Below are 144,179 nucleotides of genomic sequence, written 5' to 3' on the forward strand. Positions count from 1 at the left end.
GCTGCCTGAGTAGAAGGTGTTTCCTGAGGTTGGGCAGCCCACTAGCCCTTTCTCAGAGGAGGAAGGGAGCTCTGGGCCCATGGGAATGAGCGGACTTCCCTGGTTAGGTGCATGTGGTGATGGAGACACCCTCTAGGCAGGTCAGTGATCTTCTTGTTCAGTGTTCACAATCCTCCTGTATCTGTTAGGAAGTCTTAGTCCCGTGGGAGCAAAGAGGCTTCCTGTCCAGGCCACTTGCTGGGGTGAGGGCCCTTTGAACAGCATCCATGAGCTGCCCTAACTTTTCTGGGTCAGTTAGTGGATTCTTAAGACAGGAGGGACAGGAAAGTTTCCCAGGTGTGTCTGCTCTGTGGTTTGAATATTAGTGTAGTTGTGAATCAAAGATCCAGGTATTAAAGGCTTGAATGCCAAAGTCTTATGTTAATGGTTCATAGATCAATGTTAATAACTGATGGATTAAGGATAGAGGCTAGATCCAATTTCAGTGTGGAGATGGAGGCTAGTGGCAGATTTGTAGGTCATGGGGGTGTGCGGTGAGAAGTAGTTTAGTGAGGGGGTTAGTTGTACAGCCCCGAGCCAGGCTTGCTCTCTCTCTCTTCTCCCTGGTTGACCATTGATCCTTCCACTGCATGTGTTCCCCATTCCCTGCCCACATCAAAATCAGACCAATACAGCCACTCAGTCTCGGACTGTGAACCTAGAAAACAGCAAGCCGAGATAAACCTCCTTGCTTTGTAAGTAGCTTCACTTAGGTGTTTATTGCAGCAATGAAAACTAACACAGTGTCATTACAAAACCTCATAGATGGCGGTTTAAATAGCCCAGATGTATCATCTTGGAGTTCTGAAGGTTAGGTGTCTTATATATGCCCCTCTGGGCTAAGATCAAGGTGTTGACGTGGCTGCATCTCAGGGACACTCTGGGTAGAACTGATTTCCTTGCCTTTTGCCACTTCTCAAGAGGCCATGTGGCCTTGTCCTCCAGCAGTGAAGTTAGCAGTTGTGGGGGAAGTCCTTTTAACATTGCATCACTCCGACCTACTCTTCTGCCTCCCTCCAGCTTCCCTTTCTCCTGGTAGGAAACCATTTGTTAAATGAGTTTTGTGCCTGTAGGGATAGCTCTGGATAATCTCAGATACCAGATTGCATCACATGTGCCAAGTGTCTTTTGTCACCTAGTTGACATAAATTCACATTCCAGAGATAAGGATGTGGACACTGGGCCAGGTCCTTATAGCACAGTCTTTTTCGCTAGTGCTATCCTACCTCTGCCAGACGTCACTTCTCCCTGGGGAGAGGAGTTGAAACCCCCAGGGACATAAAGGTTTCTGGAGCCAAGACACATACTCTGGTGGAATTCCCTTAGTTGCTGCCACCCTGCCACCTGCTATGTCAGAGAACACCCCCCAGTTGAGGCAAGCCCCTTTGAGCAACAGGTCTTCCTTTGTCTGCTTACTGGGGTCTTGTCTTTGCTTGTTAGTTACTAGGCACAGGTTTACTTTGCTTCATTTAATTTTTCCAGGTTTATTGAATTACAATGAACAAATAACAATTGTAGTCTCACAGGGTCTACATGTAATGATTTGGTATACCAATACACTGAGAAATGACTAACACCTAAAGTAATGGACATAGCCACCATCCTATTGCACCAGGTATAAGAAACTTACTGTTAGCAGAGCTCGCTATACCGCCTCCTGCCAGTGATGCTGGGCTCTCCCAGTGTGTAGGAAGGAGGCCTTTTCCTTCTAAGAAATAGGGCTGACTGGGACACCCTTGCTGCTAGGCTGGAAAGCATGGATTTTGGCCACCTCATCTGTGAGCTGAGGTTATGTAGGAGGCTCTGCCCCTGTACAGATCCAGTTAGCTGAGAGGGGCAGACAAATTACTGTATGAAAATTTTTGTCTTCTTATTTTTGATCTTTTAAATATCTATCTGTTTTTATGTCCATTTATTCTCCTATATAACTGTCTAAAAGATTAAAAAAAATGCATCGTATGCATCATTAAATTATATAGTAGGATTCATGAGGTTTAGAATAAAGGTGATAATATTATGAATACAGTGATTGACAGATAGTTATGGCATAATTACCAACTATTAAAATAGTTACCCAGGATAGTTGCATAAATAAACATAACTATTGTTTTTAATTTTTGTTACAATCAATTTATGAATATATTTCATATTTTGGATAACTAGTTTCTGTAGATTTTTACCTTAATTTTATTAGAAAAATAACTTTATTTGAATCTTGTGTTAAATGCATAGCTCTTAGAATGATCTAGGGAGTGAGAAAGCTTACATTAATTTTTATACTATAAGTAATTAATGGAGGGCTAGTACAAGTGTTCAAAGCACTAGCTATAAAAGTCCGCCTATTTTCTGCTTAATGGTTAATCCATCATTCCCTTTTCCCTTCCATAAAATCAACTACTGCATTTTTTACAGGTTAGAATGGTTATCCCTATGAAAAATTCTAGTTCCATTGGACTCTAGTGAAATACAATCTGTAGCCTTCACATTAGTAACACTCAATTATCAAGGAGTAGAGTAAAAAATAAAAATAAAAATTTGTAGCAAAATCATTTAATCTCATTCTTTTACAACTTTGGCTGTTTTCATTGTGATAGGCAAATTGGAAGCTGCTATGAGGAAAAAGATAAGTGTGTCAACGAACCAGAGTCCCAGACAACTCAATTGCTGAGCCAGTATGTTTTACTTGAGTTATGATAAACTCCTGGTGGCCAAACACAAAGATTTGTCCCAGCATCCAGAGCAGGACCTTGTTCAAAACAGAAATTCAGATTCATCCAATGGACAGATTCAAATAGCATGACACCCTGCTTTTTCCAGGCAGAAATCACTAGTGTTCATATTTTGAGATTTTTATTAAATTATTAACGCATCACTGTGAATATGGTCTACTGGATAATATATAGTGAAAAGCCCAATTCATTCTTGATCTACCCATCAAACATTTCAATGACAAAGTAAAGTTTGTTTGGGTAGAAATATCTCCGGCAGCTGGAACCCCTGGGACCCTGGGATGCCCTGTGTCTCCATCTGTGTGCTGATTCCTTGGGTGACTCACTTGACTGGAGTTGATGGAGCTGTTCAATTAGGTGAGTTTCTGCGTGCATTTTTCTTCAATAAAACATATTATACTGCACTTGTGAATTTAGCTTCATAAGTACACATTTGGCTTGAGAGTTAAAGTATAAGCCAAAGAGGATTAATAAATATCCCAGATTGCCTGCCAAATAAAATACAGAAACCCTGGTTAAATTTGAATTTCAGATAAAGAAGCAACTTTTTCCCCATATAGCATGTTCCTAATATTTCATGGAAATACTTATAACAAAAAATATTTAGGTAAGCATCCTGTGAATTCTGGTATTCTTATTGGCTAAGTCAGGTAATACTAATTACAGGTAAATCATAATCACTATAAGTCAGCAATAAAGTATTGCCTTCTTACTTCCTACAGAGACATAACATTTGCTGCCTTTTTGAAATACTTTACATTTTCCTTGGAGTATTCTTACGCTGTTATTCGTCTACTTTAGCAAGAGAAATTTAGAAAACATTTTGTTAAAAATTATGAAAGCAACACCACTAGGTTTTGTTTTCAGAAACTAAGCAATAAACAAATAAATGGAGAGTTGTCCACAAGGGTGGAATAATGGCTATTGTTAAATGACCATATCAACATGATGAACACATTAAATGCAATCCTGTTGAAGTACTGTTGTCATTCTTCGCTGGAATAGAAAAAGAAAATCCTAAAATTCTACAGTAGCACAGAACATTTTATAAAAGGCTAAAACTTGCAAAACACATTGATTTTCAACTTTGATTCTAAATATATGAGCTACATAAATGTAAACATTTATGTTCTATATTATAATATTTAATGATGTATGCAGAATACTTTTACTACAAACTCCTCAAAGTACCTTAAAGCTTTAACAGAGAATGCTGTTTATTTTATTATGATTCCCATGAAACATCTTAAGCTATTCCTAGTAATATATCACATGTAAATAAGAAAAGAGCTCATCAACCTGGAAAAATATTAAATAATTATCTTTTACTATATTTGGCTAATGCCATTTGGAAATTTGAATCATTATTGGCTACTAGATAATAAATATTAAATAAATTGCTTTATAATTTTTTTCTTCAAATTTTTTCTTCTTTTTTTATTGACAAATAAAAATTGTATATATTTATAGTGTACAACATCACGTTCTGAGGTTGGTTATTGGCTACAAAAATACATTTAGATAAGAGGAATGAGTACTGATCCTCCATTGCCTACTAAGAATAATTTTTTAAAAGATTTATTTATTTGAAAGTTAGTTATAAAGAGAGAGAGAGGGACAGAGAGAGAGAAAGAGAGGGAGGGAGGTAGAGAGAGAAAGAGAGACAGATATCTTCCATCCCCTGGTCCACCCCTCAATGGCCACAATAGCTAGAGTTGGATCAGGCTGAAGCAGGAGGCAGGAGTTTCATCTGGGTCTACCACCTGGGTTTCAAGGGTCCAAACTCTTGAGCCATCTCCAGCTTTTTTTCCCCCAAGTCATTAGTAGGGAGCTGGATTGGAAGTGGGACTATGGGGAGAAGAAACTGCACCCATAAGGGATGAGGGATGCCAGAGTCGCAGGTGGTAGCTTTACTTGCTAGGCCACAATGCTGACTTCAAAAAGACTTTAATTAGCGATGATTTGTTGGGTATTTTTAAATAGCAAGGACAAAGGATTTTGAATGTTTCCAACACAAAGAATGCATAAATCCATCTGAGGTGACGGATGAGCTAATTTATCTGAATCAAGGACTCTACATAACGATGTTTAGAAATGCCACATAGTATCTCAAGAATAAGTACAATTATTATGTCAATTAAAAATAATAATAGCAATACATGTATACATTGTGGAATAGCAAAAACTGAGCTAATTAACATAAGCATTACCTCATATAGTTATCATCTTTTGTGGTGGAAACATTTAAAATCTACTCCGAACAATTTTCAAGAGTATAATATATCATTACTAAGTAAAGTCACCATGTTTTACAATAGATCTTTTGAATTTATTCCTCTTAATTTACTGAAATTTTGTATCCTTTGGCCAATAGCTCCCAACCTTCCCTCTTCCCTCAGTCCCTGATAAATATGATTCTACTCTTTTCTTAAAGCAATTTGCCTTTTCTTTATTTTTTGACAGGCAGAGTGGACAGTGAGAGAGAGAGAGAGACAGAGAGAAAGGTCTTCCTTCCATTGGTTCACCCCCAAAATGGCTGCTATGGCTGGTGCCTGGTGCCGTGCCAATCTGAAGCCAGGAGCCAGGTGCTTCTCCTGGTCTCCCATGCGGGTGCAGGACCCAAGCACTTGGGCCGTCCACCACTGCACTCCCAGGCCACAGCAGAGAGCTGGACTGGAAGTGGAGCAGCCGGGACAGAATCCGGCGCCCATATGGGATGCTGGTGCCACAGGCAGAGGATTAACCAAGTGAGCCATGGCGTCTGCCCATGATGCTACACTTTTAATGCTAATTATGAATCCATTTCTTTCTTTTTTATTGAAGATTTATTTTTATTTATTTGAAAGACAGAGTTAGGGAGAAAAAGAGAGTACACTCATAATGGACACTAAGTTTGATTCTGTATGTTGGCTATTCTGAATAATGCTACAACAAACATGAGGTGCAGAAATCTTGACAAATGAACTCCTTCCCCTGGGATGTTTGTTGAGCAGTGATATTGCTGGATCGTATATGGTAAACAGGATCCTTCATATTGTTTTGCAAAATGACTGTTTTGATTTACATTCTCACCAGCCGTGTGCAAGGGCTCCATTTTCTCCATATCGTTGCCAACACTGGTTATTTTTTTTTCTTTTGGGTAAGAGGCTAACAGATACTAGGTGATATCACATTTTGGTTCTAATCATAGTAAGTCATGGTAATAGTGATGATGAAAATTTTTTCTTGTACCTGTTCATCATGCCTGTTCCTGTTGCCTACTTCTGTTGAGAAATGTCTACCCAGGAGGTCAGGTCCTTTGCCCATTTTTTTGATTCATTATTTATTTACTTACTCTTGAGTTACTTGAGTCCTTTTATATATTGCAGATATTAACCCCTTATGAGATGTATAATTTGTGAATATTTCCCCCCAACATGGATTGTCTCTTCATTCTTGATTTCTTGCTACCCCCCCCCCACCAGCAGTGCATAAACCTTTTAGTGTGTTGAAATATCAATTACCTATTTTTATTTTTGTTGTTTGTACTTTTCTGGTCACATCTGAAACATAATTGATTAGGCACTTTTCTCCAATGTTCTCTTCTTGTAGCTCCACGTTGTTTTAAGTTGACTACTCATAGTTTATCATTCCTGCTATTCCTTTTGCATTTCTGTTAGTCTTCCAATGTGCTGATTCCACCTGAGAGTCAGACAACAAAAGAGTCCTTTGAAAGAATCAACTTTGTGGAGCTGTGGAAGGTGCACAGTGGGTCCAATGGAGAAGTCAAGGGCACCCAGCCCCTCAGCACAGTCCTGTAATGGGCAGAGCACCTCTCTTCAGAAGGGAAATATTAATTAAAATGAGCAATCATCAACTTCATAATGATTTTCTTTTTGCTGATTATATATATATTTGAAAATATCTATAATTCATTATTATATTCATATTCAGCCTTAATAATTTGTTGCATTACTATTTCATTCAGAATAGCTGATTTAATCTTTACTCCTGAGTTTAAGAAGATATGCATATTTATTCATGCATTCGTTCATTCAAAAGGCAGAATCACAGAGAAGGAGGGACAGAGTACTTTCTCAATTTTTAATCTGATGAAGAATGACACCATGTGATATTCTCAAAGGAATGAGACTGTGGGTAAATAGAAAACAGATAGTTGGGAAATGTTTATAGTATTCAAGGACTCTTGGTGAGCAGAATATATAATAGAAAATTTGACATGTAACAATATAGGTGAATGTTCCATTTGGGATATTATATTAGGGCAAATATTCTGAAGGATTGCTTTAAAATTTGATAAAAATGCCAAATGTTTCTGACTGATCACAATTTATATGGGTTATTTTAACAAAATCTCCAGAATTTATTTATCATTGAATAATTTTTAAAAATATTTCTTTATTTTTATTTGAGAAGCAGAGAGTGACAAAGAGAAAGAGAGAGAATGAGAGAGAGAGAGAAAGAAAGAGAATTTCCATCTGATCAAGCATTCCCCAGTACTTGTGGAATAGGCCAGACTAAAGCCAGGAGCCATAAACTATCCAGGTCTCCCAGGTGAGTGGCAGGGGCCCAAATACTTGGGCCATCATCTGCCATCAGGGAGCATGTTAGCAGGAAACTAGATAGATAGCAGAGGCAGGACTTGAACCAGAATCTCCAACACGGGATTCAAGGGTCCCCAGTGTTAGCTTAACCCACTGTTCCTCAATACCTCCCCTGGATAATATTTTCAGGTAATATAGTCATATATAACTTCCATGAATCAAAAGCAAAAGGAAAAAAAAGGGAAAAGGAAAAAGATCTTGCACTGTACATGGAAATGCACTTTTTCCTAAAAATTTTACAGCAAAATACTGCTATGATATAGTTAAACCTTCCCAGGGAGATGAGTTGTCAGTTGACACATAATCTGCTAAAGCGAAGTTATTTGTTGGAGCACTGGAAAATTAAACAATAAAAAAGCAGCAATCTGTTTAATCCTACCAACCAAGACTGTGGTGATCTGATAGAGAAAACAAGAGGGAAATTGAATTTCTCAGAAATCTTGTAATAAACAGATCAGAACAAAGTAGAAAAGGTAACAAAAGAAAATAGCACTCCACTTTAAAAATAGAGAAAAGCCAGAAATAAAGCATGAATTATTGTTCATCCAGATACCCACTTCCCAACTTCACTGTAAATTTCCATGTGCAGAAAGCTCACATATCTCTGAACTCGATGCTCTGAATAAAAGGTGTGATTTCTACAGGAAATTTACTAGCTGTCCTATTTCCTATGTAAAAGGACAAAATCCTGCAACTTCTAAGCTCTCTTTCCTACTAGACATGAGGTAAGATCTCCTATTTCATAGAAGTTGAAAAGGGGGACATATTTTACAGCAAAATATTTTCAACTCCTGTTAGATATTTTTCCTAAAATATATATTTTTAAAATAAAAGAATAAATGTGTGCCACATAATGTTTTCACAAATAGGTTGTTAAACATTTTCTACCTCATACAGCATACCATCAAAGCTATTTTATAGATAATGTTATTGTAAAGGGGAAGTTCTAGCTGTAATCCATAATAATTTTCCTGTAATATGAAAAGTAACCTGCTATTAAAATGATATAATTAATAACAAATATCAGAGCGATAAATTGGAAAAGAAGAGATTAAATTGTTTCTGTTAGCAAACAATCTAACCTTACTGATGGGAAATCCAAAAGACTCCATTAAATAATGTTAGACCCGGGACCAGTGCTGTGGTACGGTAGTAGTATCCTCCGCCTGTAGTGCTGGCATCCCATATGGGCACTGATTTAAGTCCTGGCTTCTTCTCTTCTGATCCAGCTCTCTGCTCTGGCCTGGGAGAACAGTAGAAGGAGGTCCAAGTGCTTGGGCCCCTGCACCCACATAGGAGACCCAGAAGAAGCTCCTGGCTCCTGGCTTTGAATCAGCCCAGCTCTGGCTGTTGAGGCCATTTGGGGAGTGAACCAGCAGATAGAAAATCTCTCTCTCTCTCTGTCTCTGTCTCTCTCTTCCTCTCACTGTCTGTAACTCTCCTTATCAAATAAATAATAAAGTATTTAGAAAATAATGTTAGATCCTGTAAACAAATTTAGCAAAATTGCAGAATACAAAATCAACACCAAAATTCAGTAGGTTTTGTACATCAGCAACAAGCTATATTGGTAAAACAATGTTGGTAGGAAGTTACATTAGTAACTAAGATGTAAAATACATAGGAATAAATTTAAACGAGGTGACAGATCTGTATACTGAAAACTATGAAATAGTTTCTCTCTACTAAATAGTTATCTATATACTGAAACATTTATGGAAGAATTTGAAGACACAAATAAATGAAACTCATGTTCATGGTTTGGAAGAATTAAAATGATTAAAATATCTTTAATATCCAAAGTTATCTATAGAATCATTGCTGTCTCTATCAATAGATCAAAGCCATTCATCACAGAAGTAGTAAAAGTAATCCTAAAATTTATTTGAAATCACAAAATTGTCGGGTTGTGCAAGTGAAAGGAGAGACAGGACATGGGAACTCTTCTTCCAAAAATTGTCTCCAGGCTCACCCAGTGTGTGTTCTCCATTGATAAGGACTACAACAGCCTCTTGTACAGCACATGCACATGTTCATATGTTGCTAAGGTTTCTCTAAAGCATGTTCATCAAGACATATTAGATAAGCATGTCTGGGACAGCAGCTGCATGTCCTTATGAAGCCAATATTCCCACAAGCGCTCAATGCTCTTCTTTTTTTTATTTTATAGGCAGAGTTAGATAGTGAGAGAGAGAGAGAGAGAGAGACAGAGAGAAAGGTCTTCCTTCTGTTGGTTCACCCCCTAAATGACCACCACAGCTGGTGTTGCACCGGTCTGAAGCCAGGAGCCAGGTGCTTCCTTCTGGTCTCCCATGTGGGTACAGGTGCCCAAGCACTTGGGCTATCCTCCACTGCCTTCCTGGGCCATAGCAAAGAGCTGCACTGGAAGAGGAGCAACCAGAACTAGAACCTGGTGCCCATATGGGATGCCGGCGCCACAGGCAGAGGATTAACCAAGTGAGCCATGGCACCGGCCCCTCAATGCTCTTCTTGTTAGTAGGTCATAAACTATCCTTGTGTTCACACTCTGTGTTCTAAGAAGTCCCTGTGTTCGTACTCTAAGAAGAAAATATCTTCACTAGGAGTGCATTGTCAGAAATCTTATTCTTCGCAGCAAACACTTCAAACATCCAAAGCAATCGAGCAAAACGAATAAAGCTGGAGGCATTGTAAAACTTGAGCTCATAACATATTGCAAAACTACAGAAACTGAAAGAACATAGTACTGGTGTAGAACTGGACACACAGACTAGTAGAACAGAATAAAAGTCCGGAAATAAGTTCATGTATTTATAGCCAACTGATATTCAGCAATGGAGCCAAGAACATCCAGTGGGGGAAAAGACAGTGTCTTCAATAAGTAGTTTAGGGAAAACTGGACATCCACATTCAGGAAAATGAAGTTGGATTTTCATCTCACCTTAAGTAAATTTATGAACTTGATATAGATTAAAGACTTAAATGTGAGATCAAAAACGATGAAACCAGTAGAAGAAAACATAGGGAGAAATGCTCCATGACATTGACCTGGACAATGCATTTTTGGCTATAATTCCCAAAGCACAGACAAAGAAAATATTGACAAGTGTGATTAAATCAAACTAAGAAGCTTCTGCACAGATAAGGAAACAATTAATAGATTAAAGAAGACAACTTAAATAATGGGAGACATTATTTGCAATTTATACATTGGATAGGAGATTCATATCCAAAATATTTGAAGAACTCACTCAATTGCAAGAAAACAACTCAATTTAAAAATGAGCAAAGAATCCAGACAGACATTACTCAAAAGAAAATGCACAAATGGTACAATAAAAATGCTCACTAGCATCAAGAATCAGGGAGGTGCAAATTAAAACCAAGATGGGTATCACACCACATTGCTGGAGTGTCTTCTATCCAGGAGGAAGAAGATGCCATGTATGAATGAAAGTTTAGAGCAAAGGGAACCCTGGTTGATGCCATGTAAATCAGTACAGCCATTATGGAAAACTGTAGAACCTTCCTCCACAAACTAAAATTAGATAGATTTAGCAAGCATGATCCAGCAGTCTCACTACCTAGAATAAATTCAAAGGAAAGGAACAAAGAATGTCAAAGAGTTAGCTTCATTCCCATGTTGACTGCAGCAATATTCACCATAGCATTATGCAGAATCAACCTAAGTGTCCAGGAGTGGGTGAAAGGATAATGGAATTGTGGTTTATATGCACACTAAGATAATATTCAGGGGCCGGTGCCGTGGTGTAGCGGGTTAAAGCCCTGGCCTGAAGTGCCAGCATCCCATTCGGGTGCCGGTTCAAGTCCTGGCCGTTCCTCTTCAATCTAGCTCTCTGCTATGGCCTGAGAAAGCAATAGAAGATGGCCCAAGTGCTTGGGTCCCTGCATCCATGCAGGAGACCCAGAAGAAGTTTTTGGCTCCTGACTTTGGATCAGTGCAGCTCCGGCCATTGTAGCCATCTGGAGAGTGAACCAGTGGATGGAAGACCTCTCTCTCTGTCTCTATCTCTCTGTGTAACTTTGTCTTTCAAATAAATAAAGTAAATCTTTTAAAAAAAGAATATTCAGCTATACAGAAGATGGAAATTCTAACATTTGCAAAGACATAGAAGAACCTGTAAGACATTAAGTTAAGCAAAGTAAATGAGACACAGAAATGCCACATGATCTCACTCATAAGTGGAAACATAAAATATTGTTGATCTCAGAGAAGCAGGGAAGCAGTGGTGTTTACTAGAAGTGGTGGTAGGCCTGGGGATGGGTGGGATTTGAGAAGATACTGATGTAAGGCTGCCACATTACAGTTACTGTGATAGGAAGAATACATTCAATTGGTTTATTGTCCTTATCAATTAGAGTTAACATATGTGAATTCTTACAAATGCAAACAGTGTGAATGTAAAGTGTTCTCACCACAAAAATGATAAGTATGTGAGGTAATACATATGTTAATTAGTTCAAGATTCACTTTATTTATTTGAAAGACAGAGTTATAGGTTTATATATATAAATATATATATATACATATATATATATATATATATATATATATATATATAGTGTATATATACTTCAAAACACCATGGTGCATGTGGTAAATACATAGTTTTATCTATCAATGCAAAATATCTTTAAAACAAAAGAATTAGTGAAAGGTTTAACAAGTTCTATAGGTATTCATTTATGAACATAAAATGCACTGTGTGTCCTATCTTCTATGGATCTACATGCAGAATAGAAAAGATGACAATAAATGCTATATAGGCACATATATATATATAGTATACACATTTATACATTATACATATATACAGATGAAATAAAACATTTAAATACTTATATATACTGTAAAAATAAATGAAAATATGGTTTCACACTTAGTATTCACACCTTTATTTCTAACAGAGTGCTCCCATCCCCACATTTTATGTAAGTGATCTTATTAAAATCAAGTTGCAACCCAAACTGAGCACATTTATCATTAATCGAAGTCCAGGAGAATTTGTTGGCACTTCAAAAGTTGCTCCAACAGTTTAGGCACATCGCATGTAGGAGGATGTTTGCACTGTCAGTCAGGTGGTGAGAGGGTACAAGATGCCCATGGTAATATGAGACTACTTTGTTTAAGCGTTCTTTAAGACTGCCAACTCATTTTATAAAAAATTAATTTCCACACCCCTTAACAATAAGCTTGTCCTCATTAAAGCAATCACTGGATCCAGCATTGTGGCCTGACGTGTTAAGCCACTCCTTGTGGTGCAGGCATCCCATATGGGCACTAGTTTGAATCCCAGCTTCTCTGCTTCCAATGCAGCTTCCTGCTAGTGCATTTGGGAAAAGCAGCAGAAGATGGCCCAGGTCTTTGGGCCTGTGTACCCTTGTGGGAGACCTAGTGGAAGCTCCTGAATCCTGGCCCAGCCATGGCTATTGCTGCCATTTGGGAAGTGAACCAGTGGATGGATGATTCTCTCTCTCTCTCTCTCTCTCTCCCCTTCCCCCTCACCAAAAACACTATGAAAGAGTCATCATAAGGTACTCAAGTCTTATTGTACATTCAAGGTGACTCATTTCATAACCCAATCTTTCATTTCTTAAATATTTTTCTTTTTCTCAGTTTGCTGGCTCATGATATGGCTCAACAGGCTATCTTCTATAACAAATTCGGAAAACTTTACTGTACACCCAGCCCCAGGATCACACATAGGTCACTTTGACACCTTTGTACATCTCAATAGTCAAAAATACTGGTCCAGGTAGAAGTGGAAAGATAGCCCAAGTTTGTCTTTCTCATCTCATTGTTCATTCTGGGCTCATTTTGTCCAGTGAGGCAGTAAAGTTGTGACTCCTCCCAGAACAGTATAACATATTCTGTGCTCCTCAAGCCGGATCAAGATTTGTTAGCTTGCATTTACTGCTTGTGCATCCAAAGGGTCTAAAACATTTATAGCCAGAAAATGATATAATGATAGAAATGTAAATAAAAATTTGACAATAAAGAAATGCATTTTGGAATCACTGGGTCCTTCCCAGTCCTTCTTAAGAAAGAAATGAAAAGAACAGAAGACTGGACAAATATTTTTATTATGTCAATTTAATTGGGCAATTTTATTGTAATATGGTTATGAATTTATTATTATTATTATTATTTCAATAAAGATAATGAATTTGAGACTAAGAAAGCCAGGTTTGGGGCTGTCTGATAAAAATAGAGTAGATTCAGTTAAAGTTGAATTTCAGATACACAAATGAATTTTTTTAGTAACTTCCTTAATATTGCATGGGATAAACTTATAATACATGGGACAGAATTCTACTAAAATTTTTATTTGTAATTTGAGTTAATTAGGTTTTGTGTACTTGTGTTTGTTAAGTCTTGCCACTGGGAAACACCAAACTGTAAAATGCACCATTTTTTATCTTTATATTTATCTTTCTATTTGGTACATGGGATTAGTTTCAAAATATTATATTCCACTGGGACAACCACTGTAGGCATATTATAGAATTTTTGATCATTGAATATCTGAAATTGAAGTAAAGACTCTGACTTTTTCAGCAAGAAGAAAACTTAGTGAGTGGTAAAGTGTACAGAAAAATAAAATTTCCCACATAAACATTATTAGCAGTAATGTGCACCTTTTCTTTCAGTGTTTCGTGTTTTCTTTTTGCTGCTGTGGCACCAATTTTTGTAACTCCATGGCCTGCAGTGAATTGGCATGTTTACCATCCATTACTTTTGACAGCTTTAATACACTTCATTGAGTGTTTAATAAAAAGGACTTTTGTGCATACTTTTCATAAAGCTTATAATGTTGTCTCCAAATTGAAGTGGAGAGCAAATGGATATGCTGTGGGTGATTTTCAGCAACTGATATCCCCGAGGGTGTGATTCGTGTTGAAGTCTCTGTAGACCAAAATGCAAGAATGTCTTCTTGACCTTTATTTTGGTGTAGGGAGAAATAGTAGTGATAGCCACGTCTGAGAAAATGCTGTAGCTTTATTTGTAGTGAATTAGATGGTTACCACGCCACAGACACATTACTTAATAAGTTATATTGTCCAGAATTTGCTAACATTCTGCGAGGGTAGTCATATGAAAAGGTAACTAATGTTGAGAGATAAAGAGATCACTTTATGAAAAAATGCATTTTGTGATGTTAAACTTATCAGAATGGCATTTCAGACATAAAAAGATGCTGATTTCTGAGTCTCCATTAGTCCATCAGAATGGGTATGACTCAAGGTTTCTACACTTACATTTACCCTTCTGTTGGATTATGTGAGACTAATTGCAAAATATTATAGTAATGTTTCAAAATTACATAAAGACAGAATTTTTTAAAGATTTATTTATTTATTTGAAAGTCAGATTTGCACAGAGAGAAGGAGAGGCAGAGGGAAAGAGAGAGGGGTCTTCCATCTGCTGGTTCACTCCCTAGATGGCTGCAATGGCCAGAGCTGCGCTGATCCAAAGCCAGGAGCTAGGTGCTTTCTCCAGGTCTTCCTATGTGGGTGCAGGGGCCCAAGGACTTGGGCCATTTTCTACTGCTTTCCCAGGTCATGGCAGAGAGCTGAATAGGAAGTGGAGCAGCTAGGTCTCGAACCAGCACCCATATGGGATGCTGGCACTGCAGGCGGTGGTTTTACCTGCTACGCCACAGCACTGGCCCCGAAAGACAGAGTTTTAAGATATTCCATACCCATGGTTTTGAATAGTCATTTGTAGATTTATAATTTATGTGCATGTTGTTTCTATGATACCTTTAAATTTATTTCCTTTGTAAATCAGTCTATAATTAATTTTGATAATATTGTATTGTGTGATGAAAGTCATATAAAGTGCGTATGTTCTTCATTTATTCAATTTTGTCAGTAATTTTACTTTCTTGAGCTCTTTCTAAAAGAAGCATATACAGTTCTTATGCTGTGACTTTATATTCATCAAAACTTTCATTTTAATTCTTAGCTTTGTTTGAATACAAGCAAGGAACGTTTTTCTCATTCCTCACAAGATGACGACTATCGCATATTTTTGATAAATTATTTAATCAATAAGAATGATCTGTTTTTAGCACTGCTTGTGCTTTTTGTCTTAAATTTAATTTTATCTATTTTTACTATCATTATAAGCAGTTTCTTTGGGCTAATGGTTGCACACTTGCATTGCTTTTACTCCTCATTGCTCCTCTTCAAACATCTTCTGTAAAGTGGCATGCACCTCACCGATTTTCCTTTTTAACACATGAGATCATTTTAATCTTTTAAAAAATAACCCATTTATCTTAGAAACAGTTTTAGATTTACAGAGAAGTGCTGAAGAATTCCTATACTTCGAACTCAGTTGCCTAGTATGGTTTATTTGTTAAATGAGTCAACACTGATCATTAAATTTAACTATGGAGGGCATGTTATATTAAAATAGAAAAGTTATTTTAAATTACAAATATATAAAAATGACAGAACAAGAATCTGAATATGCAGTAATAAACTCTGAATACTTAATCAATAGCATGCATTAACAATAGCAGAAATACTACAAAATATTTAGAAATAAACAAGAGAAACTTCTATGATAGAAATGCAAAACCACTATAGAGATGCTACAAAGCTTCTCTGTGTGATACAACCATGTTTTTAATAGGATGCAGCAAAATTGTACTGCTGGTTCTGGAGTCTTTATTTTTTGGTTTATAAATATTAATTCAGAAGGTGGAGTGACAGAGAGGGAGGGGCGGAAAAGGGTTGGGGGGGAGAGAGAGAGAGAGAGAGAGATCTTGAATCCACTGGTTCACTCTCCAAATGCATGCAACACAGGTCTGGGGCAGCCAAAACCAGTATCCAACAACTCCAACCCTGGTCTCCACATGGGTGGTTGGGGCCCAAGTACACAGACCATTTTTTTTTCTTCTGACTTTCCAGGAACATTAGCAAGAAGCTGGATTGGAAGTGGAGTAGTAGGGAGTTGAACCATCCTGTGTGGGGTGCTGGGATATCAAGAGGTGGGCTTAAACCCACTTAGTCACAATACTGTCCAATATAGTTATTTCTGGAAAATGTAATGGGATTTTACAAACTCTTACTTGAAAATGTCAGTGATGTTTTTAGAATGATTTCTAAATGGTAGAAGTAAATCTAAATTTCACACAAAGAAAAATATCATAAACTGTCAAGTTGGCAAGTGGGTTTAAAGTCACCAGTGTTTTTTAGCATAAAAGGAAATACACGATCATAGACATAATTGGTGAGAAGCCTTTGGTACAAGTTCTCATTACTCATTAAAATTAATAGAAATTTTTGCTTTTGGATCCATCATCTCTGCTTCTAGACATTTATGCTAAGCAAATGGTCATGATTGAATAAAAAAATTATAGCATGAGGCTGGTGATCTCAGCAATGTGTATAATGGTGAAGAAATGGAGTTTCCATAAATGCTTGATATGAGACTGATCATGACAACTTCTTACCCTGGAATAGTGTGAAGCACTTTATTATCATGCTGTAAAACATATATATTGATGGGGACATACTTATGCATATATATGTGTGTATGTATATATACACATATCTATATATGTATGTATATCTACATATATGTAAATATCTATATATGTAGACATATGTTTATATATATACACATATGGTAAGCTAAAGTTAGTTATAAATGGTGCATATAATGTAAACACAACATTTATGCAAATACCTATAACAATCTAAGATTATATACATATTAAAATTTTACAATTTATTTATCCCCTTTTATTGATTCAGCTATCTATTTTTAACACACTTTATTATCCAAAAAATACACGTTCATCTTAGGAAAATTAAAATGTGAATACTAAAGCATTACCTATAATCATTATTTCCTTAAGCTGGTGTTCTTCCTGCATGCCTCTTGTTGGGCCAGTACGATCTCATTTTATTCCATGTAGTGATTACAGGAGAAATGGTATTTTTGTGAGAGTGAGGGAGCTGCATTCTAGGCAGAGTATGCCACGTGCAGTTAAAAGATACATGGCACAGTGGGAATATGAAGGAAGACAAATGGAGCTGGACCTCAGAGAAAAGATACAGCGGAGGCATGAGTGAGTAGGCAGGGGCCAGCTAATGCAGAGGCATTGACTGGTTCTCTAGCAAGGAAATGCCACCATCGCATCTGTGCTTTGCAAGCTTCCAGGGGTTGCAAGATCAAGAATGCAATGAACAAGGGGAAAGAAGGATACAGGCATACTCCCAGGTCCTTGCCACAGTCAAGCCAGAGAATTGACAACATATTGTAATAGATGGAAAGGAATATGGAAACCGAACTGATGATAGATGTAGGTAGATGGGCAGGTTTGGTAGAAATCCCTGTTTTCAAGCTACTACCAAGTCTCTCTCTCTCTCTCTCTCTCTCTCTCTCTCTCTCTCTCTCTTCACACCCCCCAACCACCCCCCACACACCCTCTCTGAAATACTGAGTGAACTTGACAGCCAAGAGGATGGGTATTATGGTGTTGGGGTAGTATTTGAAATCTTCCAAACATCACAGCACACTTCATGGCTGCACATTCCAAATGTGGCTGAAGAAGAGTGCCTGGGGGGCCCCAAACAGGTGGCCAAACAGGGCCAGATTGAGGCACTGGATAATTCCCACTGTGGGCAACACTGCCGTCGTCACTGTTGCTTCCTCCTATTCACACCTAGGATATGTGAAGACCAGGCCAGCCAAGCAGGAGTAATGTGAGCTGCCTGCAAGCCTGGGGCTGAGGACTGCATGGTGGCTCCTCACTGGTACCCAGCTGGGCACTGGGTTGTGTGGTCTCGGGGCTCCTGCAGCACAAAGAGATAGGGGTTTAGAACTCTGCAAAGGTGCTGGGGAGAGGAGCCAAGCTTGTCAGCCAGGACTGCAGTTCTGAAACCAGCTCAGGTGAGAACACCGTGAAGGCCTGGCTGAATCCTGGGTAGCCAGGACCCAGCCCCACGGTTTCTGATTCTTTAGGTCCAGGGAAAGTTCCAAGGAGTGTCATTTCTTAAGGGCTGATGCTGAGGCCAGAGTGCTGTTTAGGGCATCTGCCATTCTATGAGTCTGCTGTGTATCCCGCTTCTCATGTTGGATCGTTCTCTCCTTCTTTTTTTTTTTTTTTTTTTTTTGACAGGCAGAGTGGACAGTGAGAGAGAGAGACAGAGAGAAAGGTCTTCCTTTTGCCGTTGGTTCACCCTCCAATGGCCACCGCGGCCGGCGCGCTGCGGCCGGCGCACCGTGCTGATCCGATGGCAGGAGCCAGGAGCCAGGTGCTTTTCCTGGTCTCCCATGGGGTGCAGGGCCCAAGCACCTGGGCCGTCCTCCACTGCACTCCCTGGCCACAGCAGAGGGCTGGCCTGGAAGAGGGGCAACCGGGACAGAATCCGGCGCCCCGACCGGGACTAGAACCCGGTGTGCCGGCGCCGCTAGGCGGAGGATTAGCCTAGTGAGCCGCGGCGCCGGCCCGTTCTCTCCTTCTTAATTCTATCAGATAGTATTAGCAGACACTAGTCTTGTTCATGTGATTTTTTTGACTCTTAGACCTACCATTATGATCAGTTGTGAACTGAAATTAATCACTTGGACTAGTGAGATGGCATTGGTACTTGCCACCTTGATGGGATTGAATTGGAATCCCCTGGCATGTTTCTAACTCTACCGTTTGGGGCAAGTCAGATTGAGCATGTCCCAAATAGTGTATCTCCTCCCTCTCTTATTCCCACTCTTACATTTAACAGAGATCAGTTTTCAGTTAAATTTAAACACCTGAGAATAATTGTGTGTTAATTACAGAGTTCAACCAATAGTATTAAGTAGGACAAAAAAAATACTAAAAGGGATAAAGTATTAAGTTGTTCATCAACAGTCAGGACAAGGGCTGATCAAGTCACTGTTTCTTATGGTGCCCATTTAGGCATGGAAAGCCAAGACACTCTGGAAAAAAAAAAAGACCTAAATGAAAGATCTCTGTGAGTGAGATCCCAGTTGAAAGAATGGGCCATCAAAGAAGGAGGTACCTTTCTCTGAAGGGAGGAGCGAACTTCCACTTTGACTATGACCTTGTCTAAATATGATCAGAGTTGGCAAACTCAAAATACTTCTATAGCCTTGGCAGCTCATGACAAGAGCCTCGGGTGATTACTGAGGTCATAAACAAGAGTGTCAATTTGTTAAGTCAATCACAGGAGTCACTGTGCACTTACTCCTCATGTAGGATCTCTGTCCTTAATGTGTTGTACAATGTGAATCAATGCTATAACTAGTACTGAAACAGTATTTTACACTTTGTGTTTTTGCGTGGGTGCAAACTGTTGAAATCTTTACTTAATATATACTAAATTGATCTTCTGTATATAAAGATAATTGAAAATGAATCTTGATGTGAATGGAATGGGAGAGGGAACAGAAGATGGGAGGAGTGTGGGTGGTAGGGAAGTTATGGGGGGGAAAAGCCATTGTAATCCATAAACTGTACTTTGGAAATTTATATTTACTAAATAAAAGTTAAAAAAAGAATGTTTAAAAGAGGCAGAAGAGGATATAAGATAAAATATCAAAAATGCAAAAAAAAATGAAGTTTCATTTCTAACAAGTCCTCTGGCCATGCTGACATTTCTGGTCTGGAGACTGTATTTTGAGGACCACAGGCCTGGGAAAATTCAGTAGGGCAATTGGAGAGTCTGCCTTACCAAATCTGTGGGGCTATTTGTCCAGCAAATTCATTTTCTACAGCAGCATGTCAGTTCTGAGAGGTATATTAGATAAAAAGTACAAAATGATGATGGTTTTAGGGCACTCACAGGAATATTATGGATGTGATGGGAACCTTGATATCAGTAGGAGACAACCAGATGACAGGGGCTGAGGGCAGGGGGTGGGCGGGTTGGGAGTAGAGTGCTGACAAAAAGGGTCAGTGTCCAGAATTTTGTGTCTCAACCCCAGCTGGACGTGAGACTTGTCTGGGATCTTACGTGGGGGACCCAGAAGAAGATCCTGTCTCCTGGCTTCAGATCTGCCCAGCTCCAGCCGTTGCAGCCATTTGGGAAGAGAATCAGTAGACGGTAGACCTCTCTCTCTGTCTCCCCTCTCTCTGTGTGTAGCTTTGCTTGTTGAATAAATAAATAAATCTTTAAAAAACTTTTTTAAATGCCTATGCCTACAACCCCATCTCTACAAGAAACTTTTATTTTATTTTTTTTTTTAACTTTTATTTAATGGATATAAATTTCCAAAGTACAGCTTATGGATTACAATGAAACTTTACTTCAGGTAGTCTGGAGAGGTGTCCAGACATCAGTGTTTCAAGAAGGGGCATTTAGTCCATTCCAGACGCTGATGCAGAATATCGTAATCTGAGTGGCTGAGACAGAAGAAACAGGTATTCCACAGTTCTGAAGGCCAAAAGTGCAAGGCGCTGGCAGAACCGGCATCTGCTGAGAGCCTGTTTCCTGGTTCAGTCTGCACCTTTGCTGTGCTCTCACAGGGCGGAAGGGGGCAGCTTGCTCTTGGATTCCCCCATGTAAGACCACTGATCCCAGTCCCCAGGGCTCTGCCTCCTGGTCAGTGCATCTCCCAAAGGCCCCTTCTGCTAACACCTTCACACCGAGGACTGGGTGTCCACGTAGGAAGCTTGGTGGGGCACAGGCATGCTGACCCCAGCGGGGTCTCACCTTCTTTCTCTCTTTTTTTGAGAAGTTCCTGAAAAATGTTCTCCCCTGCCTTTGGAAATTTGTCTGCTCACGTTTTTCAATCAGTTTTGGAAAATTCGTGTTTCCTAAGAAGTCATCCATTTCCTATAGGTTTATAAATTACTATGCATGGAAGTGTACACAGCACTTTTTTTCTGGTTTTTGTTTTGTTATATTTTAGTTTCCTCTGTATCAATAATTATTATTGCCTTTTTATTTTATGTGGTTCTTCTTTATCTCTCCTTTTCAAAAATTGAATAACTCCTTTTTTTCCCTTTTTCTCTGAATGAAGGAGAATTTAGATTTTTTTTTTTTTTTTGGTCCTCTACTGTGGGGAACAACTGGGAGCAACTCGGACTAGACTAAGTTACTGGAATTAAGACTTATTCTATGCATCTGCTCTCCCACAATATGGCGCTAGGAGAGGAGGAAACAGTTTCTACACAGCTGCCTCCAGTTCAACCAATAAACAGCAGGACCTGCTCCTGATTGGAGGAGAGCAGCGTACTCGGCGTGTGGGTAGCAGAGTTGGGATTGGTGGAAGAGGACTATAAAGGAGGAGAGAGACAACATGCACCAGGAACATCTAAGGGGAACATCTATCTGAAGGAACACCTGTGCAGCCCCCGAGAGAGCCGGCCGGCGGTGTGCTGCTCCCCCGTGGAAGTGGGGAAAGTGGCAGGGGGAACCGCCCTTCCACGGAGGTGGAAGGGTCGGTAGCCAACCCGGGAAGAACCAGCAGCAAACCCGGGGAGGGCCGAGCAGACAAAAGAACAGCGCAGGGTCCTGTGTCGTTCCTCCACGAAGAGGGGGAGCGACACTCTACCTCATTAGTTTATGCTTTTTTAAATTTTGGTCTTCATACTTCTCTTTTGATTATCCTTTAATTCAAACCAGATCGTTTAATTCTGCATAAGTCTTTTCAGTCTTTATTGATTTTGCTGATTTCCTAGCCTTCCATAGTGCTAGCATCAGCAATGTGCAGAATGGCGCTTAATTAGATATTATATTTAATTAAGTTAAACTATTTCTTCACTGAGGTTGGAATTTAATACTATCTTCTATTAATTCAGTACCAGATGCACATTGTGTATTCAAAAATGTATTTTAAAAGAGAATTTTTGTTTAGATAGATATTACCTTTAAGGCTGATGTAAAAAGATTGTTGAGATACTATGAACTGTTTCCTGTGTTGAAGATGCAAGTTAAGAGCTTAGACACTGTAATAGCATATAATTTTGCTCTCAAGATTTGTAATTGGCTAAGAGTATATTCATGAAAGCATTAGCAAAAACATAAAAATATTAAGCAAGGCATACATAATGTAATCTCACATGAAATGAATTATAGTGACTATAGAGATATCAGAAATAAAGAGTTTACCAACAAAATATTTTGGAGAAAATCGGAGTGATCATAACCTCACTCCATGTAATATGTCTTGTGTGTTCTTCAGCGGAAATGAACCTCATCTCACATACTTGGGGGGGTTGGATAACTGAGATATCAGGATTCCTCTGCTCATCTCACAGAATACACATTCATATTTATATATACTTATACACACATATATTCTCTTTTAAGGTTTTTTTCTTTTACATATTGTGTATTATAAGGTTATGGTTTTAGACGACCATTAGAATGTTTTGCTACTTTTACTAAAGTTTTGCTAGCTGCATTTTGCTTGCCCTCCTTGGTCACCATCACAGAAATGTCACAGGTACATTTGAAGAGAGGGCTTTCATGTTGCAGAACAATTCCCTGGGGTGAATGCTGGATCAGCCCCAGGTCAATTTACTCTAAGGAGTTATTTTGTGAGAGGAAAGCGCTCCTTTCAAATACGCCCACAACACACGTTACGCTTAAATGAAGCTTACTGATAACCATGCCTCTGTAACATTTCCGACATGCCTTCTCACCTGAAACTTTGATGGTATCTGGCAAGTGCACGAATCCTGTGGGAGAGTAAGTGGGGCCAGCCAAGGAAGTAAGTGTATGAGTCAGGTTGACAGGTGGAAGGGAGAGCATTTCCAGTACAGAACTCCAGGAGCTAATGACTAGAGAAGGCATAAACAGGAGGTTACTGGAACCGGTGTCTTATCCAGAAACTATCATTTGCAATACTGACATGAACACATCCATGAAATAATAATGAAATAATAGTAATTATTAATTACTATCATAATAAAATATTATATAATATGTAATTATATATAGTATTGTTACATAGTAATATAATTATATTAATATAATAATAAAATATTATATATAATATAAATAATAAATAATTATTCCAGTAAAATTATTTTTTTCTTAAAGCATACAGCTTTTAGTTTCTTTTAAAATTTGAAAAATGATATATCTACCTGGACAATCTAACGAGTTTGAAATATTTTTCTCCTGAAAGAAAACTCTTCCTTAGAAATCCCAGTTTTTCTAGGAAAAGGAGCTGGTGATTTCTATTTTGAATTAATTCAGCTAAGGCCAGTGCTTTCTCCTCGCCTCCTCATCTCCCTCCCTATTTTTGTACTTCATCATCTTTTATGCATCAAGTGTTAGATTCTGAGCTTCCTAGTCACTTAATTTATTGTTACAGTTTTATCTAGTGGGTCTTATATTCAATACCTACCCATTCTATTCTCAAAAACTACATCTCCACACATGTGGAAAAGAGGATGGTTTGGAAGCCACTACCTAGGAGGTCAGCATTTGCAGCAGCTGAGAGATTTTTGAATGTCAAGCACAGAAAATGTCCTTAAGTTACTCAAGGTAAGGCTTTTTGCTTTTGTTTTCTGATCAAGCAAGCAAACCTTTGTGAGTAAGTAATAGCCCCTCATTTTGCAAAAAGAAACCTTTAAAGAAAATTACAAATTGAGGATTTACACAGAGATAGTTTGCAAGGATGTACAACTCAAAGAAAGAGGATAAGGCAAACAAGGAGACCCAGTGCTTCAGATGCATATGTTCTTGGTTGTTATAAACTTCAGTGCCTCCCAGACTTGACAAACTTACAACAGGAAAACAAGCTCTCAGAATAAGTCCTGTTGACACTCCAACACATCTTTTTATTATGTACTAAATTTTAAAATACAAATAACATTAAAAGTGTTTATCAAGCATTGTACACATAAGTACTGTCAAATACTATTGGCTTATGACATCAAGTACAATTGCTCAGGTCAATTAAAAATAGAAGAGAGTAGCATAACTTGGCTGACACTGAATTTCAGAAGTCAAATGTTTTTTAAAAATGGCAGCTGGGAAGTGGTGATCTGCACTGGAGCTTCGTAGAGGTAAATGGTAAAAAACAAGCAGAATCCTGCTGCTCTTCCTGCCCTAAGTGTCGGTAGGCAGAGCCCTTCATTACAGAAATTAGAGTGCACAAGACCCCTAGGAAAAGCTGGTTTGGTCATACTCTTGTACATACCATGGCCAACTGTGCTACCATAATAAGGGTCTCCATTCTTTGCCTCCTGAGGCCGTGGAAGTGAATTTTAAATGTGGCTAAGGGAAGGGAAGACACTTCCTAATATTGCAAAAATGGCCTTCAAGAATTAGAAACACCAAAGATAAAAATATTAATTTGGGAACAGATTCAAGGAAAGTAACTCTATTTTGCCCTAGTAATAACATTAGGATAAGGACCTGGTTTCACCTGTGGAAAATGCTTGCCAATAATCAGTTCCCAAAAAATCAGACACACGTACAGCAAGCATCATGATACTGCTGGTTACTGTTCACGTATGTGCTGCATCAAAAATACAGGTATAAGTGCTTGCCCTCTAAAGGGTTATCAGAAGTTCAGGTGGTATGTAGAAGCCTTCTGGAAATAAAAATAAAAGAAGAAAAATGAAACTTATCGTGGGACTGGTGAGTGGTCATTATCTGCTTGTAACTGTCTCAGCTTCTGCTGGCTGGCACAGAGCAATGATGCTAACCCTTGCCAGCCAGCGTCCACTCAGTATGTGTGTGGAAGAAATATTAGGTGTATTAAGAAAAAACTAGCTAAGTATTATCAGGAACTATGTACCCATGCTCAGTATTGTATCAGTTCCTATAGCCGCCAGGTAACAGAATATCCAATCATATGTATGTGTGTAACCATATACGGGAGACAAAGAAACTGAAAATTTATATAATGAAATGCCTCTCCTTGTTCTGGGCTCAATCTTTTTGGATATGAATCCAATTAAGCCCTATGCCAGCAGCAGCAGCAGCAGAGCAAGACTGCTTCCTATTAAAGGCCTCCGTCTCTCCTCTCTGTTCACGAATCACTACAGTAGAAGCATGTCATCACTTGACACTTGTTTTACTAATTAACATTAAGTATAATTTGTAAAAAGTAGGTCACCACCATACAATCAAAGAGGAAAAGGGAAGCTTCTATTCCACAAAAGTGCTCTCTTTTTCTCTCGAACTCAGGAGTTCAATGTTGGGTAAAGCACGAATGCAAGGTAGGTTCTAAATCAGCTGATGCTGCCATATGCACATACTCACATATGTGTGTTTAAGTCTCATTTCCATAGAATAAATTTAAGATCATACATATATATATATAGCTACTGTATAAATGGCAACTATCAATGCTTACAGTGTGTTCTTGGGTATCATATTCTTTTTCCTGCTAGTCATCATTGTGTTTATCATTCATGTGTTTTTTTTTTTACTTTTGTGTATTTTACTTTTTTTATTGTCGGTATTTAAAGTGTACAAGCTGCGTATGATCTTTCAGTGCACATCTACATAGTGAAATGATGACCACAGCTAAGTCAGCACATTTGTCACCTCACATAGTTACCTTTCAGGGTGTGTGTGTGGTAGGAGTGCCTAAAATCCACTCTCATGGCAAAGTTCAGCCTACAATGCAACGTTGTCAGCCAGGCCCCCATGTTTTACATTGAATCCTGAATGTTTATCTTGCGTAGTTGCAACTTCCTACACTTTGATCAGCTTCATCGAATCCCTCCCACCCCGTCTCTGGTCACCACTTGTGTTCTCTGCTTCACTTTATTCAACATTTTCTATAAAAATCCACATATAAGAGAAACTCTGCGGCATTTGTTGCTTATCTGGCTTATTTCATGTGGTATATCATCCTCTAAGCTCATCTATGTCATCAGAAATGACAGGATTTCTTTTTTTTTTTGATGTCTAAGTGGTGTTCCATAACGTATTTTCTTTATTTATTCATCAGCCGAGAGACACTTTGGTTTCCATGTCTTGCCTATTGGGAACACTGTTGCAATGAAAATGGGATGTACAACACAGGCAGCGTCACGTGGAGCTCATCAACTGAGGAAGGAGACAGTAGCGCTGTTCTCCCCAGGCTGACACCAGGCTGCTAGCAATCCTAGCTACGGCTGCGGCTGCGGTTTTCTTGATTTATTATATCACAATACCCACCTTTTTGCAATTTACAAATTTGTTTCCCATTTCTGTTTTTCCCTTTAAGGGAAGATACCACTTGTCATTCAGGAGTGTTAATGAACCCTGTACTGCTTGAGCAAACCTCAGTTGTTAAAGTCATGGTTTAAGGATGTCTGTGTCCTAAGTGAGAATCACCTTCCCTAGGAGAAATCAACATTATTAAGGTGGGATGCAGAGGACACAGTAATTGGCAGTTCCCAGATCTGCTGACGGTGTCCAAGCCTAGTGGCTCAGCTCCAGGTACCATGCAGTGCAAGGATGTTCAGTGTTTTTGATTTGCAGAATGGTAGAGCCCAGTGCTTAATTGTTTTTATATCATTTAAACACAAACCAAGTTTCAAAGATAGATACCCTTGCACATCAACAAAGGGCAGATTTCACCAACAAAAATGAATGTTAAAACCACTACCACTGAGAATCACCACATTGGAAAGGCTTCATCAAAGCTCAATTTTGGTTTCTGTTAGCTGTGGCGGCATTGGCAGAAGCAGGAGAAGCGCAAATTCACATCACACATCACTTTAGCTTTACTCTCCTGATATGTAGAGGCCAAATCAGCCAGACTGTATTTTGAGGGATGTTAGTGTGTTCTGACTTAAGGCTGATACACAGAAAGGACATAATTACAGAAATAGTTTAGGTTGACTTTACATCACTCATGGTGGGAAGTGAATCTGATCTAGAATTTCTAAATTTTTCATATTGACCCTATCAGATGTTTTAACAACAAATGATTTAATAACAACTTTAATCACCATAATAAAGCTATAGTACAAAATGAACTCACAGTTTTAAAGCAGTACTGAGTAGGAGCAAAGAAGTGTATACACATACACACACACACACATACACTCGTTTTAGGTTTTTATGTTTTGCAAGGAAGATTCATTTTGTTATAAAAGGATTTATTTATTAAATAAGGAAATAAGGAAAAGAGAGAAAGAAGGAAGAAAGGAAGTGGGAAGGAAGGAAGGGAAGAAGAATGGGGAGGGAGAAACAAATGGCAATTTAAGGAGTAAAATGAGAAAATAAGTGAGGCATAGCAGAGGTCACTCAGACTCAACCTTGTAAAGCTTTAAATAAAGCTTATTTTTAGGTAAACTAACATATGCCCATGCAACAGGGAGCGATGTTCTGAATTACATTTATTCATTGATGCCTAACTTTATAAAATATAAGTATCCTGATTCTGTCCAAAGAAAGAGTACTTCTTTCTATATGAGAGTAATTGACATTTTGAGACTTGATTATTGTTTCTATCCCTTGTCTATAGTCTTGAGGAACAGTGGGTGTCCTATTTACTCCTTGTTGCAGTCTTTATTAACCTTGTGATTATAAAGTAAGATGAAAGTCTATCACTGTAATAATCGAAAGAAAAGTAAAAAAGTAAAGAGGAGGGAGGGTAGCATGGGAAGTAGCATTATGTTCTTAAAACTGAATATATGAAATTTTTCCATTTATAAATTTTGAATAATTAAAAATGTCTTGCCTATTGTCAAAAAGTGAATTGCTTTGGTATTTTTATGGGGACTTTTTTGGTTTGGGGGTCTTTAAAATTTTAATTTTAATTTTAATTAGTTTTTGATAGATTCGATGTGCTTCGTAGATAGAACTCTAGGAACATAATGATATATTCTACCTCTCTCTCCTCCCTCCTTCACCCTCTCTTTCCTACCTTCTTTCCTTATCCCTTTCATTTTTTTTAGCTTTTGAGATAACATATTTTAAATTTAGATTACAGTGAAAACGATTCATATTTCACCGAATAAGAAGTTTAACAAGCTAAAAAGCAAAAAGACCCTAGTTTAGTTGGAATATAGACAATGGTGATGAACAATAATAATTGAATGGAAAAAATGATCATTTCACTCCCATACAAGATTTTAGAGCACTCACAGATCATGAAAACTGTAGCACTATAACATTCTTGACCCCTGGTTTCACAAAGGTATAAAATTTCTTAAACCTTGAATAGTGACACAAAAAAATTTTACTCTTGGGCCATAGTAACAGATTGAAATAATAGACTGTGATCCTTTGCTGTTTGTTGAACAATTGCTGGTACTCAGAAACCAAAATTATCAAGAAGTTTTGGTTTGCATAATATAATTGACAAAAATGTTGATTACCACAGGGTTTTATGTGACTTTATAATTATAGAACACACATTTTCCAAAATAGTTCTTTTATTTTATCATTTTTAAATTATTTATTTATTTAAACATCAGAGTTACACAGAGAGATGAGAGGCAGAGGGAGAGAGAGAGAGAGAGAGAGGTCTTCTATCTGCTGCTTCACCCCCCAAATGGCTACATTTGCTAGAGCTGCGCTGATCTGAAGCCAGGAGTTTCTTCCAGGTCTCCCACATGAATGCAGGAGCCCAAGGACTTGGGCCATTTTCAACTGCTTTCCCAGGCTATAGCAGAGTGCTGGATCAGAAGTGGAGCAGTTGGGACTTGAACTGGCACCCATATGGGAATCAGGCACTGCATGCAGTGGCTTTACTTGCTACACCACGGTGCTGACCCCCAAAATAGCAGTTTTATATTAATATTTTAAATTATAATAATACATGCATTGTGCATATTAGAAATAAAATTTCTGTTTTCCCATTTTTCTTAACTACTGTGCTTCAAAAAAATGGAAATGTGATGTTGAAGTTATATATTCACAAAATCCAGTCAGTGAAGTACTGCTGTCAACCAGCTTAAGGAGTTGTAGCCCAAATGCAGGAAAAACTAGTGCTAATGTACACACTATTTTTATGTTTTTTATAGCAGTTTTATAAAGCACTCTAGGGAAACAGGTATTCTCCAGCCACATGATGTAACTTGTATTTCTGGACTCCTTTCTAAATGTCTCCAGGCCTCTCTTGAAGAAAAACACCTGAAATACAGTGACTCTCAGGAGCTGTCTTAGCGAATTCACCTCCTCACATTCTAATACCCTTGGTGTTTTCACGGTCCTTCTCAGAACTGCACAGAATGGTAAAATATGTCAGTTACCTGATGCTTAACTTTCCATCTGATGAGCGAGGCTGTCCTTGGTGTTTTTGTCTCAGCTCCTATACTGTGGACACATGTTCTTTCTGTGGTCTATTTAGTGCCAACTTTTCCATGTTTTTGTGTTTTTGTTTGTACTTTTGAACAGAGTTGGGACTGCTGTCTAATGTTCATAAATGCAAGAAGTCTGAGGTTTGCCCAATGGATAAAAATATGTGTTAACTCAACTCCCTTCAGGCATCAGGTACAATGCTGTTGGCCATACTTGCAACCTTAATGAATCACAATATCTATTCAATAAAGTCTGTCTGAACAGAAAACACAATGTATTGATCAGTTGACAAAAATGACTGGAGGTTCACATGAAACTAATTCTGTATTTCCCTTAGAAGTGGCTTAGTATTCCCTAATGTAGTGTTTGTAGCAGCTTTTATGGAATATAAAAACCAGAGACAGAATATACTTTACAGAAGTGCTTCAAAACATTCATGGAAAACAATGGCAAGATGAACTTATTTTGGTGCAAAAGCTTTTGAAATGCACGTATAAATGAGTCAACAAAAACTTCATGGAACATATATAAAAAATTTCAAAATATTTTTTGCACAAAAAGAAGCTTTTTTAAGTTCATTTTCCACAAACTTCTTGAAGTACCCTCATATATGTTAAATGAATTTTCTTTACTTCTTGACTCAATCTAAATACAATTTAAAGGCTTGTTGGTGATTTTTGAAACTTCTTTGAGTTTTTTTTTATTTATTTTTTTTTGCAATATAACAAGGTTTTATTGGGGACAGGGCATCCGTCAGAATGGAAGGGACAGAGAGAGAGAGTGCCCAGTCAGAAGGGGTGAGAGCGAGGTTTCCTGGTTGAGTGGAGAGAATGCACCTGGCAGGCCAGGAGGGCGGCTCAGGGAGAGCAGAGCGCTGAGTGCAGTCTTTGTTTAGGCTCCGGTTTTTAAGGGAGCCTCTCTTTACCCCCTGCCCCTTCTCCAGGACAAAGGGTTTGCTGACTGTAATAAGAAAAATTCCTTCCCAAGTTTGTTATCAGACATGAGGAGTCTTGCTGGCTCAGGCCAAGGGGCTTCCCTCTGTGGTACCTGCTTTGGAGGAGAATATAGAGATTTTCTGAAGCCTGATATCCCATTTAGTGCAGAGGAGAGAGCTTTCCCATGGGGGAAGGGCTGGGACCACCGGCAAGGTTATCAGAGTGAAGTGCAGATGCTGGGCTTCTGCAGAGGCCTGTTTCCCCAGCCCCCCCCCCCCCAGGCAAATTTCTAACTTCCTACCTAACATATTCTCCCCTCAAGAGAATATACCCATAATCTTATGGGGATAAATAGATGACATTCATTTTCTGTAGCTGCTTCAGAGCTGACCAAAGGGCATAGAAGTGGACATGGGTATTTTTCTCTTGCTATTTGTCCTGTAGTATTTGAGGGTGGCCTTGGAAAGCCTTGTCCTGCTTGGTGTAGAGGGCTGGTCATCTTGTCTGATGAGGTAGACTGGAAGCCCTGTCTCAGAAGCACCTGGAGCTCGATGGCTTGTCTTCTGTTAGAGACAGAACAAACAAGGACGTCAAAGCACAATAGTCTGCAGAGAAAAAGAAAGAATGTGGATGCTCTCTCACCAAGGAGAGGCAATTTATTTTATTTGTTGATAGTTAAGAAAAATGTTTCATAGTTTTAAAAATTGCTAAGGCAATGAATCATCTGCGTTCCTGCCATGGGACATTACCCTCCAAGTTCCCAGAGCTTGTAGAAAATTACAGGATGTACCAAAGGGCAGAGGAGGGCCCTTGCAGTCTCCACGTGAGAGCTGGTCCTTGGTGGGAGCTGAGGGAAGGGAAGCTTACCTGATCTTTTCTGAGCTGCATTATAGCAGCAGAAGAGATGCAGATGAGGCCGGCACCATGGCTCACTAGGCTAATCCTCCGCCTGTGGTGACGGCACCTGGGTTCTAGTCCTGGTTGGGGCGCCGGATCCTGTCCAGGTTGCTCCTCTTCCAGTCCAGCTCTCTGCTGTGGCCCGGGAGGGCAGTGGAGGATGGCCCAGGTCCTTGGGCCCTGCACCCACATGGGAGACCAGGAGAAGCACTTGGCTCCTGGCTTCGGATTGGCGCAGTGCACTGGCTGCAGTGCACCAGCCATGGTGGCCATTTGTGGGGTGAACCAGCAAAAAAAGGAAGACCTTTCTCTCTTCTCTGTCTCTCTCTCTTACTAACTCTGCAAAAAAAAAAAAAAAAAAAAAAAAAAAAAAAGAAAGAAAGCTATGGCCATGGGCAAATTCTGACAGTTAGTATTTCCCTGTGAGTTAAAGCAGTGCCCATGAGGAGGTAAGGTCAAATGTGCTGACCTGTTTATATATTTTGAGGTCATCAGTACAACTTCCCATCTCCTCATCAGTTTGGTTTAAAAGGGAAGTTCTGCCCATTTCATCGTGTGCACAAAATTCAATGTAGCTGCAAAATCATCTTATAGGTTAATGTCTCATTTTTTGGTTATGCTATTTGGTCCTCTGTATTGTGGCTAGGCATTTTTACAGAAAAGGTCAGTCATCCCTTTTATGAGGTCTGAGGATCAAACCATACATCACAGTGGAGAGTCCTGTGGAACAGTCAACTTCCCCTCTGGCAAGAGAAAAGAGGAGAGATGAGGCAGTGAGTCAGGCCTCCCTGATGGCTTAGCCTGCCTTTGGGCTTTCAGATTTAACCAGTGTTTAACCAGTGTTTACTGCTTGTCCTGACTTACAGGAGAAATGGCAGATGTCTCTGCCATCCTTAGGCTTCAGGATTTTCATCACGTAGCCGGTGGGTTATGGGCCTGGGTTGCTGGGTTTAACTAGTGTTACCATGTAACCTGCAAGTTTATACTAGAACTTACCACGTAACTCAAAAGTGAGTTTTTGGATTTATGTTGTAAGTTTTTTGGTTTCTGGATTTTCACCAGGTATTCTGTGAATACCAGAGCTTTTGTGGGCTCTTGGAAGCCAGTTCTCCAGTATCTGCCACATAACCATCTCCAGTCATCTCCAAGTCTCTTTTGGAACCCTTCTCTTTTGGCTGGACCTCCTTTAGATGCACATTTTGAACGGTGGGTGCCTGGTTATTCATGTTAGCTGGACTGAGACTTTGTTAGTCCCCCTTTAAAGAATCTGGCTTCCGAGCAATAGGCTGGAGCAGCTGGAAAGAAGCATGCTCATAACTGAAGTGTAGCATCATTTCACATCTTGGCAACACCTTTAATCCAAATAGCCTAATTGGTTATTATCTTTGCAAGATGAGAGATATAGCCTTTGACATTTCCAGGGGCCCATCTGGAAATATCAAAGTCCAAATAATTTAGAATTTGATTTTCAGAAAGTCTGTTAAATGGGCCAAGACAACTTAAAGTATCTGGCCAACTATAATCCTTTAACAACGTGAAATGATATCCATCTATTTAGTCAGGCCAATTTTAACAATTTCAGATCAAATTTAGTCATAATGATAAAGTGACCAAATTTTTTGATAAAAATGTATTTAAAAATAATTTTTAAAACTCCATGCTTTTTAACAATCAGAACTTAACAGAGACAGTAAATAACAAAATACATTAACAGAACACAAAATCTATATCTCTTTGGTCATCAAATACATCAGAAATAAAAATTTTACATAAGACTTAGCACTTGAAATCACTGCATAATTTGGAACAATTTAACTGAGTCAGGAAAGAGCTTATAGGAGGTAACTGTAGAAATGGCATAGAGTGACCACTTAAACTGAAAAGTTACAGCTTTTGCAATCTTAGTTCAGTGTTACTTTGGCATTAACACTCAACTTATAGAAAACTGTCCTCTCAAACTTTTTGTAACTTGCTCACACCTTCTGAAACTTAAATCTTTAGTTACCTTTAAACGGTCTTGAATTGTCATGCGTGGACAACCTATGAGAATACATGTTAACAAACAGCAGATTCCCTTACAGACCTTGAGATGCTAAAAGTACACATGTTACTTTTCCCAAGTTTCATTTAACAATGATGCCTAGATGACTTAAGACACTGAGATATTAATGAAAACCACACCATTATCTGAATTATTTTTAAGGTCAAAATTATACTTCCATGTTCTTAAGTAACTGATAAGGATAACACATCTTGAACAGTAAACACAGATCTTTACCCTTTTAAGAAACAATTTTAAAGCATATCAAAGACACAAGTAAACCAAGTGAACTGAAGGGTGTTTGGATTAACACAATTTTTGAACCAACCTGTATTGGCTTACTTAAGTGGAAAAACATAAAACCTTTTATATACAGAATTTACTCTCATTTTTTAAGACCACTTTAGCTGGAAAGCAGTAACATGAATACAACATATTTTATAACCTTATAATGTACTTTATATAATCTGAATTGACTCAGAAAACTGTTATCTTAACAAATTGAGTCTTTTTTTTTTTTTTTGAGAGTTCCAGGGATTCCACTAGAAGTCCCAAAGTCAGAAGACTCAATCTAGAACTTAAGTCGTCAGAGAGTCAAAGCCAAAATAATGCGTTTAACCTGAACATTTTAACCAAAGCTGATCAGAGTTAAGATACAAACAGGTGGATAACATAAACTACTTTGAGACACAGTTCTCCCAATCAAGACTCAGCACTGGCAACAGAAAAATACAAAACTTTCAAGACTTGGGAAAACTCTTATTAGCTAAGTCAGTTACAGTAGCACCAAAAAAAACCCGATTATCAGCATATGAGTCCATTACTTGGGACAGTGAAACACACCACGAAACAAAGAGGCAGAGAATCAGACTCCTGTAGTCAAGTGCAGAAGAAAAAGGTTTCCATCAACGGCAGAGAAACCCGTCTATCGGGGTGGAAAAGGTTAGCGGATTGAGGCTTCTCTCGCTCAGGTGGGGATACCTGTAAGGCCAGCTGTGGCCAGATGCATTTACCCTCCCTGTTCCTGGTGAGGAGGGGGTATTGAATTGGAAATGGAGAGAGGGCCCGAAAGCTCTCATCTTTTCCGTAGATTTCTGGCTGTGTCTGCGTGGGCGCAGCAAGGCATTTCCACTGAAGAGAGCACAGGGAAAGCCCATGGTGTCCAGCTTTCAAGGGAAGACTGGGCACTCCTTGACCTAACAGGATTGGCTCTGGCATTGTGCTGCTCGTCACGGGGCAGCAGGTCCGATAGACCTCCTCAGGGCCAGCCTGGGGAGCTCGGGGTGCTGAGCGAGATGATGAGTGTCGGCGGCAAAGGAACCACACAGAGCTGGGAGATCAGTCAACACCCAGGGCACAGCAGGGCTCTTGACTTTATTGGGAGGGGAAGAGCTTTTATAGACACAGAAAGGGGGCTGTCCAGGGCACAAGGGAACCGAGCCAACCAGCAGAAAGGTAAGGCAGGACATGAGCCGGGCACGCCCTCAAGGGCCAATCACAGCCGAGGACTCATACTACTCACGAATACTGAAGTCTCCTGTCAGGCTAGGTACCTCCCCCAGGGGCCATCTTGGATTGTTGGAAATGCTGAGTCACTGGGATTTGGAAGTTTGTCAAACTCAAGCAAAGGCTTAGCAGCCTTGTCAAGTGAAGACTTAGCAACTTTGTTTCCTTTTCGATTGGAGCCCCCCACAGCATTGGGCAGGTGTGCTGTTTCACCCAGTGCTCAAAATCTCCTATCGCTCACAACCGCCTGCTATCTAGTTGTTTCGAGTTTACCTGGTGGGCCAACATTGGCCTAGGTCAAAGCTAAAGCCCGCTCTCTTGGCAGTAGGCAGCGTGACCGGGCATCCCTCTAGGAGAGAGACAAGGTCCACTGGTCATGGTCTGGCAGCTGGAAAGCCAAAGTGAACTTGGGGATCTCCAGGCTCTCAGTCACCTGTCCTTCATAGTTGCCCTCTCTCATTTCAGTCCATCTGGAGTTTCAGCGATGTCCAGGGGAACTCTGTGTTCTCAGAGAGCTGTGAGACGCTGGATGATCAACAGTCACTCCCACAGATCCGATCCTGTTTGAGGGAAGGTATACAGACCTAGATGGAGTTTTCTTTTAATCCTTTGTTGGTCCCTTCCTGGTTGCTAGAAATGCCACTGCAGAGGTCATAGGGTTCTTGTCTTTGCACAAGAAAGAATTCAGGTTGTGACTGAGAACAAAGTAACAAGGTTTTATTAGGGACAGGGCATCCATCATAAAAAAAGGGACGGGGGCTGGTGCTGTGGTGCAGCAGGTTAACGCCCTGGCCTGAAGCACTGGCATCCCATATGGGTGCCTTCTCAAGACCCGGCTGTTCCACTTCAAATCCAGCTCTCTGCTATGGCCTGGAAAAGCAGCAGAAGATGGTCCAAATGCTTGGGTTCCTATTTGGGTCTAGATGAAGCTCCTAGCTCCTGGCTTCAGCCTGACTCACCCTTGCTGGATTGGAAGTGGAGCAACCAGGACACAAACTAGCACCTATATTTTTGATGCCAACATTGCAAGCAGCAGTTTTAGCCACCACACCACAATGCCAGCCCTTAAAGATTTATTTTATTTATTTGAAAGACAGAGTTAAAGAGAGAAAGAGACAGAGAGACAGAAATCTTCCATTCATTGAACATTCCCTTCCCTAATGGCCTCAACTGGGGCTAGATCAAGCTGAAGCCAGGAGTCTGGAACTCTATCTGGCCTCCCATGTGGGCGTGTGGGTGGTAGGGTCCCAAGTACTAGGGCCATCAATCCCCACTTCCCAAGGCACATTAGCAGGGAGCTGGATCTGAAGCAGAGCAGACATGACTCATACTGGCACTCTGAAATAGGGAGCCAGGGTTGCAACTGATAGCTTCACACCCTGTGCCACAATGCTGGCCCTTAAATGTGTTTTCATTGATAACTCTTGCATATATATTTAAAGCCATTTTATATGAGAACAGTGTTTTATTATAATTTGAGTAGTAATAATTATTATTAGTGGTACCAATATTTGCTGAGAAATTACAGATATCCAGACTAGTGTTCAGCACAACACACAGATTTTTCCATTTAATTTTCAGAACAATCTTGGAAACTAATACTGTTTAGATGAGCATATTAATGCTCACAGAGGCTTGGAAACTTTCCTAGGCACACTACTAGTGAAAGAAGGGCCTGGAAATAAACACTGATTATTTTAAAATATGCACATATATTTAGTAGACTAAACCATTACTCTATGGTGTGTTAATAGATATAGTAGTTACCTGTGTATGTCAGTTGCTATGGAAAATGTAACTCAGATATAAGAAGGTTTTCCACAGTTCTTTTCTTGGATTTACGGAGTCTTGTACGGAGACTGACACATGATACTCAATTTACAATGAAATACAAAGATGAGTGCATGCTGCATACAAAGTAGGATTTGTGCCCATAATAAGTGTCAATGTTCCGCCTTGTTATCACAAAGACAAATTTCAGCAGTTTCTAGAATGAGTATTATAGACTGAGAAACACAATAATAAGTGTTGTCAGTGTTGGAAAGTCGCTGAGCCTATGTGAGTTGTGTATTTTTAGCTAAAGAATGAAAAAACGGTTACATAGCCCTTCCCTCTGTTTCGAGGCTCTTAGGAATACCAAATGCCCTGCTGGTTGTGGAAGCCATGTACACGGGTGGGAGCTGCTGGGGGTGGTCACAACCAGCAGATGCATCATCATCCAGGAACTTCTATTCTCTCATTGTTATTTCTTGCAACCTTTAGAGTTAGATGATTTCTTCTTTTAACTAAGTTGAAATGTGATTTTTGATATCCTTTTTTCCCCTACTGGTCTTTCCTGAATATATATTAGTTGAACCATTGCAAAGACATATCATTAAAATTAAAGGGAAGATTTCAGTAATTCATATTTTATATGTTTTTAGTGAGTTAATTTTAGTCCAATTTCTCATGTCAGTTTTGATTACTCATCACTCATAGTACATTTGAATTTAGCATGAATTACTTCTTTGATCAATCATTTCCAGAAGAAGTTAAAATTTCCCTAGAAGAGGACATCCTTAGCAGAGAAGGGCAGTGGCTTCTTATTGTTCTGTAAGTTACAATCAATAAAATCCATTTTTAATATAAAATATTCTTCATAAACTCAACTTGAATTTATTAGATAACACTCAAAATTCTGTCTGTATCTCCCCAAAAGCTGATAGTTTAACTTTTTAGTGGCTGGTAGGAAAAGTTAAGAACTACATTTTAGATTTGGGAAATTTCTTTTCTTTCCTGATGTGATACATTTTAATACTTGATAAACTGAATGAGGAAAGAATCTTCTGTGAAGATTTACTCAATATATACTGGTGTGGGTTGATTTACAACCTCTATCTGTAAATGTCTTAGGGTAACAAATTTAAGATAGAAACTGCTAAAAATTTTATGTCTAGGAATATGCTGGATATCTAATTCTCTTCATTTTAAGCAGTGTATTGCTTGGATTAACACATATATCATTTATCATATTTATCCTTGCCCCTCATACCATGGTTTTTTTTTTTTTTTGAAGATTTATTTTATTTATTTGAAAGACAGAGTTACAGGGAGAAGGAGAGAGAGAGAGAGAGGTCTTCCATCTGCTGGTTCACTCCCCAGATGGCCTCAATAGCTGGAGCTGAGCTGATCTGAAGTCAGGAGCCAGGAGCTTCTTCCAGGTCTCCCACGTAGGTTCAGGGGCCCAAGCACTTGGGCCATCTGTACTGATTTCCCAGGCCATAGCAGAGAGCTGGATCAAAAGAGGAGCAGCTGGGACTAGAACTTGTGCCCAAATGGGATGCCGGCGTTTCAGGCCAGCGCTTTAACCTACTGTGCAACAGCACCAGACCCGTCATGCTTTCTTTATGACTAGATGGGAACTCTCCAGGTCTATGGCCTGAAAAATTTTCCTCTCTTAACCAAGAACATGCATTTCTCATTTGTTACTGTCCAGATACAAATTCTACAGTGACCTTCATACAGACAAACCAATGAAAGTCAGTCTTGTAAACTTAACGCTCAATACTGTGCTTCCTGTTGAAAGCTGCCATCACATAATTTTTTTTTTGCCAGGCAGAGTGGACAGTGAGAGAGACAGACAGAGAGAAAGGTCTTCCTTTTGCTGTTGGTTCACCCTCCAATGGCCACCATGGCCGGCGTGCTGCGGCCGGCGCACCGCACTGATCCGATGGCAGGAGCCAGGTGCTTCTCCTGGTCTCCCATGGGGTGCAGGGCCCAAGCACTTGGGCCATCCTCCACTGCACTCCCGGGCCACAGCAGAGAGCTGGCCTGGAAGAGGGGCAACTGGGACAGAATCCGGCGCCCTGATGGGGACTAGAACCTGGTGTGCCGGCCCTGCAAGGCGGAGGATTAGCCTATTGAGCCGCAGCGCCGGCCTGCCATCACATAAATTATAAATAAGAACAACAGATCCAATCTGAGACCGGGATGCCCAACTTCTCTTGAGGTCGTGTGCTCTTACGTTAGCTAGCTTTGATATGTTTACAGTATGAGAGAACCAGTTTATGTTGACATGCCTTGGGGATCTGTTCTGCATAGGAATGTGGCAATGTTATTCAACATTCAGTAAATATTGCTGAAATGTATTAAGACTAAATATTGTTCCAGACATCTGAAATAAAACAATGAACAAGACAAACAAACTCTCTTTCCAAATACAGTTTAGTAGAGTGCAGTTTAGTGAGAAAGATGAGATAAAGGTACAGGTTGAGAAATAAGTGTCAGACATAAGTTTTACAGGGAAAAGTATAAGGTATGTCTGGGAGTTGTTTGCTTGTTTTTATTTTAAGTGATGAGGAATGACTACTCTAAGGAGGTGATGTTTGAGAAGAAATTTGAAATGGGCGAGGGAATAAGCTAATCAGAGGACAGGAGGAAGAATATTTCAAGCAGAAATAAGAGCAGGCAGGAACCAATTTGGCAAGTTTAGGAAGTGCTAGAATTTTGTGACTGGCAGAAGCAAGTGGAAGGCAGAGTGGGAGAATTTCAGTCAGAGACCAGGGTTTCATTTTACACCTCATGGGAAGCCTTGGAAGGTTTAGCATCCTCTTTTCTATCATGTGAGCTTCGAGAAGGGTCCTCTGGCTACGGGGAAAAGAACAGACGTTTGGAAAAGAAATAAGGGAAGAGATTAATTGTGCAAATCTAAAAGAGATTGTGGTGGGTGGCATTGAGTTGGCACCTGGGGGGGTACTCAAAGGTTCATGCAGAAGCTACAGGACTCTCTGTTGGATCAAACACAAGGTGTGACAAAACGGGGAGAAAATAAGCATCATCTCACTGAATGTTGCTTGAGCAACAGAGCAAACAATGCTCAAGATGGGAGTGGCCACTGAGGTGCAGTTTAAAGGGAGCAGACAGATGAAGAGTGCTGTATCCTTGCTGGGTTTGAAGTTTGTGTAAGAGATTCTAGCAGAGTTTCTGAGTAGGTAGTGGGATATAAGGATCAAAGAGCTCAGCACCTGTTAATCAATGTGGATGTTTAAGCACTTAGGTCATTTGCCATGCAGGGTGAATGAGATGAGATCACCTCAGGGGTGAGCACAATGAGGGAAGAGAAGCAGATCAAATTAGGACTCCAAAACTCTCCAGCATTTGGAGATTGCAGAAGGATGAAATACAAAAGGCTGAGAAGTAGCCAGAGAGGTGAGTGCAGTGCGCCCAATGTACTGAATGGTCCACAGGTTTCAAGAAGGATTCAAAAAGGAACTGACCGACTGTAACCAACAGACGGGTTGCAGAAGACCAGGACTGGAGGCTGACTATTGGATATGGCAACATGAAGTCACTGACAGGATTGAGAAGAACGTTTCAGAGAACTGCGCTCCTGTGTCTAATTATAGGCTCTGAGCAGACTTACAGGGGCTGCTATTTCTAGGATTACTGGGCTGTTTCCATGTTACAAACAGAAGCAGGGAAATGGAATGGTGGATTGAGACAGGAGATGAAAGCAGAGAATTTTTGAGAAAGAAGATATGAAATACTGATTGTAACCTTATGGGACCAATACAGTAAATGAGCGCAACGTGGTACAAAACAGAAGGAGTGTTTGTAGGAGGAAAGACGTTGGGTGTGGGTTGGGAGATGAGATAAAGTAAGATAAGGTAAGAAATTTGATCTTTGCTTACCATGCAACTAACAGTATAACCAAAAGCAAATAAATATATATGATACGAGACAAAATTAATAAGAATATAGCAGACTTCAATAGCACAATCAACTGAGTTGAACTAATTGGCATTTCTAGAACACTCTAGCTGATTAGATCTATCTGTCTATCTAAATGTACATTAATAATTCAAAAACAAATTTATATGCTGGGAAATTAATCTAAATAAACATAGAAAGAATTGAAAGAATTGTTCTTTGGGCACAGGAAACTTAAATTTAAAAAGTAAGTTTTCTGGAAAATACTGTAAAAATTTAGATTTTTTAGAAGTGTATTTGAAAGTAAGTAATCTGAAACTCAAAAAATAATCAAAAAAGAAGTTAAGAAATGTGTTGAGCTGACTGACAATGAAAACAAAAATCTCATGAGATGTGGCTATAGCCAAACTTAGTAGGAAGTTTAGAAAGGCAGAGAGTTCTAGAAGAAAAGAAATGGCCAACATCAATAGCTCTAATAATAATTTCAAAAAAGAAGAGGAAAAGTTCAAGTCAAATGTAAGGAAAGAATAAAATAATAGAAATGAATAAAATAAAATTGTTAAATGATAAAAAAAACAATACAATGAAAAGCTTGGAAACCAATACAAATTATTAACCTCTAGTTATAAAAGTAATGGAGATACAAATTACCAGTATCAATAATAAAAAGAGGGTATTGTTTTTATTTAAATTTTCCATATACTGATGTTATGAATAACTTTAGGTTAGTATATTTGACAGCTTAGATTCAACATGCAAACTTTTATTTCTATTTTAATTACTTCTATATGTATTTGAGAGGCAGAGAAACAGAGAGAGATACAAATATACAGACCTCGTACCCACTGTTTTATCCACACACACACACACACACACACATATATAAGAGAGAGAGAGAGAGTGCCAATACTAAACACAATAGTGAAAGATTGCCTTTTTTCCTAGTTCAAGAAAAAGACTAAATGTCTAGCTTCCTCACTTCGACACATGCAAGAAAAATAAAAAAGAATCACCAAGCAGGGGCATCTACAGTGTCCTTAGTTCCCCTTTGAGAGGCTTGGTGAGGGCGTTAAGAGGGATTTGGAGCAAAGAAATGTCAAGGCGGGAAGCCTGTGAAATTCAGCACTGACTCAAGCCAACAGTTCCTAGAAAGATGTTGGGTTAATTTTGCGACTGCTGCTCATTCAGCCTGTTCTGCTTTTCAAAGCATCCAGGGTTATGTCCTAGTTAAAGGCAGACCTCACCCGCCTGCCTCTCTAAGCTAGGATTTAGACTTGTGCTACAACTGCCTTCCCCATCCTCACCACAAGCTGTGAGTGTTCAGCCTGCCCAGGCCGGAATACAACAGTCTAATGAAGCATGACCACAGGTAGGATGTTGGATGTAGAGCTGGAAAGCCAAGTCCTCTCACTTCATCTGTGTTCTTGGAGACATTAGCAGTGAGGCCATCAGTGAGTTGAGTAAGAGATGCACAGCTGTGCAACTTTCCTTCTCGGTGAATGGACAGGCTAGGTGACTCTGAAGCTGCCCCATGGCAACTAGGACTTGCTGATGAATCATTGACAAATCTGCCCGTGACAAAGTGGCCCACATCATTGTAGCAGTGTGCTCTCATTAACCTCCCTTGGTTTGGGTGGGAACAGACTTGGAGTAGGCCAAGAAGTGGGAAAGCCAGCTATTTGTCATTGTATGCTGGGTTGTTGGGCATAGAAATGATTCCCACCCACAAAACAACACAACTATAGCTCATTCAGAGGACGCGGCCAAACACAGGTATTTTTGCTCTTTTCATTCTGACAGATGATTTTTTTAAATTTCATTTTAAAATTTAAGTTAGTTTTTAACAGATTCAATGTGGTTTGTAGATAAAATTCTTTTTTTTTTTTTTTTTGATAGGCAGAGTTAGACAGTGAGAGAGAGAGAGACAGAGAGAAAGGTCTTCCTTCCATTGGTTCACCCCCATCCGAAGCCAGGAGCCAGGTGCTTCCTCCTGGTCTCCCATGTGGGTGCAGGGCCCAAGAACTTGGGCCATCCTCCATTGCCTTCTCAGGCCACAACAGAGAGCTGGACTGGAAGAAGAGCAATTGGGACAGAACTGGCACCCCAACTGACTAGAACCCGGAGTACCAGCGCCACAGGCGGAGGATTAGCCAAGTGATCCGTGGCGCCAGGCTTAGATACAATTCTAAGAACATAATGTAATTACCTTCCTCACTCACTCCCTTTTTCTCCCTCTCTCCCTCCCACCCTCCTTCCTTCTCCTGATCTTGTTTTTGTTGTTAGTTTTTGAGAAAACATATTTTAAGTTGAAATTAATGTAAAATTTCCTCTTGGGCCAATTGGTATGATTTTGTGTTTTCATGTGTATTTAGGTATGTTTCCTCCACCATGGATAATCTCCTTTCTCCACCTATGAAGTTGCCTCTCACTTTTAGAGATATCACTCAAATATTTTCTGTGAAATTTTGGTTAGTGATGCATTAATCCTGTGATTATGAAGTAAGTTGAAACCATGTTATTGCAAAAATTAAAGAAAATAAAAAGAACAGAAGGAGAAAGGGGAATTGGAGGAGGGAGAGAGGGCGGGAAGGAAGTATGGTTACCTTTTCAGAATTGTATCTATGAAATACATGAAATCTGTTCTTTTTATGTTAATAAAAATTTAAAACTATACCTTAATTCAATGAGGTTTACATAGATTACTTCATCTCACATCTCATAAATTTGAGACTTTACAGATTCACCTATCATTTAATTGTATACTCCCTCTGTTATATCACCACTCAGCTACTCCTAATTCACAGACCTGCCCATCTGGTTGCACTCTCATTTAGCCCTCCTTGTTAGGGTCATCTGTGATGTCCCTGTACCTGGCCCACATTAGTGCTCCCAAATATCCCCCCATCCAGCCCTCCAGAATTCCCTGTGAACTTCACCCAACTTTCGTTACCTGAATTCCTTCATTCTATAAGTCAATGTTATCATCTGCTAATGGGTTACATGCATGTAGCCCATCCCTTCTTGGAGCTCATATTCTATATATTTTTGGGGTTTTCTTCAACCAAAAATTCTGCCTGCTTCATATTATTGAACTATAATATTAGGGCTTTTCCCTATATCATCTTGTCTCCCTGATCCTCTTACTTTACTCTTCCTACAACCTTTTAAAAAATAAACTTACTGAGATATTAGAATCCCAAATCCTTCCTTTTCTCCTAGTCCTCAATCCTTAATGCAGATGAATAAGGGAGAAAACAAAGCCATAATAAGTGTATAAACTAAGAAAAAAATCCATTTTGTAGAAAATACTAGTGACCAAAAGCCAGCATGCTTGGAGATGAGCTGAGGAGCAGACCTCTGGTATTTCAACGGTTCCAAGGACAGAATACAGCTGCTCATGTCTGCCTCTGCTTTGGCTACTTTTTAGCCAATTACGATTTATCTGGAGGTTGCTATGAGTCTGGTATTTCCTTGAGAATTTGTAGACATTTTCATATTTAATTATTTAGAATAATAGCCGGATGTGATTTATTGATTGTGACAAAGACACTACTACGAAATGTCCATAGGAGAAATGGGTGAGGAGTATATGGGGACTCTTTGTATTACTACCTTGCAATTTTTATTCTGTAAATTTTAAACTCTTCTGAAACACAATATCTAAACAAAAACGCTATTTATGAAAGTGTGCTCTTTGGACCTCCTGGGATGACCCTCGCTCTCCGGGAACTTGTTAAGAATACGGATCCTGAGCCCTATCCACCCCAGACCTGTACAAGGAGAAACTCAAGATGGGGTCCAGCACTGTTTTCTCATCATCCCAGCGGGTTCTGGTGGACTCCCTGAAGCATGAGAACCACTGGGTCAGAACATCGTCAAGTTCCATTCTAATCTGAGACACTGCGGCTGATTGTGGATAGATGGAAGTGCCAAACAGTTTCGTATCATGTTGAAGGTTTATCTCTGGACTAGCTCTTAATGGCATCATGGCATGTGCAAGTTCTCTAAACCTCAGGAAGAAACGGCTTCATTGTTCTCGGAGATTTTAAAACCACTTACCACGGTTGTATTTTTACTTTGGTGTAGTTGAGATGTCACAAATGCTCGTCAAGCTGACCTTGAGGTGCACCACAAGGACAGCATCCATTCTGTCTTAAACTGTAATATGATATCTTGGGAGTCTCTTAATGTGGTCCTTTAGAGCTGCAGTTTTAAGTCACAGAGTATTATTTCTATATTTAATGTTTAATTAGATTTTGAACTTGGAATCAAGTTGAGATAACCCAAAACTTTAGAAGAAAAATGGACTTTCACTTGCTCAGCTGAAATAAATTTTTGAGTAGTTTGCTTAATGTAGGGAAGTTCTGCTTTAAGTAATCCTATTGAAATAATGGTAAACATGATCTTTCTTCCTAGTATAAGGAAAATTCTAAAACATTTTTATGAACAGTTTTCCTGAGAAGACATTTTTACATAGGAAAATGAGTTAATAAAATGTTTTATTATTGAGCATTTGGAATTGTCATTTAATTTTGTTAGGTTCTTCTATATATTCTGTGATCATGTCTAAAACCAAGTGTGATACAGGAAAAAATGAGGGACTTTTTCTTCCAAATTTGTCTTGGTTAGAAGTAGGAAATGATGAAAACAGGAAAAGGTATTTTCTGAACAGAATGCCAAAGCAGAGTGCAACAAGAGAAAAAGGACTGTCTGTGGTCGTCTCTTACAACTGAAACCATTTCACCCTTGATAAATAGAAACCTGCAAAGGAAAATGACTCTAGCATTTCAGAAAAAAAATGTACTTTCACATCAAATACATGAATTAAGCGCTAGTAATGACAGTGAATAATTTAATCAATATCTCACAGTTATGTTAGTAGATCACATATATTTCAGCTCTTTTGGGTTTATTAAGTGTTTTAATTATTGTTTTAACATTTAAAAATTTAACATTTCTGTTAAATGTATTTATGCATATGAACATAAATATGTACATTCACATTTACACGATTTTTGAGGCAACTGTGAAGAATAAAATTGTGATTTTTATCTGCAGTGCTAGGTGATGTCATCTACAAACTCATATTATACAAAGGCATGATGAATTGCTAGAAAGTTGGCCATTCATTTTGAATATTTAAAGTCTCTTTCACATGTTTAGTGAGAACGAGCACTAAATTTGTCTTTCTGTGCCTCTCTTATTTCTTCTCACATAATGTCCCCTGGTGGCATTTATGTTTCTGCCAATGACAGCATTTCATTTGTTTCATGGCTGAATAATTTCCATTGTGTATATACACTACATTTTCTTATCCACTCATCTGTCAGTGGACACCTTGACTAATTGAGTATGGTGAGCAGGGCTGTAATAGAAGTGTTAATTACTCTGATTTGAGGGTTATACATAACATATATTTACCAAATTATCACACTGTACTCCACTAATGTATACAATTGTTATGTATCAACTAAAAATAACGATAAAATCCATAAACTATTATACAATTTAATATTTACTTAATTTATTTTTAGTCATGGGGTTATCCACCCACTGATTCATTCCCTAAATATCTGCAACAACCAAGACCGGACCGTCTGAAGCTAGGAGCTCAGAACTCAATCCAGCCTTGCAACCGCTCCTTCCCCACTAACCCAGTGCCACAGATGGCAGGAATCCAACTACTTGAGCCATCATTGCTGCCTTACAGGATTCACATGATCAGGAAGCTGTCTTAGAAAAGGAGCCTCGACTTGAACCCAGGCACTTTGATACCGAATACAAATGTCCCAAAGGCAAATTAAGTGCTATGCTAAATGCCCACACTATTATTAACAGATCAGAACTGACAATTGAATTCTATGTAGTTAAAATAGTCTCTTGGGGTGATTAATATCAGGGTAGCCTGTTCTGATTTGTGTTGTAAAAGATGATTTAAATAATTCATATTTGTTGGAACATTTTAATGAAGATTCCTTATGAAATAATACCAATATCTGATGCATCTTGATCCTGTCATCAGTTTTTTTTTTTTTTTTTTTGACAGGCAGAGTGGACAGTGAGAGAGAGAGAAAGGTCTTCCTTTTTGCTGTTCACCCTCCAATGGCCGCCGCGGCCGGCGCGCTGTGGCCGGCGCACCTCGCTGATCCGATGGCAGGAGCCAGGTGCTTCTCCTGGTCTCCCATGGGGTGCAGGGCCCAAGGACTTGGGCCATCCTCCACTGCACTCCCTGGCCACAGCAGAGAGCTGGCCTGGAAGAGGGGCAACCGGGACAGAATCCGGCACCCTGACCGGGACTAGAACCCGGGGTGCCGGCGCCGCAAGGTGGAGGATTAGCTTAGTGAGCCGCGGCACCAGCCCTGTCATCAGTTTTTATCAGTTTGCTCATGTAGGGCTTTTCCTGGTTCTTGCTCTGTGGTGTTTGCATTTCAATTGTGTTCTGGACGTTTTGGATGCCATGTTAAGAGATTCTTTAGGTCTAGTTGAAGGTCCCTTGGCATACTAGATATATACTAGAGTTTTGTGTCTAATAACAGTTTAGTTTCAGGGCACTTGCAACACTACTTCGATGCCCCTGGGTCTCCCTCTGCGTTCTCTGCAGGTGCCCTTGGGTGGGAACTTCAGGAAACTTGATCTTGGTTTACTGTCTGATGCTGCAGGCAGTCAGGGGAATGCTGGCCTGGGGTAATTTTTGTTGGGTGGAAGGTTTGGGACATCAGGTCTGCTGGCTGCCAGGCCTAGCCAGAGGGGTCACCCATGCCACTAAATGGGGGCTGGGCATGGTGAGTTGCTGCACTTTCTGCCGATATTGACACTCTGGGCCCTGCTCCCCGGGGTGGGAAGGGTGTCCACTCACTGCTCTGTGGCTGATGCAGCCTGCCCTTTGCCCAGTTGTGTGTGGATCTCCCTGCTACGTCCCCAGTGGTCTGTTCCTTCTCTGGCACTTGTCCACCAGTTTTGTTTCCCTCTACGTTTTGGTTTATGCCTGCAGTTGGTTCCAAGCACTGGGCAGTTCTGGCTCTCAGTCTGGGATGTATTGAAGACAAATGGAAAGGCTAAAGAATTCAGCTTAGTGGAGGAGCAGTTGAAGTGCTGTGTGGAGCACCATTATCCCATATCAGAGTACCTGGGCTCAAGTTCTGGCTCTGCTCCTGATCCACCTAAGGCACACCCTGTGAAGCAGCCAGGGATGGCTCAAGTACTTAGGTCTCTGCCACCCACACTGGAGACAGACTGAATGCCCAGTTCCTGGCTTTGGCCTGGCCCAGCCCCAGCTCTTATGGGCAACTGGGGGGTATGAACCAGTGGATGGAAGTTTCTCTCTCTCTTTCTCCTAAAAATAAACAAATTTTTAAAATAATATATTTTTTAAATTCCCTACAGTGTTGTCCAATCCTGGGGCCTCCAGGCAGTCTTTTTGCTTTACACATTCAGAGTTCTTTTATTTCTGGGACAAAGGCAGCCTTCACCTTCCCCTCAAACCTCATTAAATTTCAGACAGAATTCTTGCAGGATCTGGAAGTCCTGTCTCAGAGGCCCTGGCTTCCCTTTCCTAGGGGTATTTACTTTAGCGCCCTGACATCACAATTGCCCCCTTTGAGATAGAAATGTTTTGTAAGAGTCCCTTGCCACTTTCACTCTCCAGAACTGTGTTTTTCAAGCACCTGGGAGACATTCTTTGAAATGCAGCCAAATTAAGAAGATAGCATCTCAAGCTCCCACCTCGGGAGGAGAGTAGAAGTCTAACTTTCTTGCTGTAAAACCACCCCAGGCATGAAATTTTAATTTCCTTTGGGGAAGGCAAATCCAGAGAGGGAGGATGCCCAGCCCAGCTCCAGAATCCAGAAGGGCTTTGTTTCTGCACGTTGAGGTACCTGAGTCCTGGCCTTTTTCCCCCACCGCAACAGTCCTGGGTGCAGTACCTTTGTCCAGCACCACACCGGCACTTAGAATCCTGACAGAGCTCTTGCTGGTAGTGCTTGTCCAGTGCTTGTGTTTCTATCCGGGCTCTTAGAGACCCCTGAGTCAGGCAAGCACACCACAGAGGATTCAGTCCCCAGGAATGCACGTGAGACTTTGTGGGGATGGCTTCTTGGTGTTTCCTCTCCTTCTACTTCCCTCTTTTCTTTCTTCCTTCATTTTTGTTCATTTGTTTCTTTTCCAAAACCTTTTTGTTTGGGAGTTCCCTCAACTAAAGTTTAGATGAGATGAATAATAAGACGATGTTTTACTCCCTATTGGCATATTTGCATTTGAAGAAGGGATTAATGCCTTTCCTTCCCCCAGACTCTTATATAAACTATTTCAAGCATTGGAAAGTTCAGTAAGAGGCCCTGCTCAGGTACCTGATAAAGATCTCTCCTGATGGGTATTGATCATCACCCGAACAAACATTTATTTTTAGCACTATAATATTAAGGTCGTATCTCCAGATTAACTCTTTTTTTTTTTTTTTTTTTTTTTTTGGACAGGCAGAGTGGACAGTGAGAGAGAGAGACAGAGAGAAAGGTCTTCCTTTTCCATTGGTTCACCCCTCAATGGTTGCTGCGGCCGGCGCACTGCGCCGATCCGAAGCCAGAAGCCAGGTGCTTCTCTTGGTCTCCCATGCGGGTGCAGGGCCCAAGCACTTGGGCCATCCTCCACTGCCTTCCCGGGCCACAGCAGAGAGCTGGACTGGAAGAGGAGCAACCGGGACAGAATCCGGCGCCCCGACCGGGACTAGAACCCGGGGTGCCGGCGCCACAGGTGGAGGATTAGCCTAGTGAGCCGCGGCACCAGCCCAGATTAACTCTTAATCACCGTGCATATTGCCAAGGCTAGTGACTTCTTATCCTAAGGTGCCATCCTGAGCCACCCTGCAAGATAGGATTCGGTTTCTCAGAGAGAGGTTTTGGTTTCCTGAAACCAGGCCTGGTTTACCAGAAATCAGTGTCCAGATGTCATCCACATCACCCCCTACCCTAACAGGATTCGCTACTCCCACTCGCTTAACTCTGCAGGGCTATAATACGACTTGTTTTCTAACCTTAGGCTGCTGCTCTCTTGTACATGGAGAAGCAGCCTGTCAGCCTCCCTGTCTTCCTTTAATCCAGTGTTTGGTGTGTTTTGTGGTGGCCTTCCATTGGTGCAATGACTTAGATCCAGGCTCTCCTGTCCACCCGGCTCTCCCTTTGGGAACGTGAGCTGTGTTGGGATCCTGCATGTTGGCCAACTACAAAATCAACCCCCAGCCTCCTTCTTTGCCACCGAATACTCTGTGATCTCCATCCATACATCAACACTTTGAAATTCTGAGGTAAGACAGGGAGAGCTGAGGATTCTCGCACTGTGACTTCTCTAGGAGTTGTGGCTCTATGTTGCTTCACCTCGAAGTCCTGGTACCAGGCGCCACAACTCCTACGGGCTTTACACCCCGTATGAGCCTTACACCCTGCACACAAGTGGGTACGGGTGATGACCCCTCCCTGCGTGTGTTATGGCAAGCCTGTTATAGGAAGCCTGCTTGTGTTATGGTGATGTGGGGCATATTTGTTTTTATTCCAGGCTCTTGCCATGCACAAAGAGAAATTCCAGGTGTTGACATAATTAAGGTGAATTTTATTCAAAAGGTGAGGAAGTGAACACATGCATACACACACATGAACATGGGCTGCCCCACACAGACTCCAATTGTGAGTGGGCAGTGGGCCAGAGCAGAAATAGGGTACAGGAAGAGAGACAGAGACAGTACCCCAACTTCTCCTCCAGCCGTGACCTGTGACAGAATAGAGAGTGAGCATAATCTCTGTACCTCCTTTCGTGAGGCAGGGGTCAGTACCTCTGCAGACATAAAACCACCTGGGAGTTTAGGGTGCTTCCACAAAATTCCGTGTGGAGCCTAAGATCCATATTTACACGTTGTCTTCCCACTTCAGGTCTTGGATGAAGGAGAAGCACCCCCGGGAAACAGGGTGCGCTGATTGACACGTAGAATAGAATTGAGTTACATGGGATGGGGGCTTGCAGCTTGCAGGTGCCTCCAGATCTGCAGATCCTACCTCTCCCGTATCACATGGAGTTCCCTTTGTAGCTCTCCAGGTTTCAACTCCCCTTGCTCCTCTCTGTTTCCTGCCTTCCTCTCCTCATTTCTTTCCACCTAAATTAAAGGTGGCTGCATCGAGGGAGGTGGGGACCCTGATGTAGAACTGGAGGGCAGTGATGGGGGACTCCTCAGTCCATGCTCCAGCTACAGCTTTCCTCTGTACTCACTTCTTTTCCTTCTTTTTAAAGATTTATTTTATTAATATGAAAGGCAGAGTTAGAGAGAGATCTTCCATCTTCTGGTTCACTCCCCAAATGACTGCATTGGCAGGGGCTGGGCCAGGCTGAAGCCAGGAGCTTCCTCTGGGTCTCACACATGAGTGTCATGGGCCCAAGGACTCTGCCCATTTTCTGCTGCTTTCCCAGGCACATGGCAGGGAAGCGGATTGGAAGCAGAGCAGCTAGGACTCAAACTGGAGCCCATGTCAGCATTGCCAGTGGTGGCTTAACCCTTTATGCTCCAACGCCTGCCACAACTCCTCACTTCTTACCTTGGCAACAACCAGACTTTTGCCAGGTGAAATGAGAGGAGGCTGAAAAGGAGCTGAGCACGGTTGGCTCCGTCAGTGTGGACTTCCTATTCCAAAACGATAATCCTAGTGTTTAAAGGATGAGGGGAGGGAAGGAGGCTGAGACCATTGACACAGTGATGGGAAGCAAACAAACCCTGGGTTGTCATTGTTGGAAGGCAGGGTGATGATTTCCAGCCATGGTAATGACCAGCTCATACTGCAGAAGGAGAGCGTATCCAGACCTAAATGTTGGCAAGGAAAATTATTCCGAAGAGTTAGGGCCTTGGTAGGTTCAACCACAGGACCACCCCTGAGGAACTATGAGCAGAACTGGTTTTCCTTAGCCAGGGCAGAACCGCCCAGTGTGCTCAGGGCGATCCTTAACCACCTTCAGGATGAGAAGCACCTGCTGTGTCGGGCTGCACCCCTGGCACCTGGGAGAGCACTGAGCATGCCCCGTGCAGCTCTGAGGCCGGGCAGCACCCCCAGCACAGACCCAGCCTCCTACGCTGAGGCCAGCAGGACTCCCCATAAGAAAGCCTCTGCCCTAGAGAGAATCCCAGGCCCTGTGCCCCCAAGATGACACTGGAGATGTCATGTCCTTTTTCCCTCAAAGGGGGAATGTCTGCTGCTGACTGCAGGACAAGGATCCATGAGCAGGCAGGAACATTCTAGAAGAAGGGGCTCTTGGCTGAAAGACTATGAACTTCGACCTGTCAAATGTGTAACTTTATTTCTTTGTACTCTACTTAGCTTTTGATTCAATTTCTTTGAGTTAAGAGGAAAACCTAATTGTGCTAATCTAATCTAAATTTCTCCTTGCAGGAAACTCAGTTTCTAGAATAGGACAATCCAGGACTGGTCCCCTTCTCCCTTCTCCCCTTGTTCCTTCAGGGCCCCAGCTGGGGCTGGAGGAAGGGTGTGCGAAGCACTTCCATGTCACCTGGTATCAGAAGGGAGGGGCTGACAGCCACCACCTCCCTTTGCACAGCCCCCTCCACTGTGCTTTGTTTCACTGGGTCCTTGCCCTGTTTCTTTCTTTCTTTTTTTTTTTGACAGGCAGAATTAAACAGTGAGAGAGAGAGACAGAGAAAAAGGTCTTCTTTCCATTGGTTCACCCCCTAAATGGCCGCCAGGGCTGGCGCGCTGCACCAATCCGAAGCCACGAGCCAGGTGCTTCCTCCTGGTCTCCCATGCAGGTTCAGAGCCCAAGCACTTGGGCCACCTTCCACTGCCTTCCCGGGCCACAGCAGAGAGCTGGCCTGGAAGAGGAGCAACTGGGACAGAACCGGCGCCCCAACCAGGACTAGCACCGGAGGCGCTGGCACCGCAGGCGGAGGATTAGCCTAGTGAGCCGTGGCGCCGGCCCACGGTTCCTTCTTATCCATGGCCTTGTAGAAGACTCCAGAGCAAGAGCCTCCCTGCCCCCACCTACAAGCCTTTTCCAGCCCAGTGGAGTTGTGTTGTGCTGTCCCTCTCTCAGAGCAGCCCTCCTGATGGGCTGGGGGTGCAGAGTCTCTCCCCTGTGCTGTCCGTGCCACACTGGGGAACAACAGATACCATGAGTCCATCGTCCATGCAATGCTGGCAACTTGTGTTCTTCCGAGAGAATCAGGCACTGCCTCATCAGCACCAGGCGAGAAGTGGGCTCACTCGTGCTCACGCTGCCTGCACAGGTTCTGCCTGTGGATTCTCCTTCTGTTAATGAGATCCACCAAGGAACTTAATTCTCATTTATTATTATTTTTATTATTATTATTATTTGACAGGTAGAGTTAGAGAGAGAGAGGGAGAGAGAGAGGAAGATCTTCCTTCTGCTGGTTCACTCCCCAAATGGCCGCTGCGCCAATCCAAAGCCAGGAGCCAGGTGCTTCTTCCTGGTCTTCCATGCAGTTACAGGGGCCCAAGCACTTGGGCCATCCTCCACTGCACTCCCGGGCCACAGCAGAGAGATGGACTGGAAGAGGAGCAATCGGGACTAGAAACTGGTGCCCATATTGGATGCCAGTATCGCAGGTGGAGGATTAACCAAGTGAGCCACGGCGCTGACCTCCTAATTCTCTGTGTTATACCATGGAGTTCTCCTACCACATTAATGAGTGCCACTGCAACAGGGAATTCCAACCCGAGGGTAATAACGAGAGAAAGGAGAGACAGAAAAGACTGGCTCTCCTCTCAAAGAAGCATCTTGCATTACAGCTGAGTTTCACGTCTGTGTGGAAATACCAGAAAATACTTGGGAATGCCAGCGGAGTGCTCAAGGGCGTCAAGTCAACCCCACAGAAAGGGAGCCTCCATCGGACTCCCCAGGACACAACAAAGGACACAGACCCATGCCAGTGACACTGCCCTGGGTGCCTTGGTTGTCCAGCCTGGTTAGAGAAAGACAACTGAGGGGATTGTGAACATACAGCAAAGGGTCGGCCTCTCACAAGAAGCCTGTGGACAGGGAAGGAGGGCAGAGAGTGCAGCCGGGTCAGAGCCTGAGGGACACTGGCTGGGGAGGGAAGGGAAGGTGGAAGCAGGGGCTCAGGTCACCGTGGAAACAGGTATTCATCTGTAGTTTTGAGTCGTATGTTTTCCACATTTCCCGAAAGGAAGTGATGATTAAAATGTGCTCAGAGAGGAAAGGTTTCTTTCTCAGGGCCACTGTCTCTTCGTGAAGGAGTTGGATTCACAGCTGTTTTTGTAGCCTTTGATAACCTTTTGAGCAGCATTATACCAGTTTGTTGAATAATTTTTTGCATTAAGACTATGCTTTATTTTATTTTCTCAAAAAAGGAAGTCAGATTTTTAAGATAGAAAAATGACAGGGCCAAAAATGACAGGAAATAAGACAGAGAGGGATGGGGAGACAGAGGGAGAGAGAAGATGGGGAGGGAACAGAGAGGGAGAGACGGGGGAGAGAGTGAGGGAGGAGCGGAGAGACAGGGAGGGAGAGACAGAGGGAGAGAGAAGGTGGCGAGGGAACAGAGGAGAGATGGGGAGAGAGTGAGGGAGGGGGTGAGAGACAGGGAGGGAGAGACAGGGAGAGAGAAGGTGGCGAGGGAACAGAGGAGAGATGGGGAGAGACTGAGGGAGGAGGAGGAGAGAGAGAGAGAGGAGGCAGAGAGCAGGGGGGCAGAGAGGGGAAGAAAGAAGAGAGAGGGGGAGGAGGAATCAAATTAGGCTCCAGTGGGTGTAACTCATGGTGCCTCACTCAGATAAGCTAATGGGAGTGGTGGGAACACGCAGGTGGGAGGGTTTTTACTTGCCTACAGTAATTACTTTTTTTACATGAACAGGAAAAGCAGATTATAACATTGAGTTAGAAGAAATGTGAGGTGAAGAGAGTGGGTGTGGGTGTCCTGTGAGCTGAGAGTGGGGGCAGGGAGCATGCAGGTTGCTGAGGTGGGTGGTGCTAAGGAGGCATCACTGCCTAGAGCCGTGGATGATCACCAGGAGTTGGTGAAGCTTTGAAGGAAACTGTGCATCCTAACTTACTGTTTTTCTACATTCAGCTTGGTGCTATTTGTTCACTTGGAAAACCGACATATTGGGTGACTTGATCTTAAAGAAAACTAAATGAACAAATCTTTTTCAGACCACACAGAACTCAAATATTGCAGCTACCAATCATGTCCTGTTTTCTTTCTTTTTTTTCTTTTTCTTTCTTCTTTTTTTTTTTTTTGACAGGCAGAGTGGACAGTGAGAGAGAGAGACAGAGAGAAAGGTCTTCCTATTTGCTGTTGGTTCAGCCTCCAATGGCCATCGCGGCCGGCGCGCTGCGGCCGGCGCACTGCGCTTATCCGAAGCCAGGAGCCAGGTGCTTCTCCTGGTCTCCCATGGGGTGCAGGGCCCAAGCACTTGGGCCATCCTCCACTGCATTCCCTGGCCACAGCAGAGAGCTGACCTGGAAGAGGGGCAACCAGGACAGAATCTGGCGCCCCGACTGGGACTAGAACCCGGGGTGCCGGCGCCGCTAGGTGGAGGATTAGCCTATTGAGCTGCAGCGCCGGCCATGTCCTGTTTTCACTCAGAAAGGAAAGAGGGGAAGGTGAGGGGATGGGGAAAAAGGAGAGGAAAGGAAAAATTCAATTGCTCTAAAATATTCACAAGGGATCCGGGTTCATTGAAGATGCCGCAGGGAAGATGAGCAGGTGTTCACTTTCACTCCCTAGGTACACTTTCAGGATGCTTGGGAGTCTCGAATTTTCCCAACACAGCAAGTGTCCCTCTTTTTGCATCTTCCTCCTGTTCTAGTCTTGAAATGCTAAGTTAGTGGATGAATAAACCAGGCTGTGCTGTTTAGACTTCATCCTGTAGGTGATGCAGACCTGCTGGGGTACTTGAACCTGAGCTTTGTGCCAGTGAGTCATCGATTTGGGTGGAATAATTCCAGGGGCAACATGGAGAACAGTTATCCAGCCCTAAGCAAACGTTGAGATGAGATCCTCACAGAAGCAATGACGTGGACCTCAAGAGCAGAAGGTTTGGTGGGTATTTAACAAACTTGGTAATCAAGTGGCAGTTCAAGATGGAAGAAAGGGAGGAGTTTGGGATGGCTCCCGCGTGGATTGTTGTTTGGTTTGCATGCAATGCTCCACTGGGGGGAGATGTAAGGAGTAGGGCCAGAACAAAGGTGAGAAGCATGAGGAACTACAGGTCAAATGGCATTAAAACTCAGCAATCAAGATAAAGACAGGTCAGACGAGGTCCACAATTAAGCTGTAAGTGCATGGATTGAGTTTTGGGAATATTGATGAACAGGTTTATAGATCAAACCCACTGGCATACAAAAGTTTGGCATTAAAATTTTGAACAGGGCTAAAGTATAATTGTTTCCAGTAGCATAGAAGGAAGGTAGGCTGGAGGGACTCAGAGAGAGGCTGGGCTTAACATTATGGGCTGGCGTGATACATGCCATTTTTCTGAAGAGATATTTATTAGGGTCTCAATGTGGTCTATGCCTCTTCATTTTAAGAATTAGTTGAGCATACGATGTTAAGCCAAAAGGTGAGGGAAATTGCATATAAAGAGCTGATTTTTTTTTTCAGTAAAGTAGGAAGCAAGGCCATTTGAAAGTGATGCTTCAGAGAGGTGGATGAAAGTGGAGGCCGGCGCCGTGGCTCAATAGGCTAATCCTCCACCTTGCGGCGCCGGCACACCGGGTTCTAGTCCCGGTTGGGGCGCCGGATTCTGTCCCGGTTGCCCCTCTTCCAGGCCAGCTCTCTGCTATGGCCAGGGAGTGCAGTGGAGGATGGCCCAGGTGCTTGGGCCCTGCACCCCATGGGAGACCAGGAAAAAGCACCTGGCTCCTGGCTCCTGCCAGGATCAGCGCGGTGCGCCGGCTGCAGCGGCGGCCATTGGAGGGTGAACCAACGGCAAAGGAAGACCTTTCTCTCTCTGTCTCTCTCTCTCACTGTCCACTCTGCCTGTCAAAAAAAAAAAAAAAAAAAAAAAAAAAAAAAAGAAAGTGGAAAGGGTTTAAAACAGCTCTGTGGAGAATTACAGAGTTGACCCATGATAATTAAAGAGATCAGTAAGTATCATTGAGGGTTCAGTAAGTAACTCCCAAGGCAGAATCCTTTTTAAAAGTTTTTTTTTTTTCTTGTCACCATGATTAAATACGTGTGTATCTTCTCCATGCACATTTTCAGGTAGGTAAGACTCATTTGTATATGTGAGATCATATATTTCCTAAAATTTCATCAGATTATTTTATATCTCCAACTTTTAAAGTGACACTTTCTACTAAAGTAAATTTTATTATCTCCCAAAATATTGACATTAAAATCCTTAAACACTTGATAAAGCAAACAAGTTTATTGATCTAAACTCTTCAATATTTTGACAAATGTCACTGATCAGACAGAAATTTTGGAAATTTAATGTGAAAGTAAAAAATAACTGAAACATGAAGGATGTTAGAGCCATCAAACCATAATCCTTCCTTAATATATGGAATGGCATTGTTTTGTCAGAGATGAGAGGTGTGGTTTTACCAGGAAGCAGATGAACGCATTGGAATGAAAATGACAGAGGATAAGATGTCATGATATTTTTCATACGAGGGAAGGAGGAATACTTGGCTGGTACGAAGTGCCCAATTACCTGAGGAAGTTTGTAAGACTACAAATAACATCTTTAAAAGACACGTGACAGGTTTTTGAATATTTTCATCCCAATCAGATTATAGATGTTTGAAGAGATAAATATGCTTTCTCTGACTTAACATCACACAATGTACGCATGCATTGAAACATCATATTAATACTCCATAAATAAATGTTTATGAAAATTACAAATAAAATAAAAATAAACCGACATGGGAGCTCTAACTGAACCCCACTGGAGGGGGAGTGGTGGCATTTAGTGAACTCTGTTTGTAGTCTCCTAAATGGGAGCCACCAGGCTTGAACTTCAGCTCCCTAAATGATGGGACATTTTCCTCTAATCAGGGCTAGACGTTTTAATGTATTAATGTCATTACTTAGGAAAAATACTTTAATTAAAAGTTAAATGTGCTTGAGGATAGAAAGACCACCACTGAATCCAGCTCTTGGTTATTCTTTGTAATCGGCTTCCCTTACAGAAGAGTAACGTCTTTGCAGAAAAGTAATATGTTTAGATAGGGAACTGTGGTGAACAGGAGGACCTGCTGCTTCCTCTTCCAGACACATTCGTACAAAACCATTCCAAGATGCATCACTTCTGGTGCACTCAACATAGGCTCTGTATTCTAATTCACTTATGCTGGTATAGCCTTCTCAGCTAAGATGAATACAAGGAGTTAGTAGCATTGTCACTAAAGGTCTTCTCCACATTGCCTCTTGAATTATTTACTCTCTCATTTAATAAATGAGTAAACAGGGACAAATCATCTAACTTGGCAGATATATCCCACCACTCGGTGCAATGTGACAGGGAGAAGGAGGAAGCAAGGCATCACCTGGGTTGCATCAACAAAATGAAGATAAATTATAAAATTTTTAGTTCTTAAAGACACTAGGGAGCTGTAGCAAGGAGAACTGCATGCATTAACATTCCAGAGAGTTAGCAATTGTCCTTGGGTGAGCTGACCACTGACCATAGTCTCACCTGAGGAAATGTTATGAGTCTGACATGAGAATAATTCTTGTTACAGGTAGAAAGAGTCAGCCCATGAAAGACCCAGCAGAGCCATTAAGGCTATGGAGGCTGCTATGACAGTTTGGAGTCTAGGATGTCACAGGCTCATTGTCCCTTACTGCACAATTCCCAAATGCTGTGATAACAGAGAATGCAGGGTGTGAGAGTTGGGCTGGAAGGCAAAATACAGTACCTGGTTAAACTGCCACTGGCAGCACTGGCATCCCAAATGGGTGCCAGTTTGAGTCCCAGCTGCTCCTCTTCTGATCCCGCTCTCTGCTGAAGTACCTGGGAAAGCAGTAGAAGATGGCTCAAGTCCTTGGGACCCTGCACCCACATAGGAGACCCAAATGAAGCTCCTGGCTCCTGACATCAGTCTGGCCCAGCCCTGGCCATTGTGGCCATTTGTGGAGTGAACAAGTGGATGGAAGATCTATCTCTCTCTGCTCCTTCCTCCCCCTTTCTGTAACTCTTCCTTTCAAATAAATCAATAAATCTTTTAAAAAATTAGAAAATAAAATTCTAAAAAACATGTTAATTTAATTAAAGAACAGAGAACAAAATGGATGAAAAATGGAAACTTCAAAAATTCAAATAGAAATAGAAAATGAAATAAATGAACAATTTAAATGTGCCAGCACAATATCTGAAAAAAATCTTATGGGCTGGCATGATACATGCCATTTTTCTGAAGAGATATTTATTAGGGTCTCAATGTGGTCTATGCCTCTTCATGTTAAGAATTAGTTGAGCATGTGATGTTAAGCCAAAAGGTGAGGGAAATTGCATATAAAGAGCTGATTTGTTTTTTTTTCAGTAAAGTAGGAAGCAAGGCCATTTGAAAGTGATGCTTGGCTGGCACTGCGGCTCACTGGGCTAATCCTTTGCCTGCGGCGCCGGCACACCGGGTTCTAGTCCCGGTCGGGGCACCGGATTCTGTCCTGGTTGCCCCTCTTCCAGGCCAGCTCTCTGCTGTGGGCCAGGAGTGCAGTGGAGGATTGCCCAAGTGCTTGGGCCCTGCACCCCATGGGAGACCAGGAGAAGCACCTGGCTCCTGGCTTCAGATCAGTGTGTGCGCTGGCCGCGGCGGCCATTGGAGGGTGAACCAACAGCAAAAGAAGACCTTTCTCTCTGTCTCTCCCTCTTCAATGTCTACTCTGCCTGTCAATAAAATAAAATAAAATAAAATAAAATAAAATAAAATAAAGAAAGTGATGCTTTAGAGAGGTGGATGAAAGTGGAAGGGTTTAAAACAGCTGCTGTGGAGAATTGTTATAGGTAGAGTCAGCCTGAAAAAACCGTATTACTCTGTGGGTCTCATGGCAGATGGGAAGGAGAAGGCAGGACTGCAGAACTCAGAGGCCTGGCCCAGTGGCACTTTGTCTGGCAATCTGTAGGCTGTGGAGTCTGAAGTGGGGGCGGGTGGACGAAGACAGAGAGGACATCTGAAGAATCGAATGCTGAGAGGCCTTGGAACTTGAAGCACAAGTGCTGTGGTTAAAAATAGTTCATAACCTAAAGAAAAACAAACTTAAGCATTTCTTAATCAGTGCAAAATAAAGATAGTTTTAGATGAAAAAAAAAAAGCTAATTGAATTAATTCCCAGTAAGGATCAGACATGATGAAATATCAAAATTCTGAAATTTGAAAAATAATTCAAAATTGTAAGCAATACATTCAAGGAAGAAATGAAAAGCCTCAGAAAGGTAAATGCTGTGTACATTGAAAGAATTGACTATTTATAATCAAATCTGTATATCTTGTTGTTTCTCTAATAGGTCAGCTAAAAACAGACGAAACTCTAGCTGACTTACGTGGCTACATGGGAGGGAACATACAAAGGTCAGTGGGACGAGGCAGTTAGCTGAAGGATCGGGAGCAGGCAGTGTGCCTCTGGTGTCCAAGGGCCTGGCTTTGAGTCCTGACTGCATTTCAGGTTCTATTTTTCTGCTGATGCACACCCTGAGAGGCAGGAGTGATGGCTCCTTTACTTGGGTCCACACCACCCATGTGGCAGATCAGAGCTGAGTTTCTGTTTCCTGGTGTTGGCCTGGCCCAGCCCTGGCTGTTACTGTTACAGATATTTGGGGAGTGAACTAATACATGGAAATTCTGTCATTCTGTCTGTCTCTATGCCTCACTTTGTATGTAATGGTCCCATTGAGACGGCATTCCAGTCAAAATGGCCATTCTTTTAATAAAATGGAGAAGGAAAAGCTTACAGACAGGAAAGAGTGATACCAGGCACAAGGCCAGGGACATGAGATCATTATAAAAAGATACAAGGGATTTTGCAGAGGGATGAACCAATTCAATCGTGGAAGTGGTTCCATCACTGTATGAATTTGTCAAAGTTCATTTCACTACAGGATTTAACATGCTCATTCTTACAATAAACGTTGAACAAACCGAAAATCTGTGACTCTTCTTGGTGCCACTGGAGAGCTGAGGTCACTGAGAAATGAGCTTGGACAGCCAGGCAAATCCTGGGATTACAGCTGAGCTCCGCGTGCCAGGAGCAGAAGGCACTGGAACCACTAACTGGTAGGAAATGGCGATTTCTGCAAATTGCTAGAGGCTGGCGTGTGGACTGGCATGAGGGTGAGAAACTGCTTAGGGCGGCAGTATTACGAAGACATCCATTTTCATGAGTCCTACCTCCAAAACCCCTCACAGTGAAGAATGGAAATAAAAGACTCCTGCGTCTGGCAGGGGAAGGGATACAGCAGTCACTGTGAAATACGGGAGGCAGCATTCCCCACTACAGAGCCCTACTCTGCAAGGAAACTCATTTCCAGGGCCCACCACACCTTTAGGAAGTGCAGTTTCCCAGCTCTGGCCCCACCTACACTTCCTATGAGAGCTAAGAGCCACGGTGGAGGCCACAGCCCAAGCCCACTGCAAGCCTGAGACATAACTGTAGGATCACAAAATGCTTCCCTTCCCCCACATCTCAGAACCACATCAACAGGATCCAGGATGACAGCAGCAGCTCACAGTGCACAGAGCAGCAAGGCGTGATGCACCTGACAAGGAGACGGTGGGGACACTGAAGACAACACCAGGTGAGCACAGATTAGGGCACGCGGGGCCTCTCCTGACTGCAATGCAGATGATTCTGTGTAGAAATCCTTATGGAGATGCCTACTTGCAACTTGATATTTCTTGGCTCTCTCAGCTGAAAGAGGCTAAAAGAAAAGGTGCCCAGTAGCAAAGAGAACATCCAGCATGTAGAACTGGGTTTCTAACACCGTTCTGTAAGAAAGGGAATCAGGGATCCATGGAGAAACTGCTGGAAATAAAAGACAAACATGGACGTTTCGTAATGCCAGAAAGTTAGAACGTTCCCAAACAGCAAAGCCAAAAGAGAACACATTTAAGGGAAAGAGTCGGAGAAGCACAGGAGCCAGTGGAAAGAGCTATCAACAGTCAAAGGTCAAAAATTTGAGCAACATAAGCAAGGTGGCTTGGATGATAACTCAAAGTCCAAAGCAAATTCAGATCATTCCCCACAGGTTTTTTTTAATCGACTGAATGCATTGATCCTCAGGGGAAAAGAGGAGTCTCCTAAGCAGAGGGCTTGCAAGCAACTACAGGATACTCTCTCCTGAGGGGAAGGTGCTCTGACCTGTGCTGCGTCACGGGTCTCCTTCCAGACCCCAGACTGTGGGGAACGAGACACAGTTCACCAGAACAGCTCCAAACTGGGGAACAAAGCCTCAATGCTGAACGGTACTGTGCACATGAATATGATGGCACATACGCTGTACTAAAACAGAGAAGTTACTGATGCAAACACCACACGGATTAAAGAAAGTGAAGCACACGGGTACCTATCATTTGATTTCATTTGTATAAGCTCAGTAACAATCAGAACCACTCAGAGCTCACAGAAAGGACAAGAATGAGCATCTATGTGTGTGTTGGGGGCGGGGCTCTGCATGATGTTCACTGGAATATTTAGTAGTCCTGCCAGCGTTTCACAACCAGCTCTGGCTGCTAGTTCATAAGAATACAAAAGTGCAGAATTTATTAAACTGTACTCCTCATATTAGCACACTTTACACATGCTGTTCCAAAAATGGAAGCAGCTTAAAGAACAGCTACCAAGAAAAATTAAAACTGTGGGACAGCTCAGTCCTTCTGAGCTCTACTGCCAGCCTATGTGAACTGTTATCCCTCGTCAAAGGGCACCCATCAAGCCTATGGGTAGACCAGGGTCTGACCCGAGCATCGAAGCCCTCTTATATGTATGATCATCTCTGCCTCAGATAATAACACATGGTACATGTGTGTATTCACGCTGGAATGCATGCCCTTTGCTTGTACATCCTTAGTGGACACACAGTGATTAGCTGTGTGCCTTCAGAAACTAACACAAAACACGCTTTTTCTGTCTCAGGTAATAAAGGTATGAATGTTATCGGGTTCCTTTTGAAGACACAAAGCTCAGCTGAGTGAACACATTATAATGCATTTCATCAGGGGACAATGATGAGGAACAAACCACTTCTCCCTCTGAGGGCTAAATGGTGGAAATGACATCAGGACAGACATGCACAAAAGTCGCTTGGAAAGGAGGCAACAGTTCCCAGGTCACCCAGAAATCTTAAGTCATTCGGAGCAAGGAAGTGTGAACAGGAGTAGCAGAGGGCTGAGATGGTTCAGCTGTACAAGCCTAAGGCAGCCTTGAGATGGAGAAAACAGAGGCATCTCTGGGGGAGAGGGGCTGGGGACTGTCAGGGAAGGTGGTCAGACAAGTTTGCGTTCACGGCTCCGTAAAACAGTGTGCATGTGTGTGAGTCAGTTCTTCAGAGCTAAAGGCCTTTCAGTGATGTTCAGGCTGGTAAAAAAAGCCACTTTAATTGTTCTCCTTTCTCTTCATTAGTGTTAAAATTAATTATTTAAATTTGAATTATTAGGAACTCCATATGGAATTGTAAAGGATAAATGGATTGTAGGAACTTTAATAAGTATGAATTCATTAATATATATTAATGGTATAAGATTATATAAAATATTCAATTTCTTAAGTGATATCCATATTTTCAAATCAAAGGAAGCAAGGCTGTAGTGCTGGCACTTGGTATGGGCACTGGTTTGTGTCCCAGCTGCTCCACTTCAGATCCAGCTCCCTGCTATGGCCTGGGAAAGCAGCAGAAGATGACTCAAATACTTGGGTCCCTGCACCCTTGTGGGAGACCTGGAAGAAGCTCGTGGCTCCTGGCTTCAGACTGGCCCAGCTGCAGCTCTTGTGGCCATTTGGGGAATGAAGCAGCAGATGGAAGACTTTTCTCTTTTTGTCTCCCTCTCTCTCTCTCTGTAACCCTAAGTCTCAAATAAATAAGATTTTTTTTTTTGACAGGCAGAGTGGACAGTGAGAGAGACAGAGAGAAAGGGTTCCCTTTCCGTTGGTTCGCCCCCCAATGGCTGCTGCGGCCGGCGCGCTGCGCTGATCTGAAGCCAGGAGCCAGGTGCTTCTCCTGGTCTCCCATGCAGGTGCAGGGCCCAAGCACTTGGGCCATCCTCCACTGCACTCCCTGGCCACAGCAGAGAGCTGGACTGGAAGAGGAGCAACCAGGAGAGAATCCAGCGCCCCGACCGGGACTAGAACCCGGTGTGCTGGCGCCGCAAGGTGGAGGATTAGCCTAGTGAGCCGCAGCACCGGCCAATAATTAAGATTTTTTAAAAGAGGAAGGAAGGGTTTCAGTGTGCTAGAAAGTTAAGAAAGCGAACTTTTTAAAAAACTTTTATTTAATAAATATAAAATTTGAAAGTACAACTTTTGGATTATAGAGGCTTTTTCCTCCATAACCTCTATCCCGCCCACAATCATCCCATCTCCCACTCCCTCTCCCATCCCCTTCTACATCAAGATTCATTTTCTTTTTTTTTAACTTTTATTTAATGACTATAAACTTCCAAAGTGCGACTTATGGATTACAATGGCTTCCCCCCCATACCGTCCCTCCCACCCACAACCCTCCCCCTTCCCACTCCCTCTCCCCCTCCATTCACATCAAGATTCATTTTCGATTATCTTAATATACAGAAGATCAGCTTAGTATACATTAAGTAAGGATTTCAACAGTTTGCTCCCACACAGAAACATAAAGTGAAAAATAATAGATGATTTTTTTAAATGATGATGAAATCAGATCAGACCTATTGTCATGTTTAATCCCAGTGAGAGTCAAGTTGGGAATTGATAATTTCTTTCTTTTTTTTTTTTTTACAGAAGATCAGTTTAGTATGCATTAAGTAAAGATTTCAACAGTTTGCACCCCCATAGAAACACAAAGTGAAATATACTGTTTGAGTACTCATTATAGCATTAAATCTCAATGCACAGCACATTAAGGACAGAGATCCTACATGAGGAGTAAGTGCACAGTGACTCCTATTGTTGACTTTACCAATTGACACTCCTGGCTATGGCATCAGCAATCTCCCTATGCTCCAGTCATGAGTTTCCAAGGCTATGGAAGCCCTCTGAGTTCTCCGACTCTTATCTTGTTTAGACAAGGTCATAGTCAAAGTGGAGGTTCTCTCCTCCCTTCAGAGAAAGGTACCTCCTTCTTTGAAGACCTGTTCCTTCCACTGGGATCTCACTCACAGAGATCTTTTTGCCAGAGTGTCTTGGCTTTCCATGCCTGAAATACTCTCATGGGCTTTTCAGCCAGATCCGAATGGCTTTAGAGCTGATTCTGAGGCCAGAGTGCTGTTTAGGACATCTGCCATTCTATGAGTCTGCTGAGTATCTCGCTTCCCATGTTGGATCACTCTCCCCTTTATTTATTCTATTGGTTAGTGTTAGCAGGTACTAGACTTGTTTATGTGCTCCCCTTGACTCTTAGTCCCTTCATTATGATCAATTGTGAACTGAAATTGATCACTTGGAATAGTGAGATGGCATTGGTACATGCCACCTTGATGGGATTGAATTGGAGTCCCCTGGTATGTTTCCAACTCTACCATTTGGGGCAAGTCAGCCTGAGCATGTCCCAAATTATACATCTCTTCCCTCTCTTATTCCCACTCCCATGTTTAACAGGGATCACATTTCAGTTAATTTTCAACACTTAAGAATAACTGTGTGATAATTACAGAATTAAACCAGTCATATTAAGTAGAACAGACAAAAAAAATACTAAGAGGGATAATGTATTAAGTTGTTCATTAACAGTCAGGGCTATGCTGATCAAGTCACCGTTTCTCATAGTGTCCATTTCACTTCAGGAGGTTTCCTTTTTGGTGTTCATTCAGTTGTCACCGATCAGGGAGAACATATGGTATTTGTCCCTTTGGGACTGGCTTACTTCACTCAGCATGATGTGTTCCAGATTCCTCCATTTTGTTGCAAATGACTGGATTTGGAAAAATATTCCATGCTCAAGAATCAACATCATCAAAATGTCCATTCTCCCAAAAGAAATTTATAGATTCAATTCAATCCCAATCAAGATACCAAAGACATTCTTCTCAGATCTAGAAAAAATGATGCTGAAATTCATATGGAGGAACAAGAGACCGCGAATAGCTAAAGCAATCTTGTACAACAAAAACAAAGCCAGAGGCATCGCAATACCAGATTTCAGGACATACTACAGGGCAGTTGTAATCAAAACAGCATGGTACTGGTACAGAAACAGATGGATAGACCAATGGAACAGAATTGAAACACCAGAAAACAACCCAAACATCTACAGCCAACTTATATTTGATCAAGGATCTAAAACCAATTCCTGGAGCAAGGACAGTCTATTCAATAAATGGTGCTGGGAAAACTGGATTTCCACATGCAGAAGCATGAAGCAAGACCCCTACCTTACACCTTACACAAAAATCCACTCAATATGGATTAAAGACATAAATCTACGTCCTGACACCATCAAGTTATCAGAGAACATTGGAGAAACCCTTCAAAATATTGGCACAGGCAACGAATTTCTGGAAAAGACCCGGGAGGCACAGGCAGTCAAAGCCAAAATCAACTGTTGGGATTGCATCAAATTGAGAAGTTTCTGTACTGCAAAAGAAACAGTCAGGAGAGTGAAGAGAGAACCGACAGAATGGGAAAAAAATATTTGCAAACTATGCAACAGATAAAGGGTTAATAACCAGAATCTACAAAGAGATCAAGAAACTCCACAAAAACAAAGCCAACAACCCACTTAAGAGATGGGCCAAGGACCTCAATAGACATTTTTCAAAAGAGGAAATCCAAATGGCCAACAGGCACATGAAAAAATGTTCAAGGTCACTAGCAATCAGGGAAATGCAAATCAAAACCACAATGAGGTTTCACCTCACCCCAGTTAGAATGGCTCACATACAGAAATCTACCAACAACAGATGCTGGAGAGGATGTGGGGAAAAAGGGACACTAACCCACTGTTGGTGGGAATGCAAACTGGTCAAGCCACTATGGAAGTCAGTCTGGAGATTCCTCAGAAACCTGAAGATAACCCTACCGTTCGACCCAGCCATCCCACTCCTTGGAATTTACCCAAAGGAGTTTAAATTGGCAAACAAAAAAGCTGTCTGCACCCTAATGTTTATCGCAGCACAATTCATAATAGCCAAGACCTGGAACCAACCTAAATGCCCATTAACGGTAGACTGGATAAAGAAATTATGGGATATGTATTCTTTAGAATACTATACCGCAGTAAGATTCATTTTCAATTATCTTTATATACAGAAGATCAACTTACTATATACTAAGTAAAGATTTCAACAGTTTGCACTCGCACAGAAACATAAAGTATAAAGTACTGTTTGAGTACTTGTTTTACTGTTAATTGAGCAAGTGAACTTTAGATCTCTGTGAGTGAGATCCCAGCAGAAAGAACGGGCCATCAAAGAAGGATACACCTTTCTCTGAAGGGAGGAGAGAACTTCCACTTTGACTATGACCTTATCTAAAAAGATTGGAGTCGGCTAACTTAAAAGCCTTCCATAGCTTTGGCAACTCATGACAAGAGCCTCTGGTGATTACTGCCATCATAAATAAGAGTGTCAATTGTTAAATCAACAACAGGAGTCACTGTGCACTTACTCCCCATGTAGGATCTCTGTCCTTAATGTGTTGTACTATGCAAATTAATGGTAAAACTAATACTCAAACAGTACTTTATACTTTGTGTTTCTGTGTGGTTGCAAACTGTTGAAATCTTTACTTAGTATATAGTAAGTTGATCTTCTGTATATAAAGATAATTGAAAATGAATTTTGATGAAGAATGGGATGGGAGAGGGAGTGGGAGATGGGATGGTTGTGGGTGGGAGGGAGGCTATGGGGAGAAAAGTCACTAGAATCCAAAAGTTGTACTTAGGGAATTTATATTTATTAAATAAAAAGTTAAAAAAAAAACAAGTTGTCGATCTTGCCGGTTTGTCTGGAGCGGGTACTTGCCACACTCCCAGAAGCGGCAAGCTCTGACTGTGTTCTTTTCGCAGGTCTGATGCTAGCCATACTGAAACATGACTTTTCAAGGACTAGGTTTCCCATGGCAAGAGGTTTGCAGTGATTCCTGAAGACTGAGTGTCTGGGTTCTCTCAATAGACCTGGGACTCCTAAGAAAATCAGTGATGGGATGTCAAATTCCTGTTGCACGTCCACGTTTCCATGCATCCCAAAGGCAGTGGATGTGAACGCCAGGTGTGTGCTTGCTTGTCTGTGGGGTCTACGTGTGCAGGAAATCAGGGGGCTGCCCCAGGGGGACCTCTTGCAGATGCTTCGCTGTGGAGCACAGCATTAATGCATTTGCTCCTTTCTCTCAACCTTTTTGAAATCCAGGGATGGTTTGGTTGCATGGCAAAAGCAAAAGCAGAATGTGAGAAACTGACAGGATTATATATAAACCCATGAACACTTCCTAATCAAGTTTTCTTTGCCTATCCTTTGATCCCCAGGCCAAGGAAAAAATAGTAATTTCAGTCTAATTACAGCATTTAACATTTACTGATAGAGGATCGTGAGCTAATACATACAAAATCTTCTGCTTCTCACATGAATCCTTTTTTTCTTCTTAGTGTTTCTCCAGGGGTTACAAAATGATCTATTCTGCAGAGAGAGTCGGAATGGTGGAACTTTGAACTGATTTATGCAAAGTATCTAGAAAGAATGTCATCTATTAATGAATAGAAACAGAGACAAATATAATTAAGTAACATTTGCTTTTAATTTTTATTTACTTATTTGGTAGGGAGAGGGAGGGAAGGAAAAAGGGATAGAGAGAAAGAGAGAGAGAGGGAGAGAACTCACATCGCTGGTTTACTCTCCAAATGCCCAATACTGCTAAGCGGGGCTGAGCTGAAGCCGGGTACTGGAATCTCATTTCAAGTCTCCCACATGGGTGACAGGAGCTCAGCCACCTGAGACACCACTGAGGCACCAGGGTGTGCATTGTCAGGAAGCTGGAGTCAGGAGTTGAAGCTGGAACTGGACCTAGACTGTTCCTTTCTATCTACATACCGTTATCATCTAGCTATAGCATTATTTAACTTTTCTCTCCTAATAACTACTTTGTGTTTATCTCATGTATCAGATCTGATCTTCATCTTCCAGTGTTTCTGAATTATTTTGTTTCAGCTGTCACTTGGAGAGAGCATACACATTTTATTAGTTTTTCTTGCTGATTTTGTAACAGCTCTTAATCTAATCAGTCAGTCACTACCTGTATTAGGGGAGTTTATCTTTTTCACTTATTCTTACTACAATTACATTCATTTTGTTTGCGCTATCATATATTTATCATTTTTATTTACAATGTGTTCTGATTGTTTCTATATTTTATCTTTGGTCAGGCTTTAGAATGGATTGCTGGTGTGTTTTATGGTGTTTTTGTTTTTTTGTTTTTTCACTCATTAGTGATTTGGAAGTTATACATGCTAATTCTATTTCTTTTTTATGATTAGTCTTAAATAATTAATACACAGTTTGAGTTAGAATTTTATTGCAAGTGCTAAAGCAATTAATTATACTTACTTTTTTTCCAAGTAAGACCAATTATTATTTTTTTTAAGATTTCCTTTATTTATTTGAAAGGCAGAATTACAGAGAGAGAGGAAGCAGAGAGAGAGGTCTTCCATTTGAGGATTCACTCCCCAAATGGTCGCAACTGCTAGGGCTGGGCCAGGCTGAAGCCAGAAGCCAGGAGCTTCCTCTGGGTCTCCCATGTGGGTGCAGGTGCCCAAGGACACTGGCCATCCTCCACTCTTTCCTGGGAGCATTAGCAGGGAGCTGGATCTGAAGTGGAGCGTCTGGGATAGGAACTAGTGGCCACATGGGATGTGGGCACTGCAGGACGTGGTTTACCCTGCTGTGCCACAACACTGGGCCCTTTCTTAGTTTATTTTTAATATTCCTAAATATCTCCTCTTCCATATCCTTATATTCTTGTGTAGAAATTTCATTCAGCCTTTTTGTAAATATGTATTGATGCATGGGGAGATACACAGGCAAATACCTAGAGGACAGACAGACAGACAGATTTGGACGGGGTATGGTCAAGCTCTGGTGTTGCTGCTTCACTCCCATTCATTGGCAGTCCTCCCTGGTCCATTTCAGCAACTCTCCATCTACTTCATAGCCTTCAGTTTATTTTATTGTGTCTGCTGTGATTTTTGTGACTTTATTTTTCAAGCTTTGGTTTCTTATGTATTAGAAAATCTAATTGTACGTATTTGTGGGTTATAATTTGAAGTTTTGCTACATGCGCACATAGTAGAAAGATCAGATCAGTCTAGTTATCATGTCCATCACTTCAGATAATTATCATGTTTTGAGGTAAGAACATCTGAGGTGCTCCCTTTCAGGTAGTTTGAAATCTACACTGTTGTTGGCAGGATTCAGTGTGCTCTGTGACACAACTCAGCAACTCTTTCCCTAACTGTGACTTGAACCCGTTGACCAGTGTTTCACCTCTCCTGCTCATCCCACAGTGGTCTACTCCCTCCTTCTGTGAATTCTACTCTTTTGCACTCTACATATAAGTCAGACCATTTGATATTTACTTCTCTGTTCCTGGCTGATTTAACTTAACGTAATGTCTTCTGCATTCATCCATGTTGTTGCAAAAGATGCAGCTTCCTTTGTGAGGGTTGAATAGTATTCCATTGTGTACATACCCTACATCTTAGAACACCAGCCATCAATAGACACAAGCTGCCTCGATACGTTGGCCACCGTGAATGTTGCTGCAATGAACATGGGAGTGCAGGCATCCCTTAAGCATACTGACTTCAATTCATTGGGTACTTACCAGGAATGGGATCCACAGATCTCATGGTGTGGGGAGCAACTCAGACTAGACTAAGTTACTAGAATTAAGACTTATTCTATGCATCTGCTCTCCCACAATATGGCGCTGGGAGAGAAGTAAAAACAACTTTTACACAGCTGCCTCCAGTTCAACCAGTAACCTGCAGGAGCTGATCCCGCTCCTGATTGGAGGAGAGCAGCGTACTCGGCGTGTGGGTAGCAGAGTTGGGATTGGTGGAAGAGAGAGACAACATGCACCAGGAACATCTAAGAGGAACATCTAAGGGGAACACCTGAGCAGCCCCCGAGAGAGCCGGCCGGCTGTGTGCCACTCCCCCGTGGAAGTGGGGAAAATGGCAGGGGGAACCGCCCTTCCACGGAGGTGGAAGGGTCAGTAGCCAACCCGGGAAGAACCAGCAGCCAACCCGGGAAGAACCAGCAGCAGACCTGGGGAGGGCCGAGCAGACAAAAGAACAGCGCAGGGCCCTGTGTCGTTCCTCCACGAAGAGGGGGAGCGACATAATGGTGCCGTGACTCGGATATGAAGCCTAGGCAGGGTTTAGTGTCATTCCGCCACGAAGAGGGGGAGCGACATCATGGCAATTCTGTTTTTAATCTTTTGAGGAACCTATATGTTTTCCAATTGCTGGCTTTCCCAAAATGAACACTTGAAATTTTCTATTCTGAGAAATATGTGAGCCATTATTCCTTTCAGACACTACATTTGCATAATGCTAACCTTGTTAGAGATGTGTTATAAACAATGAAACTAATCTTTATAGATTCAATTTGTCTCTTCACAAATTCCTTCTTTTAATTTTAGCTGCATTTTCAACTTATTCTTCTAATTTAGTGGCTCATACTTCAATTGTGTTGTTTTGTATTCTATACATCTACTGTGATTAATTAATTCTTTTAAAAATTCATGGAAATATAGTTTTCCTTTTAATACTGTTTTCCATGAACTTAAAACATATCTATTGGCTTTTTACTTAAATTGAAAGAGAGAGAGAGAGAGAGAGAGAGAGAGAGAACTCATTTCCTGATTCACTCCTCAAATGTCCACAGCAAACAGGGCTGTACCAGGCTCAGTGAGCAGCCTGGAACTGAATCCAGGTCCCCCACAAGGGTTGCAAGGAGCCAACAACCTGAATCATCACTTGCTGCCATACAGGATACATCTTAGCAGGAAGCTGGATCACAGGCTGGGACTTGAACCCAGGGACTCCAACATGGAGTGCTGGCTGTTCATGGAAGCTCTTAACCACTGCATCAAAACCTACGGCCACCATGTCTAATTTAAAAAGAAAACGTTTCATATCTAAGAATTAAAAACAAATTTGTATTTTTCTTTTTAAATTTGCAACCTCTCTTTGTTGTGCTCATGTTCTTTAATGCAGTGTCTTTTTTGTGGGCTTGTTCTTTTGTGTTATGTGGAGGTAGTAAATGCACTTAATTTGAAAGGCTGCCAATGTGAAGAACTTCCCCTTTTTGTGCACCTGCCTGTCTTCCATTTGTTGCACTTGCTGGTTTGTTTTTCACTGTGCTTTAATGGGCTTTTCCTGAGTGATGCTTGGTTTGAAGCTCATATTCTGGCTGACTTCATGCTTTCTGGCTGTGTGCTGGAATACCAGGCTATCCTGTTTGGATGCTTTAGTATAGAAATGTGTTTCAAGTATTTATGATGATCTTTGTGACCTCCTTAATGAGGAAAGGATGTATCAAACTTCTCCTGGAGGTTGGCAATGCGGCATAGTATGTTAAGCCTCCACTTGCAGCACTGGCATCCCATGTGGGCACCTGTTCTAGTCCCTACTGCTCCACTTCTGATACAGCTCCCTAATAATGTACCTTGGAAAGCATTGGAAGATAGCCAATGGCTTGGGCTTCTGCTCCCATGTGGGAGACCCTGAAGAAGCTCCTGGCTCCTGTCTTCAGATCGGCTCAGCTGGAACTGTTGTGGCCACTTGGGGAGTGAACCAGCGGATGGAAGTCTTCTCTCTATCTCTCCCTCTTTTTGTCCGCAATTCTGCCTCTCAAATAAACAAAATAATTAAAAAAAAAAACTTCTCAACAGCTTTGGGACTTGGTCTCTGAGAGGTGGGACCATTAGGACATTCCCATGGGTAGTGTTGCAGTCATGTTCGCACACCCCATAGCGGTAGGGGAGGGATGATGGAAACCTGGGCTTTGGTGTGGTCAGGTGCATGGCCAGTTTCAGCTGTGTGCAGTGGGCCCAGGGACTTCTGTGTGTGGACATCTTTCTCCAATAACCTCATTTGAAACCTTTGATTTCCAACACTGTTGTTATTTTCTTATATTTAGTGATAGTTGTCCTTTTTTAGCTGATGAATATTTTTCAATAACCGTTTCTGATTACATATACGTGTTTATGAGTTTTTAAGAAAGTAATTTGGTGTATTTATCTGTATTTGCAGCAAAAGCATTGGGTTTTAATATACACTCAATCAACTAGGATAGTAAGTTTTATTTGCATTTGTTTTACCTTTGTGTTGACACAATGTATTAAAATAACAGTCATTCTAATCTGGAACTTCTAGGGAAGGTAGTTGAAATTCTTTTCTACCTGCACACACACAATGATCTTAATACTAGACACTGGCTTCCATAGCTGTTTCACCTTGCTGCTTTGAATATTTATAGAATTTATCTCCTGAAAATGCTCTGCGGTGAGGGTGAGGTTCGGCATGGTGATGAAGATGCTGCCTGTGTTGTATAGATCCTGTCATCCGGCATCAGAGTGCCTGCTGTGAGTCCCAGCTCCACTCCTGGTTCCTGCTTCCTGCTAACGCAGAGGAGGCAGCACATGGCGGTCCAGCGCTTGTGACCTGGCCATCCACCCTAGAGACCTGGATTGCATGCTGGGCTTGGCTTCAACATGGTTTGACCGCAGCTGCTGTGGGCATTTGGAGAGTGAACTAGAAGATGGGGGATGCTGCTCGCTCTCTCTGTCTTTCTTTCTATCTCTGTCTCTCCCTCTGTATTTCTGCCTCTCATATAAATAAAAATAAATAATAAAAACTGAAAAAAAAGACTTCACTGGTCATTCCTTTTACAAGTTTGAGATCAGATGAAATATTTATTTCTACTGAAAATATGAATGTACTTCATCATACTACTTTAGTTTATGTGTGCTTTATATTCTCTCTTGGTTTGTGGTACAAATCTGAGGTTGGATTTTTGGCTAGGGTCATTTATAATGTTACAACACAGTACTGATAGATGAGATTTCTTAGACATACTGTAGAGAACATCCAAAGTAACATTTATTTTTTTGAAAAAATCATGTATATGCTACTCCTTCCATTCAAGACTTCTGCTATAAAAGCATCAGAGTCTACAGTAGATCCTAAAAGGATATTTGTGGAGTCAAAGACATTTTCCTCTGGCAATTATGGCCTGGTGCCTATATGAAATGCTGCTTATTTGGTCTTTCTCATCTTTCCATATGACATTTACATTCATTTCTTCCACTTTTTGGTGTATTTTACTTTCATCATTGAGAACTATGACAATGACAATGAAATATATATATATATATATATATATATATATATATATATATAGAGCGCCATTCTTTTGGCACCTTTTTGTGGTCATGCAATATATCCAGTAGATTCCAGAAGATTTGGGGTCATTTTAGTTCTAAATTGTACGCTGGTTTCCTCTAACAAAATTCTAGTCATTGTTCAAATTCACATTTTGCTAAATCTCTTCATGTGCATGTCCTGTGCCTGCCCACTCTATTTAGAAGGTAAAGAACTAAAAGTGATTAAAATAAAGCAGAATTATCGGTTAGTACAAATAGATATCCTCTATTTCTTTGCCCAGCGACCTTTGTACATCATTTGTCCCTTTGCCTTTTGAGCTTCTCAATATTTAATTAACAAACAATTTAATGTAGTAATAAATTCTTTAAATAAAAGAAAATTTTTCTGAAAACATCTTATCTGTCCATACTTTATATCATTATCATTAATGCATTAATATTTATTATTGTGCTTTTATCTTTAGGTAGTTATTGCCCCATTCATTTTTACTTCACTGATAACTGATTAATATGTTTACTAAGAATAACAAATGAAGTACTAACCACTGAAAATGTAGTTAGAGTGAAAAGTATAACATATAATATGAAAGTCTTCACAATGACTTCTAAAACATGGGTATATTTCCACATGCCTGTAATCAAATTGTTAGCCATTCTTGTCAATGGAATTTATAGTAAGGCTTAGTCCAAGAAGTTGGAAAATTGGACTTTCCTAGAGTGAAACTTTCAAAGTAATATATAATGGATCAGAGTACAGCTATGAAAAGTTCCTTGAAAGATATAAATTGGTTTCCATAAATGTAGATATGCTTATAACTTAATTAAGTGCATTAACATATCTAAAGAAGGAAATGTTAATCCAAAAACCATTTATCATGCTTAAAAGATAATCACAGGCAGTTTCCTTGGCAAAGAGAATTTGAGTCAATGCACTGTAGGTTTCAGTCTTTTGGTAAAACTGTCCCTGCTTTGACATGGCTGTGTGAGCTTGGTGTCATTGAAAGTCCCATTCTTGTACCTTTTGTTGATTTTAGGCTCATACAGTCTTTAGACTCCCTCTGTGTGTCTGGTAATATTGCAGGGAATGATAGTCTGATTCTTGTGGCAATTGTTCCACTTGTCAAGGAAATTAATCAATGCCTGCTTTTTCTTACACCTGAGCTTCAGTGAAGTTCCTCTTGATACCTTGAAAAATCACCTTTCTTAGGCAGCGAGGGAGAAGGCTGAAGGCTCAGTTTTCAACTTGAGCCAATTTAGCCAGGTATCCTTTGGCATCCCACGGGGCTCCTGGAGAGACTGCCTGTAGACTTTCCCCAGAGAACCCATGCCTCCAGTGGACTTTGATGTACAAGAGCAGGTCTGTTTTCAACAATGACACACAAAGCAACCATGGCTTTTCCTAGGAAATCAATACTAGGACATCAGAATGAGAAGGGACCAGGAGGAGTACTGGGTAAAATATATTTATTTCCAGTAGTATTATCTTAAAATGAAATTACTGTTTTCCTAAAAGTTTAGGGTAAGATTTAATTTTAACTTTAGGCACAAAATTATTTGTTTTGTTTAAATAAAAGAAAATATGCATGATGCTCTATTAAATAATATAATAGGTTTTAGGACTCAGCAAGGCTTCATGAGAAATGTTTTGACTTAAAATGGAGGGTGACTTCTTTTATTACTTTCTCTAATAACTGAGAAGAATGAATTGATATTTTTTCAAACTTTTATATTTATTTGAAAGGTAGATACAGAGAGATCCAACCGCTGGCTCATTCTCCAAATTGTCGCAAATACCAGGGCTGGGCTAAGCCAAAGTCAGGATGCAGCAGCTTTATCCAAGTCTCCCATACAGGTGCAGGGGGCCCAGCAATTGGGCAATCCTCAGCTGCTCTTTGAGGTTCTCTAGCAAGGATCTGGATTGGAAGTGGAGCAGCCCATATGGGATATTGGCCTCACAGGCAGTGGCATCACCAGCCAGCTCATATAGGTGCTATGCATTATTTTCATGCATCAAGTTGGCATTAAACCTTGTCCACTGTCATGGTAAAAAGACATGAATCATTTGGGATGGAAGACGATGAGGAACAAATGGGATTGAGTATTGATAAAGGGTTGATTCTGTCCTCGGAGACTGTGTATAAAGCAAGAGACTGTCAAAACATTCAATGCAAAAACAGAACAGCAAGGCATGGACAAATCCACTGTTACAGTTGGAGATTTCGGGATGTCTCTGTTCTTAACGGGAGTATTGGATATGGATGGTGGAAACTCCATTAATGTAAAGAAGCTTAGTAGTCCAGCTACTGAGCATGAATAGAGAAACTTGTCCCAGAGAAGCCATTATTTGTGCTACATGCTTTAGTACACATCCTTTTTTTTTTTTTTTTTTTTTTTTTTTTGACAGGCAGAGTGGACAGTGAGAGAGAGAGACAGAGAGAAAGGTCTTCCTTTGCCGTTGGTTCACCCTCCAATGGCCGCCGCGGCCGGCGCGCTGCGTCCAGCGCACCGCGCTGATCCGATGGCAGGAGCCAGGAGCCGGGTGCTTCTCCTGGTCTCCCATGGGGTGCAGGGCCCAAGCACCTGGGCCATCCTCCACTGCACTCCCTGGCCACAGCAGAGAGCTGGCCTGGAAGAGGGGCAACCGGGACAGAATCCGGCGCCCCGACCGGGACTAGAACCCGGTGTGCCGGCGCCGCTAGGCAGAGGATTAGCCTAGTGAGCCGCGGCGCCGGCTACACATCCTTTTTTTATACACATCTTTTTCCCCATACAATCAGGTCAAATTATCATTTAAATAGGCTAATATAAAAACCCTCTGGCTTAAACCACCAAAGTAGAATTAATTAGTATCTAGATTACTCTCATTAGGGATGAAATATATTTTTTCTTATATGAGAAAAATCAAGTTATTTGGCTTCATTTTTGTTTTTATTTTAGAAAAAAGGAATCAAAACAGGTATTTATATCCATGGTTATAGAACTCAAAATTAAGGAAAGAACACCATCCTGGAAGTTAAAAACATGAGTGCTCATCCCAGGTGTGATATTTATTTTTGTTGCTTGAATTTTGCAAACCACAGAGTGAGGATACTGACTTAGTATATGAATATTTCCTTCATTTTTAAAGCTCCATACTTGATTTTACCTTATCATAGACTTGTGGCAGGAAGCTGCCTCTCCAGAGAATCATTTGTCATCTCTGATAAAGACACATGTAATTAAGACATTGCACATACTCTCGTGATTGTAATGTTCAAATACTGAGATATCAGAGCAAAGAAACATGATTTTTCCCTTCATTTTAAGTTTAAAAATTTCTTCAAGGCTTCACGTTTTTAACAGCCTTTTGGCACCAACCCAGTTGCACACACACACAGATGTTGTTGAAGATGCCATCATCAGATCATTCTATGAATTTCCTGATCAGATTATTGTTTAGAATAAATTTGTAATCACTCCAGACCTTAACCGTACATTAGAGCATGTGTCCTGGTTTTTCATGGAGATGGTAATGTATTTTTTGCTAATCTGGGGCATAACATTGTAAACAGATGAAAAACCACCAGCTGCTAGAACCAAGAAGTGTCAGTAATCCTGTTTCTTCAGGAAATGTCTCACATTCCCTGTCTGCTGTATGTGAGGGAACTGGCATCACGTGATGCTCCCCTTAGTGGCTGAGCTTTCCTATTGCAAACAGGAACTTCACATCACTTATGTTTTGGGACATCTGAATCAGGCAGACAGACTGCATGTAAAATTGGAATGACTGACGTACAGCACTGGCATGCTGCCAGTATATTTTGTGACAAGGGCGAGCCGAGCCCATGGGAGAAAATTGGCCCTACCTGTGCAAATGAGGAGAACAGAACCTTAATAAAGAGAAGGAAGACTTTGGACTCAAAAGTATGGAAGTTGGATAACAGTAGGCAGAGAAACAGAATTTTGTGTCTTTCATACTAGCAGTCTTGATCTGTTATGAAAAAAACAAGAGAGAGCGAGAGAGAGAGAGAGAGCGAGAAAGAGAGAGCAAGGAATTGGTTCAATACAGATGGTACATGACACAAATAACGTCAGTCACTGAAAAGGGACCAGAATGATATAAAAAGGAGAATGTTATGAAACAGCTCAGTTCAGAAAGATATGTTATTTGATTGTGTCTGGCAAATGTTCTACCAGTGTCTTAGTTAAGAGATTGGATGTTAAAATAAGAGTAGCATTACATTCTCCTTTTAGATTTACCCATCCATGATGTTAAGCTATAATAAGTTGTGTATGACTCTTGCTCTGTAACTGTCTTCCTATATTGATAGGTTTATTTCAAAATTATTGACATGCAGGTCTGTCACATGGCAGTACACTAATCTATAACTGATATCAGTGGCTGCTTCCAGAACTGGAAAACTAAGACCCAGATAAAAAACAATCTATTGTGTTTCTGGATTTCTAAGCAATCTGTATCTAGAGTTTCAACCCATAGGAATTTGTTTAAAGATCAGCGTGACTCAAAGTGCATATCCTGAAATTTTTGTTAAGGATGCAGTCCCTCTAATTTCAGTTCAGAATTTCTGAAATGTAAAGTCAAGTTCAAGGTTGACTGTTCCAAGTTTCTTATTATATTTGTGGAATAAGAACATTATATGTTTATAAATGATTTCTTTCATTTAAACAGTCTTTAGTGGTTTATATACAATGATTGTATACCACTATTTATTGGGCACTATGTTAGATATAGGAAAAGAGAGGATATTTGCTACTTCTCAGCTAACTGAGCAAGAGCAAAAACTGAATCACAAATGACTGGCATAATGGAACAGTAGAATTTTAGATAAAACACCTGTTTGACATTTAGTCTTTGGCGGAGTGTGACACCAGCAGGTCAGTTTTCCCTCACAACGGCTGGTGGAGATGAGTGCCCACAATGTACATCTTGACTCTCAGGGTTGAGACCAGGAAAGAATGCTTAGCCCTGCGTCCTTTTGTTAAGAAATTGCTGTCAGTGAAGCGACTTGAGGAGCATTCCCCTTGAAAGAAAAAAGTACTACGGAGCATTTCATTTAGGTCATCACTAGACACAGATGAAGTATTTATCTAGAAATCACACCACTTGTAAAGACCTGCTAGATTTTATGTATGGAATTTAGAGTTGATCCTTGAAATAGAAATAGGCTACTTTGTCACATCAGTGATTAATTGGTTATAAATATTTTCCTGTATCTACGATTATTTTCCAAATTAACAGTTTGGAGAAATTATTTGGAAAAATAATGTGCTATTTTTACATTAAAAATAAAAGTATTGGCCGGTGCTGCAGCTCACTAGGCTAATCCTCCGCCTTGTGGTGCTGGCACAGCGGGTTCTAGTACCGGTCGGGGCACCGGATTCTGTCCCGGTTGCCCCTCTTCCAGGCCAGCTCTCTGCTATGGCCTGGGAGTGCAGTGGAGGATGGCCCAGGTCCTTGGGCCCTGCACCCCATGGGAGACCAGGAGAAGCACCTGGCTCCTGCCATTGGATCAGCGTGGTGTGCTGGTCGCAGCGCGCTGGCCGCGGCGGCCATTGGAGGGTGAACCAACAGCAAAAGGAAGACCTTTCTCTCTGTCTCTCTCTCTCACTGTCCACTCTGCCTGTCAAATAAATAAATAAATAAAAGTATTGTCTATTTATAAGCCACGAAAGATCTTAGACTTCCTAGTTAGGCTACGTAAACTTCATTACTAGCAATATCAATGTAAAGAGATCACAGTTTCCCTTTTCATGATCAGTTTGGGTGCTGCATGTAAAGCTAAGTGCTGGAATCAGGGCAAAATAAACGGGAAAATAATTGTCACGTGATATACAGTAAAGGAACTCATGATTGTATTAACACTCACATAAAGAGGATGCCATGTGTGACATGGATCTTGGTACCTTTCTCAAAGTTGAAATTCACTGTTTGGTTGTTGGTTGTTGAGAATCGAGGCTGACTTTGTGCATTGAGTTCCACTACAGGCAATTGCAGAAAGGCCTCATAATCATGACAAAATATTCCGAGAACTCTGGAAAAATCACCCAGACCCAATTTAGTGATAAAAAGATAGATATTTTCAACACGTCTGCAACAACTTTCCTTTTTCCCTTTTACTCTCAGCTAATTGGTTGTAATAACCATGTTCCATGTTTTTCTTTATTAGAGTCAGACTGCAGAAGCCCTGTCAACAAGATTTTAATGAAGTTAGAGTTGGACGAAGCCAGGTTTTCCTGGGTAAGGATCCCAACAGATCCCAAGGAGCCTGTAGTTTGGATCTGAAGCCGGGGATGCTCTGACAGCTGTAGCCAGAACTACCCAGGAACAGATGGATGAGGCACTTCGAGGGTTGAAGAAGGAAAGAAATCTGGCTTCTGAAGAGTTACAGTGGCTAGAAAATGCTTAGACATTCCTGATCCAGGCAACAGACACCTGTGTTAGCAGAATCAGAAATTCAGTCAGCTCCTCCTACTCACCAGTAAGTAGATTTAACAGCACTACTCCTTGAATAGTGTGTGCTGAGCTTAGGAAGGTGGGTGCCTCTTCAAAGCCAAAGCACTGGAAAGCTGATGAACACACACACCCTCACCTGGAGCAGCTGACTATGATGTTGTCTGTAAGGTGAAAAATTCCATTGAGAAAGAATTATTGACTGTCAAGGCCCAGCTTTTATTGGTTTGGAATGAATAGAAGTTTCTCACAAAATAATTTTGCAAATACTCGAATACTGTGTTGTTGGGCCCTTTATTTCATCGCAGTCCAGGACCAGGAACAGTTATATCATGTTGGAGGCACCTTGATCCTTCCATAGCTGTCTATGTGTTTTATTACAGCATCCTTCATTCAAGCTGCCCTTGTTATATTCGCGTATTCATGAATTCTCCATCCATTCATCCAGCCAATTAATAACTAATACTTTCATTCTCACTACCCACTATCACGCTCAGAAGGAAAGATACAGGTAAAAATGAGGCATGACCTCTGCTCTCAAACAGTTCGCATCCTAGCAGAATGAATGAACATGACCTAGACAACTCTGTGACACTGTGTGCTGGGCTCTACTAACAGAAATCACAGACATCCCTTTGTAACAGACACACCTTTTAGGACTATGCCATTCACTCCCCTTCCTTTCTGATGACACAACTACTGATATCCTTTGCCACCCAAACCTCACCATCTTTGTTTACATCATCTTGGCGTCTTAGGATCTGAGCTGGTGAGATGGCCTCATTTTTTTTTTTTTTTTGCTACTACTATTGATTTAGGGTGTTGGTGGTCAGGAAGGGACACTGCACATCTTCAGGGCATGGACACATTGGGGAACGTCTGGGACCACAAAGGCCCTTTAAATCCCCAGAGTGAGCCACACAGGAGGAAACGAAGTCCTGATGAGTTCTGAGATTTTTTTTTTTTTTTTGAGTCCTTGGTCAAACTGTCACTGAAACGTTGCCATGATTCCTTTTATGGAAGCCAACAAATGACCTTCAAGTTTATAAAAAGTTATTTGGAAAATCTGCATGCCAATGAATGATTCCAAAAATATCTTACCATTTCACCATAGGTGCATTTTACCATCCCTCAGCATGTCTCACGATTTGCTAGTATGCAAGTACAGGTACTGCTCTGGTCAAAAAAGATGAAACAAGACTTGGTTATCTTTCATATTCAATCACATTGTTTTACCAATTCACTAAGGACAGTGCATGTAGGTAAAGCCAGTTTTTTATATATACAATTTCAAGGGTCACTTAGAGATACTGCAAGAGTCAGATGCTTGGTTCGATTTGGATAAAGAAATGCTTGGCTCAGAATTCCTTCTTCGTCGTCGTTTTTTTCTTCATCTTCGTCTTCTCTCTCTCTCTCTCTCTCCCTCCCTCTCTCTCTCTCTCTTTGTCTCTCTCTACCATACATGTTGTTAATGCAGACATATATAGAGAGAACTGGGACATTATTTCCTTTTTTTTCTTTTTTTGAGGAAAGTGTTATTAGGTAACAAGCACCTTTCTATGCTGTCAGCACCATACTTTTTTCCTGTTCATAACTTTTCATGATTTGCAACAAGTTGTAATTTAGTTATTTATAGTAATTTGCACAGAAATGGATTTAATGCTTGTGGCTTTCAGAAACGCAGGCCTAATACGCGTTGAATGTTGGAAGGCTGCATGCTTCTATCGTGGGTACACTTGCAGAAGTGTCTGTAACAGAGAAGCTCCTGCAGTCTGGGCCCACTACCATGTGGGAAAGAGGTAAAAAGACAGGATACTGCTCTGGGTCTCTTCATATGCTAAATAATTTTTCCATTTACATAATATCTTTGCTTTCAACACTATGTAAAACACAGTACAGGAAAAACCAGCTGTAAATTATTTCAATGTAGATTAGCATTTTAACTGTTTCTTATTATCTTATTTCTTTTTATGTGATTAATTATGCAGGGAGACCAAGATAAATTAACAATAAGGAGCTCATTTGGAGGTGCTGACTTTCTCCTTAGGATTGATTTACTAATTAGTCAAGAAACAGGCTTGCTGACAGGCTCCTATTTCAAGGCTGTATCCTCTTGAATTCTCTTAATTCTTATGTCCATGAACTTGATTAATAGATCATCAAAGCTACTTTTCTTTCACATGATATAAAAATGTAGTACATCTTTGATTAACTTCCTTTCAAACTCCATTTAAGAAAAGTATTAGGTCTATTTTTGTAGCCACAAATGCCACTTTATTACTTTCATTGCACACCATTACCCTGATACAAATATAGTAATAGCTACTTAAATATTTACTGTATTTTTCTTTATTTTTGACTAAACATTATTTTTCCTAATTAATGGATTTGCCCTCATTATATACGTCACATTATAAAAGAAGATAATTACAAGTATACGCGTTTATATAGCTACTTAAGCCACCAATAACTTTTCTTATTACTCATTCTAGTTCAAGAAATTTGAAATAAGCTATGTAAAGGAAGTATTTAAAATAATCAATATCGGCTGGCGCGTGGCTCACTAGGCTAATCCTCCGCCTGTGGCGCCAGCGCACCGGGTTCTAGTCCCAGTTGGGGCGCCGGATTCTGTCCCAGTTGCTCCTTTTCCAGTCCAGCTCTCTGCTGTGGCCCAGGAGTGCAGTGGAGGATGGCCCAAGTGCTTGGGCCCTGCACCCCATGGGAGACCAGGAGAAGCACCTGGCTTCTGGCTTCAGATCAGAGCAGCACGCTGGCCGAAGCGGCCATTTGGGGAGTGAACCAACGGAAGGAAGACCTTTATGTTTTTTTCTCTCTCTCACTGTCTAGCTCTGCCTGTCAAAAAAATAATCAATATCCTTTGCCTTAGTAATGTTGACCGCCACTTCCAAAACAGCATTAGAAGTATCCTTTGTGCTGGAGACAGGGTGGGGAGGAAGGGGGAAAGGTTACTTTGTATCTCTAACTAGCATTAGCTGCAGAGCTTACTCCAAGAGTGGCTGTGTTTTTCCTAGCACAGTTCTATTATTGAGGCCTTGGAAGTTAAAAACTTCCAGAAGGGAGGAGGAAAGATAAGCAGAATCATTGTAAACCTTGGATATTAAGCTTTCAGATGGACACTTTGCCTTCTTGTCTACTGACAGAGAACCAGGGAATGCCCTCTCAGAAAGTGATGCCAGTGTGCTCTTAGAATGTTACACCAATGATCACATTGCAAGAGGTACCTTGTGCATGAAGCCCAAAACACTGACTCCTGCACCTGAAAGAAAACAGCTCTGTGGAAATATTTTAGGTATTCCCTCCACTATATTGTGGACATGTGGTGTCCCGATTTTTGGATCATCTGTTGGTGGTTAAGATGCCCATAGATTTAAAAATATCAAGAAATGAATTACCACCTTATGTGAAATGGAAGAGCTGTAATATCTAGCGACAAGGAATGGCATGCTGCGTCTTCCCTGTCTTCTTTTTGGTGAGCTTAAGAATGTGAGAGCAATCCCAGATGTCTGGCCAAAATATGTGGGAGGCGCAGTTTTCTCTGGAGTAGAGGGTAGGGGATATCTGGCCCTCTGGCCAAATAAAGTCCAGAAAATCATTTGATCTGGCCCTGCAAGGCACTGCAGATGGGACTTGAAACTCAGTAAATCTATAGCAGGATAATTTTTGGAGCTGATAATTTTGTATGGCCCACAAATGACCATATATCCAAATGGCCCTTGGCAGAAAAATGGTTCCATACTCCTCTAGAGAATGTCAGAGAAGACGATGTGGAACCTGGAATGGGTCTTCTTGGTTTTCAGGCTTGGTTCGGATGTCACACATGGAATGATTCCAATCGGGAAAAAACAGACAAGGTAAGAAGGAAAGGTGACATCTGAGAATGATGTTCTAGCACAAGCAGCACTGGCTTCCTTGGGAAGCCCAGCCTGCCACTGCCTCAGAACTCTGAGTGCTGAAATCTCTTGGAATGGCATTCACTGATAACATCTCTTCCCATGTGCAGAACCTTTTTGAGTTTTTTTTTTTTTTCCTGAATAATTTATTTGGATAGTTTACAGCTACATGGGAAAAAATAGAGCAAGTCTTTAGGCTCCAGCCAATCAACAAATGCAATCATGTGGCAAACAAGAGGTGAGTTATGTGAATTCAACAGAAGAGAGAATACTGAAAGGGATGTGGGGACTTCCTAAGGTTGACTTAAGGCAAGGACATCATGTCTCTTGAAAGTTTTCAAAACTCTGTGTTGTGTTCTCATACTTGAAGTAGATCTAATTGCTTCTCTCTCTCTCTCTCTCTCTCTCTCTCTCTCTCTATATATATATATATATATAAATTGTGTGATGGATTTTTTTAAATTAACCTTTCTATCATCAACTCAGTAATTAAGGAAATGTTATAAAATGCTACTTAGATATCATGTGCACTAAAATACTTAAATTTTATTCAGGGCTAACAGCTATGCATTTTTCTTGCTATTTCTGTTTCTGCAATATTAAGTGAAGATAAACAGGATTAAATTTTTTTTCATGTTTTAATGATTCTTGGAAAATGTAACACATTTTTTCTTATTTCTTCACCTCCTGTTCTTGGTTAACGCTGTGATTTCAGTGCATTTCATGTTGGTTCAGCAAAACATACGTTGAACAGGCTTGTATTTTGACCTTATTTCTACAACATCCTTGATTCTGTTGGTGCATGTTCCAGGTTGTTTTCTGCAGTTTTGTTTGATCCCCACAGCATATGAACGTTTATACTGGTAAAAAAGAAAAGGCCTTACTTTTGCTACACGATTAGAAATGCCTTGCACTTAGGACGTTTGATGTTGTCTGGTATTAAGAACAGAGTCGGGCTTGTTTCATATCTGCTTCTGTTTGCCTTTCTGTTCATGTGTCAGGACTTTAATTCACATCTCTGCAGTGGTGGCTGTCTCAAATGTGCCAATGTAAATTATAAATCAGTATTCACCTTTTACTCTGTCACCAATAAAGTGCCAGAGAAAATGCTGTCTTAAAAGTTACTTTTAAAGAGCCGGCGCCGTGGCTCAATAGGCTAATCCTCCACCTTGCGGCGCCGGCACACCGGGTTCTAGTCCCGGTCGGGGTGCCGGATTCTGTCCCGGTTGCCCCTCTTCCAGGCCAGCTCTCTGCTATGGCCAGGGAGTGCAGTGGAGGATGGCCCAGGTGCTTGGGCCCTGCACCCCATGGGAGACCAGGAAAAGCACCTGGCTCCTGGCTCCTGCCAGGATCAGCGCGGTGCGCCGGCTGCAGCGGCGGCCATTGGAGGGTGAACCAGCGGCAAAGGAAGACCTTTCTCTCTCTGTCTCTCTCTCACTGTCCACTCTGCCTGTCAAAAAAAAAAAAAAAAAAAAAAAAAAAAGTTACTTTTAAAGTGTCAGCTTCTGTTTTTTTTTTTCTTGCCTACTTCTTTATACACATAGACTCAACACATAGTCATTGCAACAAGTCAAGAATCAAGATGATTTTCAAATATGTACCCTATTGCAATGTTCTACCTGGAAAGGACCACTATTCACATGTTGAATTATATTCTTCTAGCTTTTGCATCTTTCTGTGCATATATGTATCTGTGTATCCGTTTATGTGTATCTAACTTGTGTTATGTTTTAACTTTTAAAATATGTTTAATTTTCACAGTGATGTGGTACAGTGGGTATTTCAATGCACACATACACTGTGTCAGGATGAGGTCTGGCTAATTAGTATATGCATCATCTGAAAGACCTATGATTTCTCTGAATTGGGAACAAAGTCCTCTCTACTTGCTACTTTGATATAAACAGCAATTGTTTTTGGTTAGTTATCCAACTGTGCTACAGAACAGTAACCTGTATTCTTCCTATCCAGCTGTACTCCTACTCCCATTAACCATTCCTTCCCCACCCCTGCCTCCTGTCATCCTTTCCAGCCACTAGTAATCGCTGTTCTACTTCCTACTGCTATGCGGTTAGGGTTCTTAGTTTTCACATGTAAGTGACAGCATGCAATGTTTGTTCAGTAAAAGGAACAGTCAACAGAATGAAGGGATCCTACAGGTTGGCAGGAAATATTTGCAAGCTGTTTATTCTGTAGACAAAGTCCCACTATAACATTCATAACACTTTAAAAATATTTCCACAGAATTTATCACAGATTCATATCATCAAGCTTATTTTTTCTAATCTGACATTATTCCCTCTGCAATTCCTGATTGTTACTAACATTAATTATTTTTTCAAGGTTTCTTAGCTATATGTTATTGAGACAGTTATTCATGTCTGGATATTTCTATTGTACTTTTATAACTATATAGGGTTTTAAAATATTCTGCATATGCATTCTTTGATATTTATGTATAAATATTTTCTCTCAACTTATTTGACTTTTTACTATAATATCTTTTGTTGTAGGTCAATTTTAAATGTGTAGCAATAAACTATACTGAGCTTTTCCTTTGGAATTTCTAGATTTGTATTTTGTTTGGAAGTACTGCTTAGTTTGAACCTTTAAACATGCCCATATTTTTATGTTTTGATTTGCAGTATTTTAAATCCATCTGGGAAGTTTTTCATGGAATACTGATTCTAACTATGTATTTGCATTTAATAGACAAATGTAACAATACCACCATTTTTGAGGAGACTTGATTAATTTGAATGCAAACATTACTGAATTTGTGTGAGGTTTGGCTACACAGAAGCTGGTAAATCACTTACCCAGATTTCTTTGCAGCAAGGGGTGGTCACATGACCTGAGTCTTGCCATTGAATGAGCAGAAGTTCCTGAATGAGCATTCCTCCAAAGGTTTACCTGTGGAGAGGTGAGAAAGTGAGTGTGGGGTTCACGGTGTGAGCACCTCGAGTCCAGTGATGAAGGTTTCCCAGGAAGGAGGAAGGGCCAGAAGTGTGCGAAGAGCCCAGTGCCTAGTGCATCAGAGAATTTGATTCCATCAGTGAAATACTGGTCACGGTTTACTGACGTTTGTGTTGGCTTTTCTGTTGCATGACCTCAAATGCTGTTAAAACTACTACAAACAAAAACAGCATTCAAGGGCAACCATGTTTATGACTCAGCTTTCAACCTATCTGTTACCTTCACAGTGCTGCTTAGTCCTACATCAATACCGTAATCATTCACTAGCATTTAGTTCATATATATTTCAATACACGTATTTTAATATGTGAATCACATATTTTATTTTTATTCATAAGCTTTTATTCTTTCATTTAGTTTTAAAATGCATTATTTTACCATGCCCTATAAATAATAATGTTTAATTTTCATAAATTTCATGCATTATTTGTGCATTTGAATAATGAATATTTTGAACATTTTATTTATTTTGCTTTTACATCATTTTTAAATTTATTAATGTAGAAAATTACATTACTACATTATCTAACTTGACTATTTTGAATTACAAAGCTAAATTCAAGTTGATCATGGTGTTTTCACTTTAGTATTTATTATTATTTATTTTTAATGCATTATGATGTATTTTATGCAGGATTGTAATCTATGCTTATTACTGACATTGTAGTTTTATTTCTCTTGCTATAATTTTCTGGCATAATACCATGATTATTTGGGTCTCAGAAAATGATTTGGGTATTTTTCCATTGTTGTTCTGGAATACTTTGTAAAAGATGTGCGTTATTTGTTCTTTGAGCATTTGGCAAAATTTGTTCATAAACTATTTATGTGTAATGTATAGGCTTCATTCTTCAACTTAAAAGAGAAAGTTTATTTAGAATGCATCCTTCTAAAATCTTATCTAATAATGATTTCAATATAGGACATTTGCTGATTTTACCATTTATAGTCTTCTTTGTAATTTCCAGAATAAACAAATATAAATAAGTCAGATATATAAAAATCATATGGATTAACAATCGTTTTAGAAAGTGTGCACATTATTTGAGTTCTTCTGTTCACATTTATAAAGAAATCCCTTATCACAAAGTCGCATTTCTTTTAAGAAATCTTAAGCAGTTCTTTTAACTAAAAATTTATGATTTAAAAAGCAGGTTCTAAATTTCCTTTTATGAAATTAAAACTTGAAATTGAAAGTGACTTATTTCATGAGTGCGTTGTTTAGGACCTCATGCAACAACCTAAACAAATAATGGTGAATGCATGATTCTTGAGAATGTCACAGAATAGCTATGACATTGTGTCTTATGGTTACATTTTCTAAAAATGTCTCTTGAAGTGGCAACATATCAAACACCTATTGCTTCCTAAACAGGTACCTATCTCTCTTCGGAGAAATACTGAGCAAAAAACACACCTTATATCAGACTAACAGACAACAATCAAGTTATTATAAACAAATCAATATTATTAATATGATCCATAACAGCTTTTAAATTCCAAAATTTCTGATTTTGATTACTTTCCCTGTGACTGTATTTCTTAGTAATATTTTATATGGCAAGATGCTTACCTGGCATTATAAACTATTTGGGTAGTCAGGAACAATGGTGACCACTCACTTACATACCTGGAGTTTTTTCTAATTAAAAATAATTTCTTATGTGTGTTTGTATTCAAAAGTGACACTTTCAATATCTCCCAAGCATGCACATGTACAGACACACGTGATCAGTCACACACACACACACACACACAATCACTCACATACCAGAATGATTGAATGGAAATACCTCCACCTTTATATATACATTAGATAAGTTTTTGTTTTTCAAACCTACCATTCTATTTTACATGCCTGACAAAAGTTTGTCTAAATTGTCATAATTCTGATCAACAATGGTTCATAGAAATGAGTCTATATTCAGGGGTCTGTGCTGTGGTGCAGCGGGTTAACACCCTGGCCTGAGGCGCCGGCATCCCATATGGGTGCCGGTTCTAATCCCGGCTGCTTCACTTCCGACCTAGCTCTCTGCTGTGGCCTGGGAAAGTAGCAGAAGATGGCTCAAGCCAAGTCCTTGGGTCCTTGGGCCCCTGCACCCGCATGGGAGATCTGGAAGAATCTCCTGGCTACTAACTTCAGATCGGCGCAGCTTCGGCCTTTGCGGCCAATTGGGCAGTGAACCATCGGGTGGATGGAAGACCTCTTTCTCTCTATCTCTCTGCCTCTCCTCTCTCTGTGTAACTCTGACTTTCAAATAAATAAATAAATCTTTAAAAATGAATTTATATTGTGTTAAACTTCAAAATCATAAAAAATAAAAGGTCCATATTTATGTTTAAAATCCACAGACATAAATTACATAAATTGTCTCTATTTTAAATGCCCTCTCTGGTAAACTAGAGGGCATACATAGAACATACATTTTAATAAATATGAATATAACATAAGTAACGTGTCAATTATATCATGAATTTGTCCCCAAAATTTACTTTTATGAAAGTTTTTAAAAATACATAGTGAGCATTGAGATGATTTTTTGACCTCATTAGTTAGCAATATGTTTCCTATTCAGTCCGTCATCAAGATTTTTTTCTTTTTCTTTTTTTAATTGCACAATTAACTACATAGTGACGCAGAACAATCTAGTCATTCCATTAATATTTTGAAAGAAATCTTTCACATTTTATTATATGAACATGGAGTAACTTAAGCATAAATAATTTCGGATTACGGAAAGCAAGGAACTTTAAAATTTATCTTATGACATTGCTTTAAAATAACCATTTCTAAATTGAGCAGAATATCTCAAGTGGGTGATCTTTTACTGGCATTTTATCACAGTAATTCCTATCACATTGTCTCATTTGAGCCCACAACATTTCTGTGGGAGAGATATTCGTTTTAGATCTATTTTAAAATGGAGTAATATGAAGCTCAGTCAGTCTTATGATTGTAAAATATTAGACAGAGCTTGTAAAACTAAAGCCTTATTATTTTAAAATCTTGTTGCCTTACTTCCTGATCTGCCGAGATTCTTGGTGATCTCGTCCTGTCTCTGAAGTTGGTTCGTGTAAAGTGGATGCTTATCAAAGAGAGAAAGCTCTTTGGGCGCAATTTCTTCAGAGCAATCTATGTAGTAGATGTGGTTATGCAAGACTCCTGAAGAGGAGTTCCAATAAAGGATGTTGCTTAGTTGGCTTTCAAGGTTTGGTCTCAGAAATCATGAAAGAGAGAGGTAGGTGGTGGAGCCCTTGGTTGTCTGTTGTGAGGCTTGTACCAGCCTACATCTGTGATGACCGTGCATGCGTGGACTCGGGCTACGTGGTGTGATGAGAGCCACTACTATGCTGAGAGTAACAGCTGCGTGCCAGAGATTACCTGCTTCCTCCATAGGAGACCCTGGGGGATTTCTTTCTAGTTTGCTAATTGGATCATTTCAAAGTCACTTGATTCCTGGTGAGGTTGAGTGTTTTTACTTTTTTCTGCGATTTTTTTTCCTGGTTTTGATTTATTCAAGTCACAGATATCATTCAATTCTTGTTATTTTCAGATCTTGTGCTAGGCATTGTCTGCTGGGTCTTCCAGGGAACCGATGTTGAAATAACATGTGGTTTGCTGGGAGGGATGTCTTGGAAGCATCAAAATGGGAAAAGCCAGTAGCTGTCAGAGAAAGCTATGGACTGTGATGACCTGAAGCCCTTAGAAGGGATAGCAGGGGGTGGGATTGGTCAGGAGAGACTCAAGTCACCGTGCAGAGCTGAAGAAGCCTTTGGCAACTCTACAAGGTCCCAAGAACACACTGACCGTGGAGCTGTGATAGAACTGGCAGACCTCGCCAGGCTGGGGTGTCCCTGCTCTGCTTCATCACTCATACTCAGGGAGAGGCTGCCATGGGAGAGTCTGGTTCTGCCCAGAAGCAGCAGTAACCCAGGCCAGGGTCCATTGCTGCAAGGAGTCATCTTTCTGTGGTTGTCACTGGGAAAATCACCTTTTTTTTTTCCTTCATGTATACATTGAAAGGGTGGAACACAATGATTTATAAGTGCATACATTGTGAAATGATTACTATGGCCCAGCAAGTTACATGTGCGTCTTCTTGCAGTTGCCCTTTCGTGTATGTGTGAGAGGAAAACCGAAAATCTACTTTCTCAGCAAATTTCCAGTATCGCAATCCAAGTTATTTCTTGCAGGAAGGAGCCAGCAGTCACCTGAGACTGTCTCTGCAGTAGGGAAAAGGGAGGCATAGTCCCCACAAAGGGGGATCAGTGGAGTGAATGAGAGCAAGGACAAGCGAGGACATCAGTGAGCTTTTTCAGAATGGTTATGTACTGGGAAGGACACAAAGCAGGTTGCTTTAAATAGAGTGACTGGGAGGTAAACAACTTAGTGTGGTAGGGTCTCTGGAGGGCACTATCCCAACAGAATGAAACATCTGTGAAGCGGCATTTGCACCTGGGGCTCGCATCTGAATGAGAGTAAGGAGTCAGTCATGGAGAAATAGCAGCTATGGCTGGAGCGGCTGCCTTTGTCTGACCCTGAGAGGGACTTGGGAGTGAGATGTCATCAACACCTGAGATTCTGAGCCCAGAATTCCTGCGTGGTTGGTGGTGCACCACGGCATCTCTGGAAGTGCACCTGCAAACAAGACATTGGAAGAGCTGTGGCAGGGGTGAGGGAGAGGAGGGCTCAAATCTAATAACTAGGTGATGAGATGATGAATTCCTTTTCCTTTTTCTTGGAATCTCTATTTGTAAGCATTGATTTATCATACTTGTATACATTATTATTTTCCAATTCCTGTCTCCTGTCACATTGGCTGTGATTATAATTTTTTAAAAAAGTACTTATTTAATGGAAAGTCAAGTAGAGAAAAGGTTTGGGGGAGAGGGAGAAAGGGAGGAAAGAGAGAGAGAGAAAGGGGCAGAAAGAGAGAGTGCGTGCTCCCATTCTTGTGTTAGCTCCCTTAATTGCTTTGGGAGTGCTTGTGGGTGGCGGCTTCATCAGGACAGCCCTAGCCCAGCTGCTAAGAGCCCCAGGGCCACGAAGTGATGACAGTGGGTCCCGGCCGGATCACGTGGGATGCGCTCGCCCAGTCGGGGCTCACCAGCTGTGAAGCCGTGGTCAATCTGGCCGGAGCAAACATCCTCAACCCTCTCTGAAGGTGGAATGAAGCCTTGCAGCCGCCTGGAGACCTGAAGACGCTGGCTAAAGCCATCAGAGAGGCCCCACAAAGCCCCCAGGCCTGGGTCTTGATCACAGGTGTAGCTTACTTCTGGCCCAGCCAGACTGCAGAGTGTGACAAGGACAGCCCACGAGGGGATTTTTTTCTCCAAGCTCATAGCCAAGTGGGAAGCTGCAGACAGGCTTCCTGGAAACCCTACACTCCAGGTGGTGGTGCGCTTTGGAGTTGTGCTGGGCCAAGGTGGTGGTGCCATCGGCCACATGCTGCTGCCCTTCCGCCTGGGCCTGTGGGGACCCCATTGGCTCAGGCCATCAGTTCTTTCCCTGGATTCACACTGGGGACCATGTGCAGGGAATCCTGAATGGAGTAGCCCCAGCCTCTACCACTACCAATGCGGAATTTTCCCAGGCCTTTGGCACTGCCCTGGGCCGCCCAGCCTTCATCCCCCTCCCCAGTATTGTGGTGCAAGCTATCTTTGGGAGAGAAGGTGCTATTGTGCTGTTGGAGGGCCAGAAGATGGTCCCATGGCAGACACTGGCAGCTGGCTACCAATATTCCTTCCCAGAGCTCCGGGCTGCCTTGAAGGAAGTCGTAGCCTAAGGGAGGTTCATGGCAGGGGCTGGAGGGCCTGTCCCTGAACAGAGGCCTCCTGATTACATAATCGACCTGGGCTCAGTATGCTACAGGCACAGCACTCGTCTACTTGAGATCTGAAACCCTCTGGATTTTAGGGACTCCTTCTGTTCCCATTCCTTTGCCATCGTTCCATCTTATGTAACTAAGAGACTGTCCCTTACTGCTTCCACTCCTTGTAAAATTCCCATGTTTGGTTTGTCTCATGTCTCATTGCTGGCCCAGTTCTATATGCTAGAATGCTCTGTGATTGCGACAATAAAGATAAATAATTTCACTAAATACATATCTTATTTATTCAGTAAGCCATAAAGACACATTTCCAAGAGCAAAGTCTTCAGATGATATACCAAGAACTACTTCCCCACATGCATGAAAATAAATATAAAATACAAGGAACATGGATGGGGTGGGCATTGTGGCACAGCAGGTAAAGCCTCCAATTGCAGTGCTGGCATCCCACATGGGCACCAGTTTGAGTCCTGGCTGCTCCACTTCCAATACAGCTCTCTGCTATAGCCTGGGAAACCAGTAGGAGATGGCCCAAGTCCTTTAGCCCCTGCACCCACATGGGAGATCCAGAAGAAGCTCCTGGCTCCTGGCTTCAGATTGGCTCAGCTCCATTCATTGTGGCCATCTGGGGAGTGAACCAGCAGATGGGAGACCTCTCTCTCTTTCTCTCTCTCCCTCTGCCTCTGTGTAACTCTACCTTTCAAATGAATAAATAAATCTTAAAAAAATACAAGGAACAAGGAGCAAGGAAGACAATATGACTTGCCAAAAGGAAGAAAATAATATTTCAGTGTGAACTTGTGAAGATGAGAGGATAAATGAAATGCCCAAAAAGGGATTATTGTAAGATTATTCAAAATTTCAGAGAACCAACTACACAAGTTAATGAAATTTGTACATGTTATAGATGAGAACTTTTGTTGTGAGATAGAGATATTAAAGAAAAATCAACTAAGTTATTAGCATAAAGTGAACTGAAAATAGGTCATTGTAAAAGTTAAGACAAGGAATAAGAGAGGAAAGATAAGGAATGGTGGGAGCTTGGGCAGAAGGGAGGGGAGGGTGGAAAGTATAATTATGTTTCTAAGTCTGTATATAAGAAACTCATGGTACCTGTTTACTCTAAAACATTTTTGAAAAAGAAAAATCAAACTGAATTATTAGAAATGAAGAATTATATATGTCAAATTAAAAAAAAAGTATGAAGCTTGTTGAGGCAAAAGAAAAAATATCCAAACTAAAAGACAAATTCTTGGAAACATCTCAGTCAGACAAATAAAAAAGTAGAAAAAAAATTTTTTTTTGACAGGCAGAATGGACAGTGAGAGAGAGAGAGAGAGACAGAAAGAAAGGTCTTCCTTTTGACATTTTTTTTTTTTTTTTTTTAGAGAATATGGAAACACAGAGTAATACGTTGAATGAAATAGCAGTCACCTGTTGTGCTATCACCAGGAGAAAATTGATAGCCTTGTGGTATTTATCTTTCTAGTCTGGGTTAAACACACATATGCTAATCAGGAAAAACATGGTGGTCATGGGGAGACTCTGAAATCAGACTACCTCATTTCACTCCAAACACCCCCAGCAGCAGTGTAACCTCACTTCTCTGGACCCCAGTTTTATCACATGTGAAATACTTCCCTTGTGTAGTTGTGATGATGGAAGACCCAGTAGCTGGGATGTAGTTGGCCCGTGGGAGTCACTTATTGCATTTAGTTTCTGTTACTTGTGTATTGGTCTGGGTTCCCGTCTTTTCCCTGCTTCTGCCTGTGCTCAGCCTGCCTGATTGCAAGCGCATAAGACAGCAGCATCCTCAGCCATAAGGCTCCCCCTTCTCAGTCCATTGGCTGGACCAGCTCCCTCTGACACTGCGTTAGTGATTTTATGGCTCTCAATTCCTATCCACTTAATGACAACCCTTCAATAAGCATTGCCCACATCCTATCTTCGCTCCTGTCTGCTAGAAATATTTATGCCTCAATGCCCTGCTTACCTAGCCTTCTTTGTTCTGATCTGTCTTGGGCTCCTTGAAGTGAGTGCAAATGGAGGAAGGTCAGTTTGTGATAAGAAAGACAGTGGTGGCAGCAGCCACCAATCTGGGGTCTCTGGAATGCCAATGACAAACTAGGTTCCAGGTATATATAGGCAATTTAAGGACAAGTTTGTTTAAGTAACTTCAAATGTAAAAAAGATAATTATGAAGGATTTTGTTTCTTCAGTATCTCCTTTTTAAAAAAATCCTTTGGCGGGGCTGGCGCTGTGGTGTAGCAGGTGGATGAAGCCGCCGCCTGCAGTGCCGGCATCCCATATGGGTGCCAGTTCCAGTCCCGGCTGCTCCACTTCCAATCCAGCTCTCAGCTATGGCCTGCAAATGCAGTAGAAGATGGCCCAAGTCCCTGGCCCCCGCACCTGCATGGGAGACCTGGAAGAAGCTCCTGACTCCTGGCTTCAGATCAGCCCAGCTCCAGGAATTGTGGCCATTTGGGGAGTGAACCAGCAGATGGAAGACCTCTCTCTTTCTCCCTCTGCCTCTCTCTGCCTCTCTGTAACTCTGTCTTTCAACTAACTAAATAAATAAACCTTAAAAAAAATCCTCTCATGTGGGGTGGACATTTGGCCCAGTGGGTAAGTTGCTGCTTGTGATACTTCCATCCTTTATCAGAATGCCTGGGTTTGAGTCCTGGCTACTGGTGCTGATCTAGTTTCCTGTTGATGTGTGGCCTGGGAAGATGCAGATGATTTCCTTTTGCCATTGGTTCACCCTCCAATGGCCGTTGCGGCCAGCACATCGCGCTGATCTGAAGCCAGGAGCCAGGTGCTTCTCCTGGTCTCCCATGCTGGTGCAGGGCCCAAGCACTTGGGCCATCCTCCACTGCACTCCCTGGCCATAGCAGAGGGCTGGCTTGGAAGAGGCGCAAGAACCCGGTGTGCCGGCGCCGCAAGGTGGAGGATTAGCCTAGTGAGCCGCGGTGCCGGCTCAAAAGTAGAAAAAATTTACAAAAACCAAAAACAGTGTTTGTAATCTATGGGATGCCACAAACACCCAAATATGTATATGTTAAGAGTTCCTGAAGATGTGGATAAACAGAATGGCTCAGAAAACTTACTCCATGAAATAACAGCAGGATGGTCCAACATTACACGGTGTAATAGGGTTAAGCTGTCCCCTGCAATGCTGGCATCCAATTAGACTGACAGCAGATTTCTCAAAGAAACCCTATAGGCTAGGAGTGAATGAAGAGATATAGACCAACTATAAAATTAAAAGGAAAACAAAAACCTCTCAACCACATACTGCACCCAGAAAAGCTCTCATTTATAAATAAAGGTAAAATAAAGACCTTAAAAGGAAACAGAAATTGAATTTGTCACCAACTATCCAGTCTTACAAATGATATCTAAGGATGTGCTGCTACACACAGAGACAGAGAAAGATAATCAGCATCATGAAAAAATCATGAAGGTAGCCGGCGCCGCGGCTCACTAGGCTAATCCTCCGCCTAGCGGCGCCGGCACACCGGGTTCTAGTCCCGGTCGGGGCGCCGGATTCTGTCCCAGTTGCCCCTCTTCCAGGCCAGCTCTCTGCTGTGGCCAGGGAGTGCAGTGGAGGATGGCCCAGGTGCTTGGGCCCTGCACCCCATGGGAGACCAGGAAAAGCACCTGGCTCCTGGCTCCTGCCATCGGATCAGCGCGGTGTGCCGGCCGCAGCGCACCTGCCGCGGGCGGCAGCCATTGGAGGGTGAACCAACGGCAAAAGGAAGACCTTTCTCTCTGTCTCTCTCACTGTCCACTCTGCCTGTCAAAAAAAAAAAAAAAATCATGAAGGTAGAAAATCTCCTAATAAAAGTAAAAATAGATCCAAAACAACAATAGGAATACTTTGGGAAAAATGGCAGAGCCAAGTCACTACTTAACAATAATAACCATGAACACAAATAGACTAGATTCTCCAATTTAAAACAGAGACTGGCTGTATGGATTAAAAAGCAAATCCCATCAATATGCTGCTTATAAGAATCATATCTCATGAACAAACATATACACAAACCAAAAGTGAAATAATGGAAAAATATATTCCATGCAAATGTAAATGAAAAACATACAGGGATAAACGTCCTAATATCAGACAAATTGACTTTAAAACAAAAACCGTTAGAAGATACAAAGCAGAGAATTATGTAAAGATTAAGAAATAAATTCAACAGGAAGTTGTGAGTATAGTTAATATATATGTACCCAATGCCAGGATATCTGGCTATTTATAACAAATGTTAATGGATCTAAAGGGAGACTTTTGCTCCAACACAATAATAAATTGGACTTCAACAGCCAACTTTTGTCAATGGACAGATCAACTAGACAAAAAATCTTCAAGAAACAACAGGGCTAATCAACACTACTGACCAAACGGGCCTAGTAGATGTCCATATTTCATCCCACACTTGTAGAATACACATTTGTTTCATCAGGGGATTCCAATACAATCCCATCAAGGTGGCATGTACCTATGCCATCTCACTAGTCCAAGTGATCAATTTCAGTTCACAATTGATCACACTGATAGGTCTAAGAGTCAAAGAGGTCACACAAACAAGACTAGTGTCTGCGAATACTAACTGATAGAATCAAAAAGGGAGAGAACGATCCAACATGGGAAGTGAGATACACAGCAGACCCATAGAATGGCAGATGTCCTAATAGCACTCTGGCCTCAGAATCAGTCCTTAAGGCATTCACATCTGGCTGAAGAGCCCATGAGAGTATTTCAGGCATGGAAAGTCAAGACACTCTGGGGGGGGGGGGGGAAGAAGACCTAAATGAAAGATCTCTGCGAGTGAGATCCCAATGGAAAGAATGGGCCATCAAAGAAGGAGGTACCTTTCTCTGAAGGGAGGAGAGAACTTCCACTTTGATTATGACCCTGTCTGAATAACATTGAAGTCGGTGAACCCAAAAGGTTTCCATAGCCTTGGCAACTGTGTACTTACTTCTCATGTGGGATCTGTCCTTAATGTGTTGTCCAATGTGAAGTAATGCTATAACTAGTACTGAAACAGTATTTTTACACTTTGTGTTTCTGTGTGGGTGCAAACTGTTGAAATCTTTACTTAAGTAAATTTGCTATATAAGGGACATACCTCAACATAATCAAGGCAATATATGACAAATCCCACAGCTAGAATAATATTGAATGGGGGAAAACTAGGAGCATTTCTGCTAAGACCCTGAACCAGAAAGGATTGCCACTATCACCTGTTCAATATAAAGTTCTGGAAGTTTTAACCTAGCCATTAGACAAGAAAAATAAATCTAAGGAATAAATGAGGAGGTCAAATTATACTTGTTTGTTGATATGATCCTATACACAGGGAACCAAAAGACTCCATGCAAAGAATATTGGAACTTATAGGAGAATTTGGCAAAGTGGCAGGATATAAAATCAACACACAAAAATCAATAGTCTTTGTATATGAAAACAGTGCCGTGGCTGAGAAAGAAGTTGTAGATCAATTCCAATCACAATAATTACAAAAAATTTAAATAACTTGAGGTAAATTTAACCAAGGATATTAAAAATTTCTATAATGAAAATCAAAATGTTAGGGAAAGAAATAGATGAAGACATAAAAAATGAAAACAATACCTTACTTAGTCATGGATTTTAAGAATTAATATAATCAAAGTGTCCATACTATTCAAAGCAATTTACACATTCAGTGATATACCAATCACATTCCAAGGGCGTTTTTCACAGATCTAGAAAGAATAACCCTAAACTTCATATGGAAACCCAAGAGATCCCGAATATCTTTTTTTTCTTTTTTTTTAACTTTTATTAGAGATCCCCAATATCTTTAACAATCTTAAATAATCAAAATAAAACAATATTCAATATCAGATACTGGCACAAATGGACATGTAAACCCAAGGAACAGATGAGAAAACCCAGAAATTAATTTACACAGCTACAACCTACTAATCTTTGACAAACAAGCTAAAATCACTCCTTGGAGAAGGGACAGTCTTTTCAACAAATGGTGTTGGGAGACTTGAATCTCAGCATGCTGAGTGTGAACTAAGACACCTGCCTTACTCTCTATAGAAAAATCAATTCACAATGGATCAAACATATAAACCTAAGAGCTGATATTATCGAATTACTGGAGAACATCAGGGAGGCTCTACAAGATGTTAGCATTGGCAATAACTTCTTGGAAAAGACCCCAGAAGCACAGACCAAAAAGGCAAAAATTGACAAACGGGATTACATCAAGCTGAGAAGCTTCTGCACTGCAAAAGAAACACTCAGTAAAGTTGAAGCAACTGACAGAATGGGAGAAAATATTTGCAAACTATCACGTGGTAAAGGATTAATATCCAGGACATACAAGGAGCTCAAGAAACATAACACCAACAAAAGGAACAATTTAGGTAAGAAATGGGCCAATGACTTGAACAGGCAGTTTTCAAAAGAGGAAATACAAATGTCCAAAAGACACAGGTTAAAATGTTAATCGGGGATCTTCAATCCACTGGTACACTACCCAAATGGACACAATGGCGGGGGCTGGACCAAGCTTAAGCCAGTATCTGGGAGCTCCATCTGGATCTCCCACATTTATTGCAACCTTCTAAGCATTTGAATCTGCTTCTTTCCCAGGTACATCACATGGATCAGAAGCAGAAAAATGGAAGCTCCAGCAAGCACTCATATATGGGATGCCATTGTTGCAGGTGATGGCTTTATCTGCTGAGACACAATCCTGGCCCCTAAACCTTATTCTTTTATATATAGTTCTCTGTTTAGGCAGAAAAGTATTCTGTTGTGTAATGTGAGTTCATACTTATACTTAAAATTGTGGTTGGTCTTCCAATAGAGGTGAGAACTCTTGACTACAGGATGCATGATAAAATCAGAGAATTCTTCAGCTCTCTCCATCTGCATCTCATGCATCATGAGTTAGATGAAAGAAATCTGAGGGGAGAGGGACTTCTTCCATTTTTTTATTGCATTTCTGGAAGAAAGCAATATCATTCTCTGATCTTTTATTCCCGTTTGCTGTCATTCTTCAATTAGCAACCAACTTCAGTTATCAACTTCTCACTCCCTTCCAACAGATTCTCACTCCCAGGTTTATTTCCTGATCTTCACATACTATCATGCTTGCATTCCTAACACAGGTATTTACTGAATAATCAATTATAAAATTTGATGGCCAATGTCAACTTTGATTGGGTAAATGAGAACAGCCAGAGGAATAGGAATCATTTGTTAAGGAAGTAACAAAGATTTTCTAAAAGCAAATTCAATGCATATATGCACTTAATTTTTGAACTGCCTTTGACTGTCAGAGATATAAACTCTTGGTACAAGAAATATCGTGAAATATTGTGATTTCTAATCCCCACCAAAAAGCCAAATTTATTTTAGTCTTTATGCCAGCCAAGTTAATATTTGTGTGTGTGTTAATTCTCATGTTTGTTCATCTTCATTACCCATACCCCAACCAAAATATAATTAAGCAGATATTAAGTGTCAAACAGCACTTAGCTGTCTGGGATTTAAAGATGAGGGATATTCAGAGTATGCCATTGAAGATCTCCAAACCCAGGGAGATAAGCAGACATATCAGCAGATGCCTATCATGTTTTTGTTTGATAAGGGCAGTTTTTAATCTAAGCTTTTGGAGGGTCAGTTCCCCACAACTGGTTTTCCTGGTGTTCGGGAAAGGCTCCCTGGAAGAAAGTGTCATATATTAAGTTAGTGATCTTGCTTAATACAAGGGGGAGTATGCAAGTAGCAACATTAGAGACCAGAGAGGTCTTGTCTGGGGATGACTGCATTCTATGCATCTTTCAAATTCTTTTTCTAAAGGATTTATTTATTTATTTGAAAGGCAGAGTTACAGCGAGGCAGGGACAGAGAGAAAGAGAGAGAGGTCTTCCATCTACTCATTCACTCCCCAGATGGCTGTAATGGCTGGAGCTTAGCCAATCTGGAGCCAGGAGTCAGAGGCTTCTTCCAGGTCTCCCACATGATGCAGGGGCCCAAACACTTGGGCCATCATCTACTGCTTTCCCAGACCGTAGCAGAGAGCTGGACCAGAAGTGGAGCAGCCCGAACTTGAACCATGGCCCACAGGGGATTCAGGCATGGCAGGTGGTGGCTTCACATGCTATGCCACAGTGCTGGCCCTGCATCTTTTGAATTGATAACATCACAGAGCAGCATACTGGAAGCACCCCAAAATAACGAGTGAGCCACTCAGCAGAGTCAGGAACCCTGGGTCCCAGACTCTGTGTGCTTTGAGTCTCGATTATGCTTGCTGGAACTCAGCATTCTGTGTAGGCTGTGGAGTGCTGCTGAGGGGTCGGGACAGCCTAAGAGGTCAGAGCCACTCTTCATTCAAGGAAAATAGTGATCACTGGTCACTTTGCATCTGTGATAATGTAAGATATGAAATGAACTTTTAGCTGCCTACTTTGGCTAATGCATTTGTGAAAAGGTAACATATGAGATGAACTTTTAAAAAGTGTCTCTGCATCATAACCAAGTTTGTAAAATTGTATGACCAACAGTAAATAATCATTTCTCTGTAGTAGTGAAAGAAGATTTCTTTGCAAAATATGGATATTATTTCCTCTTTCTAAAAAATATTTCTAGTACATTTATCACATTTATACCTACATTGAGGTTTATATCAATGACTCAATATTCTTTTTTTAAAGATGTATTTATTTATTTGAAAGTAAGAGTTACAGAGAGAGGGAGAAATGGAGAGAGATTTTCCATCCACTGGTTCACTCCTCAAATGGCCACAATGGCCAGAGCTGGGCCAGCCTGAAACCAGGAGCCAGGAACTTCATCCAGATCTCCCATGTGGGTGCTGGGGCCCAAGCACTTGGTCCATCCTCTGCCGCTTTCCCAGGCACATTAGCTGGGAGCTGGATCTGAAGTGGAGCCACAGGACTCACTCTGGAGCCCTTATGGGATGCCAGCATTGTAGGCAGCAGTTTGACCTGCGATACCACGATGCTGGCCCTGACTCAATATTAAACAAAGTCATTGAGAGGAGAATTGATTATGTTTGAAAAAAGCTATTAAAATAAATTAACAGCATGCCAAGAAAACAAGCCAGTATTTTCCTGCTGACATATTGGCCAGATAAGTTGTTTTTCTGTGTATTTCAGATGATTCTGATCCTATCTCACATCGCTTGTTGAAAGAAGTCTGATTTCACTTACCCTGTTTTCAGTAAGCATAACAGTGGTCTAAGGTCTCCATAGGTTCCTGGAAGAAAATTACATCCTCTGATGGTTTTGAGATTAAACATATTCTTTTCATTCTGAGAAATCGCTTCTCTCATGCTCTTTCTAATAGCTGCGAGGTATGTTTGATTCTCTAAAACTGAACAAGAGGAAGCACAGGCAATCCTGTGATCTCCTCCCTCTGGTGATTCACTTTTTTCCTGACTTCTCTTCAAACATGCTCTTCAAGCTGTTCAAGCTAAAGTCAAATTAATGTCTGCTCTTCCACACAGAGCTAGAGGGAGGCTTTAAGATCCTATGGACCAGGCCGGCGCCGCGGCTCACTAGGCTAATCCTCCGCCTGCGGCGCCGGTACACCGGGTTCTAGTCCTGGTCGGGGCGCCGGATTCTGTCCCGGTTGCCTCTCTTCCAGGCCAGCTCTCTGCTGTGGCACTGGAGTGCAGTGGAGGATGGCCCAAGTATTTGGGCCCTGCACCCCATGGGAGACCAGGAGAAGCACCTGGCTCCTGCCATCGGATCAGCGAGGTGTGCCGGCCGCAGCGCACCTGCCGCGGGCGGCAGCCATTGGAGGGTGAACCAACGGCAAAAGGAAGACCTTTCTCTCTGTCTCTCTCTCTCTCACTGTCCACTCTGCCTGTCAAAAAATAAAAATAAAAAAAAAAGGTCCTATGACTTGAAATAATACCCCAGCACATGCTGATGCAATTTTCAAAGAAGAATTTGTAATCTGATTCACTTGAAAAGGTATAAAGCCCCGTTTTATTGTTGGTTTCAAATGTTTCCATTGAGAGAGGGCGTAATTGAAAATGGAATCAAAATATGTTTATTTTCTTCTAAAAACATTTAGAAATCCATGCATAGGTTTTTCATAATACACATTTCCATAAATATTTTGAACACCCCTCTTATGAATGGATTTAAATTTTTTTACACCAAAATACTTATTTGTCAATTCCAGTTTCCACTAACTTTTTGAAGTCCCCTCATATATGTGTGTGGTCATGTATGTCCGTGCCTGTGGATATGCATGTATCATGAATGGTTAATCACATAGATGTAGACAGAGATACAGACACAGAGAACGAGGTGAAGAGCTTTATAAAGCCGGAGCTGATTACATGTAATTTCCATTGCCAACACTCCTTTGTTCCTCATCCACCCCCATTTCTTCCGTCAGCTTTGGCTGCTTCTGCAATCCCTTGGTTAAGGTCTGGGCATTTTTGCTGATATAGCAGGCCTCCACTCTAAAGTGTGGCAGAGTGGAAATCAGAATTGGGTAATAAGATGCCCCTGACTGTACTTTAATCCTGGAAGTGTCAGGAATAGTCAGCTCCTTAAGCAAAGCATTAACTTTAGCTCATATGCCAAGGTCATGACAGTCCCCATGGCGGTCACCTTGTTTCACTTGTCAGACACAAATCCTGCTGTTCATGCTTTTCTTATCTGAAAGAACTGGAATCACTGTATAAACATCACAGAGACAGAGGGCTGGGATGAGGTTCTGAATGTGGAGCACTGGGACTGATGCCTGGCCCCTGAGAAGTGTCCCCTCGATGTTAGTGTCCACACTGGGGAGAGATGAAGACGTGGAGGACGCCTGGACACAAGGAATGTCACAGATAGGGATGTAGGTGAAGTCACATACTTAGACTGTAGAATGAGCAAAGACCCCAGAACTGTGGTGGGTGGCACCGTTGCCCTTAACCACAGTTGTTTATATTTAACTGAAGTAAAACTTCAGTTCAGCAGTCACACTAGTCCCATTTCAAGGGCTTGATATTCATGTGTTTACTGACTATTGTATTGGACAAAACAACTGTAGGGGATTTTCATCATCACAGAAAGTTCTATGGAAAGTGGTTACCAAGAATAAAACCCTAAGAAACACATCTGGTGAGGAAATCATGATAGTAATGGCTAATAATCAATGAGAACTCACCATGCTATGTACTGTGCAAAAATCTCTAATAAAAACATAGAGGAAACTTTAATAGAGTTTTTTAATCTTCAAAAGCTTTATGGAATACTTGTTATTTCTATTGGTATTTTACATGTCAGCAGATTAAGAATCCCACTGTTTAAAGGGTAGCAAGTGTCTCACAGAGGTAGGGTTGGGAAAGCCATAACCCAACTCGGCGCTCCAGTGCCTGTTCTATGGGATCCACCTGCGACTCAGTAGCTGTCATCCTACATCACCGCTCCTATGCAGAACGCAGGTGGTCTTTATTTGTGAGCCAGCTGTCTGTTCTGAAGTTTGCTGTCTCTAATGGTGACAAAGAGTGGTTTTAATAACAACATAAATATTAGTGTGCTGTACATTGAGATTTAATGCTATAACTAGTACTCAAACAGTATTTTTCACTTCATGTTTCTGTGTGGGAGCAAACTGTTGAAATCTTTACTTAATGTATGCTAAACTGATCTTCTGTATATAAAGAGAATCGAAAATGAATCATGATGTGAATGGAAGGGGAGAGGTAGTGGGAAAGGGGAGGGTTGTGGGTGGGAGGGACGTTATGGGGAGGAAGCCATTGTAATCCATAAGCTGTACTTTGGAATTTTATATTCACTAAATAAAAGTTAAAAAAAAGAGGAACAAAAGCAGAAAAAATATTTTACAGACATTTTTCAATGCTTCTAATCTTCCTAAACCAAAAGGCATTGAGCAGTTAAGTAATTTACCCAAAGGAATGTATCACTGCACACGGGGCCGGGAGTCAAACTAGCGCCTAGGGCAGCAGCAGCAACCAGACCGCCTGTGACCCTTTGCCAGCCGGGTCTCTCCCTGCAGTCTCTGAAAATACAGGTGTTCCCTTAGTGCACCCTGATCTTATTATAAACTGGTGGTCAAGCATTTCACGAGTGGAGTCAACTCACTGCTTTTCCTTTTCTCCCTGAAGAGGGTGGCTTCCTGAAGCAGTCCCTTGTCCCCAGGCCTGTTGTCTTCTCATTCTGTTTCCCACTGAGTCAATAGTCAGCGATGTTGAATCTTCCTGATGTCTTGACAGTGCTGTGAGTCTGCTAAAATCAATCATGTTGAGGATAAAATTAAGACAATTAAGTCCTGTTTTAGCCACACTGCAGTAAAAAAAGTTCTTTTCAGAAATAATAACAGCTTCTCTACAAGACTGTGCCTTTCTCATTGTTTCTCTAATTTGCTGCTAATTGGCATGTGCCAATCTCTTTCACTCCATAGATCTTTCCATTTACTTTTAAGTGACATTTTGATGATTTGTGCAACTCATGTGAAGCCAATAATACTTTCCATATTCAATTCAATCTTACCTTATATACTTACATAAGCAGAAAACCACAAGAATTTGTACAAAAACAGTTCTGCAGACTTGAACTTAGAGACCATTTCACTTTGCAAAGAAAAATGTCACGGATTACTATTGTCCTATCGATCATACTGCATGATGTCATATGCAGAACAAGGAAGGAAAATGATGTTCTCAAAGGAAAAAATGCCTTGTAAACCTCAATGAAACTACACAGCAGTTACAGGGGCCAAGGCTATCATCACAGAGGAGACAGCCATTTATCCTCATGAGAAATCTTACCATGCCAAGAAGATACTGCGACTTTCTGGATAATGCACACACTCCTGTGTCTGCTGGACATATTCAGTAAACACATCTTGACTAACCAACAAGTGTCATTCTTTTTCCACAAAGGGCTATTGACTGATTTTTCATGTTTACATTTCAGAAATTAAATAACTGGACAATACAGAAAATATTTTTGTAATCTTAATGTTATTATATGATGTTTCAGGTGCATAAACTTCTCTGAATCTGTAACTAAGTATGAAATTTGGAAATGAATTTTAACTTTGCTTGGAAACATTTCTAAAAGTAGGACTATTCCATATCAACTCACTTTTATGAAATAGCACCTTGAAAATATACACAAAATATTGTCAGGACATTTAAATTTATGCTCTGCAAGTGCTGTGTACCTGCCTGTAAACAAAGTATTTCTTAAATTTGTGGAAAATGGAATGAAATGTAAGTTATTTAATGTATGTCCAGATGGCCTGATATTTGGAGCTAATGACCTTAAACTCAATAAGAGATAATTCAAAAGAAGAAATGTTAAATATAAATTCTATAAGGAAATAATGTGTAAACTGTCAAAAGAGATACAATTACTAGTTGTAATATGAAGTAAAGTCATTTGTGAAACACTTAGGGAGGAGTTGGTGCTTAAAATGGGCCTTAAAAATTGATATGAGTATTTCATATAATATGCAAAACCTTCAATTAAAATGATTAGAGACAAATGATCAGTGATTTAGAACACATAGAAAAAATGATCAAGTATAGCATGCATATTATAAATACAATTATGGGTATAAGGACAAGGATTGGATCTCTAATGTGCACAAGCAATACAAAATTAATTGATTTTGACTATATTTAATTTCAATTAAATTTGTATATTCTAGAAAGATATAACTCTTGCTAAGTAAACAGAGAATACTTGCTTACAATCTTCCATTTTACCTAGTCATAGCATTTTTCATAGATAAAATGCAACGGCCACAATTATTTGGATGTCATCCAGTTTGCCTATGGCAAATAGCTTCCCACTTGAGGGATGTTATGTTCTGCACCTTTACCAGTTTTAGTTTTGGAGTTAGGATGTGGGGAGGGGGATTCCAGTGCTCCATGCCCTGGTGGCACTGCATGAATGCACAATGTGATAGGGAACAGACGGGGGACGACAAACCATTGTGGACTCTCCCCTGACAAGAGAAAGAGTCGACTGCATTTGCAAATAAAAATAAAACCCAAGGAGACTGAGTTATAGCGCACACAGTATTTCTCATACTGATATAAACTGTGAACAACATCCAGAGTCTAAGAGGAAAACTTCGTTGATAATAAATGGAACCAACTCTAAAAAAGAACTTAGTATAAAACACCTTGACTAGCATGTGAGTGGGTATTTACTCCCCAGGAAGCTATTCATGCTAAAAATATAAGCAGGCAGCTTCTGCTGAGATGGGAATAAGGCAGTCTGAGGATTACTCCCCATTAATACCACCCTCGGGGATCTGCAAAAGAAACTGTGTCTAATCTGCTCTGGAAAATAACCTAAAAACTACAAGAGGCCGCTGGGGAGAACAGATTGCCCAGTCTGTCAGGCTCCTGGGCTCCCTTATCAAGCACCACCAGGGAGGTGGCCCGGCGGCAGAAGTTTGTGTCTCCCAGCTCTGGAGGCTGGAGGTCCCAGGACCTCAGCAGGCTCGGCTCGCTCTGAAGTTTCAGGCAGCAATCTGTCCCCTTCCACTGGGGGCTCACGGACTTATCTGAATGAATCACTTCCCCAGCCTCCCCACAATCAAGTCAGGGCAGGTCCTGAGGCCCTGGAGGCTTGAGCTTCGACACAGTTCAACCCGGACCACAGGGAGGTGGGTGACTGTGTCCAGGGGAGACCAGACACCATAGACAGGAGGAGAGAACCCTAGCTGCGAGGTTTTCCTTTCTCCATGTTGCTCTCAGCGAGCCCACAGCTCTCTGATAAAGAGAAGGTAGGGCACAAGAGTGTCTAATCTCTGACAAGTGGCAGGGAGGGGTGGGAGCTGTGGCACCGTAGGTTAAGCCAGTGGATGAAGCCTGTTGGCATCCTGGCTACCCTGCTTCTGATCCATCTTCCTGCTGTTGTGCCAGGGAAGGTGGCAGAAGTTGGCCCAGGTACTGGGGCCCCTGCCACATGAGTAGGAGACCGAGATGGATTTCCAGGCTCCCTGCTTTGGCCTGGCTCACTCAGACTTGGCTGGTGTGGCCAACTGGGGAGTAAAGCAGCAAATGTGATCTCTCTCTCTGTCAATTTACTTTCAAATACATAAATAAATAAATCTCAAAAAAGAAACCAGGAATGGAAGTAAGTATTAATTTGCCATTTCTGTTATAACAAATAGCTATAAATTCTGTCTTTTAAAATAACAAATGTTTATTATCTTATAGCCTTGGATGCTATTACACAATATTTTATTTATAAATTTTTCTTCTGTTCCTCAACTGAATGTGAAATTCAATGAACACTTTTAAATTTTCCTTTTAAACAGTTCTCAAAAATAGAGCTACTGTTGTACAGCACTCCATTCTGTAAATTGCAGTTAACAACGTAGACAATAAGTTTTAAATGACAAGTTAATTAGGAAATTCATGTTCTACCATGTGGCTACATATGCAAATGTGTATAGATACATTGTATACAAGCCATTATTGAAAATTATGTACGTATGTTGAACTCTTTGAACTCATATTCATAAGAAATATCTCAAAAGTAGAAAGATTAAATACAAAATGTATAAGGAGGTAATTTGTAACCTATCTAGGGAGGTACAGTCATCGTATTTAATGTTCATTAAAGTTATTTGAGAGGGATTTACAGAAGAGCTAATGCTTTAGATGGCCCTTGAAGTACTGGTGAGATTAGAACAAACGTCTACAAAACAAATGTGAAAGGATCCAGTGGAAGTGGGGCCTAGAGACAAGGAGCCAGTTTCTTGGCCATCTACTAACATCTAGTAACTGCCACAAGACATAGCAGGGCTGGCTTCTGGGGTCCCTTTCCCAACGTTTTCAGCCCCTAGAAGCTGGCCACATTCTGTGGCTGCTGGCCCCCCTCCATCCTCAAAGCCAGTGGCCAAGTTCATCTGACACATGCCATTCACCACATCTACTTATCTTACTCCCCTGCCCTGGCCCTCCCCTTGCCCTGTGGTGACACTGGGCCCACCCGAATAAAGCAGGGTGATCTGCCTTCTCAAGGTCTTCACCTCATCACGCCTGAAGAGTCCCTTTTGCTGTGTAAGGCAACCTATTTAGAGGTTTGGGATCTCAAGACCCAGAGTGATAAGGGGCTGTCATGCTGTCCACAATTCAAGGTGATGCATGCTCCCTGCTGTCACCAACACTGACAATCTGGGAGACCTGAACCTCTCCTTTGCTCCTCTACACTCTCCTGTGCCCACTTTCACAAACTGAAGAGTCAGGGCTTTAAGCATCAGAGATGTTACTGATATGTGTATTCCATTTCCCACAGGGCAAGTGGGAGACTGTGTTTTCTGAGACACTGACCCACTTGACAGTGAAGGCTGATGGAACTCTGCATTTATGGGCTACAGCAACATGGAGGCCTGGGTGACCATCTACATCCAGGAGCTTCCACTGATGGGGCCATGACGGCCCCTGGGGTGGGGGAACCACCCGAGCCCCAGGGGACACAGCCGAGCACAAGCTTCTCACTCTCGCCCCGTCCTTCCCTCACAGATATCTTAAGATGTTTTGTTTTTGCAAAATAACTAAATAAAAAAAAAAAAAACTTTTGAGGCGGGGAGCCCTTGGAGTTAGGGTTTATTATTATTTTTTCTGCTGCAGTCTAAGCTTATAGAGTCAATAAAATAATTCTTTTTTAACTTCAATTTAACAATTGAAGTTGGTGAATAAAATATTTCATCCTATTTTAAGCAGTGGCACATGATACATTTTTTAATTTGCTATAATACTAGAATTTGTAATAACTAGGAAATAGGCTTTTTAATTTAAAACTGATTTTTTTTTTCTCTTTCTAAACAGCATGGAAACAGCATTGCTATTACTCATCTAAAGAAAATAGATGGGGCCGGCGCTGTGACACAGAGGGTTAAAGCCCCGGCCTGAAGTGCCGGAATCCCATATGGGCACCAGTTCGAGTCCCGGCTGCTCCTTTTCTGATCCAGCTCTCTGCTATGACCTGGGAAAGCAGTAGAAGATGGCCCAAGTCTTTGGGACCCTGCACCCACGTGGGATACCCGGATAAAGCTCCTGGCTCCTGGCTTCGGATTGGTGCAGCTCCAGCCGTTGCAGCCATTTGGGGAGTGAGCCAATGGATGGAAGACCTCTCTCTGTCTCTACCTCTCTCGGCAACTCTGTCTTTTAAATAAATAAAATAACTCTTTAAAAAGAAAATAGATGAGTGGGGCTGGCACTGTGGCGTAGCAGGTAAAGCTGCTGCCTGCAGGGCTGGCATCCCTTATGGGCTCCAGTTCGAGTCCTGGTTGCTCCACTTCTGATCCAGCTCTCTGCTATTGCCTGGGAAAGAAGTGGAAGATGGCTCAAGTCCTTGGGCCCCTGCACCCATGTGGGAGACCTGTAAGAAGCTCCTGGCTCATGGCTTTGGATTGGCGTGGCTCCTGCTGTTGGAGCTAATTGGGAGTGAACCAGTGGATAGAAGACCTCTCTCTCTCTCTCTCTGCTTCTCCTCTCTTTGTGTAACTGTGACTTTCAGATAAATAAATATATCTTTAAAAAGAAAAACAAAGATCCTTGTGTAAGAAAGCATTTAAAAAATGAGAAGAGCTTGCCCCTCTTTATGAAAATTAATATATATATGTATATACACATTTTATTTTTTGGAATTCATGATTTCATGTAACTTGTACCTTATAATTATATTTTAAATAAAGCATATGCTAATGCTTTGTATTCTTGATATTACGTTAAGGGTTACTATAAAATTTATTCAAGTTGAAATGCCTCAAAATATTTTATGAACATAAATTTAAGGAAGTGAATTATTTTTATTATTAATAATAGAGAAAATATCAAAGAAACTGAACACATTCAATATATTTACAAATGTTATTAAACATAAGAGTAACATTTGTAGGAAATATATCACACAATAAAATCAACAAAGGGTATTTATTTATTTTTAAAGATTGATTTATTTGAAAAGCAGAGTTATAGAAGGAGAAACCGGGGATGGGGGAGTCAGAGAGAGAGAGAGAGAGAGAGAGAGAGAGAGATTTTCCGTCTACCGGTTTACTCCCCAAACGGCTGCATCAGGCAAGACTGGGCAAAGCCAAAGCCTGGACTCCATCTGAGTTTTTGGCCTTCTGCTGCTGCTTTCCCGGGCACGTTAGCAGGGAGCTGGATGGAAACTGGAGAAGCCAGGACTTGAACTGGTGTTCACATGGAATGCTTGCATTTCAGGAAGTGGTTTAATCCACTGCATAGCAATGCTGGCCATGATAACAACAAATTTTAAATTAATTCAAGTACCAATGTATGAAAATGACTTACTGCTAATAATAAAAATGTTCACCCTCAATTTTACTTGTTTTAGTTTAAGGTAAAAACTGTATAATATTAAATAAAATGGGACATAAGTATCTTATTATTGAAGTCATTTAATTCTTTGTTATATTCTCCAGTGATATGACACAATTCATTTTAAAATGATTTATTCAGTTATTTATCTGAAAGGCAGAGAGGGAGGGAGGGAGAGAGAGACAGAGAGAGAGAGAAAGAGAAAGTGGGAAAGAGAGAAAGAGAGAGAGAGAGAGAGAGAGAGAGAGAGAGAGAATCTTCCACTTGCTAGGAGCCTGGAACTCCATCCTGACCTCTCACGTGGCTGACAGGGGCCAAAGTGTTTGGAACATCCTTGTCGCTCCCCCTCTTCGTGGAGGAACAACACAGGACCCTGCGCTGTTCTTTCGTCTGCTCGGCCCTCCCCGGGTTTGCTGCTGGTTCTTCCCGGGTTGGCTACTATCCCTTCCACCTCCGTGGAAGGGCAGTTCCCCCTGGCCACATTCCCCACTTCCGCAGGGGAGCGGCACACCGCTGGCCGGCTCTCTGGGGGGCTGCACAGGTGTTCCTTCAGATGTTCCCCATAGATGTTCCTCGTGCATGCCGTCTCTCTCCTCCTTTATAGTCCTCCTCCGCCAATCCTAACTCGGCTGCCCACACGCCGAGTACGCTGCTCTCCAATCAGGAGCAAGTCCTACAGTTTATTGGTTGAACTGGAGGCAGCTGGGTAGAAGCTGTTTTCTCCTCTCCCAGCGCCATATTGTAGGAGAGCAGATGCATAGAATAAGTCTTAATTCCAGTAACAGTCTAGTCCGAGCTGCTCCCCACAGAGGAGAGCAGATGCATAGAATAAGTCTTAATTCCAGTAACTTAGTCTAGTCCGAGCTGCTCCCCACAGATCCCCCTTTCTTTTTATTTTTTTGGTGTTGATACGCGCCTGTCTTCGGTGTCCCGCAGCACACACTCTGCTCTACTTGCTAGAGTTGCCACAGGTTCTTACAAGTCCTATCAATGAGGCAAACCGAATCCGGGTCCTCTCTTCGCCATTGTGAGGAGGTTTTTAGGCGCTGATGCGTGCCTGTGTTCGGTGCCCTGCAGCGCATGCTCTGCTCTGCTAGAACTGCCTGCAGGTGTTTACAAAACCTATCAGGCAAACCGAATCCAAGCCTTCTCATTGCCGTATTGTGGGGGAGACTTATTAGTGTTGGTTTGTGCCTATCTTCGGTGACCTGCAGCTCATACTCTGGTCGAGCTGCTTGCTGGCGCTTACCGCCTTAAATCAGGCAGACCGAATCCAAGCTTAATATTGTTGTATTGTGGGGAAGCCTTACTGATGTTAATTCGTGCCTGTCTTCGGTGACCTGCGGCGCATAAGCTGCTAGCTGCCCGCAGGTGCTCATCGCCTCACTTGATTAGGCAGACCGAATCCAAGCTTTCTCATTGCCATGTTGAGGGGAGGCCTTATTTTTCTCTATTTCTCTATCTCCGGGCATTCCTATTTCTCCCATTTTACTTCTATCTTCCAGCATTCCTATTTCTCTCACTTTACTTCTAAAACTTCTGTTTCTCTTATCCCTGCGGCTTTCCGGCACCTCGCCCCGCCGGCGGGTTCCCGGCTCTGCGCCGCTTCAGCCCGCGCGCCTCTCTCATCTGCGCAGCTTCCCGGCTTTGTGCGGCTCGGCTTCGCGCGCTCCGCGGTCTCCATGCTTAACCCTTTCGCGTCTGAACCACGGCCTACGCCAGCGTTCCCTATCTATTCACGCCCCGTGCTCTCTCTGCACGCGGCGGCTTCCGCGAGTAACACAGCGTAGCTTGCGTCTCCACCACTAGCATTCAATCTAAGTTCCCCGGGCTAGCCTGGCGAATTCAACCCAGCGTACGTCTCCGCCCCACGATTTGGCTTCCCGTCCTTTGCTCCCCGGGCTAATCAGACGGATCCCAATCTGGCTTACGTCTCAGCTTCTGGTTTCAACTTTTCGCCCCCTATTCCCGGGCTAACTTGAGAATCCCAAAGTGGCTTCCGTTTCCGCCTTGGCCTGCCCCCCGCGGCTTCAATTTCCCTAACACTTTTCTCTACCCGGTATGTTTCCCCAAACTTTCCTCCAACGATACTCCTCCCTCATTTCTCCTGGCCTCTCCCCACAGTCCGCATCCGAGTCTGTTTGTTCTAGCTTTCACTTTCGCTTTCGACCTTAGAGATTTCTCCCAGCTTCCCCCCGTAGTCCGTATCCGAGTCTATGCCTAGGCTTTCAATAGCTTCTTCCGGCTCCTTTTTCGTCCAGCTTTTCCCTAGGCTGTTTGCTAGTCTCTCTCTCCGATATTTTCCCTAGGCTGTTTGCTAGTTTCTCTCTCCGATATTTTCCCTAGTTCTTCCCGTTTCTTCCCTCCTAAGTTTCATATCCGTCCTAAGTTTCCTATCCGTTCCAGGTTTCCTATCCGAGTCACGTTTCTTCCCTCCTAAGTTTTCTATCCGTCCTAGGTTTCCTATCCGAGTCACGGCACCATTATGTCGCTCCCCCTCTTCGTGGAGGAGCAACACAGGACCCTGCGCTGTTCTTTCGTCTGCTCGGCCCTCCCCGGGTTTGCTGCTGGTTCTTCCCGGGTTGGCTACTGTCCCTTCCACCTCCGTGGAAGGGCAGTTCCCCCTGGCCACATTCCCCACTTCCGCAGGGGAGCGGCACACCGCCGGCCGGCTCTCTGGGGGGCTGCACAGGTGTTCCTTCAGATGTTCCCCATAGATGTTCCTCGTGCATGCCGTCTCTCTCCTCCTTTATAGTCCTCCTCCGCCAATCCTAACTCGGCTGCCCACACGCCGAGTACGCTGCTCTCCAATCAGGAGCAAGTCCTACAGTTTATTGGTTGAACTGGAGGCAGCTGGGTAGAAGCTGTTTTCTCCTCTCCCAGCGCCATATTGTAGGAGAGCAGATGCATAGAATAAGTCTTAATTCCAGTAACAGTCTAGTCCGAGCTGCTCCCCACAGAGGAGAGCAGATGCATAGAATAAGTCTTAATTCCAGTAACTTAGTCTAGTCCGAGCTGCTCCCCACACATCCTCTGTTGCCTTCCCAGGCCCATTAGCAAGGAGTTGGGTCCGTGTCACAATGCCAGACCCATAATGCCAAAATTTACCAGCAAAGATAGGTTTAGATGATCCATTACTTAAGAACTCAATGAAGCCTTCTTAAACTTGTTAATCAAGTGAATAATTTGAATTCTTCAAAGTTGTAAAAAAATGGTTCAGTTCTTGCAATCTCCTTGGAGAAGCCTCTCTGTCTCCCAGAACAGTGCTCACTCCCTCCACATGGTCACCAGCTAGGGAACATGTCCTCAGGGAAGACCCTTGGCTAGAATGAAGTCTCACAGGGAATGCCTGGAGGACAGGAGCACCTGGGAATGTGGAGGTACGCTCTAATTGGGAAACCTCAATGAGATTCCCTTCTGCAGTGCGCTGTGGACAATGTGCTCCATTCCTTGAAGAATGTTGGTGTGGGCATACAATTTGAGAACTGTTTGTTTCTTAGTCTTTGCATTGCAATGTTTTCTTCGTTTATGTGTGATTCCCCCCTTTTTTTTTTCTCAGTAAACTAGCAGCATTGATGGTCTCAATATTTTGAGTACCACTCCAAACATTTTTCAATGCTAAGTTCACAGGCTGTCTGCTTTGCAGTAACTGAACCTCTCTGCCAAGATCTCGACTCAACGATCTCTAAGACCATATTGATTTTTGTTTAAGTTCCAGTGTGATCTGACTGTGTCCTTCCTTTTATCCGCATTGTTCTCATTTCAGAGTAATGATTCTTCCCTCTACAATGGGAACAGCATTATTATCCACATCATTTTGTGCAGTGTACCTCCTGGCAACACATTCCTCAAGTGTCTCCAGGACTGTCCTTCTAAAGGCATCCATAACCATGAAGTCTCCTGATGTCCCTCCCTCTTGTTCTTTGGTTCCTTTTTCTTAAACTTCATCATAACCGTTTTTCACTGAAGCGTAACTTTCAACATTTAACTCATTTCCATCTTTTTTAGGAACTCTCCTTGTATCCTACCATTTTCAGTAGTTCAGTGAAGATTGTCTGTCTTTTCCATGAGTTCAATATCAATCGTGTTCCACTGAACCATAGATATGTATTTATTATTATGTGTTTTTCTCTCTACCAGACAGCTTTTGAGAGAAAGATTATATCTTTAGTGATAAAAGAATACTTGGCTCAATTGTAGTTTTTGAAAAAGTAGAAGAATTAATTAAACTCTGCCTTGTTTCTGATGTAGTGCCTTCAGTTTTTTTTGTTTCAAATTTTTTTTTTTTTGGAAAAGAAGGTAGAGTACTGTTTGCAAATTATGAGGTTTGAAGTAATACATTCATTTTATCATTAAATTCTATTGACACATGCAACTACAAAATATTTTATTTCAATAAACATCCTTTAACAGATATGATTTGAATTCCTAGCATATTCATTACCATTCCAATTTCAAACTTTCACATAAGAAATGGAAGGAATCTATCTCAAATATTGTATTATTATTTATATAGAGAAGGCTGGAGGAGGGAGAGCAGCAAACAAAAGCTGGAGGGTGATCACCATGTGTGGTTTCCCAAGAACAGAAATTAGTGTGTCTCTAATCCTCTCTGTATACTGGCTGGGAGAATGCAAAACCTAATTCAACATCTGATGTTGAATAAATCTCAATATCTTTCAGTAGAAAAAATCTCATGAAACCATTCTAATTTTTCATGTACAGGGATTCTAAAACTTATAATTAAGTGTATCTCTGACAAAATAAGAATAATCTCCTTAACACACAACTTCACAGAAAGCACCATATGTTTGTGGTCTGAAATAAGTTTTGAAACATTCAGAATATTGGTAGCTTTGCATATTTTCTTCAGGCTCAATGCTTCCTTTATGACAAGTAAAATTTTCTGTGAACATTCTGAGGTCTTAATAGTGATTGAAGCTTATTCTGCATATCTGTTCTGGTTACAAGAATAGGATAAAAATTTGCAATTTCTGTTAGTAGTAAAACATTAAAATATGTTTGGGTTCTGGATATAAATTAGCAATGTATACCTTAGCCATATCTGTTGTTACTAGCTGTGCATTCTTTCATGTTTGAGGACCAAACATTATAAATCAAAGTAGATTTTTAAAGACTATAATGATAATTCTCCAAAAGATTGCCTACATTTCAAACTTAATTTTATAAAATGTAAATGATTGCTTACTTTCACATTTTTAAAAATAACTTCAGCATGTTTAATCAAATGTTAAATATCTAGGATTATATAAAATATAATTTTAAGATAAGGGACTTATAAAGCCATTGTTGTATTAGAACCAGAACTAATAAGGAGTGAGATGCTTTGTTTCCTCTCTTTTTGTGAATCTACATGATATTGTACCTTGTCTCCTCTTTATTTGATTGATAAAATTATACCCTATACATAGATCTGTTCGTAAGTAGTTTAATTGTTTCTAGTGTCTTGTCTTAGCCATGATTGTCCAAAGGGTGCTCAGAGGTAGCCAGCATGCTCTTCAAATCCTGCAGCTTCTCAGGGCAGGGAGGCAGTCTCCGTGGCAGAGCACACAGTTAGTGATAACCCGGAAATTAGATTTTCTGTAAGGCTCAGATGAGCTCATCAAATATTTAGATGGTCCTATGCTAATAGTCATATCGAGGGATATGCTGCACTCAGCATTACAGGCTTTGGTAATCAAGTAGAGAAAACCAAAGAATGTTTTGTTCTTTCATTGTGAAAATGTTCTTTATCAAGCAACTGTTTTGTCTTTAACATCACAGCCCATAAAGATCAAGTGCAGGCAGTCCACTATGTTTGAGAGTTGCATCTCTTAGAAAACAGTAAACACTCTGCTCACTGCACTCTGTTTTTTTCCCCCTCTCTTTTTTTAACTTTTATTTAATGAATATAAATTTCCAAAGTACAGCTTAGGGATTACAATGCCCCCCTCCCATAAATTCCCTCCCACCCGCTACCCTCCCCTTTCCCTCTCCCTCTCCCCTTTAATTCACATAAAGGTTCATTTTCAATTATATTTATATACAGAAGATCAGTTTAGCATATATTAAGTAAAGATTGCATCAGTTTGTATATACATAGAAACACAAAGTGAAAAATACTGTTTGAGTACTAGTTATAGCATTAAATCACAATGTACAGCACATTAAGGACAGAGATCCTACATGAGGAGTAAGTACACAGTGACTCCTGTTGTTCTCTTAACAAATTGACACTCTTGTTTATGGCCTCAGTAATCACGCTAGGCTCTTGTCATGAGTTGCCAAGGCTATGGAAGCCCCCTGAGTTCACCGACTCTGATCATATTTAGACAAGGCCATGGTCAAAGTGGAAGTTCTCTCCTCTCTTCAGAGAAAGGTACCTCCTTCTTTGATGACCTGTTCTTTTCACTGGGATCTCACTCACAGAGATCTTTCATTTAGTGTTGTTTGTTTTTTTTTATTTTTTGCCAGAGTGTCTTGGCTTTCCATGCCTGAAATACTTTCATGGGCTTTTCAGCCAGATCCACATGACTTAAGGGCTGATTCTGAGGCCAGAGTGCTGTTTAGGACATCTGCCATTCTATGGGTCTGTGGTGTATCTCACTTCCCATGTTGGATCGTTCTCTCCCTTTTTGATTCTATCAGCTAGTATTTGCAGACACTATTCTTGTTTATGTGATCCCTTTGGTTCTTAGTCCTATCATTATGATCAATTGTGAACAGAAATTGATCAGTGGGACTAGTGAGATGGCATTGGTACATGCCACCTTGATGGGATTGAATTGGAATCCCCTGGTATGTTTCTAACTGTACCGTTTGAGGTAAGTCAGCTTGAGCATGTCCCGAATTGCACATCTCTTCCCTCTCTTATTCCCACTCTTATATTTAACAGCAATCACTTTTCAGTTAAGTTTCAACACTTAAGAATAACCGTGTATTGATTACAGTATTCAACCAAAAGTATTAAGTAGAACAAACAAACAAAAAATACTAAGAGGGATAACATATTAAGTTGTTAATCAACAGTCAGGACAAGAGCTAATCAAGTCACTGTTTTTCATACTGTCACTTACACTTCAATAGGTTCCCCTTTGGTGCTCAGTTAGTTGTCGCCAATCAGGGAGAACATATGATATTTGTCCCTTTGGGACTGGCTTATTTCACTCGGCATGATGTTTTCCAAATTCCTCCATCTTGTTGCAAATGATCGGGTTTCCTTGTTTTTGACTGCTGTATAGTATTCTATAGAGTACATGTCCCATAATTTCTTTATCCAGTCTACTGTTGATGGGCATTTGGGTTGGTTCCAGGTCTTAGCTATTGTGAATTGAGCTGCAATAAACATTAAGGTGCAAACAGCTTTTTTGTTTGCCAATTTCATTTCCTCTGGGTAAATTGCGAGGAGTGGTATGGCTGGGTTGAATGGTAGGGTTATATTCAGGTTTCTGAGGAATCTGCAGACTGACTTCCATAGTGGCTTAACCAGTTTGCATTCCCACCAACAGTGGGTTAGTGTCCCTTTTCCCCCACATCCTCTCCAGCATCTGTTGTTGGTACATTTCTGAATGTGAGCCATTCTAACTGGGGTGAGGTGAAACCTCATTGTTATTTTGATTTGCATTTCCCTGATTGCTAGTGATCTTGAACATTTTTTCATGTGTCTGTTGGCCATTTGGATTTCCTCTTTTGAAAAATGTCTATTGAGGTCCTTGGCCCATCTCTTAATTGGGTTGTTTGTTTTGATGTTGTGGAATTTCTTGATTTCTTTGTAGATTCTGGTTATCAACCCTTTATCTGTTGTATAGTTTGCAAATATTTTTTCCCATTCTGTCGGTTGTCTCTTCACTTTCTTGACTGTATCTTTTGAAGTACAGAAACTTCTCAATTTGATGCAATCCCCAATGCTAATTTTGGCTTTGACTGCCTGTGCTTCTTGGGTCTTTTCCAAGAAGTCTTTTCTGGTACCTATATCATGCAGGGTTTTTCCAATGCTCTCTAATAATTTGATGGTGTCGGGTCGTAGAATTAAGTCTTTAATCCATATTGAGTGAATTTTTGTGTAAGGTGAAAGGTAGGGGTCTTGCTTCATGATTCTGCATGTGGAAATCCAATTTTCCTAGCATCATTTATTGAATAGACTGTCCTTACTCCCGGGATTGGTTTTGGATCCTTGATCAAATATAAGTTGTCTGTAGATGTTTCGATTGATTTCTGGTGTTTCTATTCTGTTTCATTGGTCTATCCATCTGTTTCTGTACCAGTACCATGCTGTTTTGATAACAACTGCCCTTTAGTATGTCCTGAAATCTGGTATTGTGACGCCTCCAGCTTTGTTTTTGTTGTACAAGATTGCTTTAGCTATTAGAGGTCTCTTGGTCTCCATATGAATTTCAGCATCATTTTTTCCAGATCTGAGAAGAATGTCTTTGGTATCTTGATTGGTATTGCATTGAATCTGTAAATTGCTTTTGGGAGAATGGACATTTTGATGATATTGATTCTTCCAACCCATGAGCATGGAAGATTTTTCCATTTCTTGGTATCCTCTTCTATTTCTTTCTTTAAGGTTTTGTAATTTTCATCGTAGAGATCTTTAACGTCCTTGGTTAAGTTTATTCCAAGGTATTTGTGTGGGGAGCAACCCGGACTAGACTGTTACTCGAATTAAGACTTATTCTATGCATCTGCTCTCCCACAATATGGCGCTGGGAGAGGAGGCAACAGCTTCTACCCAGCTGCCTCTCACCAACTTGACAAGCTGCAGGACTTGCTACTGATTGGAGAGCAGCGTACTCGGCGTGTGGGCAGCCGAGTTAGGATTGGCGGAGGAGGACAATAAAGGAGGAGAGAGACGGCATGCGCCGAGAAACATCTAAGGGGAACATCTAGCTGAAGGAACACCTGTGCAGCCCCCGAGAGAGCCGGCCGGCGGTGTGCCGCTCCCCTGCGGAAGTGGGGAATGTGGCCAGGTGGAACTGCCCTTCCACGGAGGTGGAAGGGACAGTAGCCAACCCGGGAAGAACCAGCAGCAAACCCGGGGAGGGCCGAGCAGACGAAAGAACAGCGCAGGGTCCTGTGTCGTTCCTCCACGAAGATGGGGAGCGACATATTTGATTGTTTTTGTAGCTATTGTGAATGGGATTGATTTTAGCAGTTCTTTCTCAGCCATGGCGTTGCCTGTGTATACAAAGGCTGTTGATTTTTGTGCATTGATTTTATATCCTGCTACTTTGCCAAACTCTTCTATGAGTTCCAATAGTCTCTTAGTAGAGTTCGTTGGGTCTCCTAAGTAAAGAATCATACCTTCTGCAAAGAGGGATAGTTTGAGTTCTTCCTTCCCAATTTGTATCCCTTTAATTTCTTTTTCTTGCCTAATAGCTCTGGCTAAACTTCCAGAACTATATTGAATAGCAGTGGTGAGAGTGGGCATCCCTGTCTGGTACCATTCAATAGGATGCTAGCCATGGGTTTTTCATAAATTGCTTTGATTATATTGAGGAATGTTCCTTCCATACCCAGTTTGCTTAGAGTTTTCATCATGAAAGGGTGTTGTATTTTATCAAATGCTTTCTTGGCATCCATTGAGATAATTATATTATTTTTCTTCTGCAGTCTGTTAATGTGGTGTATCACATTGATTGTTTTGTGCACATTGAACCATCCCTGCATGCCAGGGATAAATCCCACTTGGTCTGGGTGGATGATCTTTCTGATGTGTTGTTGCATTCTATTGGCCAGAATTTTATTCAGTGTTTTTGCATCTATGTTCATCAGGGATATTGGTCTGTCATTTTCTTTCAATGCTGCATCTTTTTCCAGCTTAGGAATTAAGGTGATGCTGGCTTCATAGAAAGAATTTGGAAGGATTCCCTCTTTTTCGATTGTTCTGAATAGTTTGAGAAGAATTGGAGTTAGTTCTTCTTTAAATGTCTGGTCGAATTCAGCAGTGAATCCATCTGGTCCTGGGCTTTTCTTTGTTGGGAGGGCCTTTATTACTGTTTCAATTTCTATCTCAGTTATGGGTCTGCTTAGGTTTTCTATGTCTTCCTGGTTCAATTTACGTAGGTTGCATGGGTCCAGGAATCTATCCACTTCTGAAAGATTTCCCTGTTTGCTGGCATACAAGTCCTTGTAGTAATTTCTGATGATTCTTTTTATTTCTGTGGTGTCTGTTGTTATGTTTCTTTTTTCTTCTCTGATTTTATGGATTTGGGTCTTTTATCTTCTTTTTTTGTTAGTTGTGCCAATGGGGTGTCAATTTTGTTTATTTTTTTTTTTTTTCAAAAAACCAGCTCTTCATTTGGCTGATTTTTTGTAATTTTTTTTTGGATTCAATCCTGTTGATTTCTTCTCTGATTTTAATTATTTCTCTTCTCCTACTAGCTATGGGTCTGGTTTGCTGCAGATTTTCTAGATCCTTGAGATGCATTAAAAGCTCATCTATTTGGTGCCTTTCCAATTTCTTGATGTAGGCACCTATTGATATAAACTTTCCTCTTAACACTGCTTTTGCTGATCCCATAAGTTTTGGTATGTCTTGCTGTTACCCTCGTTTACTTCCAGTAAGTGTTTGCTTTCTCTTTTGATTTCTTCTATGACCCAGTGTTCATTCAGGAGCATGTTTTTCAATCTCCATGTGTTTGCATATGCTCTAGGGATTCCTGAGTTGCTAATTTCCAACTTCATTTCTTTATGGTCTGAGAAGCTGCATGGTATGATTCTAATTCTTTTGAATTTGCTGAGACTTGCTTTATGGACTAGTATGTGGTCAATCCTAGAGAAGGTTCCATGTACTGCTGAGAAGAATGTAAATGCTTTATGTGTAGGATGAAAAGTTCTATAGATATCTGTTAGATCCATTTGGGTTATAGTGTCGTTTAAATCTGTCGCTCCCCCTCTTCGTGGAGGAACGACACTAAACCCTGCCTAGGTTTCCTATCCGAGTCATGGCACCATTATACCTCCTAGGCTTCCTATCCGAGTCACGGCACCATTATGTCGCTCCCCCTCTTCACGGAGGAACAACACTAGACCCTGTGCTGTTCTTTCGTCTGCTCGGCCCTCCCCGGGTTTACTGCTGGTTCTTCCCGGGTTGGCTACCGACCCTTCCACCTCCCTGGAAGGGCGGTTCCCCCTGCCACTTTCCCCACTTCCGCGTGGGAGCAGCACACCGCCGGCCGGCTCTCTCGGGGGCTGCTCAGATGTTCCTTCAGATAGGTGTTCCTTCAGATGTTCCTGGTGCATGTTGTCTCTCTCCTCCTTTATAGTCCTCTTCCACCAATCCCAACTCTGCTACCCACACGCCGAGTACGCTGCTCTCCTCCAATCAGGAGCAGGTCCTACAGTTTATTGGTTGAACTGGAGGCAGCTGTGTAGAAGCTGTTCACTCCTCTCCCAGTGCCAAATTGTGGGAGAGCAGATGCACAGAACAAGTCCTAATTCAAGTAACTTAGTCTAGTCCGAGTTGCTCCCCACAAAATCTACTGTCTCCTTGTTGATTTTCTGTCATGTTGATCTGTCTATTTCTGAGAGTGGAGTATTGAAGTCCCCCAGTACTATTGTATTGGGGTCTAAGTCTCCCTTTAAGTCCCTTAATAAATCTTTTAAATAAACCCGTGCCCTGTAATAGGTGCATATACATTGATAATCATTATATCTTCCTGTTGAATTGATCCCTTAATCATTATATAGTGCCCCTCTTTGTCTCTCCTAACAGTTTTTATGGTAAAGTTTATGTTGTCCGATATTAAGATGGCTACACCTGCTCTTTTTTCATTTCTGTTGGCATGGTATATCCTTTTCCAGGCTTTCACTTTCAGTCTGTATGCATCTTTGTTGGAAAGATGTGTTTCTTGTAAGCAGCAAATACATGGGTTTTGTTCCTTAACCCAATCAGCCAAACTGTCTTTTAACTGGGCAGTTCAGGCCATTGACGTTCAATGTGACTATTGATAAGTAGTAACTTTGCCCTGCCATTTGCCAAAGATATTTTCTAATATATGCTTTAAACTTCCTGTGATCTTTTGCTGTGAGGTTTCCTTCATTTACCTTCTTTCATACTGATGACCGTGTTTCTGTGTTTCTGTGTGTAACACATCTTTAAGCATCTTTTGCAGGGCTGGACGAGTGGCGACAAACCTTTCAATTTCTGTTTGCTGTGAAAGGTCTTTATTTCACCTTCATTCACAAATGAGAGCTTTGCAGGATATAATATTCTGGGCTGGCAGTTTTTCTCTCTTAGTACCTGGGCTATATCTCACCATTCCCTCTTAGCTTGTAGGGTTTCTGATGAGAAGTCAGCTGCAAGTCTGATTGGAGTTCCTCTGAGAGTAATCTGACGTTTCTCTCTTGCACATCTTAGGATCTTTTCTTTATGTTTCACTGTGTTGAGTTTAATTACAACGTGTCATGGTGAGGATCTCTTTTGGTTGTGTTTATTAGGGTTTCTGTGAGCTTCCTGTACTAGGATGTCTCTGTTTTCCAAACCTGGGAAATTTTCTGCTAGTATCTCACTAAAAAGGCCTTCTAATCCTTTCTCCCTCTCTATGCCTTCAGGAACTCCTAGAACCAGAATGTTGGGTTTTTTTAATAGTATCCTGAAGATTCCCGACAATATTTTTTAGATTTCTAATTTCCTCTTCTTTTCTTTGGTTTGACTGTATATTTTCCTGTGCTCTGTCTTCTAAGTCCGATATTCTCTCTTCTGCTCCACCCATTCTGTTTTTAAGGCTCTCTAATGTGTTTATCATTTGATCCATCGAATTCTTCATTTCATTATGATTTCTCATCACTATCACAGTTTCATGTTCTACTAGTTGTTTCATTTCATTTTGATTCTTCCTTAATATTTCATTTTCATGAGAGATATTTTCTATCTTGTCCATTAAGGATTTCTGTAGTTTGAGAATTTGTTTTTGTGAACTTTGTAATGTTCTTATCAATTTTTTGACATCTGCTTCTTGCATTTCTTCTATCTCATGATCTTCACAATCTTGAATTGGGGTGTCTATTTCATTTGGGGGTGTCATAGTGTCTTCCTTGTTCTTGTTACCTTGGTTTTGCATTTGTTGTTTGGCATATTGGAGATATTCTTTGGTTTCTTCGTGGTGGTGCTTTTTCTCATTATAATGTGTCTCTAGATTAAATGGACTGTCTGCTTTTGATGGATCCTTAGAGGCTGTGATGGGTGTGGCCAGAGAGCTCTGTTTGGTTCTTCAGGGTTAAGGGTGTGTCAAAGGTGATTCACCCAGATTGTTCTCTCGCTCACTCATGCTCTCTCTCTCTCTCTCTCTTTTTTTTTTTTTTTTGACTCAGTTGGGAAGTAATTCCACACAGCTGAGTGGAATTGAGAGTAGTTGATGTATGAAATCTGGCCCCTGTGGGTATTCATCTGCTTACCCCTGGGACAACACAAAGAGTTTATGCAGCCCTCAGTGTGGTCTCAAATTTCTCTGCCTTTTCTGGCCAGGTTGTCCAGGTTACCGAGTTTGTGTTCTCAGTGAGTTCTCTCGCCCCCCCCTCAGTTTTTCACAGCCTCAGTTGGTTAGCTCCACACTTTCATTAGGTGTTAACCTCCTATTATTTCTCTCCACCAGAGTCAGGTTTTTCTGCTTGGCTAATGAAGGGCACCCGTTTTACATACACAAAATGGCATGTGCCGCTTTACATACGTAAAATGGCGCCTGCCCTTTGTCTTGCTGGGCTTTGTAAGGTGAGTGGAGAGAGAGGCTAATGTCCGTGCTGGTTCCCCTTATTTATTTGATTTTTTCTCTCCTCCAGTCAGCCTGGTGAACTTTCCCCAGTGGGGTTTCAGGCCTTGCTATCTGCAGGCTCTTTCTGCTTTTCCCCGCCAATGTCTCGGTTACGGAGGTCTTTGTCTCACCTCTCCTTCCAGCGCTGGTGCACAGACTCTGCGTCGCAGCTCCGGTGGCTCCCGCGGCTCGGCTTCCACGAGGTGGGCGACCTTGCTCTCCCCTTAGGTCCTCTGTGTCACATCCACTAGATCCGGAAGAGTTTCCTCTGCAATTTTCTCCTGATCCTTTTCCTGAGGCTACCGTAACTCCACTTTTATTAAACTATTTCTTCCCGGACTATCGGTGGGCGCCCTCACTATTCCGCCATCTTGGCTCTGCCCCTGCTCACTGCACTCTGAATAGAATGTCTTCTCACTGCACTTTGAATAGAATGTCGTCTCCTGTCCTGAGGAGGTGAGCACACACTGCACTAGCAACAAGAGAGCTTTTTCTTCATTGTTTTCCTCAACAGCAAGACACCCACCTTTACCCTGGCCCCAGAAAGGAATAAAATTTTTGAAGGTAATTGAAGTATTTTCTTGGATTAATGAGTAGGAAACAATTTAAATAAGACAAACCTGAAGGAAAACGGTTAAAGACCTGAGAAGCCAGCACTGTGTCGAGCCACAAAGGGTGCTTCTGCACTAGAGGCACAAAATAGCCAGGCCCACGGTGCTGAGCAGCAGGAATGCAGTGGTGGTTCACCCTCTGGATAAAGATAACCCACCAAATGACTGTACTAACCCATCACTAGACAGACCTATTCTCCACACCCATTCATAGAAGATTCTAAGTGTCTTCGCTGTCAGGCACTTGTCAGAGCTACACATTTATGTAAATTTCAATTGCCATTTCCCTATGATAGACTAGTGCTGATGATGGGACAAAGCTATTTTCTTCCAGGATTAATAATATTTTTAATTAAACTCAAAACAAAGATTTAACCTTTCAGATAAATCCTTTTTTTTGTGTGGCTCATTGACATTAATGCTAACATCCTATTTCTTTTAATAAGACTGTCTAAATTGTCAGGTAGAAACTTAACCAACTCTATCAGAGGCCTGGGCTACTTAAAGAATGAAAACACAATGGATATATTTATAACATTTTTATTTCTTTTTTATAAATTATTTGTTTATTTATTTGAAAGGCTGGGTTAGAAAGAAGGAGAGAAACAGTGAGAGATACCTTCCCTCACCTGGTTCACTCACCAAATGGCCAGAATGGCCTGCACTGGGCAGTCCAAAGCCAGGAGCTTGGAACTCCATCCAGGTCTCCCATGTAGGTGCAAGGGCCCAAGCACTTGGATAAGCTTTGCCTGCTTTCTCAGAAGCATCAGCAGGGAGCTGGATTGGAAGTGGAGCAGCTGGGATTTGTAACGGCACCAATATGGGATACTGGCGTTGCAGGTGGAGGCTTAACCTGCTGCGCCATGCTGGTCCTGTTGCTCCTTATTTCTAAAGGATCTTCATATACAGTGTCCTTTCAGTATTCACATCAAAGTTCAATATGACAATGAAGCCAGGGCTGTCTCATGTGCTTCGCACACTTAGATGCTCTGCTCGGGTTCTCTAGAGAATTCTCTGAGCTTTAATATAATCCATGGCATTAAAGTAGATTCATTGAAATCAAGCAGCTGATAGTTAGCTTGGCCATGTATGGTTTGAGCTCCACATTTTTTTTTTTTTGATAGGCAGAGTTAGACAGAGAGAGAGAGACAGAGATAAAGGTCTTCCTTTTTCCATTGGTTCACCCCCAAGTGGCCGCTATGGCCTGCACGTTGCGGCCTGCATGCTACACCAATCTGAAGCCAGGAGCCAGTTGCTTCCTCCTGGTCTCCCATGAGGGTGCAGGGCCCAAGCACTTGGGCCATCCTCCACTGCCTTTCCGGGTCACAGCAGAGAGCTGGACTGGAAGAGGAGCAGCCAGGACAGAATCTGGTGCCCCAACCAGGACTAGAACCCTGGGTGCTGGTGCTGCAGGCGGAGGATTAGCCAAGCGAGCCACGGCACCGGCCCTCACCTCCACATTTTAAAACATTTGGAATGAAAAGTTTTTAAGTAGCTCCTGCACTTGTTTGGTGAAGAGCAGCTGACCAAAACTGCGCAGTGATTTTCTGGTCATCCAGCATGAGTGACGTATACTGATCTTGAGCATTGCTAATTACTAGGAACTGAAGGTGTTCAATTTTCTGCAGGAAATCAAGGACATCATTGATGATTATGTAGAAGCATGGATTTATTTTTTACTGACCAATGTGAAGTGTTAGTCTATTTTGAAAATGATACATCTTTTATTGATGAAATGTCCTTTGGGAGTCTTCCTTTGCAGCATTATGGGTCTATCTGAGTATTTCTTTGTGTACTTTGTACTCTCAATATCTATTAAATTGTCTTTGCCATTTAAACCTTGAACAAAAAATAAGTGAATTCTTATGAACTTGAGTAGCCTGCATTCCCTTTTTCCTGAGGATTCACCATTCTAACTGACATGAAGGAAGCTACGCCATCCCCTCTGTGGGTGCCCGTGTCCCAAAGTCGGCAGGCATTGCCTTACTTGTTTGCTTTATGATAAAACCTAGAGATCAGTGGCTCAATATTTAATTTGCTAGGATAAATCTAAGACCTTCAGATCAAAGACATTTTTAATTATGTAATACAAAGTTGTACATGGATTCATATTTTAGAAGAATATTAAAAACTCCCTTAACTTATTCACAATCTTTGAGAAGCTATTAAACCTGAGAAGAGAACTAAGCAGTTTCTCTAATTACTATCATATATTACACATTTTACTGCTTCATTTTAAGTAGTGTCTCTTCTCTGTGCACTCCCAATGTCAAAGTTCCCTTCTGAGTACTGTCAAGAAGTGTGAAGGGGGGAGAGGAAGGTTCCGTGCACCTGCCCTGCCCCCATCACTACCTGCCCCAAACTGTGTGACAATTCCCCTATTTTCTTGACAGCCTTAACTACACCCTTTTTTTCTATAAGCATTTAAAAGTGACTAACTGTCAAGCTCTTAAAATGAAGCCATATACCATTTCATTTGTTATATTCTTGAAAATGAGGGGACTGTCACGGAAGGAAAACCAGAGGCTGTAAAACAAACAAATAAGTATTGGGCATTTCCATTACATGGAGAATCACAAAGTGAGAACAGAAATAACCCAACAACAAAGGATGATGATAGCCACAGCGGTGACAACAGAACCTGCCATGTGCCAGTGAATTCTGATAACACTAGATTCCCATCGTCTCATCTGTTCCTTGGAAACCTTATAAAGCGGGTACTATTTTTAGCTTGTTTTAAAATTTAGAAAACTGAGGATTTGTATTATTAAAAAATTGCTCATAGCCATATGTTTGGCAAGGAATGCGGCCACTACAGAGACGTGAGAATCAGTCTGGCTCTGAGACTACATAGCTTTATAATGTTGAAAAGTAAATTTACCTGCTTTGCTTTCGCAGAGGAAGGAACAGGCTAGACCAGAAGCAGCCTGGCTTTCTTTGAGGCTGGGTTCCACACTCAGAATTCTGAGGAAGTCCTGGATCAGTTATACAGCTACTGTGGTCCTGAATAATTTTGTTGTATAAAAATGGAGATAATATACTGATAGGTGTTTGGTGAGATTTGAAAAGTTAGTGTATTATGTATGTCTTGTACAGGTTCTGATGCAAAAATCAATAAAATTAGTTTCTGTTATATCACTATATTAAATAATAGTCTTATTTTTCTTGAATCTTGCATAATAAATAAGCAAAATGAGGAACTAATGAACCAGAATGATTTGGGAATTTTCAACGAGAAGGGGAACAAGACAGGCATTATAGACTGTGTAATCTTTTAAAGAGACAAAAAAACATTCCCCAGCTCTAAGGCAACTGCACGTGCAGAAGGAGGCTAGAGGACACAAGACTTGTCTAAGTGATTGACATCTCTGACTGTGATAGAAACAGAGATTTAATAATAATGAAGAGTCAAGAAGTGGGAGATAAAGCAGGGAAGGAAGCTTGCAATCAAATTTGGGATGTCTAGGGAGCTTACTCTTGATCCTGGTGATAAAAGGAATTACCCACTCAAGGCTAGACTTCATTGCTTCTTGCATCTTCCCATTCCTTCTTTGCTCTTTGATTCCTGAAATACATTGCTCTCCTCTTATCCATGGAGGACGCATTTCAAGACTTCTGGTGGATGCCTGAGACCAGAGAAAGGACTGACCCCTGCATGTGCCATGGCTTTTACTATACAGATCCACGAATTTCATGCCTTTTCTACCTTACCTAAGCACTATCACACACTTGTGACCACACATTTTTCAGTTTAAAGTGCAACAGCAAACTGGCAGAAGGCTTTTTCTCCTTCACAATCAACAGATGAATAGATTTTTTTTAACCATGGATCCTGTTACTCTCAGCACACATCTTTTTTTTTTCTCCTTTATTTATTAGTTGAGGACTTTTGCCCTTTCACTTTAGAAAGCACTTTATGGTTTCTCTTTGACATATGCAAATCATCCGCATCACTACTCTTGCACTTTTGGGCCATGTGTAAGAAACTTGAACAAAAGCACTATGACACGGTGATAATAGAGCTGCTAACAGGTGGGTTGCATTTACAGTACATCTTTTGCAGGTGGGAGCAGGATGACATGGCATTTCACCATGCTACTTGGAGGAGCCTGCCATTTAAAATGTACACATTATTTATTTTCAAAATTGGACACTTTTGAACCACAGATGACTGCAGTAACAGGAAACATGGGATGTGAAACTGTGATAAAGGAGAACTGCTGTGTTAGTTCAGAATCATTCTCTCCCACGTGATCCCCGAGGATTTTACTGCTGGGTGCATCTCCCTGCACATTGCGCTGGGCTTCCCTAGGTCGCAAACATCCAACCTGGGCTATTTTTTCTGGGATGTTTGTCTCCTCTCTAGATCATGAGTGCTTGGAGAAGAGATCATCTCTACCTCATATATGTATATTTTGTAATAGACTTCAGGTTTTATGACAGTTATTGGTTTATAGAACAAAATGAGACAAGAAAGAGTCCTAGGTACCTGCACACACATTTTTTATATAATTGACATCTTACATTAGTGAGGTATACGTATTAAAATTTGAGTTCATGATTTATTTAGCTTTTCTTAGCTTTTGAGTCATGTCCTATTTCTAGTCAAGGATCCTGTCCAAGATTCAACCTTGTGTTTAGTTGTCACTTCTCCTTAGTTTCTTCTTGAATGGGAAATTTCTTGGATTTTTTTTTATGACCTTGACAGCTGAGAGTACTGACCAGTTATATTTTGGGACCTGGCCTGCTGTTTGTACCATGAGGATTGCTATTGTCGGTTTTGGAAAGAAAACCACAGTGGTAAGACATTATTTTCATCATCACATCATATCAAAGGTGCTTTCTGTCAAAATGGTACAGCCTTGCTGATACAGATCACCTGTCTTAGGCTCTGCATTGTACAGTTCCTTTTATCCTCTTTCTGTACTTCATTCTTTGGAAAGAATTCATTATCTTCAGTACACAAGGGAATATGACATCAGGTACCCCTGCCTATAGAGTGGGGTTACTATAGAACTAACTCTGAACTCTTTGGTGCAGGCATTGTTCACCATTTATTAATATAAATCATTTGTTTATTCCAATGGGTATTCATGGATTTTATTTCCTGGTTTGGGTTATTATCCAGTTCTACCTTGTTTTGTTTTCACAACGTCCCTATTTTTGTTAGGGGAGCTCTTTCAGTTGACTCCAGTGTCTCCTTGACATATGCCCCTCAATGTGTGTCTGCGTATGTGCCTAGCATGTCCTTGCTTTCTGACAACACAAGATGTGGCATGCTCAGTTTATATATTTCTTAATCTTGATCCTAGACTCTGTCATTTCTGCAGGGAATCTTGGCTCTTTTGTTGGAGAATAGGACTTGAGACCAAGGACTGGAAACTCTTGTGCTTCTTGCTACTGGGGCATCGTTTCTCTGATGACTTAGCACCTGGCTGAGTAATGGCACACTGCATATATCTATGGATATTTCTATCTGTAGCCCTCTGCATCTGTATTGGGTGAAACATGAATTCATACCAATGTGTCCATCTGTGATACACAACCACGTGAATCTTTCCAACCCCCTCACCTTGCATATCAGTGAGCTCATCTGACAGAGGAAATGCCAAACATTTGCGTAAATATTGAATACAAATGTGTAAGCATCAGAATTGTCATAGTGGTATCAGAATTGCACCTGCATGATCCCCTGGAAACAGCTCTATCAAGTGTGCAATTCACGTTGCCTTTAGTCCTACAGACCCCACCCATTTGAGGATTGCTTAGATTTGCACCCTTCTCCCACCCTCATGGGTGAGATTATTTCCTACATCTGCAGTGAGTTAGATTAGTTTGCTAGAATCAAAATTCCTCCTGGTACTCCCGGGATGTTTCTGACTTACGTTTGTTATTGAGCTCTTCATGCTTAGACTCATGTATGGTGCCATACATGCCCACTTATGGTATCATCAACATACTTTCAGTTCCCAAAACGCCCACGTGTTTCTCCTATTTGTCTTCCCATCTCCTTCAAAACCACTCATGGGCTTGTTGTTCATACAGTTTTACTTATTCCAGATGTCATACAATCGGATTCACAATGTACACACAGCCTTTCCAAATTTTCTTTCTTGACACATGCATTTAGATATTGTGAACTCCTTTTCTTATAAATATGATATAAAATCTGCTTAAGGTGTAGACAGCATATACAATGGCAATAATAGCTAATAATCCCCTGACTATTTTCTGTCAATTATGATTGTGTTGTATGTAGGCAATTCTAAATTCCAAAATGTTTCCTGTCTAGAAAGCTTATTTTAGGATATAGTTCTTTCTTATTTTTTTTTTATAGGCAGAGTGGACAGTGAGAGAGACAGACAGAGAGAAAGGTCTTCCTTTTCCGTTGGTCCACCCCATAATGGCCACTGCGGCCAGTGTGCTGCAGCTGGCGCACCAGGCCGATCCGAAGCCAGGAGCCAGGTGCTTCCCCTGGTCTCCCATGTGGGTGCAGGGCCCAAGCACTTGGGCCATCCTCCACTGCACTCCCGGGCCACAGCAGAGAGCTGGACTGGAAGAAGAGCAGCCGGGACAGAGTCTGGCACACCAACCGGGACTAGAACCCGGTGTGCCGGCGCCACAGGCAGAGGATTAGCCTATTGAGCTGCGGTGCTGGCCAGAATATATTTCTAAATACCATTCTATGATATTGCTTTTTGGGATGGTTCTACTCGCTTTATTAACATTAAAATAAAAATATCAAAGATGTGTGTGATGTTTATATCACCTCTTTTGGTAGATGCTGTTTAACTGTGATCAACAATTTTCTTCTATAAATATAAGAATCCATCAGATTAGGCATTTAATTTGAAATTTCAGAATTAGCTACAATAAAACCAGAATGTGATTTTTTCATTAAATGATTTTTTTATATCTGATTGAAGTCTGGACCGGATGCCTGTGTTATCTTTCTTGTGGCAACAATGACACATGTAATATTATAACAATGCATTCAAGTGATAGCTTTCTGTTTGCCTTTGGATAGACTAAACAAGGCCAAAATCTTGAATAAAAATCTATACTAACAGCCCTCAGGCTCCCACGTCTCTAGACACCTGTGCTTGGTAGCACCAGTTCTTTCCTTTCCACATGAGTGCTCAGGGTCTGATGGATTTGGCTTCATGAGGGCAGAAATCTGAAGGGACTCCTAAGAGTACCCATTGTGAGTGACTCTGGCAGCTCCTGGACAAGTGTCAGCATCCACTTCGGGGTGACCTCCAGACAAGGAGAGCTGGGGTTGTGCTGAAAGCAAATTAAAAATCAATACAAAAAATCAGCAAAAGCTCAGGTACATAAAAATCAGCTTAAGGCTAACACTTTTGCTCCCTCATATCCATATGATGGGATACTTGCATTTATTGTCATTATATTTAAATTAATTTGTGACATTACCTACTTAGAGATAAAGGTTTTCATTTGTTTACTTAACATTAATGTTGAAAGATGTCCTCATTTATTCAGCTGCTGTAACAAAATACCCTAGGATGGGTGACTTCTAAACAACTGGAATTTACTTCTTACGGTTTGGATGCTAAAAAACTAGCAGCAAGGCCCCAGGAGATTTTGTGCACAGTGGAGCCTGTTTCCTGGCTCATGGGCGTCTGTGTTCTCCATGAGATCTTCTTGAGAGAAGTGAGTCCACCTTCATGACTCAATCACCCCCATGACCTCCCACCTCCCAGAGCCCACCCTCAGGTCCTGATCACCTCTCACATGTCACCACCAAACACCATTGCTCTGGGGACTGGATTTCAATATGTGCCTCTTTGTAATTTTGCTTTTTTAGAAAATAAAGAATAAGGTTCAAACCACAAGGTTGAGTACTGATGAATATTTTCAATAGAATACTCAAATCAAATTGGAAACCTGAACAAAATTTATGAAATATAAATCATAGTTGTATCTTTGTATTCCATATATTTAGTTGTGATGCCTCCCAGAAACAGGAATCAGTAATAAAGTTCCAAATTTTATGCTGCTAACTCTGGACAGTCAGTGTGGTGCCAGCTCAGGCTGCCAAAACAGCTTACCATAGACTGCACAGCTTAAACATCAGAAGTTCACTTTGTTACAGTCTTGGAGGCTGGAAATCTAACCTTAGGCTACCATCTTGGTCGGCTTCTGGTAGGATTCTCATCCTGACTTGTAGAGAACAGCATTCTTGCCTTCACATGCTTTTTCTCAAGGCACACACATAGAACTCTCCCTCTCCCCTAACCCGCCCCCACTTTGTGCCTTTTCATGTGAAGGCTGTGAACCCTGTCAGATCTCTATCAGATCAGATCACCTCCCAAAAGCTGGTCTTACATTGCTGGGGCCTGCGGGATTAGGGATTCAGCATAATGCAGCATTATACAGAAGTAATTATGTATTGTTACTTGATACATGGTAATCTCTCCAAGTATTGTATTATAAATTATGCATACAAAACAGGCATTTGTTTTCATAATATAAAATGTGGTACAAAACTCCCATTTTTTTTTTCTGGGTTTCAACAACCTCTGATTTTTTTAAGCTTATCTACTTTCCAAAATGTTTTTGAAAAGATTTGGTGTATTGTAGTATATAAAATACATCTTTATAGTCAATACAAAATGCACAGAACCAAGAAGTATCTGTAATATGTATCCTTAATGTTTCAGACTTAATAATTTGTATGCAATTGAATACATCTATTCATAGTATTTTCAGGACAGAATGAGCAGTCAGTTTTCATTCTGATTCAGACGTAAGTCTAGAAGAAGCTCTTCCTAGTCATGCTTGATATTGACTGTGCCCTGAAATTTCTCCCATCTCCACAAACAATACTCAAAATGGAGGCTTAAAAAGAGAGATTTCTCTTGTTCAGTTTGTGTTCAAAGAACAGCAGCTGAGATTGCTACATGGTGAAGTGAGCTCCACCTCCCTTCAAAGTCGAAGAGATTAAAAGCAATCTGAGGCAGAAATGAAGGATATTAGTCCCATCAATGCATCAAGAAATAGATTTAATTTTCAGCTATCAGAGTTACCATTGAATCTGGAATGTGGGGCCTGTACTGAACATGCCCTTCAAGCATTTTTTCTGCTATTATGTGGTGTCATCTTTGAAGCTGCCATCTGTAAGGATATTAACTAGAATTCCTCATTCTTACTGTTATCTTTCAGAACCCACTTCAGAAACAGCAGTAGATAGGGTGGAAGGTGAGAAAAGTGTACCTTTTCCAAAATTCACTAGAACGGTATACACTTTTATCTATGTTGCAGTAGATACACACTTCTTGTATGCGAGTGTGAGGCTGGGACGAACCTGCTGTGTCTCTGGTTTGCAGGAATGCAAGTTTCTTCATTGCTTTACTTTCATTGCTGTCTCACTTGGCATTATTATCAATGCTTTTGAGTAAAATACCTGAAACTTCACAGTGTCCATGGATTTTTCAATCAGCTAATGCCTGATTTAGACACAAAATCCTGAGCTTTGCCACTCTGAGGGTACTGAACATGGGCATGTCCAGTTACAAGACAAGTCAATGCTGCACATGGTTAGATCTACAAGATGAAAGAGAAACTAGAAAAAGAGGAAAATTTCAGGAAGTAGATAACACACTGTAAATAACACACTTTTATGTTGCTTTTGTTTGCTACTCAAATTAAATCGTTTGAGGTGCAAATTCTGTTGTGGTGATTCCTATACCTTTAGCACTTCCTTGTGATTATTCAATTAGTATTACAAAAATTCCAAGTTCTTTATCGTTTCTGGATTATTTTATTATTGAGATTAGGATATGACTTCTTCAGTGTGATATCTATGTTTATGAGCTGCTTGGTTTATAGGATCTTTGCTGTGTTAGAATTAAGTTGATCTTTCAGTAGTGGTGGCATATCTGAAAATAATCTGACATGTGGAAAATTAAAAATGAATACACAACTTCTCAGATGTATATATGATTACTCAATTCCTCAGGGAAATGAGAAGGCCAAAATAACTTTCTCTTTCTCACTTAGGTAAATAGCTTTCCATGATTGACATAATCATTTTCTTCTCTTCAAATAAAAGAAGAAAACTTAGGCAGCAAAATTCTTAAAACCCACAACAATAGAATAATATTTCTCATTTTATTTTATGAGATAGAGCAAAATGTAATTTTTTAGGATACAATGAATAACAAATACAGTGAATATTAAAAACTTCTAAGCTGTTGCCTTTGTGTGCATATTTTGCCAGGAAGTAAGCATCAGTTACCACCAGGTCTATGAGAAAAAAATGAAATCATATATGTGAATGCTATTTTTAATTTCCTTACCATGCTGTTGCAATTTATGTTATACTCTATCAAATATTCAATAAATATTGCTTTGCTGACAGTAAAAACTGCTAAAATGCAAGATTCATTATCAATTTTGTTTCATAAGAGGCCTATGAGCTCAAATCGAAAAAATAAGCAAGTAAATTGTCTTAAATTTTGCAATATGTTATTAGTGAGTTGAATATGTTGGGACAGGCATCATCTATTCCCCAATTTACCAGAAGTATCCACCAGAACTGCTTACATGTGCTTGAATCTGTAAGAAAAATGCCTAACCTTTGAAAAAGTTAATCTAAGATACGGTTACAATTTATACGTAACTATACATCAAAGCCCACAGATTAAATAGACAGGAGGATTTGTTACAGCATCTTTTTGTATGTGGTATTTTTCTTCTGACTCTTTAAACCTCAGTAATGCTTTTAAATCTAGGACAGGTCTTTCCCTCTGTAGCTCTAGCATAATAATCCAGGAATCCTCTGAGCAGTGTAATTTGGTGTCTGGGTGCATGAGCTCCGGAGTCTCTCCATAAATTGATATGACCTGAATAAAAGTGTTTGCCTATTTGTACCTCAGTTTCTTCCACTGTGAAATGGGGACACGCCTGGTACCAAGGCCTGGCTACTCTCCTCCTGATCGAGTTTCCTCTTATTGCATCCGAAATGCAGCAGAAGACATCTCAGAAATTGAGCACCTGACACACTCACAGGAGAGCGGATGGAGTTCTTGGCTCTGACTGTAGCCTGGGCCAGACTCTGCTGTAGCAGGCATTGGGGGTGAGAGCCAGCAGAAGGAAGATCTCTCTCTCTCTCTCTCTCTCTGTCTCTCTCTCTCCCCCCCCGTCTCTCTCCCACTCCCTTTCTCTATGTCATTCTAACTTTCAAATAAAAATTTAAAAATTGCACAAATTCAGATACAAATTTTGCTCATTTTTTCTAAAATGCTGGCAAATATATTCACTCCAACAATGTTTTTCCTCAATCAGAAGTCACTACTTCATTCCTGAAAATTTTTGGTACCGAGATTAAAGGTTGACGAGAGGAGTCCTGTGCAGCTGTAACTAAACGAAAAAGTACAGTCAGTTAAAGTATGAAAGCATGTGGAACACAATACTCCTCCCGGTCAAAAGTCACGTGTAATCATTTTAGTGCACTCCACAAAGGGTACCTAAGCTCTGTGTTCCTTTCAACTGCCACGTCTGAGTTTGCAGCATTAAAGTAGGTGCACTTGGCAAGATTATTAAATATAAAATGGTAGTTTTGTAAAGAACAGATTGCTCTGAATAGGTGTGTTAGGGTCAGGTGGAACACAACAGCCTCCCTTAAAGATGTATCACCTGGTCTGCAACAGGGAGCGAGTCTTGCCTTCCTCAGGAGCATATTTCTTATGCTCTGAATCACAGACGCAGAACATCAAAGGCAGTGGTAGAATCAAAGGGGTCAAGGAGCAGTAACCCACGCACCTGTTTCTTAGCCTTGGAAGAGGTATTTGTGTGGCAGCAGTGGTGGAGGAATGGGCTGAACATCAGCTCACTTTCATAGTAAGAGAAAGTGGAAAAGTAACCCGAACACACACATTTCTTTTTCAAAATATTTATTTATTTGAAGGGTAGAATTACACCTGGAGGAAGAGAGACAGAGAGACACAGAGTAAAGAGATAGTCCATACCCTGTTTCACTCCCCACATGGCCAGAAGGGCCAGGGCAGGGTCAGGCTGAAAGCAGGAACTCGTAACTCCATCTGGGTCTTCCACGTGGGTGCAAGGGGCCAAGCTCTGGGGCCATCTTCTGCTGCTTTCCTAGTGCCATTAGCAGGGAGCTGGTTCGGCAGTGGTGCAGCTGGGACCAAAACGGGCACTCCTATGGGATGCCGGTGTTGCTGGCTGTGGCTTAATCTGCTGCATCACAACGCCAGCCTTGAACACACGCATTTCTGACAGCACTTTGTAAATCTTTATGAGAAGCACTTTGACAAGGCCATACAGAAATGTCACTCTGATAAAAACGTCATTAATATATCATCAGTAGTGTGTTGGATTTATTTATATATGCAAGTTAACTGTGATTGTTTCCCAAACTCCCCCTTGGAGGTAGACATGCTAAATTTGTAAAAAAAAAAAAAAAAAAAAAAAAAAAAAAAAAAACATGGTAATCCTTATATTTCAGCATGAAAATGAAGAAACTGGGTGTTGGGCATGTTATGAACTATGGTGTGGGATTGCTCTTTGTGAAATACAGAGCTCTCAACTGATAAAATGCTTCTCTCCCCAAGCAAGAAGGTACAATGTTGTAAAAATGACAATACTTCTGAAAATAGACTAATTCTTACAAAAGGAACAGCCAATCTCACACTGAATTCAGCTGTTATTCTGATATGATGGGACAGCAAGCTGTCTAAAAGGGATTCCGGGAACCAAACAGAATCTACAGAAACAGGTCTCCTTGAAATGGAAACATCACTTTAAGCAACTGCCTTTTAGGATGCATTTTTGTGATGCACACTTTACTCAAAATTTTGGAAATACTTCATATAATTAAAATACTTTGGTAACATGGCTGGCGTTGTGACATAGCTGGTGGAGCTGCTGCCTGTAACACCGGCATCCCATATAAGCACTGGTATGGGTTCTGGCTGCTCCACTTCAGATCCAGCTCCCTGCTAATGGCCTGAGAAAAGCAGCAGAGGATGGCCCAAGTATTTGGGCCCCTGCCATCCATGTGGGAGGGCCAGATGAAGATTCTAGCTCCTGTTTTTGGTTGGGCCCAGTGCTGGCCATTATGACCACCTGGGGAGTGAACCAGTGGATGGAAGAGATCTCTCTCTCTCCTCTCAAACATTGACTTTAAAATAAGTAATTTTTGAAATTTTATTTAAATTATACAAGTTTCATGTATTTCATATTACAAATTTAGGAACATAAAAAATTCAGAAACCATAAAATTTGCTTGAGTTATAATTTCATTAAAATAATTCATGCATTTTTTTGTGTCTTAAATGTTTAAAAAATGAAGAGGCAAATTTGTAAAATAAAAATTTTTTAAAGAGTCACTGTAAATAAGAGGGAAGCTATATAAAAATTCAAACTGTTAAAATGGGTAAGTTTCATCTGTAAAATAAATTTCTTTCCCCGAGTTTTCATCATTTAAGAACTTTCCCAACTCACCTAGTGTGAAATTTCTAGCATTTATGTGCTTGATTCTACAGGTAAATCATAAGACCTTTCTAATGATGCGGTCCATCCTGGCCCTTCCCACCAATATGGGAACAGAGGGAGTCCTACTTCACATTCTCAGATTCATTCCTCAACTCTCGTTAACAGCTGGACTGGCCCAGGCCAAGTCCAGGAGATGGGAGTTCAGCCTTTGTCTCCCATGAGAGTAGAAGTGACCGAGCACGTGAGCCATCACCTGCTGCCTCCCAGGGTGTGCGTCAGCAGGCAGGGAGCATCAGGAGGGAGGCTGGGCTTGAAGTCGCGCATTCAGAACGGGATGGACGCCTCTTCACTGAGCATCCAACTGCCCGTCTGCTGGTCTTCAGGACACATAGTAATTAGAGGGAACTTGTTATTAAAACTTTTGTAAAATCTATAGACTTTTAACTTTTGGGGGAAAATAGGCAGAATGCTTCTCTGATGGATAAGAATTTTTAGGTCCCACAATTCACATTTATTTATAAGTAGTTTATTTATTATTCTTTCCAGTAAATTTATTTTGCTCCTGACAAAGAACGTTTTTAAAAACTTTATTGACTTAAAGGGGACTTTGCTAACCCTATCTCTATATACAGGTAAAACTACAAGTGATAGCCAAAGTTATGTTTTGTTTGCTTCACGTACTGTTATTCATCTTTTAAAAGATGAAAAGTTTATGTGAACTTGAAATGAAAAATATTTAGAAGATTAAGGTATAAAAACCAAATGAGTTAAGGGAGACAGACGTATCAAGTTTTCTGAAAATAGTAAAAATGAAGCAAAAAACTTCACTTAAAGAGGTCCTCGTAGGTGCCGGGTTTTGGTCCCGGTTACTCCTCTTCCAGTCCAGCTCTCTGCTGTGGCCCGGGAGGGCAGAGTAGGATATCCCAAGTGCTTGGGCCCTGCACCCACATGGGAGACCAGGAGGAGGCACCTGGCTCCTGGGTTTGGATCGGGTTGTGTCTGCCATAGTGGCCATTTGGGGAGTGAACCAACAGAAGGAAGATCTTTCTCTCTGCCTCTCTCTCTCTCACTGTCTATAACTACCTGTCGAAGGAAGGAAGGAAGGAAGGAAGGAAGGAAGGGAGAGAAAGAGAGAGAAAGAGAGAGAAAGAGAGAGAAAGAGAGAGAAAGAGAGAGAAAGAGAGAGAAAGAGAGAGAGAGAGAGAGAAAGAAAGAAAGAAAGAAAGAAAGAAAGAAAGAAAGAAAGAAAGAAAGAAAGAAAGAAAGTTCTCAAAGACTTACAGCTTAGGGTGGCCATGGGTGTCTCATTATTGCCAACATCCTGGGATGACTGGGTAAATAATTTTCATAGCTTGATAGTGGCTTCTGGAAGCAACAGCATTCTGAACAATTTTAAAATGCCTACCTATCATTTGTAATCTTTTCTCATCAAATTGCACCTGTTTCTTTTAATAATTTTTCAAAAATATTTTATTTTTTATTTATTTTTTTTGACAGGCAGAATTAGACAGTGAGAGAGAGAGAGAGAGAGAGAGACAGACAGACAGAGAAAGGTCTTCCTTCCGTTGCTTCACCCCCCAAATGGCCGCTATGGCCGGCGTGCTGCGCTGATCTGAAGCCAGGAGCCAGGTGCTTCTCTTGATCTCCCATGGGGTGCAGGGCCCAAGCACTTGGGCCATCCTCCACTGCCTTCCCGGGCCACAGCAGAGAGCTGGCCTGGAAGAGGAGCAACCGGGACAGAATCCGGCTCCCCAACTGGGACTAGAACCCGGTGTGCCGGCGCCACAGGTGGAGGATTAGCCTAGTGAGCTGCGGCGCCGGCCCAAAAATATTTTATCATAACAAAGTAATAGAATAATGACTTATAAATTAAAATAAGCAGTCCCTTCCACCACACCCTCCCCTGTGTTAAATGTCTGTACACTGAGCATGTGTTTCAGGATTGTTCATTCACAGCGTTTTCCTCAAAATTAGATTTCACTCCATCTGGTATTGCAGAAGTAAAAGATAGACCCTCTCCCTTGGAAGAGAAACCACATTGTTCATATGCTTTTATCAGCTTTCCATCTTATTGAGTAGAAGCACTCTGGGTGGGGGAGCAGAGAAAGCTTGTGGTTGTGAGCCACAGGGCTCGGCACCTCCAGCCCCCCGGGGGTTTCATGCAGTTAGCTCTCTCTACCAGCTTGAATAAACATAAATGGAAATCATCTAACTTTCAAGTTGGCACACCAAGTATCCATGGAATGCTGTCCCAGGGGCAGGCACAGCCCTCAGGCCCGTATGCTCCAAGCATCTGCTCACCTCCTCTTCCCACCCCCAGGGTGACCTGAGAACTTGGTTCTTCGGTCACGTGCCTGAGTTCTCAAACTGTTCCTTTGCCCTTGTGTTTCTCATAACTTATTAAGACAAAACACACACCTAAAATCGGAAGGCAGAAAGAGGACATTAGCATGCTCACCTCAACATTACTAACTGGGAGGGGGGAATCATCTTCCTTTGGAAAATAAAAGTGGATGTTGTGGGTAAGATTTTTGCATCTCCTGATAATCTGCTAGGATCCAGTAGTGACTTTGTAGTTATTCTAACTGATCAGCAGGAAGGGTCCTTGGGTTCTGAAGAAATTACACCCTTTCTTTCTGGCTTTTACATGTAGATATTTAAACACACTCCATTGTTTCTCCTTTGATAAAATAAGTTTTATGTTATTTTTGAAAAAAATATTTATTTTGATAACTGTAATGGCGCGCGTGCACACACACACACACACACGGAGAGAGAGAGAGAGAGAGAGAGAGAGAGATGGACAGAGACAGAAATCTTCCATCAGCTGCTCCACTTTCCAAATGCCTGCAACATTCAGGGCTGGACTAGGCTGAAGCCAGAAGCTCCGAACTCAGTCCACATCTCCCATGTCTGTGGTAGGGACTCAACTGCTTACGGCATCACTGTTGCCTACCGGGGTAGGAAGCTGGAATCAGAACCAAAGGCGAGATTTGAAGCCAGGGACTCATGTGGGTCCCAAGTGGCATCTTTGTTATTGCTCTAAAAGCATGCTCCCCAAATTCAGTAATCTGTTTTGATACACAGTATTTCTTCTTCCTGAATCACTTTTATCTCCCTAGCCAGGTGGAAGAACTGATATCTGCATTTCAAATCCAGCTTTAGGCACAATCTCTCCTCTAGTCTTCACTATACACACATTATTTTATATTTTTTGTACATTTTCAGTTCCACTATTATTGTATATTTTACACGCTGCTGAACTTACGAGTTTATGAAGTTCCCAGTAAGTTTAAAATTCATTAAAACTTGAGCTCTGTTATCTCCAGTGCTTTGCATAAATATCAATCAATATAAAATGAACTGAATAATCTTAATTGACCAAATCGACTGTAATTTCCATGTTTAATTATATCCAATTTATTATGTATCACTGTTGTAATCTGCAACTTCTGTGAAAATAAGACCTTTACAAGTTAAAAGATACATTCTGCAAACTGTCAGTTACCTCCTCTTATCTATCACTGTACTCATTAGTATACAAAAATCACTGTAAAAATTATGATTACCTTGAAGGACTTCACAATGTAATGATGTCAGTTTATGTTGAAGTTAGACAGGTTGCCATGATCAGCTTTGCCATCTTTAGTTGTGCTTACTGGTGGGTCTCTGTTTCTTTCAGGTTTATAATAACAATATGGATATCTACTTCAAGTTGCTGTAAGCATGAGTTTAATAACTGTATTCATAGAATATTCTGGTATTATTATAATTAAGCAATCAGTGTAGTGTGAAGATTCTTTATAAGTGAAATGATATTTCTATTCAGTGTTTAAATTGAAATGAGAATCTACAAAACCTCAGCCTCACTGGCAGCTAATCCTATATTCAGACTTGAATATCTGTTAATGAAGGAGGTAGAGAGTTCTGTATTCTAACATATTCAGAGAGCACTTTAAAGTTAGAAGTATCTTATGTTACTGAGGTTCTGATACATTTTAATGAAGGAAAATATGGTATGGTATCAATCAATACATCTATTCTGTTATTTTTTCATTCCTCTTTCAGTCTTTTTAAATTCATTCATTTTCTCTCTTAGCCTTTACTGCTGTATTCATTTTAAGTGTATGAATTTTCTTCCAGTATAATTTCTCTCTTTTTTGGCACAAAGACATCAAAGAGAAAGAAAAGAGTTCTGAGAATTTGCTGAGATCTTGGAGGGAATGACAACTGTGTTCTAGAATTGGAAGTGTTTAACCATGGTCTATAGATTTTCAAGGTTAAAATTCTAAATCTATAAATAAGATGTCATTCAACATCTAAAAGTATCCCTAAGGAAATTAAATAATATCAACAACATTAAAATTCAGTATATTGGTTAAGGGCTGCCCCTAGGAATCAAATGATGTCTATGAGGAGGAGGAAGCAGATTGTCGGTCATGATGTGAGGACAGCCATAGAGTGTCCATGTCCTGTAGCATCATTATGGCTGCTAAATTAACATTTCTTCACACATCTTCCAAAATCATGTAGACAAACAAAAAGTTGAGGCCATCATCCAAACACCTATCAAGAAGGTAATTCAGATACAGAGACCATGGTGAATTTTAACTTATTGGTAAACTGGAAACAT

General features: G+C 41.1%; 1 pseudogene; it reads left to right on the forward strand.

The window, feature by feature from the left end:
• Positions 1-34,473: 34,473 nt before the first annotated feature.
• LOC100344406 (epimerase family protein SDR39U1-like) lies at positions 34,474-93,280 on the forward strand (annotated as a pseudogene).
• Positions 93,281-144,179: the final 50,899 nt, after the last annotated feature.

This window comes from Oryctolagus cuniculus, chromosome 10 (genome assembly GCF_964237555.1).
Source record: "Oryctolagus cuniculus chromosome 10, mOryCun1.1, whole genome shotgun sequence".
Classification (NCBI taxonomy): Eukaryota; Metazoa; Chordata; class Mammalia; order Lagomorpha; family Leporidae; genus Oryctolagus; species Oryctolagus cuniculus.